The sequence below is a fragment of the Rhopilema esculentum genome, chromosome 8 (genome assembly GCF_057945365.1).
Source record: "Rhopilema esculentum isolate cy_ngs chromosome 8, ASM5794536v1, whole genome shotgun sequence".
Classification (NCBI taxonomy): Eukaryota; Metazoa; Cnidaria; class Scyphozoa; order Rhizostomeae; family Rhizostomatidae; genus Rhopilema; species Rhopilema esculentum.
The window spans coordinates 11,044,534-11,177,308 of NC_142822.1; the positions used below are offsets into that span (position 1 = coordinate 11,044,534).

At 37.7% G+C, this 132,775-nt stretch overlaps 7 protein-coding genes, 2 long non-coding RNA genes, 1 other non-coding gene and 1 pseudogene across 12 annotated transcripts; 6 read left to right on the forward strand and 5 right to left on the reverse strand.

Annotated features, from left to right (window-relative positions):
- Positions 1 to 26,670: 26,670 nt before the first annotated feature.
- Positions 26,671 to 28,152, reverse strand: LOC135694613 (uncharacterized). Its single transcript, XM_065213431.2, has one exon. It carries the CDS (start codon positions 28,150 to 28,152, stop codon positions 26,671 to 26,673), a length of 1,482 nt encoding a protein of 493 aa, XP_065069503.2.
- A 388-nt stretch (positions 28,153 to 28,540) lies between these two features.
- Positions 28,541 to 29,505, forward strand: LOC135694614 (myosin heavy chain kinase B-like). The gene is given in 2 exon segments (XM_089109709.1): positions 28,541 to 29,017; positions 29,020 to 29,505. Coding segments are annotated over 2 exon segments (963 nt in total).
- A 4,194-nt stretch (positions 29,506 to 33,699) lies between these two features.
- On the reverse strand, positions 33,700 to 42,098 carry LOC135694606 (uncharacterized). Its single transcript, XM_089109700.1, has 9 exons — positions 41,985 to 42,098; positions 41,306 to 41,492; positions 40,069 to 40,927; positions 35,469 to 35,587; positions 35,038 to 35,088; positions 34,730 to 34,807; positions 34,213 to 34,281; positions 33,997 to 34,085; positions 33,700 to 33,868 (listed from the first exon to the last, which is right to left on the reverse strand). The coding sequence occupies exons 1-9, from the start codon at positions 42,026 to 42,028 to the stop codon at positions 33,700 to 33,702; spliced, it is 1,665 nt and encodes a 554-aa protein (XP_088965826.1). The 5' UTR covers positions 42,029 to 42,098.
- Positions 42,099 to 46,911: 4,813 nt separating this feature from the next.
- Positions 46,912 to 48,639, forward strand: LOC148959875 (uncharacterized; annotated as a pseudogene).
- An 11,238-nt stretch (positions 48,640 to 59,877) lies between these two features.
- Positions 59,878 to 61,029, reverse strand: LOC148959876 (uncharacterized). The gene has a single exon (XM_089109707.1). The coding sequence runs from the start codon at positions 61,027 to 61,029 to the stop codon at positions 59,878 to 59,880; it is 1,152 nt and encodes a 383-aa protein (XP_088965833.1).
- A 73-nt stretch (positions 61,030 to 61,102) lies between these two features.
- Positions 61,103 to 67,237, forward strand: LOC148959877 (uncharacterized). The gene is made up of 2 exons (XR_016143945.1): positions 61,103 to 61,205; positions 65,872 to 67,237. It is a non-coding gene; the product is annotated as an uncharacterized LOC148959877 (long non-coding RNA).
- Trnac-aca (transfer RNA cysteine (anticodon ACA)) lies at positions 62,722 to 62,794 on the forward strand. The gene has a single exon. It is a non-coding gene; the product is annotated as a tRNA-Cys (tRNA).
- A 15,762-nt stretch (positions 67,238 to 82,999) lies between the features above and the next one.
- LOC135694786 (uncharacterized) lies at positions 83,000 to 84,256 on the reverse strand. The gene has a single exon (XM_065213655.2). It carries the CDS (start codon positions 84,254 to 84,256, stop codon positions 83,000 to 83,002), a length of 1,257 nt encoding a protein of 418 aa, XP_065069727.2.
- An 861-nt stretch (positions 84,257 to 85,117) lies between these two features.
- On the reverse strand, positions 85,118 to 87,126 carry LOC148959879 (uncharacterized). The gene is made up of 2 exons (XM_089109804.1): positions 86,275 to 87,126; positions 85,118 to 86,224 (listed from the first exon to the last, which is right to left on the reverse strand). Exons 1-2 carry the CDS (start codon positions 86,566 to 86,568, stop codon positions 85,838 to 85,840), a joined length of 681 nt encoding a protein of 226 aa, XP_088965930.1. The 5' UTR covers positions 86,569 to 87,126; the 3' UTR covers positions 85,118 to 85,837.
- A 9,103-nt stretch (positions 87,127 to 96,229) lies between these two features.
- On the forward strand, positions 96,230 to 98,722 carry LOC148959880 (uncharacterized). The gene is made up of 2 exons (XR_016143919.1): positions 96,230 to 97,663; positions 98,105 to 98,722. It is a non-coding gene; the product is annotated as an uncharacterized LOC148959880 (long non-coding RNA).
- Positions 98,723 to 105,045: 6,323 nt separating this feature from the next.
- Positions 105,046 to 120,794, forward strand: LOC135694543 (uncharacterized). Of its 3 annotated transcripts, none has more exons than XM_089109627.1 (2): positions 105,046 to 105,214; positions 117,000 to 120,794. In XM_089109627.1, exons 1-2 carry the CDS (start codon positions 105,061 to 105,063, stop codon positions 120,278 to 120,280), a joined length of 3,435 nt encoding a protein of 1,144 aa, XP_088965753.1. In that variant the 5' UTR covers positions 105,046 to 105,060; the 3' UTR covers positions 120,281 to 120,794. The 3 variants fall into 3 exon arrangements, with proteins under 3 accessions (XP_088965753.1, XP_088965754.1, XP_065069407.2); XM_089109628.1 differs by having other exon boundaries at positions 105,149 to 105,225; XM_065213335.2 differs by lacking the exon at positions 105,046 to 105,214 and adding an exon at positions 107,210 to 107,297.
- The last annotated feature ends 11,981 nt before the right edge of the window (positions 120,795 to 132,775 follow it).

Consider the following 132,775-nt stretch of genomic DNA (forward strand, 5'->3'; position numbering starts at 1 on the left):
AGATTTTACAAATTCCACCTCTGGGAAATGAGAATAACAGTCATAGATGACAAGCAGATACTCTCCTTATAATAAAGGTCCTTTGAGGTGTGCCATGGGCGTGGTGGTAGTGTACTTGATGCCATTGGTTCTTTGCTTGATGCTTTGCCTGTTGCTTGACATGGGAGGCAAAGTTCTATTTGCTCTTGGGTGAATTTGTCAATGAATCATATTTTCTCTCTAATCAATATCTTTGTTTTGGTAATGCCCATGTGTCCTTGATGTGCTAAGTCTATGGCTTTCTTGCGCAATGTTCCCGGAATAATGATTTGGCTGTTTTTCAAAAAAAAGGTTTCCTTTCACTGTCAAAGTTTGCTGTATGGAATAGAAGATTTTCAGTTCATCTTTGTTAATTTCTGGATCTGCAATTGTCTTTATTGTATGCCATTGATTACTTTTGTGCAATTCCATAATTTTTTGCAGTGTGGGGTCCTTTGATGTTGCTAGTTCAATTTTATAATGGTCATAGCGCTAGGTACTGTAGAGTCCACAAATAGACAAAGAGTAACACACATATAAAGACGTGCTTCTGTCACTTCGGTGTTACATCATAATAACCTGATAATCAAACAGCCTCATTTAGAATATTACATTCCTCCTTATTACAAAACAAAACATAACATAACATAATTGATAAAGTACACATAACATGGTTCTATTGTGTCTGTTGCATTGTTAGATTAAAACTCAGTCTGAAAGTTTTCATCTCTGTATCTAGCAGGAGCTTGTCTTATTCTCACTGGTCTCTCTATTGGCACTTCATTTCGTTGAATGACATTTTCTTCTCTTTCATCAGTGTCAGGTGAAAGTGGCTGTGTGGTATAATCTCCTTCGCACCTTGACTTGTTCTCATCCAGCCTTTGTAGCTTCTTGAAAAATGTAATATGTCTTGTGATGGTTCTTGTGGCATTTCTGGCTGTAACTAAACTGCCTTTCCTCTTCATAACAATCATCGGCTCGCTGTTGAAAGGTGTGGTTTTCTTGTTGAGCTTTGCTTGTCGACACAGAACTGTGTCCCCTACTTTAATATCTAGTTCTTTTACATAACTCTTGCTGTCTGCGTTCTGCTTCATTGTTTCTTTGCTCCTAGCATCCTTTGTACGCACCTCTCTGTCATAAAACAATATTTTCTTACTGGTAGGTGCTGGAAGACACGTCTTGTACCTTCGTCCATTGAAAAAGGGGACTGGCTGAAGAATGCTTTGTCATTGTGTGTGGAGTAGCTCTGTAGGCCCTCAGGTATTTCTGTAATTCCTGTCTCCAGTTTAGACGCTCTTCTGTGGAGGAGCGAATGATTTTTCCTAGGTTTTTCATAAAATTTTCGGCCATGCCATTCGCCCATGGTGCATATGGTACTTTCTTTTTGTGCTCAAAACCCATGTATCTTGCATACTATTTGAATTCCTCACTGCTATATGGTGGCCCATTGTCACTTGCTATTTCATCTGGGATTCCTAATGTTGAGAAAATTTTGTCCATTGCTGGTATGACTTCTGTACCAGAAGTTGAACGCACGATTTCGACCATAGGAAATCTGGAGTACAGGCATTGTACAACCAGCAGGTATTCACCAGTGTCTAATGGACCATATAGGTCTGTTGCAACTTTAGACCATGGTTCTGTGGGTAGTTCTGTTGGCTTGAGTGGCTCTTGCTGATGAATATCTGTATTTGCCTGGCATGCCATGCATTGTGCAATTTCTGTTTCAACCCTCTTATCTAATCCCGTAAGCGTTGCTTTGTTCTCACAACCTCTTGATGTCCCTCATGAGCAAGGGTTGTCACAGACTGCCAAAGGCTGACAGGAACAACAATTCTGCAACCTCTGAGCACTAGGCCATCCACTACTGATAGCTCTGGAAATATATGTGCATATGAAGCCAATTTCCTTTTCTGTTCTTTGCTGATGTATCCCTGTGAGATCATTTCTTTGAGAACTGTCAATGTTTCATCCTCTAGTGTAGCTTTTAACTAGTGTTCTTTTGTTACAGCCTTGGGAAGGTTGGCTCGGATAACTGTACAAGGGTAACAAAGGCTTGTGATCTGTGCTTGCAATGAAATTTTGAAGGCCATGTAGATAGATATGATTTCTCTGCATGGCGAATGCTAGTGCAGCACTCTCAATTTCAATTTGTGAGTAGCGACTCTCAGTGTCTGTTGTCGCTCTGCTGTCGTATCTGATTACTTTGTATTGTTGTGTTTGGGGCTCAAGTTGTGTCAAGATGCTAGAAAGGCCATATTTGGAGCCATCTACAATGAGCTTTGTTTCTCATGTTGGGTCAAAGTATGCCATTGTGGTGTCTTGTGAGAGGGCCTCTTTAATTGACTGAAAAGTCTTTTGGCAATCATTGGTCCAGTTGAAAGTAACATTCTTTCTAGTGATCAACCGCAATGGGGTTGTAAGAGCAAAGTAGTTGCGAATAAAATGAGCACTGAAATTAGCCATTCCCAAGAAGGATCAAACTTCGTCAGGTGATGGTGACATTCCTGCTGATGAGAAAGTCATGCCAAAAAACTTGATTTCTGGTTGGTTAAAACTGCACTTTGACATTCTAAGTGTTAGACGACAGTCATCAAGACGCTGTAATACTTGCATAAGTGCTCGATCATGTTCGTTCTGAGATTTTCCAAACACGATAATGTCATCATAGATGTTTTCAACATGTTCAATATCCACCAGCGTTTGACGAATTTCCTCATTGAAAATCTCAGCAGCTGAATTGGTGCCAAAATTTAACCTCTCGAAACGCCTCAGGCCTTGATGGGTGTAGAACGTTGTCATGTACTGCTTTCTGGGCTCAGCTCGAACTGCATGTAGCCTTGACGCATGTCTAGTTTTGTGAAATGCTTGGCTCCATTTAATTTGTATCGCAGTTCTTCCAATGTGGGGATGACATGATGTGTGCGCCGGATGGCAGTGTTAGCTGTGGTCATATCAAGGCTCATTCACAACTGGGATGGATCAGCTTTTGGCGTCAACACGACATTTGAAACCCACTCTGTTGGTCCATACACTGGCTCGATGATGTCTGCATCTTCCAATTCTTTGAGAATGGCTTCAAATTGCTCCCTCTTTGCAAAGGGTATTCGGCTCTCTGGTTGAATTTTTGGAGGTACTGACTTGTCCACAGACAACTTCACAACTCTGTATCAATGTTTGCCAATACCTTCAAACGCCCCAGGGTACTGATAAACGATGGCCTTAACTCTGTCTGTTGCATCTTGCTTATCTTTGTAGATACTGTCCAGCTGCTGTTCGGAAGACTTTTTAGAGGTGAGATGCTCTTCCATAACTGAATATGACATGTGTTGAGTGACGTGAGTGGTGGCCTTGGCACTCTTGTTTCCCTGTTTTCTTTCCTGCAGCACATGCTGCATGTCTTGCATGTCTGGAGTTAATTCTTTCACAGTGATGCTAAGCAGACTCAGATCAAAAGCAGTGTACTTTCCAATGAGGGGTTTTTGTCCTGATCCTGGAACAACATACACGGCTGCAATGGCCTGCTTTCCATTGGCTGTTAGCTGTGTCTGGAAGGATCCTTTTACCGGAAAGGGTGGAGAGTTGTACGGCTTGAGCTTGACTTCTGTTCTTCTAAGTTTTGGTTTAGGGTGCAGCTGGTGGTAGAGGCTTTCATCAATGATATTTGCATCTGCACCTGTATCAATTTGCATTTTCAATTTTGTGCCCCCATCAAACTTCACCTGCACAATGGTATCCGGATATCGTTTCTTGCTCTGGATAGCATGAACTGGTGTAGTGACTGCATCCAGCTTGAGAACAGTTGGTCCTTCCACAAAATTGTTGTAGATATAACTGTCTTGCTCTGGATTTTCATCAAATTTTTTATCTGTGTCAACCGTTTTGACTGGCTTTGATGATTTTCTTGACTCACAAACACTAGCAAAATGATTTTTCTTATTGCAGCTCTTATAGGTTGCACCCATGGCCTTGCATTTCCCTTTGTGTGGTGTTCGCTCTCCACAATAGCGGCAGATCTCAATGGTTTTCCCTTTAGACTTGTATAGATATTCTGCCTTAGGGTGCTTTCCTTGTACAGCATAGACAGGTGATGGTGAGGCTGTAGCCTCCATATTGTGTTGCTTCATGAAGGCAATTTCTCTATTGGTAAGCTCAATAGAGCGAGCAGTAGCTAGGACCTTCTTTAAGTCCATAACTTGAGCAATTATCTCCCTTTGTAATTTTTTGGAGTGAGTGTGCAGTGTCATCACTAGTGTGATTGCAGAATTTAAATCCATCTCATTAAATTCACAATCAGCACCTTTGATCCTTAACTCATACACTCCGATTGTTGCTGTGCCACAACATTTCTTTTTATGCTTTGTATCCCTTTAAGCAAATTGCCCAAAATCCCAATTCTGGATATCAGGTGCCTCGACCAGCTAGGAAAGCAAAAAATATGACATATTGGAAACTGCCTGTACCTTATGGAGAAGACACAGTTCGCTTGGATTCCAGTTTCTCAACAAGGAACCAAATCCAAGCAGGTACACTTTTTTTGATAAAAACCAGTAAATTTCCTCTTTCATCACTGAAAAAGCACACAAATGACCAAAAACCATCATTGACAAAACTTTTTTAAGATAAAACGTTGTTCAAAATTGCATCTAACAGTAGCTCAGCCTCAGCTTGTTCGTAATTTCTTTTTAGCTTTTGACATCATAGAAACAGAAAATCATAGAAAAGATGGACCCAGTAGCCAGTTGTAATTTAATCATATTGTTACTGTTTAATCTTCTTCAAGGGACTGGAGCATATGAGAAATTGTCAAAGATAATTTTGGACAAACAATTGCTCAGTGTTATTGAAATGCTATCAGTTGATGCACAAACATGTTGTCTTGAGGGATATCATTCTACCATCAAACACTGACATCCTAAAAAATGAGCCACTTCTCATGGCTTGGAACATTTTGCAGGTAAAGCTACTGTCTACTGCAAGCAAATCTAGCACTAGTGATGCTCTCAGGTGGAATGCAACATTAAGTGCACTGAACTTGCTTAAGGTTTCATCAAGACTGCAGTAACACCAATAAATAAATAAATTTTAGGGATATGCAAGTTGCATGAACTAAAGGACAATCTCATTCTACTACCATGGCAGCAATGATGTTATTGACCAACAACATATACATATGGAAGACTTGAGAAGATTGTTATATATTTTCTTGGCAGCAAATATTCAACAGAATATACCATATTTTAATTGCAAATGCTAATTTTTGATGGTTTCCTTTTATTTAATCTTTCCAGAACCATAATTGCTACATTGCATTATAATGAGAATTTGCACAGGGAAACACAGTTGACAAAAGATGGGAGAATATACTTCCAAGTCACTATTCTGAAATTCAAATCTGGAGATGAAGTTGTCAGGGTAACACCTGTCCCAGCAACATACAGTAAGTGCAAATGTTATTCCAATGTTTCCATTTTGTACCCAGTCTGTACCCTGTATTTTTTCTGAGCCTTCTATATTTCTAAGCCTGCTTTGGTGTCCCCAAAATAAAATAGCCCCATGGGACTTAATATAACTTTTGAATTTAACACATTTCTTCTTAGCCTATGTGCAAGAAATAAAGAAAGTCATACCATTGACAAGTGTCGAAAAATTGCAGAGTTTATTGCAACAATATGAAGAAAATGAGCCTGCGCCTCTTGGCAGCCAGTTCCACGGAAAGAAATCAAGGGAAGAAGCAATAACTCAACAAAGAAAGAAATTATCAAACATGTTGATGTTCCCTTCAGGTTGGTCCAATATGTCTAAATAAGGTTGAAAATTTTTTTTATAGGTAAGGTGAGGTAATTTTTCTGTCATAATGAAGACATTGGTAACAGTTTGAGAATTTAATTTCCAGAAACTGAATGCAAAATAAGCTGGAATTGATTAAAGTTTTTTCTCTGGTCTTGGATATGCTTCTGAAGTTGAACAATTTTCCGTAAATCATTGCTAATACATACATTTTTGCCAAAAAAGCCATTGTTGAAACTCTTTCTAAGGAGCCATGAGCAATATTATTTTGATGGTAAGTTGTTGACCAAGAAAAAAGCAAAGTAAAACGATAGCAGATCATAAGTTTTATTCAAAGCAACCATTATTGTTTATAAAAAGCCCCAAAGTTACTGTTCTGTTATTCCCTCTGTTGAGCTGTGGCATATCCAGATGGCATAGTTGGCCATCCAGGTAAGTTGATCGAATATCATGGTAGATAAAAGCTGGTAATTGTCTGATTTTGTCCAAACCCAGAAAATCAAATATCTAACTTGTCACCCATCTGTAAGATACTGCTCTCAAATACCTGAAAGAGAAAGATTTTTAATTAGTATAATGATTTCAAAAAATAAATATGCAAACAAATTTTGTCATTCGCTTTCAAATAACAAATGTATTATCCAAGAAAGATATAAGTCTTACTTGACATGCCTTTACAGTTATCTAGGTATGACTTGACATTAGTTATCAGTTGAGCTGAATATCGTTTATGTTGATATCTTAAAATAAAACTTTTGAAAAGCTAAACCTAGAGACAACGTAGTTATGATTAAGTCGTATGAATGCGCAAACTTGGTTTCGTAAACATGAAATGCAACTCAAAAAAGCTAAGTCATCGCTTTAGTTTACATTCTGTCTAAGTATTATCATTAACATACTCGTCCTTGGTTTGACCAGCTCTTTTCTTGTGAGACCTTCCTTTTTGTCTTTAAGCAATGGCCCTACTAACTACAGGACTATTTTGTTGGTGACAGCTTTGTAGTCACCAAAATTTGTGACACACTTTAAATCATCAGCAACACCTTCAAATGTTCTCTGTCTTCTTTTTTTGATAGGCATCCCAATGATGTAGTATACTTGTTCTTGATCTGTGATTTCAAATCTGGTTGAAAGTGATTTTTTTTCCTTTTCATTAAATTCAGAATGATTAGAGATTAGGACAATATCATCTATGTACAGTGGCAGTATAAGAAAGTCGACTTTTAAATCATATTACCCTTTATTGGGCAAAGTTGCCATATGGCAACAAAATAATGTCCAGTTGTTCAAACCAGTTTTGTATATAGACATTTTTCAGCACCATTGTTTTTGTAACTACACGATTTCAATAACTGATCTATTCCCAAATTCCAGCAACATGCCGCTTGTTTCAAACTATAGATTTCTTTCTTTGGTTTAGAAGCATAATCAGGTTTGTCTTTATTGACATAACCAGCAGGTTGTCCCATATAGATCTCTGCATCTACACCCCTTGCAGATATGCAGTCTTCACATCATAGAGATAAGAAATGCTAGAGTGCCGACTAGGTCACGTGATGTGTGGCAATCATGCACTGCAAAGATGGTAGCTTAGAGTGGCAAAAAATCGCGGGAAATCTGTTGTGCGACTACGATGGCCGGCGAGTGGCGTTTCTGTCAAAAATCGATCAAAATTTCAAGCTGCACTTGCTCCTTCCTGCAAAACTACCTTATTTAAGTTGTGAATAATAACCTTATTGTATATATTTTTTAAATTTTTGTAAATCGCCAAGTAGAATTAACCAAAACACGATGCCGAAGTCTTGTGCTGCATACAACTGTACCAGCCGGAGTGAAGGTGAAACGAAGTCGTTATCATTTCACAAGTGAGTTGAAACTGTTCCTGACGCGAACACTTAGAGCAAATTTGTATCGTATGTTCTTAGAACTGCATATTGCGTGGATCTTGATGTACTTTAAGAGAAATAACATCAGGAACAACTTCTTTAGTGAAAGTCTGTAGTTATCACCCCGTTTACATTAGAGAAAATGTAAGAAGCAATGATGTCTCCTGCCCCTCCCCCATTTTTGCAGGCAAGTTTTTAGACTTATAAAATTCTTGAAATTTGCGGAAATCTTCGGAAATCACCATTGATCTTAGTGTTTTAGAAGAATGAATATATTTGATAACAAAAATTCAATGATGCTGTTATTTATGCTTATTTGTTCTTAATGAATGTAAAGAATGATGATTATGAACTCTGAGATCAATTTGTTTTTATTGGATTTGCTTTTCTAACTATTTTGAGGCTCTCTCTTTTGGCAATGGCGATAAACCTTACAAAAAATTTATCACATTTTCATTTAGATTTCCACATGGTAACCCGGAGCTCCCGAAAAAATGGGTAATAGCAAGTAAACGTAAAAATTGGCATCCAACTAAAAGTTCTGTACTTTGTGAAAAACATTTTAAAGAGACAGACTATGTTCATAGTGACTATGCAGAAAGTATGGCATTAAATTTGGAAGTTCAAAGGAAACGTTTAAAGTCTGATGCAGTTCCTTCAAAATTTGCCTTTCCTGACCATCTTGTCCCTAAGGAAAGTAAAATAAGAAAGCCACCTGCTAGAAGGAATATCCTTAAAAAATGTGATGTTGCCCAATCAACTTCTAGTGAAACATCTATGAAGAATTTTGATCACTCGTATGCTGCATCACCCTCTAAGAAGGTCAAGAAACTATCAAATATGATATCCAAAAAGAATAGGCAAATAAAACGGCTTAAGGCCCAGAAACTTCGCAGAGCAAAAACTATACACAGTTTAATCGAGGAGTTGAATAAATATAAATATTTAACAAATGCAAATGCTGACCAAATGATTCAAAATTTCAATGAAATGGCTCTTGATCTATTCAAGAACCAAGCAAGAAATAGTGAAAAGAAAACTGGTTCAAGATATGATAAGTCCATAAGAGAATTTGCAGTCACTTTACATTTTCATAGTCCTAGAGGCTATAGATATGTAAGGAAAACACTTTGTCTACCAAGTCCATCAACTATTAGAAGTTGGGCAGCAAATATTGAAGTTGAGCCTGGGTTTCTTTTGAATGTCATCAATTCATTGGAGCATATGGTTCCTTCTGATCAGCGTGACAGTATTATCATATTGGATGAAATGTCATTAAAATCACAAACAGTTGTGGACAGAAAAACTGGTCGGCTCTTTGGTAATGTTGACTATGGCTCTATTCAAGGTGAACCGAAAGAAAATGTGGCAACTCATGTCCTTGCTGTAATGGCAGCAGGACTAAAAATGAAATGGAAGTACCTGATTGCATATTTTCTTACTGCCACAACAGATTTTGACATTCAGGCCCAAATAGTTACTACATCAATAAACTTTTTAACAGAGCATGGTTTCAATTGTCATGCATTAGTCTTTGATGGAACATCAAAGACCTTGGCCACAGCAACCAAGCTTGGTTGCAAACTATTTGAAAATTTTGATGGTGCTTTCAACCATCCATCCAGAGATGGTGAAAAGGTCCATGTAATTTTAGATGCATGTCATATGCTGAAACTGGCAAAAAATGCATTGGCAGAAAAAGGCATATTTTACAATGCAAATAAAGAGCAAATAAAATGGGACTTCATAACTAAATTGCATCAGGTCCAAAGTAGGGATATCTTGCATCTTGGTAACAAGCTTCGTGGCCAGCATATTAAGTGGCGAAATCACAAGATGAAAGTGAAAATTGCAGCCCAAACTCTCAGCTGTTCCGTTGCCTCAGCCATAAAGTTCTTGTTTGCTCTAAGATTTTCTGGATTTGAAGACAGCGCAGCAACAACTGAATTTATTCTTAGAATAAATGACCTTTTTGACCTGTTAAATAGTAAAAACAAATTTGGAAAAGGGAAAAAGCAACCAAATAACATTGAAAAACATTGATGAATTGGCATTTTTCATTGCAGATACTGAAAAGTATCTAAAATCACTTTGTGATGCTGAAAAACATATCATCTACAAGGGTCCTCAAAAAACATTCATTATGGGTTTTATAACAACAGCAAAGTCAATTATTGCCATCAGCAAAAATTTACTTTCACAACCAGATAATAGATTTGAGTATGTTTTGACATATCGTTTCTCCCAAGATGCTTTAGAAATGTTCTTTAGCAAAATACGTGGTAGATTTGGCTGGAACAACAACCCCAAAGTTCTTGAGTTTAAATATGCATTAAGGGCTCTCTTACAAGAGAATAAGATTGACTCTCCTGAAACTGCTAACTGTGTAATGCCAAAACAGGACTCAGAGCCTTCACAGGATTTGGACCTGATACCAGCAGATGAGTCCCCATGTGATCCTTGGGTGTACTGGCTTTTGAACACAACAAATATATGGAGATATGATGCTTTGTATTACATCAGTGGATATATTGCCAAACGCCTCATTGAATCAATTAAAAGTCCGGAATGTGCTGTTGCCCTCTATGAGCCACAAAAAGATACAACAAATGCATCAACCTTGTTGTCCTTCAAAAGTCATGGGAATTTATTCATTCCATCTTCATCCACTATGCGTGTAGTCCAAGAAACTGACAAAGTTGCAAGGGAATTGATGATTAATTGGCAAAATATGTCAAAGAAGGTAGTAGAAGGGTTGTCTTTGCGTATTCTTGAAAGGTTAAGAAACAGAGTCTTTCTTTCCTTACAACAGCATTCAATGGAGAAACACAAATTACAGGAAATGGAAGCAGATCATATAACAGCACTGATCAAGTCTATTTGTCAATTGTACATGAAAATTTTCATTTACCTATTCAGCAAAGTCCACACAGAGCGTGTTGTAAAAGCAAACCGTCCATCAACTAGGCATAAGCTGCTGAAAACTGTCCTCTTTTACAATGATTAGCTGAAGTTGATTTGGGACTCTTTGCTTACAGCATCTGTAAATATGTATATAGCATGGTGAACTACTCTGAAAGGATCATCATTACTTTGTGTTAACAAACGTGAAGTATATAACTGTGTTTCACCTTATTTAAAAATATTTCCGTTAATGAATGTTAGGTTTAGCTATGATGTGACGATGTGGACACCGTTCTTACGACTCGCAACGATATCTCCCATCAATCCAAGTATTGCAAAAAGAAACGCGGTTTAATCAAAATCATTTGCAAACCTTTAACGTTTTCATTCATCTCCATTATAAAATTCTTGAAATTTGCGGAAATCTTCAGAAATCACCATTGACCTTAGTGTTTTAGAAGAATGAATATATTTGATAACAAAAATTCAATGATGCTGTTATTTATGCTTATTTGTTCTTAATGAATGTAAAGAATGATGATTATGAACTCTGAGATCAATTTGTTTTTATTGGATTTGCTTTTCTAACTATTTTGAGGCTCTCTCTTTTGGCAATGGCGATAAACCTTACAAAAAATTTATAACATTCAGGGTTGCCAATTTGGCAATTTAGTTGCCAAAATTGGCAATTTTGCACTTTTTCATGTTGTTTGGCAACTAAAAATTTAGATTTGGCAACTGTCTAAAGTTTGGCAATTTTTTGGCACTTTTTGAACATTTTCTTTTCACGAGTTTGTGACATTTTCTTAGTATCTTTTCGTGACATTCTCCCTTCAAATTCGATAATATTCCGTTAATGACACCCTGTGCCTCTCCCTGACACTTCTCGAAGTTTCATTCACTTGACTTGGGTGACCGGAACAAAGTACTTACATCTTGGTGTGACCCTGTGATGTCGGCAACTTTGCTAATGTTAAGGTGTGGTGTCGGTGATAGGAAACAATGTGTAAATATGTTTGCATACTGTTCACATGTCGAATGTCGTCATTTCTATTGATGATTTCGATTGGATGACATCGAAGGTACGTATTTTTCGATTCCCAATGCTGATTGGACAATATATTTGTATTTCCTTTTCAAAATATATAATAATGTGAGATTTTACAATAGAAATTAAAACATCTATTCACTGGTGTGCAATTTGTTATCATTCTGTTTACTAAAACTATTGTCTGTATTACTGTTTGAAAATGAGTTCAAAAAAGTCATCGATAGGAATGAAATGGAAAGGAGCCTATGACGATGGTAGAAAATTCAAACCAGAATGGCAAAGAGCGTATCCATGGGTGAAAAAGGCAGTGGATGGGTCAGACGATGCATACTGCTCTAACTGCAGAGTAAATTGCCAGCCACGTCTATCAAGCTTGAAAAAGCACCAAGATACCGCAAAACATTCAAGACTTACCTCTACAATTGCAAGTATCTCACAATTACTGGTATTGAAAGAGAAGATGAGGTTGTCAAGAAAATAGAGATACAGATGGCAGTGTCAGTAACATGCCATTCAGCCATACTTGCTATCGATCATCTGGGTGAAATAATTGTTCGCCATGGCACAGGCAGCAAATTGTCAAAGATGAGACTGCATCGTACAAAATGCACAAGCATTATTATTAATGTAATTTCGAAGGCCTTATACGAGGATTTATGTAATGACATGGCTGGCCAGAAGTTTTGTATAATGGTTGACGAGTCAACAGACATTGCCTGTAAGAAGTTTTTGTGTTTGGCTGTCAGGTATTACAGCAAGAAGAAAAGAACATAGTAACAGCATTTCTTGGCCACGTTGATATTATCAGCGCCACTGGCATGGATCTGTTTACTGCAATGAAGGAATGCTTGGTGACTTCAGGGTTAAAGCTCGAAGACTGTGTTGGCTATGCAAGTGATGGGGCAGCAAACATGGTTGGCGAGCACAATTCTCTTTGGTCGAGGATTGTCGAGGAAGCCCCAAATTGCCTGCAAATGAAATGTATATGTCATTCTTTGGCTTTGTGTGTCAAGCATGCCTTCGAACTGATGCCATCACATCTGGGCTTTCTATTGAAAAAGATTCCGAAATGGTTCACTAAAAGCACGATTTGTCGAGATGCCTACAAGAAGCTCTTTGACATAATTAATGCTGGAACAGAGAGCTCAAATCTACCAAAACCATTCCAGAAGTACAATGAAACACGCTGGCTGGTGAGGAGTAAAATAATATTTAACATATTAATGAATTGGAATGAACTCAAGGCCTATTTTGGAATTGCAGAGCAAGAGGCTCAAGCCAGTGTACGTTACACAGCACGCCTAATCTCAGATATGCTAAAAGACCCTATAAACTATCTATATTTTCAATTTTTATGCCCTGTTGTTACGGAATTTGAGAAAGTTAATGGATTTTTTCAAGCAACCAGTATAGATGCCGATGAGCTGGTTCAGCAACTTCATCTATTCTTCAAAAGTTTTAAAAGTCGTGTTCTCAGCAGAGATGGTGATGCTTTGCCTATAGAGCAGGTTGACTTTGGCGGAAAGTTTATTTTTGAGGCCATGAAGACAATTAAGGACATATATTATAAATTATGAAGACAATTTATATTATAAAGAATATTAAAGATTTTCAAAGGTACTCTACATAACTATTCTTACCTAGTTTCATCGCTGCAAGGATGTGATCTTGACAAAACAAACTTCCAGTGATCACTGCTTCTCTTTCTGCCTTCATCCGAATCTTGTTCCTTGTTCCGAATCCATTGCAACAAAGATTTGGAAAAGTTGTCTCGTTTGTAACAAAGGTTCTCATGCAAACCGTAAATATGTTTATTCTGTCACATATAAAGTTTCCTTCTTAAATACCTTAAGATTAATTGTCAGTTTAACCCTTACAAGCTATTTCCTTTGGAAGCTCTGTAGTACTACTATAACCGCTGTAAGCTTTTTGCCACTCTAAGCTACCATTTTGCTTCTGCATGCTTGCCACACGCGTTGCTCATAGAATGGGCCCTAGTCGGCACTCTAGCGTTTCTTATCTCTATGCTTCACATCCATCTGGTGGATTTCCAGATCTAAATGATTTACTATTGCAAGCAAATATTGAATAGCATTGTATCAAACAAGGAGGGCAAAAACCTCTTGATAATCTATTCATTGTTCTTGAGAGAATTCTTTGGCTACCTAGCAAACTTTGAACCTATCTATCGATCCATCAGCTTTCCTCTTTACTTTACAAACTCAGCGATTCCCAACTTAATTTTTGCCTAATGAAGCCTTGGAACTAAGTCCTAAGTGTCATAACTTTCAAAAGAAGCAAATTCTGCCCAAAAATGGCTGCTTTCTGTTTAATGGTAGTATTGCTTGCTGGTGCTTTCTCAGTTAGTGTTGGCTGCCCCACTTTCCTTAAACGAAGAGGAATGGTAAGCATCAATGCAATCTCGAACAGTTCTTCAGGTCCTCAAAGTTATGTCAACTTGCTTCAACCCTTGAAATCAAGATGAGAACTTTGCAGCTGAATGGTTGCTGAACGTGTATAGCACAGGAGCATTCTGGCAATAATAAGCGTCATGATAAATTCAAAATTTTGTACCACAAAGAAATAGGTGAAGGCATCAGCAGAGCAATCATCCCATTTTCTGTCTACGCTGTCAAGAATGGTTAGCATAGCTTCTGATATTGGGATGCACATATCCATACATCTTTCCAAAGCAATGATGTGAAGAATCCATCTTGTCTCACAAGGATTTATATGCTTTGTATGTCAATAGTTCTTCAAATGCTTTTTTACCATCTCTTCCAATAGAAGTTGTCGTTTTGGAGTATGAAAAAAGTCAGCGATTTTGCGAACAAATTCCATCATTTCTTAATACACTGCAGTTTGCATGAAGCAGCAACAGCAAGATTCAGCCTGTGTGAAGCACAATGTGTAAAAAGAGCTTGGTCATTAATTTCGAGGATTCAAGATGCAACAGCAGAGTACTTGGTGTTGCATCTCGAATCAGCCATATTACCAGCACCATCGTAGCACTGTCCCCTGCAATCTATAATTTCCAAATTCAAATCATTTCTAATGCAATTCAAAATCTATGTTTTCAGAGCGTCTCCAGTTGTTCCAGGGTCTCAAGTAATATGAAAGTGCCAACATTGCTTAAAGTTTTTAAAAAATAGAAGTGCCGACAGGGGGGCTCAATGAAGCACCACCAGTGGCGCCATCCCTGTTCTTGAATATCTCCATTCACATCAACATAACATATGATAAAAGGCATCTGTTGCTGATTAGAACAATCAATGACTTCATCCGCTAAAATTGAATAATTTCCTTTATCATTTGGTGGTTCACATCTTCTGCAAAACAAGAAATTAGTTCATTTTGCACAGTCTTTGATCAGAATGTTGCATTTCGGAGAGCCGTCATAAAATATTCTGCCAAGATCCTATCACCACTTTCAACACAAAAATCTAAAGTGCTTGAAAATTGCCTCAATCATTTGTATGGTAGTATTGTGAATCATCTCTGTGACCACGGAATAGAATATTTTCTCTTGCAAATAAAATAAAAGAACACATTTGGCAAAAGAAGCTATCTCCAACCTATTTTGCTGCACAGCTTTGTCTAAAGATTCATTTGACATTTTCAGATGATATTTTTAAACCTTTTCATTGTTTCAAGGGCAGTTTTATGAATTTCTGACTTATTCTGATGCTCTTTAATTCTATAACTGGCAGAAGTCAAAGGGCTTTTAGTCAACCTATCCAGTTTAGATGGTAATTTAGTAAAGTATGTAAGGCAAGGGTAATTTATGAGCCAAGAATATACAAGTTTCCTGCCTTTTCCATGAATTTGTCTGCTTGGAAATCCAAATTTTGAATCTGGCTTCCTATCATTAAGCATCTTTTCATATCTCTCCATATCTGTCATACCACCAGTATTCAGGTAAAAAGATCCAATGTCTTTGAAATTGGCAATCGGATTTTGAAGATTTGATGCTTATTAAGTTGGTTTGGCTCAACAGTTTCGTTCTCTCTTGGATTCACTGATTCCAAAGGCATATTATTGAAATCTTTTTGGGAAAGAAATCTTGACTTGCTTTTTCTTTTGGACACTGTTCATTTTAAGGAACAATAATGGATGTTACAGGTTGTTGGAAAGAGTCCTTCTCTGCCAGGAAAATTAGAACAATATGGTTTGCTTTTAAGGATGGGTTAAGGTCATTTTTACCACCACCTGCTTTTGACCATAGGAGTCGGATTGGTTCAATATTTTGACTAGTACCATCTCATGGAAACATTTTTGCATTGCTTAAATTTATAGCATACCTTCTACCACAAGTTTCTGGATAAAAGGAAAATATAAGCGGACCAAGAACACTAGATAATGCCATGATGCAAATAAATGGGCATCCACCAATCATTAGCAGCCAAGCCAAGACAATTCCCACCTGCCCAGCATTTCTGCATTATATCGTATTTGTGTCTGAGAAATTAGCCACGTTACGGAGACAACATAGATATTAATAATGTGATGTCAGTGGAAGTCAATCTCAAAATCCATACGTTGTACAGACCGCAAAAAGATTCTCATAGTAAGTCCTGTAAAAATAATTGGTCTTATTGATCATACATCGCCTCTACTGAATTGTGGGAACAATAGCATTTTTGCCTGGTGCAGAAAAGCTTTGTTTGAAGATGAAAGTGCAGATCCCTTATTTATTCGACTGACTTACTAATCATTTTGCGAGTTTTGTCCCTAATGACCTTGTTCTGGTGATTTATGCATTGAGCTTATGTTGAAAGGAGAATTCACTGATTGATCATTTTTTCTACTATTCGCATGCATCATTCCTGATATTATGGCTGATAGATCCGATGATTTTGAAACGAAACTATGGAGAATATGAAGATGGATCAACACAGCATAATTTCCTCTCGTTAAAAATATATTTTTGGCTTCTGGGACGTAAGAGAAGGGTCATAGTCTATCATTTTTGGCGCATCAAACATTATTTTGAGTCAAAATTTTGACTGACTTCTGTAAGTCGAGTAAGTCTATAGGTGGGATGGGGGGCTAGTGAGTTTTAGCACTTTTAGCTCTTTTTGTTCAGAAACTGCCAAATATTGGGTAATAAAGTACCAGCAAGATAAAATAAGAAAATTAAAAAAATAAGAAAAAAAAAGAGTTCTCTTATTTTATCTTGCTACCAGTTAAGCATCTTTTGATACGCTTTTAGCCCCCCTCCCTACTTATCTACGTCTTCCCACTTTTTTAGACCTCCCTACTTTTCTCAACGCTTCATGATGCCTGGAATAGTATGTTGTTGGCTAATGAATCGTAACAAAAAAAGATCTTTTTTCTTCTGTAGTTGTAAAGAGTTAGGGGGGAACAGTAATGAAATTAAAAAAATTATTTCTGTGTGATTTTCTTGCTTTTGTTTCTTGCTGGGTTGCAAATGATGAAATTGCCGTACTGGCCAATAATCAGAAGCCAGTCATGCTGCAAATTTTACTTACTATTGGTTGCCTTTTGACAATACCATATGGAAATATATTTTACAACGAATTCTTTAAAGTACCTATGCAGCGAAATTTACCATTCCAATATTTTAAAAGAAATCTATAGAATCCTTCGCCCTTATTCTTATACAAAAAACAGAATTCCGATAAGTTTAATGGTTCTTTTTTCATTGAGTGTCAAAGTATGCATATTTTGCAGTTGCGTTGCGAAATTTTATTTCCTGCTGTCACAGTGATGAGTCGAGGTGAAACTATTTAGTCAGGCCTGTTAAATCACTCATTAGGTCGAATTGTGCAAATTGTGAAACTAGCATGAAACTTTGCAATAAAGGACAGTTTGATATGCTGAAAAAGATAGGATAGGGAGCCGAACTGAAAATTGTGCCCTTCAGCTATTTTTAGCTGGGGTACTTTGCCCCAAGACTCTAGCGGTGATTTTACAATATATCTGCTGTAAGTAATTACAATAACATGAAACTTTGTAACAAGTGACAATCTGATACACTAAAAATAAAAGGATAAAGACCCCTACTTGAATTTGCCCCCTTTTCTATTTTTAGACTGGGGTACTTTGCCCTAGACCTTTATTGACGGTATTATCATGTCTCAGTCTAACTTTGGTAGAAAAGCATGAAACTTTGCAATAAGGGGCAATTTGATACGCTTGAGGAGATAGGATATGACCCTGACTGAAAATTGTCCCCTTGTTCTATTTTTAGACTGGGGTACTTTGTCCTAGACCTTTATTGACGGTATTATCGTATCTCAGTCTCACTTGGTATAATAACATGAAACTTTGCGATAAGGGGCAGTTTGATACACTTAAAAAGATAGGATATGGACCCCGACTGAAAATTGCCCTTTGTTCTATTTTTGACTGGGGTATTTTGTCCTAGACCTTTATTGAGGGTATTATCGTATCTCAGTCTCGCTCTAGTAGAATAGCATGAAACTTTGCAATAAGGGACAGCTTTTTGCTCTTAAAAAGATAGGATATGGACCCCGACTGAAAATTGCTCCCATTGTTCTATTTTTAGAGTGCAAGATATGAATAGGAACTATATCACATCTTTCTCAGCGTATCAAACTGCCTTTATATTGAGAATTTCCGTTCTCCGTTTATGGCCAATGGTAGAATTAGGGGTCTGAATCAGAGTACCCCAGTCTAAAAATAAAACTTAGGGGCAAGATATGATTTGGTTCAATATCCAATCTTTTTCTGCATGTCAAACTGCCTCTATATCGAGAATTCCAAGTTTCTATGACCTGCCGTTCTCCAATTGTGGCCAGGGGTCTGGACCAGAGTATCCCAGTCAAAAAATAGAACTCAGGAACATCATATGAATTGGGTTTATTTTACATCTTTTTCGGCTCGTTAAACTGCCTTTATATTGTGAATTTCAACTTTCTATGAACTAGGATTCTCTGTTTATGGCCAATTGTACAATTAGGGATCTGGACCAGAGTACCCCAGTCTAAAAATAGAATTTAGGGGCAAATTATGAATCGGGTCTATATCACATCTTTTTTGTCTAGTTAAATTGTCTTTTTATTGTGAATTTCAATTTTCTATGGCCTGGCGTTCTCCGTTTGTGGCCAGGGGTCTGGACCAGAGTACCCCAGTCTAGAAAAAGAATTTAGGGGCATCATATGAATTGGGTTTATTTAAAATCTTTTTCGGCTCGTTAAACTGCCTTTATATTGTGAATTTCAACTTTCTATGAACTAGGATTCTCTGTTTATGGCCAATTGTACAATTAGGGGTCTGGACCAGAGTACCCCAGTCTAAAAATAGAATTTAGGGGCAAATTATGAATCGGGTCTATATCACATCTTTTTTGTCTAGTTAAATTGTCTTTTTATTGTGAATTTCAATTTTCTATGGCCTGGCCTTCCCCGTTTATGACCAAAGGTACAACTAGGGGTCTTGACCGGAGTACCCCAGTCTAAAAATAGATCTTATGGGCAAGATATGATTTGGGTATATATCACATCTTTTTCAGCGTATCAAACTTGGTGTTTTCTGAAATTTTGGTGCTTGTATCACAATTTGCACAATTCTTCTTCATATCTCCCTCACTAGAACCTATTCTGTACAACAGCAGTTTCCTGATTGCTGTCAACCCGACTCATCACTGTGACGTCACAAACTGGCCTTGATTTTTGCAAGCACTACCTAATTTAAAACTCTGATTAAACACACTTTTGCTGGTCAAATTATGACAATTTTGGTGTCAAACTTATCGGAAAAGATAGGAGAATATAACTCTTAAAAAAAAGCAGGACATAAAATTTCGCTGCATAGACACTTTAACCATCACAAAAAGAACTAGGTTTGATTGAAATTTGTTCCGATTCTCTATGTTTCATTTACCATGAATAAATTTTCATAAATAAGAAATGGGTGTTTATTTTTGGGCGTGGTCAAAAGGGCGCGGTATATTTTTGGGCGTGGTCAAAAGGGCTTGATAAGTAAGCTTTAAGCTGAACTGAGATGAAGTGTTGTTGATTGTCTTTTATAGTGGATGTAATGAAAACAAGAGCTACTTGAAAGGTGCTTACTTGAAAGATTAAGATTGAGGCAGGTTAAGTAGCACCTGCAAAGTTTAATCTGCATGGAAGGGAAGATCTCCACAAATTCTTGTGTATGCAATAGCAAATTGAAATATGTGCATGTGGGCAACTGTGGAGAAACAGTGTACTATCTCGGGTACGAGTATGGGAAACACTGCAGAACAACTTCCACAACCTTGAAATGTTCTAGGTTTTCAGCTTGACTTGTTGATAAACATGGATATTTTAACAGACTACTATTGTTTGTACTTTTTGGTATTCTAAGCACTAGCCTTTATCGATTAAGATCTTTGGCACAGATTTTTTCTTCTTTCCATTATCCTAGCATGCCATAAAACACTTGTGACTTGACCTTGACATGTCTTCAGCATGAATTTCACATCGGGTGCACATTAGCATCAAAACTGAAGATAGGTTTTTTGCAGCACCAAAATCAACATTGTTTAATTCTTATAATTATATTTTTCTAATTATTGGAGTCAGTTATTGTGGCAATCTACATTTTACTTTTTATCCAATCTGTTGCCAAGGTTGATAGTGCTAATTAAATTTAACATTTCTTTTGTGTCAGAGAAAAGAGGTGTAACATATCCAAATTTTTAGAGATAAGGGTGTGTTGGGATGCCGATTATGTCAGAGATAAGGGGGTAGAAATCCATCATTGGAACTCAAATGGTATATAGATTCTTATAGAAGTGAACCCGTGGGGGAATATCCCCCACTGCTGACAGAAATCCAACAGCACTTGCCAAAAGGCAACGCCAATGTCTCACAGACTATTTCTCAACAACAATGGGATTTGTCCCTCGGCAAGATTCTATGGTGTAACTGTTAACTTGTCCATTAATAGCTGCTTATTTAGCTAAAAGATAGTTACTTGCATGGGAATGTTGTGGAATACAAGTGCTTATGGATATAATATAGCAGTTTTTCACTACTATCTACTTATTTTTTGTGCATACCCACAGCTTCTAGGCTTGAGACAGTTGATCTTTTTCCCACAAATGGCTCCAAGAACTGCAGCTTGTCTAAAATCCATGCTGTACATTTCCAAATTCCTTTACAAGCACTGCCACTTTTCTGGGGTCTCTTTGCCTTTGTATATTTGTTTCTAAGAGCTATTATTTTATTCTTGACCCGAATGTCTAAGGAAAAATTTCAAATAAGGGATGTTTGGTGTTACACTATCCTTTGGGAGGGGGGATGATATCGTTTTGAATAGTCTGAGGAATGATATCTCATCCCTCCTTACCAAACCTTAACAACAACAAGCAACAATCGGAAGCAATGCGGCCGTCGTTATAATCCTTGAGGCCCAAAATAAAGTTCTGGGTTCACATGTTGAGCACATACTCGCTGCTCACGAAAACCAAGAGCAGTACTGCTTTCCCCTACAATTATTATGTCTTCGCATAGATAGGATGCAGTGCCCAAAGTCTGAAAAAGTGAAACAAGTGAGGAAGTATTGGGAAAAGTCCTGAAAATATTTAAAGAAATGGATTTATATATCCCTGATGCGTTGAGGGCACACACCGAATTGGCTCAGCAACAAAAACTGATGATGGAAAAGTTACACAGCAGGTCATTGTCAAATTTACAACTTGGAAACACCAAACTGCTGTGTACAGAGCATGAAAGGAAGCAAAATCTGTGAAGATTCGCTTGGATTTAACCAAGAATCGAACGATTCAGCCTTCTTCTAAAAGCGAACAAGATGTTGAAACCGCATGTGGGTTGGTATGAATTTTCAGACGTCAATTGCAGATTGAAGGCAAAAATTGAATTCAAATTTTTCGACACAGAAGAGGAACTAGCTAGCTTGATTAGAAAAGCTTCTTAGTTCTACAACTGATGAGAACTCTTCCCATTTACTCTTGGATTATTGTTATTTAATCTCGTTTCCAGAGTAAACCTGAACCATCATGGACTAAGACATTTTCATCGTTTGTTGTTTATGTATGAGTAGTTGAGTATTTTCATGCACTCCTTTCTCTTATAAGAAACTTGGGTCTGTAGCGGATAGGTGGTTTGAGACACTTTGCTACCAAAATTACTAATGATTTTTATCATTTTTTTTGCTGAGGTGTAGAGCTAGTTTTGCTTTTGCAAAAAATTCTCCTAAAATTACCTACAAAATTTGTTCTTATAGTTTCATAAATATATAAGTGGTTTCTTATATGAAAAAATGAGTGCATCACAAATCAGGCGTGGGATTGGACTGGGGCGGGCAGATATCTCTTGATATCTATTAGCCATGCAGTTTGTCACAAATCTGTTGACATGCCCCCGCATATAGGCTAATCTCCATTAAAGCGAATCAGGCGTGGGATTGGACTGGGGCGGGCAGATATCTCTTGATATCTATTAGCCGTGCAGTTTGTCACAAATCTGTTGACATGCCCCCGCGTATAGGCTAATCTCCATTAAAGCGAATCCGGGCGAATGAGTCACGCGATCACCAGTTAATCGCTGCCTCATCAATATCCATTTGTTCGCCTGATCGCCAGCGAACCATCAAATTGATGCATTTCGTGTGTAGAATTTTGGCGCCATCTGAGCAATCTAAACAATAACAAATATGCCGGACAAACATCGCTTTGCATTTCTTCTAGCTTGACGGCAAAGAGAAAAACTTAAAGAGAAACACAAGAGGAAGCATAAACAATGGGTTCGCGAAATATACTGTGAAAGTTTGAAAAAAGCGAAAGTTTGAAAGAAGCGAAAGTCACCAGCTGGAATTAGAAATGAAACTCTGGGATCACGAACTGCTCTTTCTGAAGGCTGCCAAAGAAATTTGAAGAGCTGTTGAATCTTGTTGGCCCGTCATTGATGAAGAATTGTAGAAATAAGGAACCAGTTAGTCCAGAAGAGAGGTTAGCTGTTACCCTACCTCATCTAGCCACTGGCGAATCACATTCTACCATTGCCATGCGTTATCCTATGAGTCCTACAACTGTTGGACGTATAATCATGGTAACATGCAAAACGATTTGGTCAATTGTTCTGAAGAGTGGTTTCCTCAAGGCCCCAAGCACTCAACAAGAGTGGAAAGAAATGGCAGAGAAGTATGAGTTAAATGGAATTTTCCTAATTGTGTAGGTGCAATTGATGGCAAACATGTGGTGATGCAAGCCCCACCACGTTCTGGTTCCATGTTTTTTAACTATAAAGGCACTCACAGTATTGTCTTGATGGCTGTTGTTAACAGCGACTATGAATTTACCATGGTGGACATTTGTGTAGAATAAAAAACTGCTAATAATTAACCTCGGGGAAGAAGCGAGCGCTTGGGGGTGAGGAGCTTCAGAAACATTACTTTTACTATTCTTAAAAAGCAAGTGTGCGATGAGAGTATATAACCAGTTTGTTATTGTTTTTTTACCTTGAAAGAAATATATAACTTCTATTTCGAGTTATTTGTGAGTTTATCGCCTTACAACATTCTAAGTTCGCGATACAGTGGCACCATCCAGATGGGAGAAAGTGAGAAGTGAGTGAAATTCCATAATAAGTGAGTTCAAGACTGTGAATTCAAGATGGCTGTCGTGGAAGAGTTAGTCAAGAAAATCGACAAAAAGCTTGGATTTTTATCGTATCTGAACGAAGAAACTGACGAAATTATGCAGAGAAAGGATCAAAAGGAAATCGAGAGACAGTCTAGAGTATACGAAACAAAATTGCACGAAATTCAGGAGCTGAAAATTCAAATACAAGAATTGAAACTAGAGAAAAGGGAAATCCCCAGTGAAATAAAGAAATGGAGAACAGGAATTGAGGAAAGACTGAAGGAGTTTCAGCCCATAGCTGCAGGTATGAAAGAAATTATTGAAAGTTTTAAACATGACGCAAAAAAGAAGTTGCAAGAAGTAGATTTAGAGCTAGAAAGACAAAAATTTGAGCAAAGATTACAACTAGAGGCAAAATTAGTTTAATTGAAGGGGAGATCCCTCGTGGGGGAAAAGCCTGTAACCGCAGTGAAGCTTCCAAAGCTAAGTATCACCAAGTTTAAAGGAACACATATAGACTGGTTCCACTTTTTGAATCAGTTCGAGACTGGAGTCCATAAGCAAAACCTAGACCCTGTCACTAAGTTTAATTACTTGAAAGAATTCATAGACCAAAAAGTATGTATAAGCATTGAGAATTTGATTCACAATGGTGAGGGCTACGAGAGGGCTAAACAAATATTGAAGTCTAAATATGGCAGGCCAAGTGAAATTATAAATGCACATGAACAGTGTATTATTGAGTTACCAGTGATAAGGGGTCAAACCCACACAAAATCCATGATTTTTTCAACAAGTTGTTGCCAAGTGTACAAGCACTTGAATCATTAGGGAGACTGAAATCAATTCCAGGTTACACAAGGCTCACATTGGATAAGCTAGAAGGGATACGAGCTGACTTGATGAGATTAGATGACCAGTGTCAAAAGTGGGGGAGAGAAGAGAAATTTTAAGGCAAAAAAGATTGCGTTTTAATTGTACAAGCAGTGGACACAAAGCATCAGTCTGTCCAAGCAAAGGAAGTTGCTGAAATTGTAGGGGAAAGCAACACACTTCAGTTTGCGACAAAGTTGTTATTCATATCCTGTGCCTGCAGGTTGGCTCAAAGTTCTTCCAGTGGATCAAATGAATCCAGCGTTTCCTCGAATCTTTTTCTCTTTGCTATTCCCATTTGGAAAAGCTTAAAATGCCAGATCTCTGTACTTCTTACTATTATTAAAGCAATTTTGAACGCAGCAAGTGAACCCGCCTGGACCTCCGCGGCTCTCGACGGTCTTCTTAGGCCCATCATCTGCTTGTGGGGTGGCTAACATATTGTCCACAGCTTCTTTGTTGATTCCAATGCCCGTGCTAGAGTTTTGAAAAATACTAGGGCAAGCGTTTTCTGCTGAATTAGTTTTATTTTCTCCATTCTCTTCCATGTTTTTTCGATATTTTGACAAGTCTCACCTGGATGTGGGGAACTTCGCAATTGAAAATAAAAGCAAGCTAAGCGCGGGTCAAAATAAAAACAAAATAAAATTCAAAATAAAAGCAATGCATCGTTCATACTTTTGCAGCTCCTTATCGCAGTTTGGAAAAGACCCAAGTGATCGAGTTCCAATGCTAGGCCATGCATTCCAGTTTTGAGAATTGCCATGCATTTTCTTGCAGGATTAACGAATGATTGGTTTGGTGCTCAGCACCCAGCATTCAGAAAGTCTATATCAAGGATCTTAAAAAGGGGCAAGAAGCATGCATTGAACAAACAAAAATGTCACACTGTGATCACTACCCCCATCTGAAAATAAGCATAGGTAGGGGGGGAACTTATGTGTTATCAAAACTTGAAACAATTCAAATACGTCTAAGAGGATCTGAAGGTTGAAATATTGAATCTTTTCTTCCAACAACTATATTTTGAAAAGAATGAACTTGTGACTTCAAGAGGAATATCAACAATTAAGTCTACAGATGGTGATAAATTTGCGAAGTGGTATTTTTGATTGGAAGATTCCAAAACAACATTTTCTTGTGTCAATGCTCTTCTATTGTGGGTAGTATCAGCCTCAGGTGTTCGTGGCTCTCCTACAGGGACTTCTGCTTTGGGACTTTACAGGGATCATTCATACAAACCAATAAAGAATTCTCCCGGATTTGTACACGCCAATTCTTCAAATACCTTCAGGGAATGAAATTGAGTTTTGAATAGTGTGATTCCAAAAGCTCAAGTTCAATTGTGAAAGAAAGAAAACATTGCATATTCCAATTTACACTCAATCAAAACTTTTATTCCATAATTGTCCCATTTAGCAAATCGATAGCTGCAAGGTCTCATCTGCAAGAAATAAGCAAATTTCCCAAAAGCTCCTGTATGGTGGTCTATCACTGCCATTCAATTTTTAATAAATAAAGTAGAATTAAATGAAAATAAATTTGATTTAAAAGCAAAATGATTTCTATTTTAAAATAAAATACTTTTTTAAATAAAAAACAAATTAAAACCAAATCAAATTCTGCAATAAAAGTAAATTGAAATCAATTTTCATTTTAAAAGAAAATTGATTTTTTCAGTTCAGTTCGTATATTTAAAATTCCTCTACATACAATATCTTAATAAAAGCACAACTTACATAGAATGACTACAAATTACATAAACATACTAAGAAAAATACACAAAAAATAACAATTTACATAAGATGTTGCATGCAGGGGGATTTCTTTAGGAGGAGCTCTCTCAATAGATAAACCAATTGAGGAGAGAGCACCCTTTTTTAAGATGGTTCTGAATCTTATTTATTCATTGACTGAGTGACAGAACAATATTTATCACTTTAGGATCAACTTTGATTACATTTCATGAATGAAAAGGCTCGAAGCTTTTGAAGAAAACTGAAAGCAGATGATGATCTTTTTATGTCAACTGGAATGCTGTTCCAAGATTTAGCACCAGAGAAACGCACAGACCTGATACCATATTGCAAAGTATTTTTTCGAGTTAAGAAAATGTCATTCTTTGAGGCTTGCCGTGTACCATACTGATGAACATTTGATACAGATTCAAAAAAATTGAGGAAGCAATTAGGAGAATTCTTATTGACACAATCATGAACAAAGCAAAGCAATTTTAACTGAAAAAGATTTGGAATGCTGTAGAAAATAATGAATTGGAATGCTGTTGGGACCCAAAGACTTACCAGACTTTTGATAATATCAGATATTTCTGAAGGAACTGAAGGGGCAATGAAAAAAGAGTCACAGATACTATTACCGATGAATTCCAAGGGAGACTTTGTGGTTCTTGGTATTTTCTTATTAATCTCATGAGAGACATTGACAAAAAATGTGTTGAATAGATTAGCAATTACAGCAGGATCAGATGTGAGGGCACCATTAGAATTTTTCATTTTGTTTATGACATTTACATTAGAAGATTTCCTAATTTTTATGACTGATTTAATCCCTGGTCATAACTGTTTCATACTTTTACTATTAGTTTGAAAGTAATTATAATAATAATTGGCTTTGCTGTCTTTTAAAGCAATGGCAATCCGGTTAGGAAACTTTTTAAACAGATCACTTGTAGGCTGATCATTATTCCTCTTGAGCTTTTTAAGCAACCTTTCTTTGATACGCATCATTTTTTGTATCTTACTATTGATCCAAGGTTTATTTCTTAACTTCATTTCTTTCTTTGTGAGTTTTTTCAGAGGAGCATGAGTTTTTACTAGTTTATTAAGATTTGAAAGAAATCTTTTAAATTTAGAATTAATATCTAATTGATCATCATTCAAGAAAGTTAGGTCTAAATCTGCAAAATCACTTTGGAGTCTATCGATGTTAAGTTTAGAAAAATCATGGTAGGAGTATGATAAGGTTTTGTAAGCTATACCTGCATGCTTTACAATAAGAAACTGAGGAAAATGGTCTGTTATTTGAGTTAGAATATTACCACTTACTGTTTCTTGATCAAGTACATTGGCAAAAATATTATCTATAATTGTAGAAGAATTATCAGACACTCGAGTTGGATGTATAACATATGGCAAAAACTGCTTGGAAAGGAGCAAATTGACAAATTCACCAGTTGCAATGTGAGAGTCATAGTTTAGAAGATCAAGGTTGAAATCCCCAAGAAGAAAAATTTGTTTATTTGAGACAGCAGGATTAGAAAGAACTTCTTGTAAATAGGTGCTAAGGTTATCAGGATTAGAGTTTGGATGACGATACAAATAGCAAAACAGAAAGTTTTTCTCTGTCACATTTTCAACCTCAACCCATACAGCTTCATAATCTGCACTGTCTTTATTCAAGTCATACCTGCGATCCAGCGTTGCCTGACTGAAATCCTGCACAAATTTAACTCCATCTGGTTTTATTGATCTGGCAGCAGCTAACACACGTTCCTTTTCCTTCCAATTCAGGAACTTGGCAATTATTGGCCTACTGCGATCTTCTTTGCGACCTCCACGAGCTCCATACGACCCATGCCTTCCATTTGGTTTTGGGTTGACACGATGTGCTCTCTCGATAGTTAGGTCGTCATTGATCTTCAGAAGCTCCTTAATTTTTGATTTCAGAACATTCTCAGTCTCATCCCATCTTTCTTTACCACTTTCCTGAATGCCAGTCACGAACACCTTATTTTGTCTGCTTTGGTTCTCGAGGTATTCCTGTTTGCCAAGGACATGGCCTAGGCTTTCATGGTGGTTGAAGACCTGGACGTTTACTTCCTTCAGCTGATTGCTGAGCACTTTAATTCTATCTTGGATTACAGCGATATCCCTGCATGAAAAGTTTAGGCTGTTCTTTACCTCATTCAACTCGAACTTAATATCTTTGACATCAGCTTTCAGTCCGTCCACAAGCATGGTGACGAGGGCCTTGAAAGACTTCTCCTGCATGTCGAGCAGTTCTTTACAAACAATAAAGGTCACAGACTCTGTCATCTTGCATTAATGTATTGAGAAGACGATACTTAAATTGAACTGGTTTTCTTTTTATTAAAAACAAACATAGAATAAATAAGTTCAAGTTAGCCGATGGAGTAAACGCGGAGCGAAAAATTCGTGACCTACCATTGTCAATTCGCACTACCAATTTTATATCAAAATCAAAACAAAATCATTTGCCATTTAATACTGAAAACAAAACTGCATGCAAATTGAATTCCTTCTGCCCTATCGCTGCCACAGTATACCATAATGCTTTGCGCCTCCGTTAGAGCCTCGATCGAGATTCTATTGCTGGGTTTCCTGCCAAAAATAGGTTTCCCATCCTTCCGTCAATTTTGTCAATTCAGTTCAGTCAGTTCTATTCATCATTCCCGCTGGAAAAATGTGGAAGAATTATAAAATTGCGATGAAAGAAAAGCGAACAGGGAATGGAAATAACGCCAAAATTAATGATATCCTTGAAAAGAAAGAAATAGTTGTCCAACATTTGAGTGCTGAAGTGAGTGGGAAGGCTCAAAAGTACTCTCGGATGGGGCCTAGAGAATTCGTGCGTTTTGAATTCGAAGAAGTTACACCTGAAAACATAAAAAGTGCCTGTTGCAGCCACTTCTTGCCAACGTTGACCAGAAGAAAACGCTGTGATATCCTTGCAGGCAAACAAGGCCCTTCTTGCAGGTCTGTTGACCAAATCCCAGAATTATTTTGCTTCGAATTGGAAACATTGGTCTGGTCCAGAAATCCAACAATAGTGGAATTCAAAGTTGAAAGCGATCCATTTGGGCCTGGTGGCTTTAGAAATGCCTACAAGGCCACCAGTTTATCGTCATTGGATGGTGTTCAGAACTGGGTGGTTAAAAAGTCTATCTTAGAAGAGCTGTTGATGTTATCAAAACAACCAATCAAACCACAGGCCAACACACCAAGAAAGTGATGCAGATGCACATGCTTGCAAGAAATTTTGGATTGAAACTCGAAGCTGATTTGAGGAAATTTGGAAAACTGGAAGAATATGGTCCAACCTTGCAATACAAGAAGTTGATCTTGGGCAAATTAAATGATGAATTTGTCACCCTTGAAGAGTTCATCTCAGGTGATTTCGAAAAACACATCAATAACAATGGAATAATTTCTGAATGTCTTTCAGAGCTATGTCTAAAAGCAAAAAGCCTTGCACATTATTCTTACTCAAAATCTGATGAGAAGTTGATGGTCCTTGATATCCAGGGTTGTGGCTATTCAATGCTTGATCCAGAAATAGCTTCGAAAGATCATGTTGATGGTCAGGAATTTCTTTTTACAACAGGCAATCTTGGCAGCATGGCAATAAAATTTTTTGGAAACACATAAATGCAATGACTACTGCAAGCTACTAGAACTAAAGTCACTTAGTTAAATGCATGTAATTGAAAAGCATGTAATTGAAAAGTCTAGTACATGTGATTGAAAAGCAACAGTGGGATTCAATATTTATTTTGGCCCATGTCCATTTGTATCTTATTGTTATGTCCCTAGAAATTAAAGCTGGTTTTGTTGGGTCCTACAGCTACAATCATTGCCAAAAGAACTTGGAACACCTTTTTATATTTTTCAAGTCTTTACTAGAAAAATGTGTGAGAAGGAAGAACCACAGGATAGGCTGTCCGCCGGATTCTGTGAATCTTGCAATGAGATTTTAAAATGAAAGATATACAGGAACAAAGCAATACGACAACGAGAATCAAATGTCAAATTTTCAAAATAAATTAAATTTAAAGAGTACTCTGATTTCCATACCCCCTTTAATAATGTTGATAATTAAGATAAATATTAGCTGTATTTTCCCTGGAAAGCAGACATTAGTGTACCAAGACTTTTGGCAGGCATTATAGCTTGATTTTCAATGTGATCAAAACAGGTCAATCTGCAATCTTGAAAAATTTCCCTCTAGGACCTTTTTTTTAGCTTTCTGTGGTTTTCAATTTGTTGAGCTTATTTCTTAAGCTTTTTAAATCTCAGTGAAAAATAAACCCTTTGCTTGAGGCCAAAAAACTTGCATCAACTCTTTTTTTATTTCATAAACAGAATATTTTTGAAGTACTGTATTAAAAATCATGGGTCAGAAATATGATGGCAGCAGGTATAGATTCTTTTCTTTAATAAAACATATTTTATATGAATACTCATCATCAAACAACATCAAAAGTACTTTTCATATAATAAACTTAGATTTCATTAATACAGTGCAACAGAAAATATAATCTTATGTTTTGCATGTTCTAACTTGTGGCAGACACCTTTGGGCAAAAGGGGGCAGTTCCCTCCACTGTTTTTTAAGATAATGGTATTTTGTTCTAAAACAATGGACAAGTGCTACATATTATCAAACATTAAGGCTTGTCCCTCGTTATAAGACAAAGTGTCTGCCACTGGTCATAACCAAACTACACTGATTTACAGGCTAACATTGTTCTTCAAAGCCATATAAGCATCTTTTACATCTTTTGGACCAACTTCATTACAAGAAACAACTCCCTCCCATTTCCTTCTGAACTCTTGATCGAGAAAATCATGTGGTACTTGAAGCACATTTGAATGCATAGCCACTTCTTCTAGGTGCTCTTCATTCACAGTCAATCCTGTTGAATAATTTACTATCAGTATATTTCTGTACATTGGACAATGCTACTTCATATGGGGTAAATGAGATAACATGTTCAATTTTAAATTTGTATTTTTAAGGTTGAACTATAGCATTTTAATTTTCCAATTAATTCACCGTGTTTTCCAACTTTGTTTCAGTTTCTTAAAAATTGTGATTCTCTAATATTGGATCTTAGTCTGTAAGTTTATCATTGTTCATATTATCATTTATTGTTGGCAACTAATTGTTTAACCTCTGTGCTTCTTACCACACTCTTCAAGCCCATATTCTTCTGGAAAGCTGTAGATGTGGTCCGGAATTCTATTTGGAAGGACAGTGTCTTTTTGCAGTCGAATTCTGTGGCAATTCCAGATAATTTCTCTAAAAGTACCCAATTTCTTCTGGAGTAATGGAATCATGATGTAGGCCAAAATCATTCTAGTAAAATGAAACAACCATTCTTAAAAAACAGCCAATTAAAATCATATAATTTTTGCCCATTAAATCAAAATTTGACAATTTTTCCATCCACATACATTTCTATTACCAGAGACTTAATTATAATTGGGTAAAACCTATGTGTATCATTAGCAGGATCATAATGTCGGTTTTTTTAGCCATCTTAGCTGTTCCTTGAAATACTTTTCAAGCCTCTCATGGAGTTCTCTTCACCACCTTTCAATCTGCAAACATAAAAATATAGACTGCATGTTGCCATTGGTGATTATGATGATATACATTCAATAAACAAAAGTAATTTATAACAGGTTAAAAAATACCAACTCAACATGGAATAACATTAATAAACAGTACATAAACTAGATAGCTGCTAATATGTATGCAAGAAGTTGAAGCATGTATCATTTTTCTGACTTAAATAGAAATTAAATCAATGTTCTCATGTAAACTTACTTGGTTAGATGTAGAAGGGCCATAAATAACAGATTCACGTGGGTCAATATTACTTCCTAGTTTATGATGAAGAAAGCCTTGCATTGTGGCCATCATCCCTGTCTTGGTACTGGGTCGAATCTGACAAATTATGGCATCACTCTTGTTTGGTACAAGTAGTCCAAGTACCATCTCCCTATGAATTGGGGGTCTGAGTTAGTAACCAAACCCCGCAACCATAACAATTTTCGACTAGCTGTGTCCATACAGCTGCGAGGATGGCTCAGTTGTTAGAGGCGCTGACTACAGACCCAAGAGTCTGTGGTTCGAGTCTCTGGCATGACCAAACTTTGACCCAGAGTGGGGAGAGTCGCCAGCTCTCTGTAATTCCAGCCGTAGGAATCACGAGGTGTGGTCACATCGAAAGGAAGGACCAGGAGGACACTGCTCATTAAGCATAGCTTATCAGTGTCCTAAAAAAACTACCTTCGGATGCTAGGTAGCAACAAATACGAATACAAAAGAAAACGGACGTTTGTGAGGTTTGGAACTAGCGCAGTCAGAGAAAATCGCATACCCCCGTGATTGCTTCTCGTCCACCTTCAACGCAAAATTCGAAAATTTCCGTCGGAGCAAGAACGCTGAGTTTGAGAAATAAGAACTAATTGTTTTTGGTGTAATCGTTTCGAATTGAGATCTTTCTGGCTCAGCAAAGGTACCCAAGCACTTAAACAATAGGTAACCAAAACGAATGGTAGAATTTAACATGCATTTTGGTCCGGGTACACAAACGCATGGCAATTTTGGTTATGGAAAAAGGTACCCAAGCACTTAAAGAAGAGGTAACCAAAACGAATGGTAGAATTTAGCATGCATTACGGTCCGGGTACACAAACGCATGGCAATTTTGGTTATGCAAAAACGTACCAAAGCACTTAAAGAAGAGGCAACCAAAACGAATGGTGGAATTGGGCCTTTCTCTTTGAACTGCACTAAACTAAAAAAAACTAGTTTGTTTACGAAAAAGCTTAGTTGCAGACATAAATTCAATTTGACGCATGAACCCAGGTCATAATAAAAGGATAGTGAAGAAAATCTAGAAAAACTCTATTCAAAAGGTAGTAAATATGTGATTTATAAAACATCAGCAGGTAATATGAAAAATTAAAAAGTAAACTCAGATTTTAATTAAAACTCCACCACGTGAAAACTGTTGAATATCTGATGGCAGAAGTTCATCTTCAGCTAGAAAAAAATGCAAGTTTCTCGTTCAAATTTGTTTTCTGATTTTTACAAAAATCTATTATGTGACGAATGAATACTTGTAGTTAACTTTTGGTGGTCAAAATAGATAGGCGATCAAAAATGGACTTTTTCCCGTTATTGTATCGTCGGGTAAGTACAGATGTAGAAAATTCCTGTATTTAACTGTATTATATAATTCTTTTGTTGAATTGATAGCCTTGAAGTTTAAAAAAAATTAAAGAAAATTGCCCAGTCAAGTACTTACTGTAACAGCATCACCTTCATAAAAAGAGCAAACGCTGCACCATCCATTTTCTCTGCCATCTCCAGTATGAAAAAAAAGGGTTGTGAAAATTCTTTACATGAAGATCCATTTGAAAAGCAGTCCGCTGGTCTGAAAGGGCTACAGTTTTAAATGAAAATGCAAATTTTCAAACAAAAGCAACAATTACAAATCTATACAAAGTATTATGCACATGTTCAAACATTTGCTGATGTAGAATAACTGTATGAAAAAAATCTTCAACGTTTTCACTTTCATATATTTTTGCAATTAAGTGAGAAATATCTCACCTGACGATGCAACAAGTAATTCTGCGATTTCTTTACGGTATCTCTCCAAGTCCGCAGTTTTATTTGCTACAGATAAATTTATTTTTCCATGAATGAGTACCACAAACAGAAAATTAATTTTTTCAGACAGACAAAAACATACAGTCTTCTAAAAATAAGTGAAAATTTATTGAGCTAAACTCGCCTAGACTAACAGGTACCATTCAAATTTGCTATACTTCTTCTTTATCCTTAATACTTTTTGATACAAACAGAAAGCATACCTTTATTGTGTAGACACCGCAGTTAAATCCATCAGTTTGTTTTGGATGCGATAGCGCTACGTATCTCCACGCAATTGTCGGTGCATTGAGATATGCCACCCTGTTTGGCCAGAATAATCTAAACAAATAATTACAGTAGAAATATAGTCATTTAGGCATAAAAAGAGCCTTATCAAATTCATTATGTAGCAATTTAAAAATAAGCTATACAATCAAATAAATAATATTTGGGTATATTCTCCATACTTCCAGTTTTTCATGAGTGTTGCCAGCTGACTTTGAAGCTCACCAAATGAATTAAGGAACATTAATGTTCCTTCTTTGGGCTTCACCATCTGCAAACAGAATAGAGATTATAGAGATTAATGATTAAACCGCTTTGTCGTGGAAGTTAGATTAACGAGACAACTTGCATGTAAAAATTCAGGAAGACGGAACTGCGAATTTTTCCAGACGACTTACAACTAGAGTCCAATGACATGAATTCATGTTGTTTCCACCAACCACAAAGTCGTAATCCTCAATTTTTACCTTTAAGAAAAAATCTGTGAGTGTATTTCCGAAAAGCAACAAAAATATTCGAAACTCATTGATGTATTTTATTATTCATCTATTATTTTGCTGAAGAGGGGCCTAAATTTTCTCTGACAGGCTGAGCTTTCGTCATCAAGGCTGAGAGTATTTGTCATATTTTTCTACTTAAATTCACACGATGTAGTGAATGTAATCAAACAAAGGAAATCTTTTTTTTATGAGCCAGAGTAAACTAATCTCATTTTCATTTAAGCAATTTGTGTTTCTTATTGGCCTATTTCGGTCCACAACTGGGTATATTTATTTCCTAGCGTAAAGTTTTCGATCTATGTTCAGACGTTTTATACTCTGAAGAGTGTACTCTGAAGTTAGTTTACTAAAATGTTTGCTTTTTTTAAAGCCATTTTTAATTTTGGTACTACCAAAAGATTGTTTGAATTCTTACCTTCCTTAGCTTTTGCTTGTAGCACAGTCCATTGCAAATTTCGGACATGATGCAGGAGCCAATGACCAAAATCTTTGTCTGTGAAAATTTCCTTTATTGTAAATTTTTGCTTGCCCAGATAGATTTACGAAACATGTCTAGTAGCAATTTTTAAGCCTCTTTTTTACGTTTCTTTATAAATAACCGTTAAAGATAAAGACTTTTACACTGCCTAAAGCAATAACATCATCAAAATTTTGAACTGCTTTTTAAAAATTTGCAGAGTCATCAGAAAATTAGTTCCAGGTAGTTATGCATTTTATACTTACATTTTGGTTGCTGTATAGCCTCGACAGAAGAACCAAATACACGTCTATCATCTATAAGATAAAAACACAGCTGGCTGCTAATTGTTTCTGTAACATCGTTTTCTCACATTTGGCAACATCTTATATCATAGCCAGTAATTTTTCGATTGAATTGAAGTCAAAAATTCCTAGTAGCTACAGGCAATCACACAAGATATACCATAATAAAATTTATAAAAATTTGTTTCTATATATATTTCCATTCATAAAGAGTAAATTTTGCCTAGAACTCATGTAAAGTAAAGCATTTGTTTACACAGATCAAGGTTTTTTTTTGAGCAGTTAAAAAGCACTTTTTACTGCAAAACCTGTGATAGGAACTTTTTAATTTTTAAAAAACTTTTCTCATTAAAAAACGTAAAATTCCAATAAATTCTTCGAATTGTACTTACCTCATCTGAAAGGTATGATTCGCCCTTCAGCTCTAGGATTCGGTTATCACTGAGGCTTATACCATTGATGTTGCTTACGCAATATCCAACACCGCCACATTCCCATATGGTGTCAACGACTAGAAATAATCACAAAATATTATGTTGAGCTGGGTTACAACATCCAAAATAGATGGCTAAAATTTTATTAAAAGGTAAAAGTATCTAGTACTAATTGTAACACCCAAGAACACTTGTTTAACCCTTTCCGCCTGTGCGTCCCACCAGTGGTCCCACACAGCAAATTTTGACTAAAAATTCAATGTTTACGGAATCCCTCCAAAATTCATGTCAAATATAATTTTTATACGCAGAATTCAAAAAAATTGTTCTTTTTTCAAAATTTTCATTATTTGGGGGTTTCAATGGGGGTCAAATGTGGCCACCAGTGGTCCCGCACAGCAAATTTTGACTAAAAATTCAAAGTTTACGGAATCCCTCCAAAATTCATGTCAAATATAATTTTTATACGCAGAATTCAAAAAAATTGTTCTTTTTTCAAAATTTTCATTATTTGGGGGTTTAAATGGGGGTCAAATGTGGCCACCAGTGGTCCCGCACAGCAAATTTTGACTAAAAATTCAATGTTTACGCAATCCCTCCAAAATTCATGTCAAATATAATTTTTATACGCAGAATTCAAAAAAATTGTTCTTTTTTCAAAATTTTCATTATTTGGGGGTTTGAATGGGGGCCAAATGTGGTCAACAATTGTTGTGGGCAGATACAGTAGATTTTTGAAAAATTTCAATTCTTTCAAAAAAACCCTTGAATTATAAGTTAGGATAATACCTCAAATTTCTTACAGAATATATGTATATGCCTTGACTTTGTTAAAATGCTCTTTCTTTTGATGATTTCAAAGATCTTTTTGCGATTGTTACTTCACTCGCAAGTCTGTCTTATATGTAGACGACCTATTTGCCAGGCAAGAAATCTGTACGTCTGTTTGTCATTCTTATGTAACAGTTATAGTTGCCACCTGTTGATATCAACTCAAATTCTTGCAGAATTTTCGTACATGCCAAGACACTGTTAAAATGCTCTTTCTTTTGATGATTTCAAAGATCTTTTTGCGATTGTTACTTCACTCACAAATCTGTCTTATATGTAGACGACCTATTTGCCAGGCAAGAAATCTGTACGTCTGTTTGTCATTCTTATGTAACAGCTATAACAGATAAAGAAATATACTTTGTAGATTGAGGGCCTGGGCTGAGCCTTTCTGTAAATGGCGGGATTTTTGCAAATAATTGGTTTTGGCGTCAGCATATCAATCACTAATGTATTATATGCTTTATATTCCCCAATTGTTCGCTTAGGATCGTTTAATTATGGAAACTGACTACGAGTCTGATTAAAGTTATTCAAGTGATTCTTTTTCCATGGATTTTTCCTCTGAAGATGATTTAGATGATTTAGACGAAATTGAAGAGTCCTACGATCCAGAAGGAATTGAGAGTGATGATGATGAGCGTGGTTGTTGCCACTGGTCTAGCCATAACCAGAACTCTTCTAACACAATAGAGCGAGATGAAAGTTTCCCAGAGTTTGGAATGCCTCAAATTCACTTTGAAGAGAACACAAAGCCACACGTCATTGTTGAGATGATAATGGACAACACCTTCATTGAAACATGCATTGACGCTACAAATGAGCATGGACTTTCCGACCAAAAATATGCCGAGAAGATTGGAGAGATCCCAAAAAACGAGAAAGGTGTTCATTTCCTCCGTGGCTTCTTTGCAATTAAATGGCATCTCAGGCTACTGAAATATCCTCAAATGAAATGGGCTTGGAGTGAGGACCAGTTAAAATCTCAACCTGAGATTAAGAAGATAATGCCGTTAGATGTGTTCTGTCTTCTGCTCAAACACTTTCGAGTAGTGCGGAAGTCAGGTTTACCTTCAAAGAATTCGCCTAATTACCATCCACTACAAAACATAAACGATGGTGTAGAATATTTAAGTCCTTATCTCTCTGGAAAATGGGTTTCAAGCTTTGTATCGACGAGGGCAGAGTTAGAAGCAAAAGTAACAGGAACCCATTCAAAATCCGCAATCCAGACAAACCAATTAGAATGGGATGGACAATTTGCAAATTGAGTGACAGAGGTAAATATGGTGAAAATTTTGTCGCAAACCACGTGGTTAAATGTGGAAGCAAGACTTATAAGAAGGCAGCAAATGGCAAGAATTATGATATCATCGAGCAGTTAATAGAGAATTTTAAAAACGAAGGAAGGCTAGTGGTTATGGATAGTGGTTTTCCAACAACGAAGCTGATGGAAGATGCAAAGGAAATCTGGGGAACAAGACTGATAGCTACGCAATGGGGAAACACTGCACATTTGCCGAAAACGCACAAAGAGAACATAAAAGCTGCAAAGTCATTCGCTAGAGGGTTTTCAAAAACTTTAAGTAATGGACAGTTAACCTTGACATACTGGAACGATAACAACGTGGTCATATTTTTGGACAACGATATTTCATCTGGCAGGGAATTTTGGGACACTCTGGAGGTCAAGCAGGGAGCGGTTAACCAAGTCATTCATATGCCAGAAGTAGCAAAGCTATACCGAGAAATATACGGATGGGTTGACAGGTCAAACCAGCAGCTTGCCTACTATAGCACAGAATGTCGCAGTGTAAGGAAACAAAATAGAGTTTTTGACAACCTCGCTGAAATGTACATATTAGCGAATGGTCACACAATATGGAGAAACAGTTGTAACATAGCGGAAAGGATGTCAAAAGATGCAATATCTCAAAGCTCTTTCCGATTTGAAATAATACGAGTCTGGTACGCTGTTTTTAAAATGACAAATGGCACAATGGCAGTACTTCATTACCCAAACTACAAGCCACGTTCTAATAAAAGGAAGCTTGCACAAACAATTACGTCACCACGCAAAGGTCACCATAGCATCGACAGGATTACACCTGATGAATCCACAGGTTCCAAATGAAGGCTTAGATGCAGAATATGCAAGAAGAAGACCTCTTATAAATGTGCAAAATGTTCAAGCCCTGGGGATCCATTGGCTTTGTGCTGTATTGATACCGGCAGAGACTGCTGGAATACATATCATTTGGCAAGGGAGTATGATATCGATAGCAGCCAGTCACAGCCAACATCGCAATAGATGGGAAATGCTTTCATGATGGAAAATTACTATCAATTTCTCTTCCAGTTCGCCAGTTATGCAAATGCTTTCTAGCTAACTTTTCTTTAGCAAAATAGGACTTATTTTCTCCACTGTTTTCGTTCACAACTTCTCATAAAACCCAATGTAAATAATACCAAAACAAATTCACATTTTTGCACAGTTCAAAAAAAATTCTGAATATTTTTGCAAGGAATCCTTATTTCATTATCAAATATCTAGGTAAATTCCATCTCCTTAAAATTGCAAAGTTTTATAGCACTGGAAAGAATCCAAAAAGATTTTTGAACCAAAAAGGTTCAAAATTTTTTAAAAACCCACTCAAATTATCCATATTTTCCCTAAGTTTTTGTTCACGGATGCAAAAGGTACACAAATTTGTCAATAAAGATTCCCAGGAACTAACATAACATAGACACTTTACTGTTGTATTTATCGAGCATTCATGAGGCTCACTATTGTTAGGAGAATAATGTAGTCTCAATGAGGATAAGCATTGCTTCTCGTGGAACTATTTCACGTTTCATTTCAAGTTTAGTATAAATATTTCTAGCTGGGTAGCAACCATATTGTTCGTTAATATTGTTTGCAGGCTGTTCTTTTCAACGTAAGGATCCCATTATGGAAAACCTTTCTATTGAAGTTGTTCACTAAGCTATTATTCTGCAACACAAAGCAGTATTTGCCACCGGTTTTGACCCCCTGACAGACAATTTTTGAAGGTTCGGAAAAAATCTCATTTTCACATAAGAATTCTTCAAAACAATAAAGTTACGAGTTTCTGAAAGAATTGTTATTTTCCAAATATCCAATTCAATTACCCCCTATCTGCCCTGATTTTTCCGCCCATGTACCAATTTGGACATCAGAATGCAATTTTTGTCAAAGTAAGAAAACTTTGACATATTGATGCGTGGAAAGTGCGATATTTCGAGCTCTTGGAAAGAAATAGCAATTTAATGGTGTGTGGGACCACTGGTGGCCACATTTGACCCCCATCCAAACCCCCAAATATTGAAAATTTTGAAAAAAGAACAATTTTTTTGAATTCTGCGTATAAAAATTATATTTGACATGAATTTTGGAGGGATTCCGTAAACTTTGAATTTTTAGTCAAAATTTGCTGTGCGGGACCACTGGTGGCCACATTTGACCCCCATTTAAACCCCCAAATAATGAAAATTTTGAAAAAAGAACAATTTTTTTGAATTCTGCGTATAAAAATTATATTTGACATGAATTTTGGAGGGATTCCGTAAACATTGAATTTTTAGTCAAAATTTGCTGTGTGGGACCACTGGTGGGACGCACAGGCGGAAAGGGTTAAACATAACAGGTTGGAAAAAAGAAGAGATAATTGAAATTGTCACTGTTAGGAGAGCAAGCAATTCTTACCAGCGTTGGGAGGCAATTCCTGTTTTCGTAGAGCCTTGTCAGATGGTCGTAGGTGGACACTTGGGTCGTCATCTTCTATCGAAATCACCTGCGATTTTGTGACAAACGACGAAGATACCTTGAATGCATACGCCTCCCCATTATCTTCATCATTTGTCTGGCTGACAATGATGCCCTCATCTTCCTTTTTAGGCTCGGTTCTGGAAACTATAGGCGAAGATTGCGCATTCATTTCTGGATAACTTTTGAGGTTATGCTCGAACTGTTCCTGATTTGGCAACATGCTATCATCTTCACAGAAACCAGTCACATTAGTATTATCTGCAAAAGCAATTTCAGAATCATCATTCTCGTGAATTCTTGATTTGCTCTTTTCCTTCATGTCCCGATCTACAATCTCTTCAGCCTCATTCTCACCTTCATTGACAGTAGGATTTGGCACCAGATTATTTGTGTTGTCTTCCGCGTTAGGCCTCGTCTCAGTTTTACTTTCGGTTTTTTCTTCTTCGAAAATCCAAGGTTTTAGTTGCTTCATGTTTTTTTTCACTTTTTTACCATCAAGGAAGACATGCTTTGATCCAACAATTTCTGAAATGGTATACGGTCCTGTCCATTTCTTGGCAAGCTTGTCTCCTTTGCGGGTGGTTTGACGAGCAGTGAGCAGCAGCACCTTTTCACCAACAGAAAATGTAATGGCCTTCTTTCCATCAGGAAGTCTTCTTTTTCTGTAGTACTTTTTTTGCTTCTCTTGTGAAATCTTGATGTTTTTTTTTGCAATCTCATCTTTCTTTCCTTTCACATCATTTATCTTGTTGATGAAGGCAACAATTGCATCTTCTAATGGGAGCTGTATTCTCTTCTGCAAAGAGACATTGTTGTCGTTAATAGATGCAATCACTAATTTGCTTCAGCATTCAAGTGTCTAATAAAGCAGGATATTTGATGCAAATAATAATGAATAATCATAGTGCATAGTTATTTTGGGAAGTTAGGCCCTCTTAGCTAAGGGTGTGACACCCCCAAACAGCCCCACCCCTACCCGCTACGCCCCTGAATATATTAGACCATGCTGGACATTTGAAGTTCACTAGTTTTGAGTTCAATCAATGTTCAGTGATACTAAACATGAGTCAAAAACAGATTGCTGTATTCTCTTCCAATAAGGCCAATTTACAAAATTATAAAAATTGACTTATGCTCTTAAGTAATCTAACTGAAAAAGCTAGAAAACAGATACCTCAGATAAATCACTAAAGATCTCCGTAGTTTCGATTGGTCGCAGGGCTTCTCGGCCATATATCAATTGAAAAGGAGAAAATTTTGTGGTAGAGCTTTTTGTTGTTCTGATTGAAAACAGTATTGGGTCAATAAGCTCGTCCCAATGATCAAGGGACTCCTCCTCTGAAAAAAGCTTCTCTAAACGCCTTAAAGTAAATTTAAGATATAGATTCAAAAGTGAATTAATAGAGTTTATGATCCTCAAAAATAAGCATTTTACTCCAGAAAATATTTTATTGATATAAAAACAAGTTAACATTTTAAAACTCCACTTTAAATACCGTAAAAGCTCTATTAAGGCCCCGGGCTCTTTTGTTCTTAAATTATTAGGGTGTAAGCAATGCGATTGCTAGGGAGGTATGCAGGCCTCATTTGCCAACAAAATGAGTGAGACAACCTTCATTTGCCAACAAGTTTGAATATTCATCAAAAAAGCACCCACACATGGCTTAAAATTCTCGTTTTTGAGAACGTTGTTCGAAATTGTTTAATTTGTTCTTAACTTTTGACCAATTTTCTATCGAGGCTCGTGTTCTATGAAATTGTTCTTCTAAAAAAGAGTTTTTTCGACAAAAAAGAGGGCACCAAGATCAGGAGATTAAAATCACAACATGCTGCATAATAAATCAACTCTATACCTTTTTATATTCTGATTTGTCCTTTCGTCTAAACCATTAGTCATCTTGTGATTAACGCCAAGAATTTGGTAAAACTCTTTGTTCAGCTAGTAAAAAAGAAATAGCCATTTTATTGATTTTTATTCAGCCTACCGATCTCTATTGGCGTAAATGTAGAAAATAAAACACGATGTCCGCTTTTAAGAGGTATTATTGTGGAAAAAAGGATTTGGGAACGATGTCAGAACTCCAGCAATAACAACAGAAGCTTAGCAATATCTATATTTAAATATAAATGTACATATCTAATCATAAGGCGAAGGCTGACAAGAGGAAAATCTTTCCACAAGGGTGCTACCCAATTATATCGAACCACTCTTGGTCGAAATCGAACTCCAGTTTGCTGCTTCAAAAACCCCCACTCATTCCACTGAGCCAAAGGGCCCAATATATATATATATTTATATATATATCTATATATATATATATATATATATATAGAAATTTGTCTTTTGATACTTCCGTAGCACAGTGCTCAATACGTTAGCACGTAGAGCGTGATATATCATAGATTGAAGAAAGTAAAACTACATGGTTTATCTCTACAAGCCTGTTTCGTGAGTAACTCACTCTTCAGGAGATCTCCTGAAGAGTGAGTTACTCACGAAACAGGCTTGTAGAGATAAACCATGTAGTTTTACTTTCTTCAATCTATGATATATATATATATATATATATATAGTTATTCCAGATTGCGTTGTCTATTCTGACGTGACAGTGCTCGATGTGCAAAAGCACAGAGCAATATAATAAAATAGAATATATACTAGAAATGAGACATGTAGAGAACCTAAGCTAGTATTGTTCATCGACATATGAAGGCTGTTCATCACATACAAAGAGCCTAAGCTAGTATTGTTCATCGACGGTGTCACTTCATTTTATTCTGAGAAGGGAATGTACGAAATTTATCTGTTACTCCGAGTTTCGTGCTTACGCACTCATCAGACAGACTATAGTCTGACAGAGACCAGTTGCGAGTCGTCAGTTGCAAGTTTGTTTTTCATCCTGTCAGTCCCCAAAGTTATACTTTTTACCCCAAAGTATAACAGTTATGCCTCATTGTGCGCAAAGAAATTCAGTTAGTAAAAATATGTTGTCTTCGGACATTAAAGCGTTTTTTTGCAATAGGATATCCATTGAGCTTCGACCGTTTCTTGCTCCAAGAGCTTCCCCCAGGCTGGAAACATCTTTGCAAAAGCAGAAACTGACAACTCCCAGCTGACAACTCGCAACTTGTAAATTACCATATCCCCCCATTTTGAAATTCCAAGTAAAAAGTGGTTTTTAAAGGTTGTTCTAAATCGCTATTAACATAAAACTGTTGTAACAAAAGCAAAGAGTACTGAAATGAACAATGGGCTGAAACGCTAAAACGCGTTTTCAAATAGCTGAAACGTTTTCTACTTATGAAATATCTTACATGCGTCGTTATTCCTTTCCATTTGTATCTGGAATAAATTTGCTCCTCGGTGTAGTTGAACCCGCTATGGCCACCAATTGGGCTGTCGTGAAATTCTTTGAAGATTTGCTCTGCCTCTTCCAAAGAACAAACGGCTTTCAGTTTTTGAAAGTGGCTTCGCGATTTTTCATTTTTGGATTTTTTGAAATAAAGAGCATTGCTTGAAAAAACAGCTCCTGCTTAGTCTTCTTCGGTAAAAGTTTCATAAAGTAATGTTGAAAAAAATGTGAAAACTTTTACATACGAAGAGCCTAAGCTAGTATTGTTCATCGACGGTGTCACTTCATTTTATTCTGAGAAGGGAATGTACGAAATATATCATCAAAAAATGGACACTGAAGCAATGGAAATGCCATTTACCTTCGAATTCATATTTGTTTGCATATCGACGCAGGGCACGCTTTTCTTCATTTGAGAAGTCGTTTGGGTAAAGTATTGGGCCTGACAGTCCTTTACTTTTACCTTCATGATACACAAAGATATCATTCATCAATTTGAAATCTTTTTTGACAACTTCGTATTCTGTAGTTGTTTCCTCGAATGTCTTACCTTCCTCCATTGTTCCAGTTGCTGTTCTTTTCAGGTTGATGGACGTTCAGATAATGAAAGAAATTTTTAGAGTGGGCACATTGATGATGCATAAAAAGCCTGCCGGGTATGGACGCATGGTTTCTCGCAACGCCTGACATCTTGTCATCACAACTGCAGCTTTACAAAATATAGACTGGAATGTTGACCTTTTTCCAAATGCACTTTTAATTTATAAGAACTAGTAAATTGAAACTCAGGCTCGTTGTTCTTAATTTTTTCCATTTTAAGCATTGAGGCTGGACTGTTGTTCGAATGAAGTTTGAAAAATCGAGAAAAATCCCCTAAATCCCATTTTCGAATAACACTTTTTAAGGGGGTTTCGTAAATTTGTTCAAATTTAAAGTTTGGCTGTAATTCTGCCTCAGCTTGTTCTAAATTATTTCTTCGAAATGGTTCTACATAGAATCAAGGAAAGTTTGGCCTGTTTGACTAAAACGTATATACAAAGCTTGACCTCAAGTTATTTAATTTTTGTAAAAAAGAAAAGAGGGTACACAAGCAACTGAGTTTATGGATACGGTTCTTGTGCTTTGGCTCCTATATTCTTTGCATTCCGGTTTGGTCCGTATTGTTCAGAATGTAATGAGCAATCTAACTAATTTTTAACAAGGCGGTGCTAACTACAAGCGGTGCTCTGATTTCCTTTATATAGGAAACGCAAAGAGAGTACAAAATAAATGGCGCCGCTAGTTTGCGTGATAGGCAAGTGTGAAATATTTTGTTCGGGAAGCACTGTGTTCCATTTGTAACGCACATTGTGTCCTAACATCACACCATGATAAATCAACATGATTTGTAACACATTGCGTTTCACAATGTTACACTTTTGCATAGGGTACCAAAACGCATATTACACCGGCCCTAATTCTTAGACACAATGCATTAAAAATAGTTGCAACTGAGATGGTGCACATTGTTTGTAGGTTTTATAAGTTATAAGTTTGTAGCTTTTTTGAACCTTTTATTTGTGAGAAACAAAGTAAAAATTTGACTAAAGTTTTTTAATCACAAGAATGCTAGCTTCAGCATATTCAGGAAGCTACAGTTTTCAGATCGATAGTATCAAAGGGGTTTTTCCCATTTTTGTTTAGACAACTGAACTAATTCCTTGTCCTATGGATTAAATTTAGGTAGGATTCTCTTTTCAGGAAGTACTATATGTATTCATTCTTTTATATATGGAATTTGCTTATGAAACAAGTGCTGGGAATTCCCAAAAATTTAAATAACTTTATAGTATTCAAAGGAAAAGAATTTATAAAAATGGTAAAGCTTGAAAAATCTAAGTGTTGGCATGAAAATGTTCGACCCAAATAACTAAGATTTTTAAAAAATTCCACAAATTCTTCACAGCATTCTATTTCTCTCATTGTATGTAATTTGTTTCATCTTTTGTAACCTGTTGCTGTATTTTAAAAAATTTGTATGTATGGATTTTTAAAAATGAAATGAACTGTAACTGAACAGCAAACTTCATCAGTCTCCTATCCCCTGTTTATGTGTTAAACCTTTTCGGCAGCCTGAGTAATAAAGGACCCCAATGTATGAATAAATGACATGAAAATTTGGAAATTTAAGAAACAATGAGTGCTAAAAATTGCTGCATTCAGAGACTTCAGTGTGTTCTCAATGTTTACCTTTGTTTCTGATAATAAATGAATGTAATTCACTTTTTGGATCAAAACTAAATGTCAGTGTAGTGCTGAAGCTGGAATTAATAACTGCACAGCACCAAGTTTACTGCCATACAATTGGTGAAGAGGGGTTTGCACAGATACCTTGCTTGAAACTACTGTTCACATGGGAGATCTCTTTAAAAGTGCCATTCTCTGCAGACTGAGATATTCTTACTTATATGAAACATTGTATTTTTTAAGTTTCAGATATATCTTTATAGAGTGACAAAAGTTATTGCCTTGTTTGCCTTGAACTCTTGACTTGGATTCAACTGAAGTTCTTCTGTAAATAAATCTCCCTATAGCCAGATATAATTGATATCTGAACATTCCTACTTTCCAAGTAAGGACACAATGTCTATAGTTAGGTAAAAACATATTTTATATGTGAAACATTTTAACAACTTTTTGTAATACAAACTGCCTTTTATGATGCACTAATTGCAAAGATCGTGATGTGGATAAGAAATTTTTCCCTTTCTTACAATTTTAGCCTGTCCCCTCTACTGGAATCCCACTATAGGCTGGTAGCTCCTGTTAAGTTTTTGGACTTTAAACATTTCTTTTTAAGGGCTTGTTTTGTCGCTGCCCTTGAACTACTGTAAAATTTACAGTATACATTTAACAGACCAAAATTAATTTAAAACAGAAATTTTTATAGTACTGAAGTATCATTTTCTTTCACCAAGCATTTGTATTTAGATATTCTCTCATGAAACATGCAAGCAAAATCCTGCATGCTGGTGACATTTGGAAATTATAACGTTTGAATATATTGCATAAAGAAATTGTATGTTTATTGGTACATTTCCGGTAATATCATGCTCCATTTTCGAAATACACTCTTTGTTATATGAGAACCAGTAAATACACCACTTTGACGGACTGCGGCCTCGTTTTGTTCCAGGGACTGGGCCGAGTTTTGGGGTGAAAGATTTTTGGCTTCGTATGTGAATACTGATGAAAACGGTGTGCTGTACTTGATCGTCGAGAGATTTTACTTCGTTTTCAACCACCGTTTTCATTCGTAATTTGCTCTTACTTGCTGATTTGTGATTTGTTATCTTTGGAAGAGTTTTTTTGAAAACTATTTTGAGTACGAAGCTCTGACAATTCACAGAAAATTTTGTTGTGCTGTTGTAGTGGCCTACTCATCGTAATGGATTTGGCCAGGATTTCTGGACTAAAAGTTGAAGAGTTGAAAGACTTTTTACGACTTCGTGGATTGCGTGTAACGGGAAAGAAAGAAGAATTAGTGGCAAGAGTTTTCGTTGCCGTTGAAAACAATGTGCCTGTGCAAAAATCAGCCGATGCTGTCCAGCATGAGATTGCTGAAGAATACGCAGCAAAGTTGTTTGTTGCTGGAAACCGAATACCAGACCCACTAACGTTGACGCATGGCTGCCTAAGTGAAGAAGATAGTGTTCGATACTGGCCAGTTACTCTCTATCCAGACATTTTCAATTTTCTTGCCTTTCACCCAAATGAGCTTGCCAGTACTAATCTTAGTGACTACAAGACATCAAAAGCCTACAGTTACTTCTCTCAAGGATGGCTAGCACCATTGCAATTTCATGGTATTAATTGGGATAGTAAAATATGTCTCCTAAGGGGAAGATGCAGACCTTCGCAAAGAGTAAATGATGTTCCTCACAAGTTGTGGCTTTGCCTCAGTAAAGAATCAGGCAAAATAATAACAACTCATTGTACATGTATGGCTGGTATGTCACAAACATGCAACCATGTAGCTGTGGCTCTTTTCCGAATTGAATCAGCTTCTCGAATGGGTCTAAATAACCCATCTTGTACTTCAACAGCATGCCAGTGGCTACCCAATACTTAAGCTGTTGAACCTGTAAAAGTGAAAGACTTGAAGCTTAAGAGAGACAGCATAAACAAGCGAGGGAAAAAGCTGGTTGAATTAAATTCGGCCCGGAAGCGAAACTTTAACCCTATCGCTAAAAGTAACTGCAAACTTAATTTAAATGATGTGGCTGCTGCTTTGAAATCTGTGTGCAATGAATCAGATTCTATCTTGTTCACAGCTACACCTACAGAAAACTCTTGTGCAACATTCATGAAACCTGATGCTTTTCAAGTTGATTCCCTTGAGACTATTATTGCTGATTCAACTTGCCGAGAAAACTTCTTGGCAAAGGTGTCTGAATATTTCACTGTGGAAAATGTAAAAGCTGTTGAGGAATTGACCAGAGACCAAAATCAGAACCCTAGCTGGAACATATTTAGAAGGCATGTCGTCACTGCTTCAAAAGCTCATGATGTTAAAACAAGGTTCAGCACATTACAAAAAGCATCTTCATCCAAATCTGAAATAGACCTCACTTCTATTTTTAATAAGATTTCAGGGAAAGACTTTGTAGATCCAGATCTGCCAGCTCTGCAATATGGGAGATGCATGGAAAATAATGCAGTAGATTGCTTCATTCAAAGTTTTAAAAAAAATCACAAAGATGTGACAGTTACTAAGTGTGGTTTGTTTCTTTACAAAGAGCTTCCATTCATTGGTGATAGTCCAGACCGAATTATTGAATGCTCTTGTTGCGGGAAAGCATTTTTGGAAGTCAAGTGTCCTTTTTCAAGCAGACATACAACTCCTTTAGACCCTACAGTTGAGCTGCCATTTCTAAGGAAGAATGAGGGGGATATTGTTCTCGACAGAAAACACAAATATTTTACTCAGTGCCAAGTACAGATGGCCTCAGGTGATATATCTGCCTGTTATTTCTATGTCTGGACACCCCATGGCAGTTATGTTGAGAAACTTGTTTTTGATGAACCAAGTTGGTTGAAGATGAAAAACACTCTGAAAGAATTTCATGTCATCTTTTATGTTCCTCATATTATTTGTAGTAAAGGAAGTACATAAATTTGACCTTTTATTATGATAAACAGACTTAACATTGATATTATATACGTTATTTATTTTCTTTTAATGCCCCACCATGAATTTTGTCATCAAACAATATATTAGGGGGAATTGTTCTTACAATGAATCAATGTGAACATTCTGATTTGAAATTGCTTTGACACAAGAAACTTTACCATCACAAATAGGAAAAAAACAAAGATCCATAAAGATTGATATTGAAATGTATCAACATAGGTCTAGCTATACTCAAAGAAAGGCTGTGAGGCATAGTAACTGGTAATTGATTGATGGTCTACATTGGATTTGTTTAAATCTTCTACTAGAGTTTGTTGATTTAATATATCAATGTTGCATTTTTATTTTATCTTACATACTTATGTTTCATGAAAGCAGACTATTTTTTCCTTCATCTTTTACTGGTCAACATAAAAAATTGACATCCTGAGACAAAGGGTTCTGGAGGCAAAAAATTTTAGATATACAGATATGGACTTTCATTTAAAAACTTGTGCAATTTCTGGGAATCTTGTGACTCCCCCCTATTTGTCTCTTACCTTCAGAAAATTTTGGCTTGGTTTAGTTTATATTATTTTCCCATAATGTTTATGGCAACATTTGTTATCTCTACAGCTTCTCACAAAACTAATTTTTTTAATTAGTAAAAAAGATCAAATAAACAAAGAAACAAATGATTTGTCACAATTGGCAAAGCCTCTTGGATAACACTTTTGGAATAACTTGCTCACGTCTCTCAGTTAAAAGTTCACTTGTTTTACATGCATTTCTAATTAAAAGTTTGCGAATTACGTTGAATATTGCCAGAGTTTGTATTGCAGTATAAAACTTCATTTTTGCATCTGAGTTGATATCGTTGCATGAAAATGGCTTCTCTATTCTTCTCATGCAATAACTGGTTTGAGAGTGCATTTACCTTCTGTTGCAGCCTTTTGTTATCGGTTTTCAAGGATTCAAGCTCATCCTGAAGTGATGAAACTTTCAAATTTGCATCATATCAATTTGTGCAGGATGCGGTTTCTCTAGCAGAATCATCTTCCTTCATATCTGCCTCAGGATTCGTAGGCGTTTCTGAGAGTTCAGGTTTTTTCTCAGTTTCAACACGAATCAAAGCTCTTCGTGGCTTTTTCCTGGTAGCTTCATATCCAAGGTGTAACGTTGGAATTGGGTTTGCAAGAGTTGGGCAGCCATCCACAAAGTGTTGAGAACAGACCATGTCACTTTGGCCAGGAGTCCAAGGCTTGTTTTTGCTTGTCACCCTGTTCATCTTTCTAATCCACTCCTGCCTAATTTGGGTATTCATCTTCTCGCTTGGAAATCTATGCAAAGTAAAAGGTCGGACGCACGAGCAGGCTTCGTGTAGAACACCAACATGCTCTTCACATTGCTTCTTCTTCCATGATTTCAGCTTGTAGTTGCTGTTTTTGCAGCCAACCACAGCACAATTCCCGTTAACCATTTTGTGACCCGCGGTGGCCTAAACTTCTTTCAATTCTGTGAATTGTCCGTACTCAAAATATTTCTCAAAAAAAACTCTTCCAAAGATAACAAATCACAAATCAGCAAGTAAGAGCAAATTACGAATGAAAACAGTGGTTGAAAACGATGAAAAATCTCTCGACGATCAAGTACAGCACACCGTTTTCATCGGTATTCACATACGAAGCCAAAAATCTTTCACCCCAAAACTCGGCCCAGTCCCTGGAACAAAGCGAGGCAGCGGTCCGTCGAAGTGGTGTATTGCAGATCAGGATGGCTGCTATTAATTTTTCTAGAACTTTCAGAAGGTTATCAACAATACACATACTTGGAGTTTTCTGTCGTGTGTGATAAGATAAATCTAAACTTGGTCGTTTTGAAAGCTTTTAAAAAGCTGTTTAATAGCTTGTAAAAAAAAGTGTTTTCCGTATCTGAAGTATTCTTCAAGAACTGGTTGCTGCAGATAGAAAAAAGATGATGTAATGTTTCCAACGTTCACTTAAAATATGGAAGGCCATCGTGCAAATTTTTTATTATGGTGCTCTAACAGAAGAGGTGTCTCTTTGCCGTCAATATTGCCCTCATCGTGCAATAAAGACAACATGTCGTCCATTTTTAGCTTGTTTGATTTTGGCGCCATTCTACGTCCCCGTTGTAAAATCAGAATCTCATTTTTCACATATGCAGGAGGATGGAACAGCCGCGCCATTTCCAGGCCTCGCAAATGTCCCCGTCGTTGCTGCATCGGCGATCGGAAAGTCTCTATTTTTACCAGTGTAGTAGATTTCAAAATATCGCATTTGCCTGTCAATGGAACGGATGCTCCATGAATACTGTGGATAATCATGGTTCAAAAAACAAATTTTTCGATGGCTCTTCTAAGATCGATATCATGCTTCCATTCATTATTGCTTATATATTCCTGTGACCCTGGTGACATTCATGCGCCATCTTGGAAATAAAACAAATCAAAACCGAAAGTTACCGCAAAGCATTACGGTATACTGTGGCGCGATAGGGCAGAAGGAATTCATTTTGCATGCAGTTTCGTTTTCAGTATTAAATGATTTTGTTTTGATTTTGATATAAAATCAATTTTCTTTTAAAATGAAAATTTACTTTTATTGCAGAATTTGATTTGGTTTTTATTTGTTTTTTATTCAAAAAATTATTTTATTTTAAAGTACAAATCATTTTGCTTTTAAATCAAATTTCTTTTCATTTAATTCTAATTTATTTTTAAAAAGTTGAATGGCAGTAATAGGCCACCATACTCCTGGGTTCATCTTCATGGATCTTAGAGACAATATCAAATCTAGATTTGTTTTTCTCAGCAGTATGTCTGTTTGCATATCCTGGTGCAAATTGATATCTAACAGTGTTTTCTGAAGGAATAACAGCTGATCCGAAGCCTTTCTCCTTCAGATAATCTTTAACCTAAATGAGTGCACTTACAGATCAAAAACATTCAAAGGAGAGTTAATCTAAAGAGTACTCTTAGATTTCCAAAAAATCTACCTTCTATCCCCTTGTTACCTTTGAACAATACAAATGATGCCACAAGAAATGCTTGGTCAAATTTCTTGTACTATTTCACTTTTAAAATATCTTTAACTTGCTTGTTACTTTTTCATTCTTAAAAAAGATGACATTTGATCGTCACCTAAGATAGAATAACTGGAATAACCCTAAAACAACTTTTTACAGATTAATGGTTTTGAGATTTCAATGCTGTAAAAGAAGCCAGGTCATAAAGAAATCTTGTCTAATCAAACCTTCTCAATCAAATTTTGTAAGGAAACAACCAAAGGCATGTGGGCTGTAGATGTTTTGCTGCGTTCTTTGGCTGCCTTTCCAAGTTCCTCAAGCATCTTGTCCAATTCCTCATAAAACTTGCTGAAATCACCTTCTTTGCGACCTTCATTAACCTTCATAAGCTAAGTTGATTTCTTCTTCATCGTCAAGTGGCATAGATGTGTATCTTTCAAATAAATCATAAATTGCAGACTTCTAGCTAAAAGAAAATCAACTAATAGCTCATCCTAATGTATTGAAAATTTTACTATATAGTTAAATATTGTAGTATCTCCTGCAAAGCCATAGTTCCATTAAGTGTCAAACCCCCTTTATAAAAACACCCTATAAACATAACATATCATATGATTAGCTACCATGCAAAAGATATTCAAAATATTGAAACTAAATACCCAGATTTGAAAACTCTTGCTAGAACTAGAGTGAAGGGCATTACCACAAGATTGCCCCACCACAAGTATATTTAAACATTTGAACACTATAAGATAAAAAGACAATATTAAAAGTTGAATCAATTTCATGAGTCAGCAGGACCAACATTGTGCCATGTTAAGTCTGGAAGTCTTTTGCAATGGCTGTTAGCTGCTAAAGTGAATTTTTCTTTATTGCAATCAATCACCCAGAGAAATTGAACTATTTTCTGGATTAAGGATTCAAAGCTATTTACAAATGCTTTTTGAGTATTTTGCTGTGGCCGTAGTCGAAACTCAGCGAGAATACTTCTTTTGGTCACTCGAATATAAGAACTCACAGAATGAATTAAAATAACAGAACACGATATATAAAGAGATTACATGATAATAAAGCGAAGGGGGTATCTACCAACATCTGTCCATTGACTATCATATACATTAGTTTAGTGATCTGCGCATAAGTCGTACTTGCAAGGAGTTAGTCTGTCCTGATGAACAGTCTTCCTTTCCTGTGTTTATGGTTTGCTATTTCGAAGTTGACCTCATTTGGAAGTTTGCGAATTACAGTCCACGGACCATTACGTTGAGGTGCTAATCTACGATTATCTCCCGTCTTATGAAAATTGACTTTTAACCACACGTGATCTCCCTCCTGGTGATTATTGAAACGGAGCTTTTGATTAAACTGAGCTTGCATTTGTATCTTACTGAGTTGCAAGTTTTCGATGACAGTATTAAAGATATCTGTTAAGGCAAAACTACGATCTTGGGCATAGTCAGCCGGAGTATTGACATCAAGAAATTGTACGGTGCCCACTTAATAGCTTTGCTCAGACTGGTGTTCAAGGCAAACACAAGTTTTGGCAATGAGATTTCCATTTGGACTGTTGTGCTTTTGGCTCTAGTAGAATTGAGCGCAACATGTCTTTAACACTTCGAATATTACACTCAGTGAACCCATTGCCTTGCGAATGGTATGCGGACGATCGACGCTTTTCGATACCTAAGTTGCAGCTCACTTTGATCATGGTGCCATCGACATTAGAACCTTGATTACTGAGCATGTAAAATGGAGGTCCATTAATATAGATCCAATGTGACAACAACGCATTGGCAATAGTAAGAGTCATCTGATCTTTGATTTGGCTGCTTCAATGTATTTTGAGAAAATGTCACCGATAAGAAGAAAATACTGGAAACCGTGGTTATCCTTAGGCATAAACGCTATTTCAATTGTGATAGACTGCATTGGTGCTTCAGGAATTGCCATCGGAGTAAGCAGTGCTTTAGGCGGAGACGAATCACTTTTAGATACCAAATTATGTACATAGCCATACATATTTGGCCAAAAAATCTGTTTTTGAGCAGCAAGTATGTTTTATCTGTTCCGAAGTGGGCCGTTTGTTGTATCTATGTCACTATGAATTTTCTTAGTGAAGCTGGCACTACCGGCCAACCGGATTTTGTTATAATATTGTTCTCAACTGGAAGCTGATTTCTCACACGTTTGAGTCTACCCTGACCTATAGTTTCTCCATTTTCGATAAGTCGCTTAGTTTTACTTATCACAGGGTCGGCACTTTGCTCCTGTTTTAATTGGTCAACAAGAGCAGTACTGTTACTATTTATAGCAAAAACCTTATCGTCAAGAGCGAGTGTGGTTTAATTGGATTGGCAGCAGGGTTACAAGACAAAAAATCAGCTTTTACATTGTCTTTTCCTCGAATGTATTCCACAGTATAATTATACTCTTCCAACTCAGCTATCCAGCGTCTAAATTTGCCGCATGGATCTTTTTGGTTTGTGAGAAGTACTAGCAGGTTATGATCAGAGCGTAAGATGAATTCTGTACCCGATAAATAGACGTGCCAATGTCTCACAGCGAGAACTAACGCATAAGCCTCTTTCGTAATTGGTGCCCAGTTGTGTTGTGAGCCGGTAAAAGCTGTAGAAAAGTATGCAATAGGGTGCAAAACTTCATCATCGCCTGTTTGAGATAACACAACACGGGCCGCATAGTCACTTGCATCAACTTCAACTACAAAAGGGTCATGAAGTTTAGGAAATGCTAAAATCGGCTTACACATTAAATGTTTTTTTAGTTCCTGAAAAGCTGCTTCACAAGATGAGTCCCATGTAAACTTAACATTGTTGCCCGGAAGTTTGTTGAGTGGTTGGCTGATAGTTACAAAATCCTTGATAAAGGCTCTATAAAACCCAGCCATGCCAAGAAAACGCCTTAACTCTTTTTTTGACTCAGGATGCGGAAATTGGTTACTAGCATTGGTCAAGCGTGTTTGTGGTTTAATACCTGCAACAGAAAGTTCAAAGCCTAAGAAATCAACTTTTTGATCAGCAAAAACGCATTTCGATGTTTTTAATGTTACTTTGACTGCTCTCAGGCAGTTAAAAACAGCTTTCAAGTCACGCATATGTTCATGAAATGTGTCACTAAATATCACTATGTCATCCATGTACGACAAAACCTTATCTGTCCTCAAGCCTGACAAACACATGTCCATCATGCGTTGATACGACGCACTGGAGTTAGACAAACCAAATGGCATTTTCCTTGTGGAACGGCAAATGCTGTTTTCTCTTTATCAGTCTCTGACAATGGAATGGACCAGTAGGCGGATGCCGTGTCTAATGTGGACCAGTATTTTGAACCAGCCATCTTGTCAATGACGTCTTTAATATGAGGCAATGGATAGGTATCCTTTTTTGTGACATCGTTGACACTGCAAAAGTCGCACAGAAAGGGATTTGTGTTATCTTTCTTCTTGACAAGAATTACAGGCGCATTCCACGGTGAAAGACAGACAAATTATATCGTTGTTGAGCATTTCTGACACCTGCTCATCGACATCTTTTTCCCACAACACATCCCATGGTAGACAGGCAGCGCGTCATGTGTAACGATTTTATGTTCAAGTAGGTCAGTTCTTTTTGGTTTGTTTGGGTTTCTTGCAAACACGTGTTTGTAACCAGTAATTAACGACTCAAGCTGGCTAGTTTCTGTAGCAGAGAGTTTTTTACTTAGGGTAATTCGTTAATATCAAAGTCTTCCTTGTATGCGATACAGTTTCACTGGTAGGTTGTATAAAGCCCATCAACTTTCATGATTTCAGTTGAATGTCTGACGTTGTGACTTTTAACAATGTTACAGGGAACGGGCCATCAATATTTGGAATAATTCTGTTCCTAGTGACATATACACCAGTTATGTTAGGTACCATTTTAGGTTCAAAATCACCTCAAAGTAAAGCGTTGATGGTTGAGCATTTTACGAAAAGAACCTTCTCAGAGCGTGCAGGGATAGTCGAATTTCCACATAATCTGACGTGATTGTTGGTTGTTGATAACCCAGTTATGGAAAGTTCTCCTAATTCAATGGTGTTTTTATCAAAGTTGAATTTCACTCTTCCAAACTGCTTCATAAAATCTCTACACAATAGTATATTAGAATACCTAACAGTGTCAAGGACTTGGAAAACTTGATTACGAGGCTTGCTGCCTGGTATAATGACGCTTATATCTACAGATCCTAATATTTTCATTGGATTTCCAGACGCATTGATTAACGATTTGGCACAAGTCTGATCTATAAGATTATATAACCTTATTTTGCGCAAAGTTCCGTAATCGATTATCGATGCGCCAGATCCAGTATCTAGCATCGCATGGGTTCTAAAATTGTGTAACTTTGCCGCAACAACGACAGAGCAAGAGTCTTCTATAAGGTTAACCTTGTTAGGACCGGTAAGTCATTGATACTTGGGACACGTTTGATCCCTACTATCATGGCCACGCTGACCACAAGCTTGGCAAAAGCGAGCAGGGCAATTTCTGACCAAATGGTCTGTACTTTGACAGCATCTACATTTTAGTTGCTGGGCAGGCATATTTTGGGATCTTCCTCTTGAAGCACCTCATATTGGTTGTAAAATTGACCTCTGCTGGATAGGACTCACTACTCCCGGTTTCGAAATTTGACTGGTCTTTGTCAACTTTTCAACAACTTTCTTGGCAATCGAATCCAAAACCTCAGCAGGCATTGTGGCGCTAGCATTGTTGACGTTAATCGCATTAGTTGAACTATGTTCTTCAAATCTTGATTGTATTCCAGCAAGCTGTAGGCGTGTTGTTTCAACAGCGAGGGTGTCGATAATGCTGTCTGCAAATTTTTCCATGGATTTCAAGGCGATTTGCAGGTTCAGCTGTAAACCACAAAAAAATAATATTTTGCCAATGTTGCCCGAGTTTTACCAATGTTGCCCGAGCTAATTTTACAAGTTCCATCAATTTATAGGCATATGTATTTGCAGACTCCCCCAGATTCTGTGTTCGCTTTGACAGGGTAAATAAGGCCTCCTCGCGATTGAGTTGTCCTCTTTTGAATTTGTTAAGAAGCTTGTCTTTGAATATGTTTACGTCTTTTCGATCAACTTCGCTGAGTCGTAGATAAACATCAAATGCTCAGCCCTCAAGTTTTCTCGCAAGATTTTGAGACAACTTCTCTCCTGAATAATCTTTCAAGGCTGAATATAATTCAACCTTCGTTATGAATTCCTTAATATCGTCTTTCCTTAATAACTCAGAGACAATACTTCTTTTGGTCACTCGAATATAAGAACTATCACAGAATGAATTAAAATATTAGAACACGATATATAAAGAGATTACATGATAATAAAGCCAAGGCGGTATCTACCAACATTGCTTTGGAAAGTTGCAATATATCATTGTAAAGTTCAGATTTTTTATTTTTATTTTCAAATTGTGGAATGAAATTATCTGTTGTTGCCCCTTTCATAAAAATGAGAAAACTTTTTTCACGGGCTTCTCGGTGGATCCTCCAACACTTTCAGTACTTAAAACATTTATCTTGTCTAAAAGAAACCAAATGGAGCAGCTGTTGACTAAATGTAATTGGAAATGAATGGGTGTTCCACAAAAATGCTTTCATTCAATTTTCCCATCAATTTTTGAACTTGGATATGATTAATTCCATGTGTAATTAGGGAAATCTTTAATTTTCTTCCATAAGTCCAGGATGGTTCCGGATTTTGCAGCATCAACCCATCTTTTGCTGAGGATTTGGCACTACCAAAGGATAAAAACTGAGTAACTAAACACAATTTAAAGAATATTTAAAGAGAGCTTTCTCAGAGTTGACTTTTTTGAACAAAAACTAGTGAAATTTTACCTATTAGAGCAAAAGTTGGAAAAATTACCAGAGAACTTGCTAAATTATTCATCAGTGTAGGTGCAGAGACTTGAGATTGAAAAAGATCTTAAGCCCTGGCAAAACGACCAAAAATTTTACTAAACATTTCCCTCAACTTTTGTTTAGTGAAGTTGAGCAAAGTTTAGCAAGGGTGGCAAAACCTGACTGCACATTTCACTAAACTTCACTCAACTTTTTTGAATTGTGAGATGTCTATGACGCTAATGGGTTGTTAGGGATCTTGCAAAGGAATTTGCTTTTGGTTTATTTTTTGCATGCACAAGCAGTGGATAAAAATAAGAATTGGTTGAGGGGACGGGGAAAGAAAATACTTTTTGGATCGTTGAAAACAAAGTTGACTGTTAAAGAAGACACAGGGGCGTACAACAAGATATGCAGATGTCTCATAAAGGCTTCTTGGGTCACATAGAGACAGGAAAACCAACAAAAACCGACAAAAACCTTTAGATTTCCACAGCGAGTGTGCCTGCGTGACCGCAACAAGTGTTAAATTTGTAGCAAGGATGATTAGATCTGCTTCTTTCTAGTTTTTTTACCTGTTGTCTAGCAAGTTTTCAAGTTTCAAGTTTTCATTTTAAAATTCCAACATACAAATTCCAGCTAACAACAAGTACAAAACTACATTAACAACAGCAAATAATATCAAAGTATACAAAAAGAACTAAATTAATTTAAAGGAAGTTTGTGGGTATGGAATTTCTTAAGGAGGAGCTCTTCCCATAGGTAAACTAATCGAGGAGAGAGCACCCCCTGTACTAAAAGTCTATTATTTTATGGTACTAACGTTTTTAGTTCATTTGATGATTGTAGAAATCTTCAGAGACATTTTAAATTAAAGTTGGTATTTTGTGGAGAATATATAAGATTTGAGTTCACTACGAAAAATAAAAACTGAAGGAGATTGTTTGATGATATCAGTAATGCTGTTCCAGTAAAAGTAAATCAGTAAAACTTAAGAATTTTTAAATCAGAGAAAATTTGTGTAGATGGAGATGTAAAGCTTTTAAAGGCAAGAGCTGTGACAACTTTCTTTTGAAGTAGATATATTGGTTTAGTGTGGATGTCATATGTGAGACCCCAGACAATGATTCCATACTGGAAAAATGAAGAAAATAAAGAGTTATATAAAGAGACTAGAACACTAGTTGGTAGAAGATGCCTTACTTTGAAGATTATAAACAAGTTCTTGACAGTTTCTTGGAAAGTTCACTTAAATGATATTTCATCTAAAAGGAGATCAAGTAACTTGACATATTTAGCTTGTTTTACATATTGATTACCTATTTTAATATTGATGCTGTCATTCAACGAATTTTGTGGAGAGTGAAAAATTACAAAGTTTGTTTTATTTACATATAAACCAAGTTTGTTAGCATCTAGCCACTTTTTGACATGTCTGACCTCTTTGTTCACCACTTTTTGAAGATCAGTCTAACTGTGAGATTCAAAGTAAATATTTGTGTCATCAGCAAAGAGATAGAAGGATAACTTGGAAGATGAGTTGGGAAGATCATTGATGTAGATTAGGAACAAAAGTGGACCAAGGACAGATCCCTGAGGTACACCACAGGTAACATTCAAATGACTGGAATTGCAATCATTCACTGAAACATATTGACTTCTGTAACATATTGACTTCTGTTGCTAAGATAAGATCTAAACCAAGCTAGGGCTGTTCCTCGAATACCACAGTGTTCCAGTTTGTCAAGAAGGATCTTTTTGTAAGTCAAGAAAAATGCCACACCCAATTTTTTTTGTTATCCAAAGAATTCTTGATCTATTCTGTCATACTGAACAATGCATGATTAACAGAGTGACTAGCACGAAAACCAAACTGGAGGTCATATAATGTTTTGTGTATTTCTAAAAAGTTGTATAACCGCTTATACATCAATTTCTCCGCAATCTTACTGAAAACAGACAAGAGTTATATTGGTCTGTAGTTTGAAGCAGTCATGGGGCAACCTTTCTTGAATAAAGGGATGATCTTGGCTTGCTGCATTTTTTCAGGAAAGATAACAGATTGAAACGATTCATTGATGATATTGGATAGGGGGGAAAAAATATGAACTGAAAGAATTTTTAATAATTTCAAAGGTATACTATTTGGACCTATTGATTTACCAGTTTTAAACAAATCTATTATATCTGATATTTCATATGGGGTTGCAGGATTTATGAAGAAAGAAAGTTGATTTCTATTGTCAAGATATTCCAAGGGAGACTTTAGGGATCTGGGTATATTCTTTGTAACACCATCAGCTACATTAACAAAAAATTATTAAAAATGTTAATTACATTTACACGAGAGTTCTTGATACTGATAATTGACTTTATTCCAGTCCACAACAGTTTCATATTGTTAGTATTGACATTAAAATAATTGTGAAAGTACTTTTTCTTGCCTTCTTTGAGCTCAACTGCAACACGGTTTCTAAATTGTTTATATAAATGCTTAGTTGCTGCATCTGGTCTTTTACTTATTCTTTTTAACAGTTTATCTCTGAGACGCATCATTTTTTGGATCCTACTATTCATCCATGGCTTATTTCGTAACTTCAAATCATTTTTAGTAAGCTTCTTCAATGGAGCATGCTTTTTCACAATTTCATCAACATTGCCAAGAAACCTACTGAATTTTGCACTGGCATTGCTTTGATTGTCATCCAGGTACGCAAAGTTAAGGCTGTTAAAGTCTGCTATAAACTTATCTTGATCAAATTTTGAATAGTCATGCTGATAATATGACTGGGTCTTGTTTGCAAAAACCACCTTTCTAACAATTAAGAACTGTGGAAAATGGTCTGCAACTTGAGTCAAAATGTTGCCATTTTTGGTGTCTAAATTGCAAACATTGGAGAAGATATTGTCAATAATAGAAGAAGAATGGTAAGATACTCGAGTTGGATGGATTATATATGGAAGAAAGTTCTCAGAAAGAAGGAGACTGACGACAAAATCACAGGTAGGGGTATGAGAGTCACAGTTTAGTAGGTTGATATTGAAGTCACCCAATATGAAAACATGCTTATTTGCAACAGAGGGGTTAGATAAAGTCCTTTGAATATATTCATTGAAATGTTCAATTTCAGAACTTGGATGTCGATACGCACAACAAATTAAAATGTTTTTATCTTTTGAATTTTCAATTTCAGCCCACACTGTCTCATACTCATCACTGTCACTGACCAAGTCAAGCCTTGGAACAGGACCCAAGCAAGTTTTGATGTAGTGACCAACACCACCATTTTGACTTTGAGACCTAGTAGAAAGTAAAGTGTTTACATTTGTACTTAATGGCCTTGCAAAAGAATCCCATGTTTCAGAAACAGCAACAGCATGAAAATCAATATTAAGATTAACTAATAAAGACTGAAGTTCATCAAAGTGACAGGAAAGACTTCTTATATTCATATGTAAAAAGAAAAGATCAGTGGGAGAAGTATCAGAAGAAGATAAATCTTGAATAGTATGATAATTAGAATCAATGTTAGAAGGCACTTGCTCATCAATATCATTGTCTTGCAGGTTAGACAAATTGGTAAGACGAGATGTAATTTCAAATGATGGTAATGAGTCAACAACAGAAGGTTTGTCATAATCAAAAAGATTTAGTAATGTTTCATTTTCAATTGAACCAAAAGGAAAAATGGATTCACGATTTCTTATTGTGCAGTTTATACAAAACCATGGAACATCATCAGGGTCAGTTGAAAGTGCTTCATACTCTGCAACAGAAATTTTATTGCATTTTATATGGTGCCAAAAGTTGCAATGATCACAAAGAATTCCATGCTTATTCACATTTTTGTGGCAAATACCACATGGATGCTTAGGGGTTCTTACCAAAATGAAAAGGCAATACAAAAAGAAGCCTTGAACTTTGAAACATCAAAAGTAGCACAACATACCCATATGTGAATATATAAGGAAAGCAGTTTATAATGAACTAGCAAAAGTGACTTCAGTTTCATCTTCAACATTTTCAGGGCCAAAGTGAGTTGTCTGGAAGTTTGATCTTGGACGTCTTCTGCTGGCAGGGTGAACAAGTTGTTTGTCAGAAATAACAAGCTTGTCCCTTACAAAGTATGCTGTCTTTCCTTCCTTCCAAGCTCTTAACATTTCTGGCACTTGGCTTCTGCGTCTTTAGAGAATTCTTTCGGGCAGATCTGGATGAAGGTACAAACCATCAGGCTTTTTGTTCCTTGCAATGCAATGCAAGAATATTAGCATTCTGAATAGATTTTCTAAGGGACTGACTATATGATTTAAAGGGTTATACAAAGGTAGGCTTAACTCAACTTCAAGAGGCACATGTGCGTGGTGACCAAATACAATCTAATAAGAGGAAAAACCTGTGGATTTGTGTATGCTAGTATTGTAAGCAAATACTGCCTGTTCCAACCACTGGTCCCAATCATTAGGACTATCTGCTACAAAGTGAGACAGTATTTGCTGCAATGTCTGATTTTGCCTCTTCACAAGTCCATCCCCTTTAGGGTGATAGGCGGTCTTATGAGCTTTCTTAATTCTCATCATATCATAAATTCATCCTAAAGGGGATGGTGAGGAACTGAGACTTTCTCAGAAGCAGATCCAGCAGAGAAAATAGAGGGGAGCTCGTCATTCCTACCCATTATCGAGGCACTCCATGGAAGTTTAAAGATGGTGAAAAAGACTTCCGGAACAATTGCTGTTGTGGTACAGCATAATTAACACTATGAAATATTTACAGACAACAGTATTTCGAAGATAATTAATAGAGAGTGCGGGAAAATAACCGACCCGAGCGAGGCTTGAACTCACGACCCCTGACTTTGTATGTCAAGTGCTCTACCGCTGAGCTATCGGGTTGTGCTTTCAAGCCAACACCCAAGGCCGAGTCATTCACCCGCACTGCCCCTCTCTTTTACCAGATACACAGGGGAGCCATCGCAGCTCCATCACAAAGTGCAGAGGACCTGAAGAATGAGGTGGACAGTCTTCTCTCATTCTTCAGGTCCTCTGCACTTTGTGATGGAGCTGCGATGGCTCCCCTGTGTATCTGGTAAAAGAGAGGGGCAGTGCGGGTGAATGACTCGGCCTTGGGTGTTGGCTTGAAAGCACGACCCGATAGCTCAGCGGTAGAGCACTTGACGTACAAAGTCAGGGGTCGTGAGTTCGAGCCTCGCTCGGGTCGGTTATTTTCCCGCACTCTCTATTAATTACTATGAAATATATTTGCAGTCCGATTATTTGCACACTCTCTTGATAAATGTCCCTGTCAGAGCAGGAAATGTTATTGTTAGGCCTGTTTTGTCCTCTGCTTTTTGAGTGCTGCCTCCCTATTGTATCACCACGGTGTTGGTAATTTCTGGCAACATGACCCTATTGTTGGCAATCAAAGCAAACTATTCTGTCCATAGCAGCAGGTTGAGAAAATGAAGGGCTTGATGTTGCAAGGGAAGCAACTAAACTGGCTTGTCCTTCAATTAGGCCATCCACTTTGGCTGTTAGAGCTTGGATTTCTTACGATGGTTGGGGTGGTCAGAACAAGGCGACGCCTGTTAAGGAAAATGAGGATTGTCATGCTGAGGCAATCGGCTGGCAAAGTAGCACATTTAGTGAGGTCACCGCCCCTCCAAGGCCAAGTTTGGGAGGCACGAATGCGTTTGGCGAATTTCAACATGGTATCAAGGTTTGGCGTGGGATCTGATTCCAAAAGCTTAAGCTGAAGATCCGATGGCAAAGCTTTCATAAATTGGCGACATATCAGAGTATTGAAGTGTGTATCAGACAAACCTGGTTCTGCCTTGCGAAGGGTATCCTTCAGTCCCCATCAGAATAGTGCTAGGTCTTTGGATGGGCAGAGTGTCATTTCGTCAAGTAAGCAATAATGGAACTCCTTATCAGTAATCGGTGAAAAGCATGCATGTAAATTCTCTGTCAAATGAGCAATTGTATCTTTACTAGTGACAGAAAGCGCTTCATAATAGGCAGCGACAGGGCCTTGAAGAAAGGCAAATAATTTCGTAAGGCATGTGTCATCATTCTATGATTTTGCCAGAGCACACCATTCAAAATTTTGAAGCTTCAGAGCGAAATCGCCACCCATAAATCGTTCTGGTAATATACTCATGGCTAAACTAGACAAAATAGCGAGGGAGACAAATACAAGCTCATATGTTCATGTCATATTCAATCCAACAACTGATCTTTGCAATTTAGACCTAATCGTTCTCTACAACATCACAGTTTGTTAATCAAAACATCAAGACAGAACAACATACATACTGTACAAAGAACAGAGTACAAAGGTTCAGATAGAGAGGATGACATCTTTAAATTACATTAACAATCAGTTCTGGGGAAGCAAATGCTATAAATTGGTGGGAAAATTTAAAGTTTAATTTAGAGCGAAGCAATATTTAATATAGAGCGCATTTTCAGTTTGATCTACTTCAAAGCAAATTTCCATTCTCTATCTAATTCACAGCGCATTTTCAGTCTCATCTACTGCAAAGCGAAGTTACAGTCTCTATCTACTTCTGAGTGAATTTTCATTCTGATCAACATCAAATCAAAGTTTCAGTTTCCATCTACTTCAAAGGGAATTTTCAGTCTCTATCTACTTCCGAGCTTATCTTTTCTCTGGTCTAGTTCGAAGGGAATTTTCATTCTCGATCTACTTTATGCTCAGATCAGCTCATGCTCAGTCTGATCTACTGCAAAGCGACATTTCATGTTCTATCTTTTTCAGAGATTTAAGCCGTTGTAAGACGTAGATCACATAAATGGTCGTCGGGCAGTTGAGTAATATCATTGCGAACTATATCAGATATTTTATAAAGCAGGTTCATTCTATCAAGTGAATATTGGCAGCAATGCAGGAAATAGTTGATCGTAGATTCGAATCCTAAGTCACATTTAGACATAGGGCTTGCACAAGCAAGTTATGATAAAATCGATGTTCGCATAAGTAGGAGAAATGAACTCGAAGTCAGGCTATGATAGACGAATCACGGAGGTTGGTAATACTTTACAACGATTTTTGAGTGGGGCAAATCTTAGAGATTAGAAGCTTTTTAATGCAGATATTGTCGGAGCACCTCAGATTTCAGGGCCAAGGTCATTCCATGCTTGAACACAGAATGGGAAAAAACTTTTAGAAAATCTTTGTGCATTGGTTGTTCCTGGTCTAAGGAAGGTAGGACGACGTAGGTTATATTGTAGGGATTTTCATCTGGGATAAAACTGCGCAAATACTGGAGGTTCTGATTATTGACAATCTTGTAGAATCGACAAAATCTGTGGTACCATCGTCTGTTAAGTAGCGACTTCCAGCCGAGCTCCTCCAGTAGTCTGCCCATGCCTGTGCCCTTTCACGCCCCACTAACGGCCAGTGCTGCCTTATATTAGGTTGATTCTAATTTACGTTAATAGGATATGTTTTGATCTTGGTAAATTACATCACCGTAGTCAAGGTGTGGCCTAACATATAGCTTATACATTTGGACAAGTACATTTCTTTGAACATATCTTGATAAGAAGAGAATGATTCCGATTCCCCTATTGCCTTTTACGATTGCTTCATCCAAAATTGGACCAAGATGCTTGTGTTTGTTTTTAGCAATTATTTCATGTTCATTGAAAATAAGCGGAGGATGCTGTTGGTGTTGCCTTTTTTTCGAAAATAAAATTTCCTTTACTTACTTAGTGGCATCAGGATTGAAAATCATTTTCCATTGAAAGGCCTAAATTTTGTACATAGTCAATAGAAGTACCCTGGTCTGGAAAGCCGGCAAACATCAAACGGTTATGTTATTGTTGTACCAAAAGCACTGTCACGTGACATCTTCTGTGCACACGATTTATAGGCCCCTGTTATTGTATACTGGTGTGGTGTGTTAGTAAGCTTATCATTGAAATGCCAGGGGATAATTGGGCTGTTTTTGACTGTGGGACAAATCGTAGAAAAAAAGGAATAGGAATATTTAAACTTCCAGCACCAACAAATTACGAAAAAAGAAAATGGAGACAAAATTTGCTGAACGAAATTACAAAAAGTCACGTGGTTGACCAAGCCTTTAAACAGAAGTTCTATAATCAACTTAATCTATCCCGTCCTAAAATTCTATGATACCTGATAGATGTCCCTTTTTCATTAAAGATACCAAATACCCACTTTTTACCATAAAATACCGTATACAGCAAGGGCATCATAAAAAGCCTCGTCAGTTTATCTTTCATTTAAGAATGTTTCCTTTTAAATTTCAGACGAGTCAAACAGGAAAGGACTGAAACCTGGAGCACTTCCAACTTTAAAGATGCCAAGAAAAAGTTTTGACAGACCTGTTAAGGAACGATCTGGCAAAAGTATAGTGAAAGATACTATTGTCCATTCACCAGTGAACCACTGCTGCCAGAGTTTTGTGCAGCTTTGCAAGCGAGTATAAACACTAAAAATAGGGGCTCAGTGGTCAATTGAAATCAGTCAGGAATGTTTGAAGCCGAAAATTATTGACTACCCATTCTCGGCTTTTACCTGAGCAGCATGATATTTACACTTCCAATAAGTGATCAATGACAAACATAACTGCTTCAAACTTGATCAGATTTGTAGAATCTGAAGAAATTAGCTCTGGTCTGGTGAAAAATAGTGTGTGCTAGCGCATGTGAACCAGTTGTGTGTTCATGCGTTGTGAACAAGTCGAGAATTTGATACTCCCTTCAAAGATTTTTCGACTTTTGCTGTTTTTTCGAGCATAACCTGGTGGACATTCTGTTTTATTGTTCAGATAAGTACAGTTCTTTTCTTAATTGTTCTTATTTTTTCACCGTTGTATGATGGCTAGGGAAGAAAGTTTCCTAGCCCCTGATTTAACCTTTGAACCCGAGGGAACTAATTCCTGTCTTAATGATGTTGTTGACAGACCCTCCCAAGAGCCTAATAGTATGGTCTCTATTCTGCAAAAAATGAATGAAAACATCATGTCCTCAAATAAATTTCTACTGGATCTTGTTTCCCAGCAAAATCGTAATAGATCCCTCCGACAGATTTCCCAAGAGGATGTCTTACAGTTGGGATCTGACTGTGGCGAGGAATTTCCAATCGCAAAACGAAGGCGTGTCAATATGACCAATTCTTCCACTATTTCTGTCAACCCTAATCGCCAAACTTTGCTTCTTCCTCACAATACAGAGGATGAAAATTTTCACGCACCTGCCCCTTCTATAGCCGGGCATCATTCAGAGACTCGTCCTCCAGTTGACGATGTTTTAAGTATCTTTGGTGAGCAGGACATTGATGATGATGTCAATCTCCAAGACGATATGGTAGATCCCAATAATACTATCACGCAGGATACCTTTCTTGATGAAATCGTCATGGCTACTGCAATTTCAGTTCCTAAAGGTCCGCCGGTTGCAGACCATTTGGCTAAAATTTTAAATGAGAAATTTCATGCAGAATTCAGTCTGCTCAACGAAAGCAGTTGATAAATAAGTATCAAATTTCGGAGAATTGCACAGGGCTTTATCGACCTCTGGTTAACCAAGAAGTATTGGGAACAATTAGGCCAGAGGTCAAATCGGCCGATAAATCGTTTACGGCCCTTCAAGATGCCATTTTGACAGCATCTGGTGCTATCGCTATGTCGATAAATGATATTTCGGAGCACAGGGAATCCAAATCTCCCCTTGATTGCCAATCTGTGATTTTGCAACAAATTGATGCTATAACCCTTCTTGGTTTTGTTTGCAAAGAGCTTTCTTACCGCCGCAAAGCGGCCATGCGACCCTCTGTCAATCCGACATATATAGCGGCATGCAGTGGCACTACAAAGCCAACCTCTCTGCTCTTCGGTGATGAAATTGCTAAAAAAATGCAAGGGGTCAAGGCAATGAGCCGTTTTACTCAAAATATTTCTGCCAGACCCTCCCGTCGAAACCCATATCAACATTTTGGGAATTACGCCTCTCAAAACAATTCTTTTTTATTGCAGCGGGGGAGAGGTTACCCTCCCCGCAGAGGTCAGGGCAATCTCCAACCATTCAGCCATAGAGGGAAGAAGTTCTCAAAGAACTGGAAAATGTAATTCACAAAGTATCAACCTTAGATTTTTTCATAATCAACTTTTTACACCCTTATTTGTTGTTTCGAGTAAAATCTTTTTCTGCGGGACTCGGGTCAAAGATTACTTCTGATCCTTATATACTACAAATTGTTTCTGGTGATCTGATTGAATTTGTTCAACCCCCTGAAATTCAACTTCAGTATGCGGGTAATTCAATTTCTTATCAACACGCTCCGTTAATTGAGCGAGAAATCTCTGATTTGCTATCGAAAAATGTGCTTAAACGATGTGCTCATGAAAATGGAGAGTTCATTTCTCCAATTTTCTGTCTACCCAAGAAGGACGGTAAGATCCCTCTTTTTCTAAATCTTAAACAGTTAAATTCTTTTGTTGCATATCATTTCAAAATGGAAACTATTCAAAGCATACTTGCTATGATTACACCAAACTGCTGGATGGCTTCTATTGACCTTAAAGACGCATATTACAGTGTCAGAATTCACCCCTCATGCCAGCGATATTTAAAATTTTCCTATGAAGGGTCTTTGTATGCCTATACTGCTCATCCTAATGGCTTGGCATCTTGTCCAAGGCAATTTACTAAACTTTTGAAGCCCCCTGTTGCTACATTAAGATCACAGGGACACATTTATGCAAGTTATATTGATGATATTAATTTACAAAGTGGTACATATGAAGGTTGTGTTAATACTGTGCTATCTACTTTCAGACAATTTAATGACCTTGGTTTTGTTGTACATCCAGAAAAATCAGAATTTTTTCCTAAACAGCAAATCAAATTCCTAGACTTCATTCTTGATTCGATTTCTATGACAATTAATTTACCTGCTGAGCGTTGAACAAAGAAAGATAAAGGAATGCTTGCAAAATTTAAAAGTACATTGTCATGCTGTGTCTATTCGTAATACTGCAAAAGCTGTTGGCTATATGTTCTCGTGCCTCCCTGCAGTTCCTTTTGGGGGAATACATTATCTCTCACTCGAAAATGATAAAATACAGGCGTTAAAGACCTCTCGTGGCGATTTTGATGCTATTATGGGGCTCAGTAAACTTGCCCTGTCTGATATAGAATGGTGGCTTTTGAATTTAGATGACAGTTTTACATACATATCACGGTCACCCCCCAACCTGACTCTATACTCAGATGCTTCACTTTCTGGGTGGAGAGCTGCACTCAACTCCATTTCCTCTGGGGGGCCATGGTCCCCAGCTGAAGCCTTACATCACATTAACGTTTTAGAACTGCTAGCAGCCTATTTTGCCCTCAAAAGTTTTAAAACACAGCTTGTAAACAAACATGTCAAATTAATGCTTGATAATACAACTGCTGTTGCGCTAATTAATCACATGGGTACCAATCATAGCCATAATTGCAATACCATGGCAATAAAGATTCGGAATTTTTGTTATATTAACCAAATTTGGATTACTGCTTGTCATATTCCTGGTGAATATAATGTCACCTTTTCGTAATGTCATCTATAAGCAATATGCAGAGTGGATGATATCAAATCAATGCTTAATCAATGCTTTATCTCGTTTGAATTTTAAACCAGAAACTGACCTTTTCGCTTCAAGATTAAACAAACAATTTGATAAATATTGTTCTCTCCGGCCAGATCCTAATGCTTTTGCAATTAATGCATTCACATTCCCCTGGACCACTGAAAATTTTTACTGTTTTCCTCCCTTTAGCTGCATTCTCCGTGTTCTTCAATCAAACAAGACACTTCCTAAGTATCAATCTGTCTGGAACGAGCATTCCGTATTTAACTTTATCCGCAGCCAACCTTGTGTTCAGGATTTGTCACTTAGAGCTCTTACGCTTCGATTAAATTTCTGTTGTGCCTTCTAAGTGGCCAACGACGTCAAACTATACAGGCCTTACAACTGGACAATTTGCATGTTACTCCATCCGCAGACACGTTCCAAATAATTGATAAACTTAAGCAAACTCCCCCCCCCGTTTTCATCAATAGCCAATTGTCTATGAAAAAGATGTTTCTGAGCCTACATTGTATCTATACACACTTAACAAGATATATCGAAGCAACTGCTTTGTTGCGAGGTGATAACCAGCAACTTTTAATCTCATTTTGTCGTCCTCATTGACCTGTCTCCGCTGATACAATTTCACGATGGTTTAAAGATTTTCTTACACAAGCTGGAATTGACACTTCCAAGTATAAATCACATAGCACCCGGGCCGCTTCGACGTCACGTCTTCCAAGTATAAATCACATAGCACCCGGGCGGCGGCGCGTCATGACGCTGACCAAATATGGTTTGCATTAATTGCTGCTATGCGCACGCATCACGTTTTTTCAGCCATGCGTCACGACGCGTCAAAGTTAAATAAATTTAACTTTGACGCTCGGTGACACTCCAGAACAATAGTAAAGTCAAGAAAGATGGCAGCTAAAAATATAAACAAAAAACTTCTGATCAAAGCTGTTCGGAAATTACCGTGCTTGTACGATACTAGCAAAAAAGAGTACAAGGATGAGATTGTCCGAGAGAATGCCTGGAAGCCTGTGTGCCAAGAAATTTTTAAAGAACGAAAATAAAAAAGAACTCAGCGAAGGTTTGTATTTTCTTGATGTTTTTTTACTCAACAGAATTTTGATTACTTGAAAACCTGTTTTTTTAAACAAGTTCGTCGATTTTGAAAGTTAATGCTCATAAAAAAAGTTTTGCTTCACTCAAGTGATAGGACAGTTCTTATAAAATATATCTAGTTGAAAGTATCCATCATTGACACACTGTTTTTTCTTAGATATGAACCTTGCTCGGAAAACATTTAAAAGCTTAAGGGACAGATTTATGAAAGTGAGAAAGGAGTACAAGCCATCTGGGAGCGCTGGTGGGGAACCAATAGAACCAACATGGCCATTCTTCAAGCAGTTGCTGTTCCTTGCCCCCTTCATGAAACATAGAGAAACAAGGGGAAATTTTGTTCTTCAAGAGCAGGAAGGCCACCAAGAATCATCAAAAATCAAAAGCACCATTGACACCGAATGTCTGCATGATTTGATTGGCGAAGCAAGAAAAGGTAACAAGCCAGCATTCCAAATTTCGGATAGTACTGTTACCCAAGATTGCACACAGGATTCTTTTGTAGAATTACCAGCCACTCCGCTTTCCTACGAGAGTGCTGTGCCTATAAATTATAGAGCTGCAGCTGGATCTCCTGTGGCTCAGTTGGACTCTCTGCGAGAAAGTACCCAACCAAAAAACACCAAACGCCCCAGACAACAAAAAACCCCTGACAACAGCCAGTTTTTGATGAAGGTGATTGAAAACAACAATCAGTTCATTTCATCGGCTAGCAAAAAAGAGGAGGCGGATGAAGACGGTCTTTACGGTCAAAGTATAGGAAAAGAACTAAAAAAATTGTTGGCCTATCAAAAAAGTTTGGCGAAATTGAAGATTCAACAAGTTTTGCATGAAGTACAGTGGAGAACTCAAGAATAGACTCCTGACTCATAGTAATCTGGCTGCTTGGTGTGGCAATTTTATATTCCTGATTTCCTTTGTATCAATCATTGTTGACAAATAATTAAATATTGACTCATGACTTCACGTTGTTCACATCTATTTTGAATACAGTATTGCGTCAATGTGCCTTCCGATAAGATTAAAGAAGCATACTTTGGTTCGCAACTCACTTAATCAGTGACTAGACATAAATATTTGTTTGTTTTCAATTTTCTTGCAAAGAAAGGGATTCTAAAAAATAGGATACGCAAATGTTCATTATAAAATCCTTGTCCTTCAAGCATAGAATGAACTTTATTTAATTTGTTTGAAGTAGAAACACGATTTTTTAGTTTTTATCCTAGAGTTCTTTTAAGTTAAAAAAACATTTTGTTTCCAAGTAGATTTTTTTTAGCAAAATATGATGCACAAATGAAGCCTTGAAAATCAGCTACAGCAGTCTAAAGCCTAGCGCACACAGCAGATATTTGTCGCAAAAGACGAAGATTTTTGTCTTTTTCATAAAAACTGATTGCCCGCACACAGCACGATTTTTTTCGGATTAGTGCCTCGATTAAGTTTTGTGACCTCTTTTTCACATTGTTTGAACTTCTTGGCGCGTAAAATAAAATTCCAAACACGAATAAAATTGCTCAAGAAACTGACAAAGGTTATGAATTTGACAAAAAAGAAAGCACTGTTGGCTATTATCCTTTTAATAAGACGAAGAAGAAGGAGGCGAATTGCGAGACGAATGTGGGTAAAATCCTGGATTGAGCGTAGAAATGAGCTGGGAGCATATCAGAATCTTGTTCAGGTGTTAGCATAGGAGGATAAACCTATGTATCAACGCTATTTTCGTCTCAACAAAGACCTTTTCAAATCTCTTCTTGCCAAAGTAAGACCAATGATTCAAAGAAAAGACACTCACATGCGAAAATCAATTAGTGCAGCAGAAAGACTTGCAGTCACACTACGATACTTAGCAACAGGTGAGATTTCACAATAGTCTGCCAGCTTGATTCAAAGAGAAAATATAGGATACAAATGAGAAAAGTAAAAATATATTTGTGAATAATAAAAATAACTTTAAATATTCTAAATGTTTCTTCTACAGAGTTCGTAGCAATACTTAATAACAATAATGACAATACTTCTTACTAATTGATATCTTTCACAAACCATTTCACCTTTAATGCCAATCATAATGAGCATTTTGAATTGAGTATCATCAAAATGAATGCAATCATAAATCTGATAATCTTACATGGAGAAATTGAGGTAATCATATCATTTTAGATATTGATTGGTATAATAAGATGTTGCATATCTTTACAGGAGAGTCATTTCACAGCCTGGGATTTTCATATAGACTTGGAGAAAGAACAATTTCATCAATAGTGACAGAAACTTGTGATGCAATTTATCAGAATCTTAAGGATAGATATCTTAAGGTACATAACATTTTTTGTTTTCTACTTTTTGGTTTTCAATACAATATTTAATGTGCTAATTAAAACCAACTCACATAACATTGAAGAGTGCAGTGAAAGCAATATACTGTATGAATTTTAAAGATTAGAATTGTCCGTACGATGGCCCTTCACTCATATCTTGCTGGTCAAGTGACTGCCTGAAAGACTGCATTCTAGCATGTTGACCAGCATGATATGGGTTGTTGAATTCATTTGAGAAAGAGCCCATCTGTGCCTGAAAAAGAGCATTTTGAATGTTGTTCATTGCAACAAGTCTTGTTTTCTCATCCATCACAGACAAAGCATGTGTAACGTATTCCCCAAAGGCAGCTGAAGGGCTTGGCTTTGCATCCTTTTTTGCAGCTAAATTTTCATCTGCAGAGAAAGATGATGCAAGAGACTTCAGAATGGAGAGTTCTTCCTCTTCCTTTTTCTGCTTTGCAGTTTTGGATTTTTTAACAGCAGCCAGTGGCCTGCTTGTTGAAACTGGTGTCTCTGCAGCAGGGGCATCATTGTCGTCCAAGCCTCCATCACAGTCACTGTCACCAGTGTTAAGCTGTGGCTCAGATAAACTTTCAGTTGAAGACTAAAATTTAATATTTTTGTATTTTAGATTCCAAGCACATCTCATCAATGGAAAACAATCAGTGATGGTTTCTACAATTTATGGGACTATCCTTTTTGTGTTGGTGCATTAGATGGCAAACACATTGCAATCAAACAACCAAAAATGTCTGGATCAGAGTACTTCAACTACAAGGGATATTTCAGCATAGTCCTTCTAGCATTGGCAAGTTATGACTACAAGTTGATATTTGTTGATGTTGGTGCAAGTGGAAGAAATGGTGATGCTGGACTTTTTGAAACATCGCCTCTAAATCAACAGATGAAAGACAAATCAATTGCCTTTCCAGAAGCTGAGCAATTTGGGGAAACATGCATCAAATGTCATTATCATATCATTGGTGATGATGCATTTCCCTTGAGAAATGATATCATGAAACCATTCCCATTTAGACAACTGTTACATGAACAGCACATTTTCAACTACAGGCTTTCTAGAGCACGACGGGTTGTCGAAAACGCTTTTGGTATCATGGCTAATAGGTTCAGGGTGATGCTGACAAAGATTATGTTGGAGCCTGAAAAGGCTAAGCAAATTGTGCTGGCAATTTGTTGTCTGCACAACATGCTGATTGATGAGCAGCCTTCATATAAAAATGCATGTGACAGTGAAAGAGACAACCATGAGCTTTTTCAAGGCAGCTGGAGATTAGACAAATCTCTAACTGAGTTACAGAAGACAAAAAACAGAAACTGTTCATTAAGTGCTAAGGGTCAGCGTGAGCTTTTGAAACAATATTTTTGCTCAACATCTGGATCAGTATCATGGCAAGATAGTATGGTTGCAACAAAAAATAATGAACTCAACTAGCTAGTGTTGTATTGTACCTGCAAATTAGAAATAGACACTCTGTTGGATACATATGGGCTTGAAAATTGAAGGCGGTCTTCTATCCATTGAGTCTTCTTCGTCTTTTTTGGTCGTGCACTTCCACTGCTTGGGATTCTGCGGGAGCGTGCATATTGCGTGCGCAGAGATGCGATTCTTTTTTTTACTTGATTCACTAGAATGAATAAAACATGAATTCGTACAGCAATGTTTCACTTCAAATTGAGTAGGCCTAAGAAAAGAGGACTAGCCTAGCTAGCTAGTCAAAATTATTCACTCACCGTTTGAAGAAAGTTTAGTTGCAATTTCGTTCAGGGCTGCTAGCTTCTTGTTTCTGTCTGAATATTCTGGAGACGTAACCTTATGCAGACAAGCCTTTTCTTGCCACAGATCGACAAGCTGCTCCTCTTTGCTTGCTGTCCATATACCGACTTCGTCTTCTGTATTCTCCATGGCGTTCTCGATCTTTTTTCTTTTGGCGGGAAAGAAAGGCTCCACAGAATTCACGTGACCATATAATCCAAGTTTTATTGGTTTAAAAATTAAAAACTTGTCTTTCGACCCCGCACATTGCACGATTTTTGTCTTTCGTCGTAAAAGACAAAGACAAATATCAAACATTTTTGATCTCAAAGATAATCGTAAAAGACAAAAATCTTTGCGATTTTGCCCCGCACACTACAGATTTTCGTCTTTTGAGACAAAAATCTTCGTCTTTTGCGACAAATATCTGCTGTGTGCGCTAGGCTTAACTTTTACAAAGTTTCTGCCTTTCTAACTCCATTAAATACATAATTCTAGGATGGGGGCTACAAACCATCACTTTATGACCAAATAAATGATGCGAAACATACTATGCTGTTTAATGCTAAGTATGCTAAGTGAGTAAGTATGTTTAATGTTTAATCCCCTTTAAAATGCAAGAAAAAAGAAAATGATGCCCATCACGGCTAGCCAATTGTTCTATCTAACAAATAGCTCTTTGGAAAAAGGGTCCTTAATCTAAAAGATGTCATAGGCCCCTCAACCCCGCTCTATATATGTTACACCCCTTCATCAAAGAAAGTTGAATTTTAAATTAAGAAGGCCCCTCATAACATAAAACGTTGCAGAACTTCTTTCAGAAAAATCGATTAATTTCTAGAAAATTGACAATGTTATCAAAATATTAAAAACATTAGAAATAATATTCTGTTAAGAAACTGGATCATAAGAAGTTCTGCGAATATAATCATATTGCCATGGGAGTTCACCTTGAGGAGAAAGAAAATAATCTGCAAGCAAAGATCTATAATATTCTGCAGCTTTTGTATAGTTATTTGTTCCCATTTTGCCAATATTCTGTAGAGCTCCAGATTCTGACACTTCATTTCGCCAAGTGCCCTTTTGAAGAATTCCATGTGAATCTTTGTAGTCAGTATAACCTATTGGGCAGTACAAACGACCGTAAACTTGCTGCGTGTCTTCATGTTTCTTGAGCCAGTTGTGAAGAGCAACCGATGCCAAAACAGTTTTAATGGCTTTTTCTGGGTGATCCTGTATTGGTGATCTTAAGAATCGCCATCTTGCTGAAAGGATCCCAAAAGCGTTCTCGACCACTCTCCTAGCTCGAGAGAGTCGGTAGTTGAAGATGCATAATTTCTCTTCAAGGTTTCTTCCAGGGTAAGGACGCAGTAAATTATCTTTGAGAGGAAAAGCTTCATCTCCTATAAAACAATACTTGGCTTTTGTATCAGTGTTTGGCAAGTGAGCATGAACTGGAATATTCAAGCATCCTTTATTCAAACTCTATTCAAACATTCACCAAAAGGAGAATTGTTTAGGACGCTAGAGTCACATTGACGTCCAAAGTCACCAATGTCAACAAATGTGAACATATAACTCGCATCAACCACTGCCATCAATACTATACTGAATGTACCTTTATAGTTAAAGAAAGCACTGCCTGAGTTTGGAGGACAGTTAATTACGCAGTGCTTGCCATCTAGAGCCCCCAAACACAAAGGAAAACCCCACAAATTCCAAAAGTCGTCAGCCAGGCGTTTCCAGTTTTCAGGAGTGTTTGGTTGGGCCACAGAAAGAGGCCTCAGTGCTTTCCAAATTTTTTCTGGCACCTCGTCAAGTATTTGGCATACTGTAGACCTCCCGATTCTGTAATTGAATGAAAGTGAAGCTTGAGATTGTCCAGTTGCCATATATCGTAAAGCTACTGCCATTTTTAACTGTGGAGGCAACGGCTTCCATAGGTTTGTTGTCTTTCTGACCAAAGATGGGCCTACAAGTCCAAGCAAATCATTGAATGTCGAAGGAAGCATTCGGAAATAATTGAAGTACATTGAATGGTCTTGTACCCTCATTTCTTGAATCAGGTTATCATAATGCCCCTGACGTTCACGCTCCTTCCATAATTTTCTTACCCAAACCGAACGCTGTTTCTTTCTTTCTCTTAATAACGTTAAAGCAATAGCTTGGTTTTGTAATGCGAGAGCAATAAGCACATCTTGCTGATAGGAAGCCATTTTATCTAGCTAAAAACGCATGACACGACGCTTCGTGACGCTTTGTGTGTGAATAGCATGAAAAAGTACTTGATTCGACGCTCGATGACGCGCCGCGCCGTGACGCGTCCAGTGTGAATTCAGCTTAACTACTCGTTTACTGTTGTGTTGGGTTGTTATGTTAGGTTGTCCTGTTTACACTATAACTGTTATTTTAAGATTTTCTATAGACTTATTTACACATATACACATTTACAATTATGTTTACACATTTCTATATATGTTAGGTTTTTTATAGCCTTGCTTACCCATGTTTCATGTTATGTTATAGCAGCCCTATTCACTTGTTTACTGTTATATTATTTTCAGCTGCTAGTTTACACGTTATTCATTATGTAGGGTTCTACCTGCCCAAATATGTTGAATGAGTCTCTGCTAGCAGAGATTACTTTGGTATTTGGCATCTTCCTTTGCCTCACTTTTCTATTATGCAAATGCATAAATGACAGCTCTAAAACCTTGTGCAGCTCTGTAGGGAGCTGGGACGATGACGAAATAGAATTAGAAAATTAAACGAACCTACCTGTAGATTAAGATAATTTCTTCTGTTCCTGCCAAAATAATTAGAAAATTAAGCAAACCTACTTGTAGGTGAAGTTTGATTGTAATTCTATGAGTCATCGGCGGTACGCCCTCCCGGTTATTTATGGTTTTTTCTTCCCTCCCAGCTTCTCCTATTTTTTCCTTTATATATCACTGGTTTGTCATTGCTTCATTTGCTAAGCTGTAAAGGCTGGTTCGCATGCACTAGCGCACACTATCACGGCCGATGACTCATAGAATTACAATTAAACTTCACCTACAGGTAGGTTCGTTTAATTTTCTAATTATTCTGGCAGGAACAGAAGAAATTATCTTCGAAATCAAATTGTGGGACAAGATTCCATCCCATGATAATCAGGTTTTGTCTATCTCTCTCCCAAAAATCTGTTTCAAGTTCTGATGGATCAAGAGACACCTCTGATGGTGTTATCAAACTACCCAGTTGCAGAACATTTAGAGACTACAAAAACTGGATCCGCCCTAAACCAGGATTCTCTGAAGGAGTTGTCGAGGAGCTTGTCAGGTTAAGTGCCAAATACTTTGATATAGAAAGGTATGTAGTGCTTCTCCTGGATGAGATAAAGATAAAGTCAAATCTAGTTTTTGACAAGCATAGTAGAGAACCAATTGGCTTTGTAGATCTTGGCAGTGATGAGTGCAACTTTGCCTGTCTAGAGAAAGCTGATGAGCCTGCAACACATACTCTTGCCTTCATAGTCAGAGGGCTGTGCACAGATTTGAAGTTCTGTCTGTACAGAACAAGTGTAACAGCAAGTCAGATGATGCCAATTTTTTGGGAAGCAGTTGGTATCCTGGAACTGAGATGCAATCTGTGGCTGGTAGCAAGCACAGCAGATGGAGCGTCAGCCAACTGCACATTCTTCAGAATGCACAAACTTATGGATAAAGAACCAGGAACCAAATTCTGCTACCGCACTGTCAATCTATATGCTAAATATAGATTTATCACTTTTTCAGTGATGCTCCACACCTGATAAAGACGGCAAGAAATTTTCTTTTCCACTCTGGTATTGTAAAACATTAAAGGCTCATGTGGAAGGATGGCAGAACCTTATGTGGGAGCACATTTCAAAACTTTATTATGAAGATTTAAATAGAGACCTGAAAATGCTTGCCAGACTCAGCTTTGACCACATAAAGCTCACTCCATTTTCAGTAATGAGAGTGAATCTAGCTGCACAGATTCTCAGCAAGTCTTTTTCTCTTGTTTTTTTTAGAAATATTGTCCGCCAGAGGTAGCTGGAACTGCCCTTTATTGTGAAATGTTTGACAGCTTCTTTGACTGTTTTAATGTCAGAAGCATAAAAGTGCACAGAAGAAAGAAAAAACCATTTCTTGCACCATATACAACAAAAGATCATATGCGTTTTGGATGGCTAGAGAACTCGATGCTTGGGTTTCTCAGGGAATGGAAAGAAATTATAGAGAAACGCCCAGGGAATTTTTGCAAAGATGACAAAGCTCGCATGTTTATCTCTTGGCAGACAATGGAGGGCATTGAAATGGATATTGCCGCGTTTCCGGAAATAATAAAATTTCCACTATCAAAGGGTTTTGAATATGTCCTAATTGAGCGTTTCTGTAAGGATACAGTGGAGGAGTATTTTGGTGGCCAAAGAAAACTAGGGAGACGTAGTGACAATCCTGACCTCTACGCATTTGGGTACAACAATAATGCACTTTATATCCAGAGAACTATTTGTACCACAGGAAATGCAAGAGGTACCAATGTTTCAATGCCAGCAGTGGGATCAGGTTGAAGAAGAAAAGCTACTAAAGCGCAAAGTTTTTAAAACCATGGACAGAAAGTGATTTAAGTTTTTGTTTATTTTTTCTTCATCAGAAACATCAATTTCTAATAATACAGTTTATGTTAGTGCAGTTGATAAATTATATCAACAGATCAAACTGAAGAATTATTAACAATTATGATAATACTTTCTAAGGTATTCAATTTAAAACAAAAGAAGCAAGCTTAAGTAACTTTAGATGTCCTTCGATGAATAGAATGATGTCAATGGGCTATATCCTTAGGACCAGTAGATCGTTTAATTTCCTTTCGCAGTGACTTTGCCTTTGTCTGACTCTTAAGTACCCTAGCTTTCTCGATCATATCTTTGGCATTGGAAAAGGCCTTCACTCTTATATAAAGTCTGATATTACTGGTTAATGTATCCAGCATCACAGGTTCACTGACACAACTTGGCTCAGCATAGCCAACAATAACCTGAAAGTTGGCATTGATTTCAGTATATCGTAGTGACATCAAAGTGATCCTTTCAATGTCAATTTGTTTTTTAATTCCTGTTGTGACATGCCTAAAATTTTTCTCAATAACTTTAATGATTTTCGAAGCAGGAACTTTAATATCCCATAAACCATCACGATTCAAGATATTTACCGAACCTTCACGATTCACAATGTTTCTCTGTGAACTGTGTCAAAGGCTTTGCTGAAATCAACAAAGGTGACTATGAGAGGTTGACGGTGTTCAGCACACTTTTCTTGTAGTTGGCTCTTAATCGACACTGACTCCCAGGAAGAATGTCTTCAGCAAGGGCCTTTAGTCGAAATTGCAGAATTTTGGCCAGTATCTTTCCTGCAACTGATAGAAGTGAAATTTCTCTGTGGTTTCCACATTCTGCACGGTCCCCTTTTCTTTTGTAGATGGTCACGATGGTCGCCTCTTTGAAATCCTGGGGAACTTCTGCTGTTGATGACCAGATGTTGCAGAAAAGCTGTAACAGTTGGTTTCTGAGTGCTGGTCCGCCATATGTCCAGACCTCCGGTGGTATACCATCTGCTCCTGCAGCTTTTCCGCACTTTGTTCTCTTGATGGCCATGTCAAGTTCTTCTGCAGTTGGTGGCTCGTCCATGTGATGCCTGACAGGTAGTTACAGGATGCTGCTGGTCGCATCATCGTCAGCATTGTCTCTGGGTTCAGCAGAAGATTAAAGTGTTCTCTCCATCTCTCCATAATCTTGTGTTTCTCTGTATGGAGCACGCTGCCGTCAATACTCTTCAACGGGTCTAAGCAAGCATGCTGTGGTCCATAAACTTCCTTCAATGATGCAAAGAACTCTTTGGAGTCGTTGTTGTCTCTGTATTTCGGCTGCCTTCTTGGTCCACCAGTCATTATTCATTTGTCTTAGTTTCTTTTGAAGTTCAGATTTCACGTCCTTGTATTTGTTTCTTGTCCCTCTGGTACATCTATCATCTAGTGTCCTGTGGAACAGCGAATACTTTTCGTTGACAAGTTCCATGATTTCTTCATTTGATTCATCAAACCAATCTGCATATTTCCTAGTAGGTTTGCCAAGGACATCTGATGCAGCACTAAAGACCGCATTCTTCAGGGATCTCCACTGTTCATTACTGGTACCAGTTGGTAGTGTTTGGAGATTCTCATTGATCGCAGTTACAAGTTGGTCCTTTGCACTTTGTTCCTTCAACTTTATCACGTTCAGTTTCTTGGGGGGTTTGGACCCTTTTTTCTTCATAGGAGGAGGTTTTGGTTTAATGTGACACTTGGAGCGAATCGTGAAATCGTCAGTAGAGCACTCGGCTCCTCTCATAGCTCTGGTACTGCAGAAATCCTTCAGATCACACCTCCTAATAATGATGTAGTCCAAGAGAGTAGGATGCTTAGATCTTGGATGCTTCCAGGAGTGATACTACTTGTCTGGATAGTTGAAGAATGTGTTTGTGATGGCTAGATCTTCTTCAGAACACTTTGGTAAAAGGAGCTCGCAGTTTGAGTTCATTTTCCCTTTTCCAAACTTTCCTAGCAGTTGAGGCCATGCCTCATGTTCCTTTTCCACTCTTGCATTAAAGTCTCCTAGTAGGATGAGCCTGTCCGCAGCAGAGGGTCTCGGAGAGCAGGCTGTCTAGCGAATGGTAGAAAGCTCTTTAGTTTCGTTGTTGTTAGTCATTGTTGGTGCATAGGCTGAGATTAGTTTCAGGTATTTCTTTTGACCGATGTGAATTCTTAACAATATCAGATGGTCACTTTTTCCAGTTGGTATTGACTCGGGCATCTTAACAAGTTGATTCGAGGTTGCAAAGGCAACCCTTGCTTCTCTTTGCTCACCAGCTGGTTTACCAGACCAGTAGAACGTGTGAGATTTTTTTTTGAGTTGTCCTTGGTCAAAGAAGGGGGTTTCTTGTAGTGCTGCAATGTCAATATTGTAACATTCCAGTTCACGTGAGATGAGAGCTGTTCTTCTTTCAGGTCGCTCTTCATTGTCAAGAAGGGTTCTGACATTCCATGATGCCAGGATAAGTTTAGTATTTAGTTTCTCTGTTTTCCACCGCAGTTATGGATTCCCACTGACCGTGGCTTCCCAGCCAGGAGTGTATGAACGAGCAATTTTTAGTTCACCTTTTCTGGGACCTTCCCCGGATTGGGGCAAGCAGTACATCTCTGAAAAGAGCTGCCTGGTCATCGGAGCAGCTGCCTTACAAAGCTGTCGTTTTTCAGCAGGAGCACGGCCATCACACCCAGATCGCCTGTGTGCAGAGATCAGGCTGTGGCTTCCAGTTCATCAAATCTGCTGGTACACCTTCTTTCATCGCCACAGGGCTTTTCCACTCCCCTCCTAGCTTGGTCAATCGTAGGAACTAGTAGCTTGCCCAGTACTGCTAGCACCCTCTACGTTGGTAGCAGAAGTACAGAGGCAAGGATAGACCAAGACAGTCTGCACATAAGCGACCAACTGCATCCTGAATCAGGTTCGACGACACCCTTGTAGACCGCGTCGGCACTGCGGTGCTGACTCATCCGCTGTCCTGCCATTGGGAATTGCATTCTCTTCTGCCAAAGCACACCGTTGACCAGACTCTGCGGCATGTACAGATGGTGAAATGCCAATTCATCATCTGCTTCGGTTACCCAGAAGAGGGAGGCTTGCCCAAGGGTGACCCAGCACAGAAATGATTAAGGGGTAGTGACATTCTCCCCATAACCCCAGTATTCCCATACCAGGGCCTCATTTCCCGATGCAGTTTGTGTCATGCCTAGGACCAAGAAAACAGAAGTCCTAATTCAAGACATCCAAAACCCAAAGCTGAACCCTCGTGAAGTGCTCCTGAACGGTACTCCACTGAGTTAGACAAGTTCACTTACCTGGGCAGTACCATTTCCAACAATGGAAGTATAGACGCAGAAATAACAAAGAGAATCCAATCTGCAACATCAGCCTTGGGAAAATTGAGAAGCCATCTGTGGGACAAGAGAGAAATCCATTTGAAGACCAAAATGAAAGTCTATAGAGCCATAGTGATACCAACGCTTCTATACAGCTCTGAAACGTGGACTTTATACAGACGTCACATTAAGAGACTTGATAAAGTGCAGCAGCCACATCTCCGCCAATTAATGAACATCTCATGGAAAGATCATATGTATGGAAGACAGCAGACTTCCAAAAGCTGTGTTCTGTTTTCGCAAACTATCGTAGAAGCATGAAAACAAAAATAACTCGCATTTAAAACCAACAAAATCTGCATCAAAACATCGTAAAACTCTCGAAACTTCACGCTTTTTCTCTTCTCGCCATCTACAAAACTTTCACTCCTCCTTCCTCACGCGGTTTTAACTAATTTGCATAATAATGACAACAAAACAGAAATCTAAGATCCCAGTTAAAAGGTCTAACGTCCCGGATAAAGTCTAACGGTCTATCGTGTGGTCTATAGTCCCAGATAAAAGTCTAATGTTCAAAACAAAGTCATGTTTCTGACACACTCCCCCCATTTGACGTCCGAAAAGGCGTCAAATGTTTAATCATCAGGAAGTTCTCTCTCTTCATCACAAAATGTCTCTCTAATTGTCTCTACCGCAATTGTAGCTGCTTTCCTCTTTGGTCTGAACTCCTTCGCTTGTGCATTAAGTTGTGCGTTCTCGTTATCGTTCACTCTTGCCTCGGTCTTCTTGTTTTCCTCGTCACATGCTAGCTCCAGAGGGTATAACATTTGCACTGCCCTCTCTATTCTTGTTTTCTTTGATCTTAGCCTAGCTGCTCTGACAATGTTATCTTTTCCCTTTATAAGACTCTCAACTACTCCAATTGCCCATCCACCTCTATTCTTCGCTTCACCCTTGATGAGAACAACATCTCCCACTGATATCTGGTTTTCTTTCCCATGATGCACTAGATGATGCTTCTCTCTTAGAGCTTTGACATACTCATTGGACCACCGCTTCCATATGTTTTCTTTGCATCGCTCAAGATATTTACCTCGTTTTCTTGAATCTCCATCCTTGATCGCCTCAATATCCTCTTGTAGTAGAACGTTATTACTTCCTAGCATCATGACATTGGGTGTAAGCTCTGGCATTTGGATATCGTCCTTCATGTAACATAATGGCCGATTGTTCAGGATTGTCTCTATGTCGAGCATAACTTCTTTGAGCTCTGGAAGCTTTAGGTTTGCTTTTCTGATGACCTTGTAAAGAGACTGCTTTACAAGTCCGATTATTCTTTCAAACTGGCCGCCCCACCACGGAGCCTTGCTTAAGTTGAATGTCCATTTGATGTCGTTCCTCGCAAGATAATTGTTGAATCTCTCACTCTTCAGCATGGTATTTAGCTTCTCAGCGCCTGAAATAAACGTCTTAGCATTGTCTGAATATATGTTGGAAGGTCTACCGCGTCTTGCAATCAACCCTTTCAGGCATGGAATGAACTGCTCTACTGTCATGTCGGTGACAACCTCAATGTATACAGCTCGAGTGAGGCTGCAGGCAAACAAAAGAACATATGCTTTCTTCTCTATCGCTTTCCCACACCTGTATCGGATTGGCCCTGCGTAGTCAACGCCAATCACCTCAAATGGCCTACTTCCCCAAGTTCTGTCCTTTGGTAGAATCCCAGGTGGTGGACAGTTGAATGCTCTTGCATGAAATCTCTTGCATCCTGCACACTTGAATCTCAATTTCTTTACAAGCTTTCTCAACCTCGGTACCCAAAACCTCTCTCGTACACTTGACATTGTCATGCTGACTCCCCCGTGGCCTGTGCTTATGTGAGAATCCATCACCAGCTTTTCTGTGAACAGTGTGTCTGAAGGTAGGTAAATAGGGCACTGTCCCTGAATCCGTCCTCTGCACTCAATATCCCCTCATCATTCTTCTGGATGTTTAGCTTCTGTTCATCTTCTTTGAAACTGTCTTTGCTCTTTGCTCTACTCTGTACTCGCTTTACCCACTGGGTTATCTGCTCATGGATTTCAGGGGTAGATAATGGGACTTTGATTATGCTTGCTTTCTTTGCTTGTGAATTTCTGATAAATCTGACGATCCATGCTGTGACCCCCATCGCCTTCCAGTACTTGAATCTCTCTAATACTTCATCCAGCTCATTTTTGACAGGATATGCAACTCTCAGAATCTCCTTGATTAGTTTGGACTCCCTCTCTGTGTCTTCACTTGGAGATGTGACAATATCTGTTGGCCAGTCTTGTTTGGTTGCAAGCCATGATGGTCCTTGGAACCACTTTGGATCAATGCGACTGGCAAGGCAACCTCTGCTCCCAATATCTGCAGGATTGTCGTTTGTTGGTACATATCGCCATGACATGTAATCCTTCAACTGAATTTGCTTCACTCGGTTGTGCACAAACTGTTTATAGTTCCCTTGTCCTCTCACCGAATGAAGGGCAACAGTGCTGTCTAGCCAGCCAGTACAAGATCTTACTGGCTGTCCTTAAAGTGCTTGTTTCACATTATCGATGAGATTTGCGTCCATCTGACCTGAGATTAGTTCTAGCCTAGGAATGGAAAGTCCCTTTTTTTGCAAGTCTTGACTTTGATACTAACAGCCCTTGGTTAATGCCCGAATCTTGCTCTGCCACAGCGTAAACAGCTGCTGATACCCCATTTCCACTTGTATCACCGAATGTATGTAAATCTATGCCTCTGACCGACTCTTTCGCTTGGGTCACGCTTCGTGGTATTTCTATTCTCTCAGGTAATGACTTGATGAATCTTTGCCATCTTCTTTGTAACTGGTCTGTTATCTCTTCATCCCATGATAATCCTTCTTCACATATGTCTCGGTATATTATCTTCCCTGTGAGGAGTACTGGTGAAACTATCCCCAAGGGATCATACACTGAAGCAAGTCTGCTTAGAACTGTCCTTTTTGTAACTCTCTCTGCCATCTCTGGAAAGCTGATTGCTAGAGTGTCTTTCCTTTTGTCCCATGCTAACCCCAACAGCTTTGTCTCATCACTCTTGGAAACTCTCTAGAGATTGATCGTTTGAGTGCCATTTGTGCAACTCGAACCCTGCTGCATTGAAAATCTTCACTGCTCTTCTCTTTAATTCCTCTAGTTCCTCTGGTCTGTTTGCTGATAACAGCAGGTCATCAACGTAGATGCTTTGTCGAGTTTCTTCAACTTCCTCTGTGTATTCACTCTCCTTACTGCGGAGGAGCTGCTCAATGGTCCCCCCTAAAAGAAACGGCGATTGGGACAATCCAAATAAGACTCGTGTGAAACGAAGAGTCTCCTTTCTGTTCCGGTCCATGTCTGTCACCCAATGAAATCGTAGGACATCCCGCTTGGCCTCTCTCACTCTTATCTGTAGGAACGCTTGTTTCATGTCTCTGGCTAATGTTATTGGTCTGCTCCGATTTCTGACTGAAATGTCCCAAATGAGATTTCTGCTGATTCTCCTATGACTGGTTTGTGTGGGAGATAAAATGCTCTTCCTGTTGGCTCCTGGTCCACCACTTCTACAATGCCTTTCTCTTTCTGGTCTTGGATAATCTGGTCATACTTCATGTAGAGATGTGGATCCCTTTCTAATCTGTTGATAAGCTTTTCTAGACGAGCTAGACTCCCTGCTTTATTGTCTGGTAAATGTGGAAAATCTCCTTTCCGCAACAAGCCTGTTTCAAAGAACCCCTCAGGTTTCTGCTCTAATTGCTCCCCGAGCTCCCCAAAGACTGACTGATTTCCCACCTCTCTCTCTCCTAATCCTAAAATGTCAAGGCTGCAGAGCTTGTCGTAATCTACTCTTGATGAATCGGCAAAGGATAAATGTTTCCTACTGGCTCTCCTGGTTTTCCTAGCCTTGGTTTTGTTTCTGTCTTAATCTGAGCATACTCTGAAGCATCTATAATAAGATGGATAGGTAGCTCTGCTTTATCATCCGTGTCATCCATCTCTACTCCATTTAGATGCTGATACCTTCTTAAAATCTTTGTGTACTCTGGATTTGTCAGTGATAATAACAGCTCTCTCTCTACTTTGCCGACAGATACTTCCAACTTGAAATTTCCTCTCAGGTTCTTGACCTCTACACTATAGATGTCAATTCTCTTGTTTGCCGTTGCAATGATCATGTCTATTTGACGATACTCCCTTGTCACTGGTTTAATCTTGAGAATATCAACCAGCTTTGATAGACAGGGAAATGGCTGCGAAAAACTAACAAATTGCCTAATCTCAATTTTTTCTTCGGATTTCTACATTTTAATGGCTAAAGATTGATTTTCCGAGATGGGCCATCGCGAATTATTTTTAGATTGCACGTGATTCGAGACGTCATATATAAAAAAATAATTCAACAAGAAAGCTAATATCTCTTGTAATAAAAGTCTTATAATAAAAATAATTGCATACTCGGATAGCTCTAAGAAGGAGCTTTGATTTGATGCATAACAAATTCTATTTTGCTGATATCAGCAAATTGACTGATGATGTCATCAAACCAAAATAGGCCTTTTACCACCACTGTTTCGCAGAAATCTCATTCTTGGACTGTTAATTGTCCTTTCTTAAGATATTCTATCACTCTCTGATAGAAAAACACGTCCATTGAGTAGGTATACCAAAAATTGCTTTACATAGCTCATTAATTAACGTTTCTATGATGACGTCATATACATAAATTTCTAAAAATGATATAGATAAGATTTTTTTTTTAAAAATTACGCTATCTTGTGTTGTATATTGCATTTAGTACCAAGTTATAAAATAGTCTTGCTGCCAACGCAGGCAGAGGGAGGCCTTTTTCAAGGAAGCCCTTGATGGATGCTTTGCTGATATGTGAGCTGCAAGAATTGCGACCCAACCACAGACAATTTCAATTCTATTCTAAACCTTTGAAGAAGTTTGAACAAGCTGTTTAAGGACATTTTCAGCTCTTGTGAAGGACAAAGTTAAAGATGACCATCACATATCTGCAAGATGTCTCCCCATTGTTATCAGTAGTGTCAGCGGTTAGGGAAGCTGACCTGGAACATCATTTGCAAGGAGAGTGGGACATGCTCACATTTTTGCTTTCGATCATACAAATCATGCTCGGTATTTATCATTCCAGCATTTTTTTTTTCGAGATAAACAGCAAAAACAAGACCACCCTTTCGAAGAACTAAAAATGAGAGGATTTGGTGATATTTTATCAAGCAAAAGTTTTAGAAATATCCATGGTGATCTAATAACAGAAGTTTATAATGGGGAGACAAAAAAAGTGCTGGACCCAATAGCAGCGCCAGCCACTAAGCTCTGGGGGGGACAAATCAAACAAATTTAAGCCACGCCCTTTAAACCACCAGAAAACGCCCTTTTACCACCAGAAAACGCCCTTTTACCAACTGGAAACGCCAATTATATCCGAAGGGAACGCCTATGAGATACTTTTGTTCGAAAATTGGCAGTTTGAAAATCATAGGATTACATCACAATAAGTACGGTGTCAAAATATTACCCCTCCCCCAACATTTTCTCATCGAATTTAGACAAAATACAAAATCGATTCTGCTGAGAACTGGGGGGCGTGTCCCCCCAGTCCCCCCCCCCCCCCCCGTGGTGCTGCTACTGGCTGGACCCCATCGTACAAACACACAAGCAGTGAACAACTGGGTATAAACCTCGCACATTCATGCAAAAGTTCAGCACGATCTCAGAGAAAAAGTTCGAATTTCAACATCGTCCACCCATCAAGAACTAACACCAGAAACAAGTCGCCTGCATTTCAGTCACGTTCAAAGCCTCAAAGCTAAACTGAAAGCATACGGTACCGACCCTTTTCCATCTGAGCAAGTGCACAATATTACTACTGGCAAAGAAATAGACCACAAAATAATTGAAGGACTGTTGAATGTACTAGAGAAAGGGGACACACTTTAAAAGATTTCATCCAGGAAAGGCTAATAACAGGCAAAGTTGACTTTTACACCCAAATAGAGAAGGCAACGGTTGACACTGATTGGAAGAAAAAGGCAAAACCGCCAAAAACCGCCAAAAACCGCCAAAAACCGCCAAAAACCGCCAAAAACCGCCAAAAACCGCCAAAAACCGCCAAAACCGCCAAAAACCGCCAAAAACCGCCAAAAACCGCCAAAAACCGCCAAAAACCGCCAAAAACCGCCAAAAACCGTAACTGCATTAAAGCAGGAACGTCAAGCAATGGGTGCTTTGCTAAGTTAATCAGTTAGCCTAGAAGAAGTTTTTGCTTTTCCAGTAACCTCAGTTCAAACATTGCAAATCCCGATTCTACTCTACGACAAAAGGGACAGTGTCAAAAGTGGCTCTAGATGCAATCCTGATGAACCAGGAAAAAGTGTGCGTATCGAAGGTTTTGGAATGGTGCAAGGGAATGACTGGCTGTCGCTTTTTAACCAGATTGGAAAAAAGAGTGATTTGATAAAAGTAGCAAACAGATTCTTCCGTCAAGTAGAGGTTCGAAGTAATTTGAAAACACAGATGATATTTACAGAGAAGATAAAAAATGGAGGATAACCAATGATGAGGCTTCAGAGAGTTTTCGTTGCTGTCACGAACAAGCTGATACGCGAATGGTTCTGCATGCTTGTCTTAAAAGATACCAATGTTGCAGTTGTATCTAAAGATACCGATATTCTGATAATGCTAGTTCATGCGTTTAGCATTGTCAAACCCAAAAATGATTGGTATACGGAAATTGATCAAAGTAAAATTGTTGAGATCAGGAAAGTATGCATGTACTTGGGTGAAGATATATGCCAGATATAGATAGATATAGGTGAAGATTTCAAAGATGAAAGTTCTCAAGAAGCTTATGAAAGACAATTCGAAGCTCGAAAGGCTTGATTCTCTTGGAGAATCTGAAGTTTTGAGTCCAGAAGGATATTCATGCAGAAACGTCCTTTATAACAGAGAACGAAACCTTGGTAAAGACAAGAATAAGAATTTATAAGTTAATGAAAACAAAGTCATCTCAAGCTTTGCCACTGCAGCGAAATCGGTTGGGAAAACAATGAGACGGTTGTGCCAATATGCTTTACAGGTAATCACATCTAAAATACACCTTCTAACTCATGAATTCAACTTTCTTGTACCATAATCTATCAACTTCAGTAGCATGCTAATTATTTTTCGAGCCTTTCTTCACTTATTATTCCAGATGATCAGCAACCTCCAACACTCGAAACAAGTGAGGCTAGTAAACAAAGTTTCAAGGCCTCGAGGAAAATGTGTTAGGCGAGACAGCAGTTATGATTCTGATTTCAATAGTGACGGTAACTTAAAGGAAATAAAAACTTTTAGCAGTAAAATGGATTTCATACTTCTCGCCGATAATCTAACAGTAAAAGTGATAGTGAAAGTGGGGATGATACCTGGCTTCCATTAACCGCTGGATACTTTACTACAGAAGTGTTTCGTTATGTTTAATATATCAATGTTATTTTTTGCTATAGACTTTAGTATAGATTCGGTAGGAGAAGACGCCTCTTACCGAAATACTATTATTACCGTTTTGAGAAATTTATCTATATGACGTCATTGTTATAGATCGCAATATATCTCAATTACGCTGGCTCGAAACATATATACTTCTCAACGAACCAAGAAATCTCTTCAAAGAAAACTCAAACGTACGCCTTGTCTCATCATTTCTCAATTTTTCTACACGTTTTTCCTCAACACATTTTATACTAACACTGCCCTACTGTACTTTTGTAAATTCAATTTACACTACTCAGCTAATCAACATGTCAAATCAGGGAACCTATATTTGCTTACTGTTTATACCGATTGTAAAATGTTGCTTAAATTGTCGATTGATTCTCAGGACCTTTTAAAAGTCAGAGGATGGCCAATAAATGATGCGACGTAAATCGGTTAATCTTTCCTTCTTTTCTTTCGATAAAATCGTCCCGGCAGCTACATAACTTGCATGCTAACAAAGGCATAATAATTAACGCGTGACATGGGCATAATCTTTCTCAAGAACTATCCCAGAGGTCTTCCAAAACTGATATATCTCCTATAAATATCTCAAAACGACTAAGAGCAAAACGAAGGCGACAAGATCTTTTAGAAGCATCTTGCCCCTATAACGGTGCATGCCTAAACTGCTTTCTCTTGCTGCTACTTTTCCATAATTCTTACTCCCCAAGATGAGGTACGGGGCTCCTATATATACTGAACTAAAAACAATAGACATACGTAAATAAAACGGTGAAAGGAAGTAATCTACTTAGTAATGAGCGGGATGGGGTAGCGCGATATCCTTAAATACTGGGTTGCTATGGCGATCTACTTAACATGCTGCTAATTGACGTAGGTATGAAGTTACTCATAATAATAAAAAGATTATCTTAATACACGTGATAGAAAATGCGGAACGAGCAAGGAAAGTTACAGATAAACAAGAGTGATTAGGTAAGGAAAATTGAACGAATGGACTAGAGAGAAAGGCCTAAAATTAGCAGTATTACACGATACAAAGGTCTTACATAGGTTTTAAATACATCACGAATATCAGTTTCCTTTACCTTGTTCACATACACATTAACAGGAGACAAATACGTAAATACAATATCATAAGAAAACAAATTAAGCTACTTCGAGTCCTCAAGTGAATAAAGCAATATATCTGAGAATATAACAGAACATAACTAAATACTTGCTATGCGCGCTGTAGAATCCCCCACAGTCATCAAAGAAACGTCAATCAATGAGATATGGAAAGCAATTTTTGTTATACCTGCTCAATGGACGTGTCTCTTTATCAGAGAGTGATAGAATATCTTAAGAAAGGACAATTAACAGTCCAAGAATGAGAATTCTGCGAAACAGTGGTGGTAGAAGGCCTATTTTGGTTTGATGACGTCATCAGTCAATTTTTTGATGTCACCAAAATAGAATTTGATATGCATCAAATGAAAGCTTCTTCTTAGAGCTATCCGAATATGCAATTATTTTTGTTATAAGACTTTTATTACAAGAGATAATAGCTTTCTTATTGAATTATTTTTTATTTATGACGTCACGAATCACGTGCAATCTAAAAATAATTGGCGATGGCCCATCTCGGAAAATCAATCTTTCGCTATTGAAATTTAGAAATCCGAAGAAAAAATTGAGATTAGGCAATTTTTTATTTTTTTGCAGCTATTTCCCTGTCTATGATGACATGTATGAGCTGCCTGCTCCTGTGTCCAGCAGCGCTCTGCATGTTATCCCGTTTACCTTCACTACCACCACTGGGTAAATTATTCCTTGTGCCCCTGTGGCCAACATCACCTGGTTTAGCTGGCTGGTCTTACTATCACTTGACTTTTTGTCACATACGGATGTATGGTGTCTGCTGTGACAATTTCTACATCCGCTTTTCACTTGACACTCAGCGGCACGATGATTTGAGCCAGTACAATTGAAACATAATCTCTTCTGCCGTAAAATGTTTCTCCTTTTCTCAACTTCCTGGACTTTGTTACACTCATATGACTTATGACTTATGACTCATATGACTTATGACCAGTCTCCTCACAATAAACACAGGGCCTTGATTTGAAATCATATTTCTTGGCTTGAAACATCTCCTGCTTGTTAAATCTGGGTTTATTCATCTCTGTAAAATTAGGCCCTGCCCCCCTATCATTCAAGGGAATGGGATTTCTCTCCGTCCATCTCCGTAGTGCATCTACTAACTGCGGAAAACCCCAATTTTGCCAGCTATCATCAGTGCGCACAAGGTCTGACTTGATACCCTCCAATTTATCTAAGGTTGCGCGTGCAAACCCGTTTACTTCACTCAACTTTCCCATAGACTCTAGGGCTTGGACACTAATAAGTAATTTTGCATGAAAATCATGGACTTTGCTTGAATTAGCCCCCTTAATAACCGGCAGAGATGTTAGATTTTGGACGTACGCGTTAATTACTTCACTTGATTTGCCATAAGTTGACTTAAGAATATGCTTAGCTCTTTCATAACCCTCTGTTGTGAAGGGTAACCCCTCAATATGCACTTGCACCTTTGGCAACAAAAGTTCTTTCAGATATGAGAATTTTGCTACTGCATCTATGTTTACACTTTCTATTTTTGCCTCAAATTGGTTCCAGAATCTGAACCAATCAATGTGACTGCCTTGAAATTTGGAGATAATCAATTTAGGAAGCTTTACCTTGCTTGATACCTCAGCCCCTACGCTTGTTGATGACTTAGGGCCTTGCTTTATCTCCTCCAATTTTCGCTCTTGTTTGATTCTTTCCTCGAATTTTGCCTGTTCAAACTCTGCTTCCTGCGCGAACAGCTTCTGTTTGGCCAACAACAAGACCTTTTCTTCCTCACTCCGATCATTCTGCTTTATTTCTGTCAAAACTCCCTTTAATTCGGCGATAACTGGCTCAAATTCCTTGATTTTCTCACTGATTTTGTTGCTCCACAAACGAACTTCTGTTGGTTCGACCTCATGCTCTAGTTCTAATTCTTGTACCTCACATTTCAAGCCGTGAATCTCGGTAATCTCTTTCTCGTATATTCCCAGTTGTCTCTCAATTGACACTTTGTCCTTTCTTGATAAAATCTCGTTGGTTTCCACATTGATAAATCCGAAAAGACGGGTTTTCCCCTGGATTTTCTTCTCGAGGCTCTCAAGTTCCGCTTTGTTCGCCATATCTCACTGTTTCTCGTCTCTTGGGCTCTTCTCTCCCATCTGGGGTGCCACTGTTTCGCGAACTATCGTAGAAGCACGAGAACAAAAATAACTCGCATTTAAAACCAACAAAATCTGTATCTAAACATCGTAAAACTCTCGAAACTTCACGCTTTTTCTTTTTCTCTTCTCGCCATCTACAAAACTTTCACTCCTCCTTCCTAACTAATTTGCATAATAATGACAACAAAACAGAAATCTAAGATCCCGGATAAAAGGTCTAATATCCCGGATAAAGTCTAACGGTCTATCGTGTCGTCTATAGTCCCGGATAAAAGTCTAACGTTCAAAACAAAGTCATGTTTCTGACACTGTGGAGAATTGAAAGAAGGTTCATAGAGGGTTGGAGCACCACGATTGCGCTACAAAGACGTATTTAAGAGACATCTGAAGAATACCAACGAGTATGAAGACTGGAGAGGAAAGGTCAATAGCCGTGGGACCTGAAGGAAGGTGGTGGCCGCTGGAACCAGAACCACCACCTACTGAGGCGGCCTAAAAATGTGAAACTTGCAACAGGACCTTCAAGGCAGCAATTGGGCTGTCATCTCACTTGCCCCTATCTATATTCAAATACCAGTTATTTGTTCCAGCCATAAGGCTGGTGACGACTGAGTGTAAAGACCGAACACCAGACGCTTGAATGCTTGAATATGAGCCTATTACTATCTAAGTAATCATATAGTTGATTGTATACTACTTTTTCGAATGTACGAAACAATACAGGCAACACAGAGATCGGTCTAGAGTTTGAACAATCATCTCTCACTCCGCTCTTGTAAATTGGGGCAACAGGTGCTATTTTCCAATTTGTAGGAAATTTTCCAGAGAATAAAGACATATTAAAAAGATCGCATAATTAACCAGAGATTAGAGGCAAAGCAATCTTTAGAAAAAAGCTTGCAATAACATCACAACCAGAGCCATGCAATGTCTTCATTTTCATCATAACTTTAGTTCCATCTTTCTCTGAAACAGCTTTGAAAGAGAAATTTCCCATAGCGCTACCGAGTTCATATTCATTGGATAAAAGTGGGTTTGTTTTTTTTCTGAAATTTTGTCACTTAGTTTATTTCCAAATGTACAGAAAAACTCATTCATTGATGAAGCATAAACAATGATCGTTTGAATTTCAAAGCTCAGTTTTTCATAGGTTGATATGCATGGTCAAATGAGTTCCCCTCTCTAATGCAGTGGCGTACATGACTTTCTCAACACGGTATTCACAAAGTTTTATGTGTATAAGGGCCTGGGCGCACTGGTTTCTGATAAAAAGCTCGGAGAGGTTGTTTGCTGTTTGGTTAACGTAAAGTAGTTTAAAACAAAGAACGCATCTAACTTTTGGATAGTTTTGCCTATTTGGGTATATACTTTCCATTTTGCCATTATTCTGTCGTTTTATACTCTGAGGAGAGTCAGATGATAAAGCTTTGAGCTAATACTTTATGCAGACCTACCAAGTCACACGCATTTTGCGTGAGACACGCATTTCGGTTATTTCTTGCGCTCACACTGTTGTGTTTTGAGATTCCAGCGACTTGTTCACTGCGAAACATACAACACGTTATGGACCAAGGCCAAACCACTGCGTAATAAAGTTAAATGTTCTGGATTTCAATTTATCTTGTCGATAAATATATAAAGGAAACTTCAATCGAGCATGGCTGGAATTGGAGATAAATGTGTGCAAATGTGGTTGCAAGGTGTGCAATCTGTGCACACTATTCAGTTTGTGCCAAATGTGATTTCAATATAGCATAGGTTCATTCACATATTGTGACTATACTGCCACGGTGCATTCCATGTACTTAGACCCGAAGATCTTTGCTCTTGCACATAATGTTGCTAAAAACAATATCAAAAGTAGAAATTGGTTATATTTTGGCATTAATAAAAGGGGAGCGCAGCCCCCTGGCCCCCTAGTACTACACCCCTGTGCTTCACCATTAGCCAGATTATGTATATTCCTGCGAAGTCCTATTTTCTTCGATTCACACCTTTCTATTCATCTCGTTCCAATGAGGAAGTCGTCTCTTGACTAGCCCTAGCTTGGAAAACTGACATGAATCTCAGGCTGGAGTTTCTAGAGAATTTGAATGAGCAACAATGGCCTTAGCATGAGCATGGGTCATGGTTTAAAAATATGAAAAAAATTGAGATATGAAATGATTCCAGGGCCATTTAAGGGCAGGATCAAAATTTTCCTGCTAGAGCACCTACAGCCCCCCTTTCTCCTTCCTAATGTAGATACACCCCTCTTTCTCCTCCGGGTATTTCTTGGATCAACCCCTGAAAATAATCGTAACTTTTGAAATGTTTACATTTTTCAAAGACATCTTAGTTCTTGATGCTTCACAACTATTTGTCTATCGAATGCCTGATGCAAAAGAATTTCACAATTATTGCATCTATAGGATATTGTATCTAGCACATAAGAAACAGTGGTTAGATCTTTTTATGAAAAGAAATGAAATTGAAATTATATGCAACTTCATTTAACAGCAATATTTCTTTCATAAATTCTGGATTTAAGTTTTTGACTGTTTTGTATATCTCTATTGCTAGTAATTGGGTTTTTTATGTATCCTGACGTCGTTCAAGGGCGGATCCAGTGTTTTTTGTAACAATAGATCAAATCTTTTGGTATTAGGACCACACCCTTTTTATCTTTTGGTATTAGGATCGTGTTCTTTTCGGACCCTTATTCTGACGTTTTATGCTCTGAGGAGTGTCAGACGCAAAAGCTTTTAGTATGTTGTATAATGTTTGTTTTTTTTCAAACCCATTTTCAAATTCTGTACCGCAAAAAATTGTTCACCTTTTTATTAGTGAGACACGCCCCCTATAATGGCAGATGCTGTAACCATGTTTGTTCATAGTCGCTTCGTATTCATAAGTATTGGATACTTATGTCCTATTGGCTGAAAGGCAATTTTCAAACCTGACTATAGCTTCAATTTAGCTCGCGCCAAAAATTGTTGTACGGGCGTCATTGTTTTTGATGCTTTTACCAGAGCAAATCCCCAGACCGAATTTATCTCGAAATATCCACTATAGCTCAATTCTGGTTGGTTATTATCAACAAAGAACAGATTTTCTGATTTGTCTAAATTTTGATATTAGACCATTTTGTGCTCAGTGTTTTATATCTTATCTGAGCATTGTTTGAAATATTTCAGGGGCATTGTGATGACACATTGCCAGCATTGTATGTTTGTAAATCACATTTGATAATCGAAAAATCATCATTATCATAAAAAATAGATTTAGTTCATACCCCCAGCCGGGGCATGGCTACAATATATCTATAATTAACGCATACCCCCATACGTGAAACAAAAATCCATAACAAAAATTCATCGAGTTCTACAATATTTGACATTTTCAATCCACGACAACTCAGCTTCCGCTAAAGTCGAACTCCTAAAACTTCCTTTTCTAGTTCCTAAACCCACGCGTAACAAATCTACATAAAAGGCGCGAAATAACAACAACAACAACAAAACTAAAACAATACATAAAACTTCGGATATGCTTTTTAAAAGGTTGATAGGCTTGATAGCAGAGGAATGGAGAAAAAATTACGGAGAGAAACACAGTTTTATGGACTGCAACGAAACTTTCAATTCCGAAAATCAAACACGGAGAATCTGACTATAGCTCGAGCTACAGTTGCAATAGTCTGGATCGTGCTCCTGTCATTTGCCTGTGATTACATTCTTTTACAGCTTAGAGACTATATTCACAGCTTCGTGCAAAACCATTGAAAGCAGCATGATTTAAATAATATAAAGATGCCCTTTTCTGTATCCTTTCAAAGGCCTGTTTATTTCTTTGTACCACTTGACAGGGGAGACAGCCAGGTTGTTGGGGTTACTCTTTTATGATAATTGTGTCTGGTATCTGGCATTTTGTCCGCATTGTTCTACGACTTTCCTATATTCAGGGACGCCGGAGAGATGATTGGGCAGAGGGGGAGGGTGGGGGCATAAAAATGTAAGGGCAATCAAGACCAAAATCAAAGAAAAAGTATGGTGGCGAAGATTCTTGTGGGTTCTTGTGGACATCCATTTAAGATTTTCTTTAGCCTGCGCGCAGTTTATTGCTGTGCATAAAAATAATATAATTTGTCGATACTGACAGAGCCTTAACGATTACAAAAGTATCAACTGTTCATATGCAGATTTTCAGATGGTCCAAGCTAGTAGTGTTAAGAGTGTGAAGGATTATCCTGGTATTGGCATCTTCGTTGTTGCAGGGTGCAAGAGAGGCTAAGTTACATTGTTGCAGCAAAGATACTGGAATAGTGACTTGATAGGAAACTGCGCAGACAACAATAGGCGATTACGTTTATCTTCCAATCGCGTGTTTTGGAAAAGTTGTAGGGTATAGTCATTTCCGGTTTTAGTCTCACGACCAGGACATTCACCGAAAAAAGCAACATCCAAGAATGGATTTCACCTATTTTAATGGCCAAATCGACGAAGAATCACTTGAACTTGTTGTCGAGGTAAAGTAGTCCGTTTCTTTGTGTACTTTAAAGGCGCTGCAGCCATTATCTCTGTCTCCGCGAATAAGAATTCAAGTCACGGCGATGTAGGCCCTCTATTAAACTTCAATATTCCATTTTCTAACGAGTAATTGCAAGAATGCCGATTGAACATAATGTATGTTCGATGAATCAGGGATAATGCTAGTGAAAATGTTAATTTACATTATAATTAGGCCTAGGAAGATACTTGTTTTAAATTAATGATGTTGGCTTTGGCTTGATTTTTCATCGACACGGCAGCAGCACCAGTCAACATAACAAATCACGAAACAACAAAAGTGAAAGTTTCTCGTCTAATCATGTTTCCCGTTTTTGTTATACTTTTGAGGGTACAGAGCTGTGCACCCCTGTAGCAGGTGTTTACGTCTGGTTAAATTATTATTGATGTTTTCCTTTTAGGAAACCACTATTAAATTTTGTGATGACAGTCAAATTTTGTTATTCACCAACAAACGAGGAGCAATGCAAAGAAAAGGAAAGTTAAAGAGCCAAATCGTAAGAAAAAGGGGATGACTTTAAAGGAGAAAGAACATGATGCCCCTCAGATTTGTATGAATTCAATCATTAAGGGTGCTTTAGAATCGATGGCCAACAAGACGGTTTTGATGGAAATGTATGGAAAAGTTCTTCAAAGGCTACTGTAACTTACAGGCTGATACAATAGGCTTCCCAAGTGGTCTTTTTAAGAACAAATTGGAAAGCAAAACCAATTATTTGGATTCCATGTGGACAAATTTCCAGAAAGTATGGGGGATGAAAATGTTAGAACAAATGTGCAAGCCCACTTGAAATGCTCAGCTATCAGGCAAAAGTTAATATTTCTTAAAATACAACAATTGAATATGGATGAAATATGAGCTAAACAGCTTGAAATATAGCTAATATTACAAAAATAGTTCTAATAGAGAAATATTCATTTTCTGGTCTTTTTAACAATATACAAAACTCGTTATGCCAAAATTGCTGGTATTCTAGTTTTTATTACTAGCCCCCTCTATTACTGAAGCATTGAAACACTTTCCACGCTTTCCAAATAAGAGGAAAACTACTTCTCTTGCTTTTCTTCAGAGGATTTCTCAGAGAGAACAAAATTTGTATCATTCCAAAAGGGGTCCACAGAAACAAGGGACAAATTAGCTTATCTTGGTAAGTCTACAACAGTTAACTACCGTGCCGAATAGCTGCGAAGCTCGTCATTATCAGTCAAAACCAAACAAACCGGAAATGATCATTCCCTACAAGTTTGAATAAGCAGTGATGCGTAACATGTTCTATTGTCCGCTTCGCAGTTTCCTATCCAGTCACTATTCGAGTATCTTTAGTTGCAGATTAGGTTTTGGAGAGATGTTTCAATTATGACAAGTTTATTTATATTTTGCCCTCTTTGTTCATGTAAACTCGAAGGAATTGACGCCAGTGCTAATAGGTGTTGATTCAACATTAGAAACCCTTATACCACCTCCTTTCTCTTCCCTTGCTTCAAATATGAGACAATCTATAAATAGCACTTGGGAGCATTTTTAGCAGGGATCTGCATCCTATCTTTTTGAGCATATCAAACTGCCAATCTCTTCCGATTTTCATGCTGACATCACAACTAGCAGCGATATTATTAGTATAAATGATTTTGGGGCCTGGGACCCAATTGTAATAGGGTTATTTTGCCAAATGAATGTATCCACCCTATCATTATCTTCAAAACTAAATGGTTCTTCCATCAATGAGAAAAGAAACAAATAGACACAATGATAATGTTGAAAAGTCTTTCTTCAGATCAAACGATCTTTCCGCGATAAAAGGTTCTTTAAATATAATATTTCTTTACGGTTGTCCCGTAACGTCGATTCGTTCTCTTAATGTCAGGCACAGTCTTTCTCAAGCACTGTCCTCTCAAATATGTTAAATAATCCACAATAATCGTCACGCGCGATGTCTTAAATAGCTATACGTGTCCTATAAATCCATAATTGATGCCGACAAGATCTTTCACAAGCATCTTGCCACATAAGTGAAACGTCGAGAACCTAAATATACAAAATATCAAAACTTAACCCTATCGCTCTTAACCGAATTCCATTTCCAACTTTGACTCCAACTCCAACGAACTCAAAAACTAACTCTATATGTAACACGCCCAAAATATAACTAAACAAGAACTTATTGTAATGCTACATAGCAGCGTAAATTTACAAAATAATAGTGAATACAAAATATATTAGTCCCAAGATTAATTACATAAACTGAATAATGATACTAAAAATCCCAAAAGAAATAGTTAATGAATCTAAAGGTGCAATTAGAAAACAAAAGGAATTATAAACAATCGAATGTGCGAACGGTGATAAAATTACTAAGGTTACAGGATGCAAAACAAAGGAAATCCAAACTAGCACTATTACACAATAAAACGGTCTAAAAATAGCAGTTGGGAGCATTTCTCAGCTGGGGTCTGCACATAACAACACCCTTTGATGCTTGAAAAAGGGGGTAACGCCCTTTTTAGTATATTGAATCAAATAGCTCTTGTTTAGATCGCAATCAATTCTGTCAATGACTTCAATATCTAAATGTTCTTTCCAGCCTATTCTCCAATCTTGTGTTTTTGGATATATCTTTGGGATCATGAAAAATTTGAAAACCCCCAACATACACTACTGATCACACTGAAAAAATATTGCAGCATGACCAGCATGACCACCAGCTTTGCCACTGTCTGCATCTAATCTTGTTCAGCGCCCAAAACTACCCTTGTGGACGACGTCTCATGCTGGTATCCGATTTTGCAATCTGCAACTCTTTCAAAATCTGGAACTAACAGCCCTGACTACATGCCCTTTTTGTTTACATAAATGGCTGTAGCAGTCATATGACTACATAACCACTGTCATCTAGGGCATTCGCACTCTGCTGAGCTTACAAGCCCCTCACCATTTGCGCTTAGGCCTGCTTTGTACGATCGATCTTTCATCGACGCGCGAACGACACCCTTTATCGTCGATTCTAAAAGACTGAACACTCCAAGAACAGGCTGAACACCCCAAGAACACCCTAGGAACAAGCTATTGAGCGGCTGAACACTCTTTAAAACATATCAAAATGGGCATATCATTCGAAAAATAATTTGATCAATCAACCAAAATAAATTTTGGGGCGGGAAAGGGCCTGAGAAGTCTAATGCTGTTGGTGTTGTTACAACCAACTGTTGTTTTGCGCGCCAAAAGTGTGAACGGGTGTTTGTACACGCGGAGCAATTTCGAGTTTGACTCCCTTTGTGCATTCAAGCAATTTCCTGTGTTTTAAAATCTTTCACATCCAGTGACAATGTCACTTGACTACCTATTGTCCTCCAAACAATTGTTTTTCCCATCCGCTAATTTGCCCAAACTATTATGTGGTCAGGGTATGCAAGTGCACGCTACACACCTCTCTTGTTGTGTTGTTATTCTCCAGGCAGTGACGTCTCCAGCTGGGGCACTCGCAGGCCCAATTCCTGGATAGGATTTTTTTAAGAAATTTTTGACAAATGAAACAGGAAATGCAAAGTGTAGGACTTGATAAAGGGTAGCGGCAGGGCCACAGGATGCGACTTAAAAGAGGGCTTAGGAGGGGCAAATTGTGGGGCCTGTGCTCGAATGGGGCCATGACAATCTTACTGGAACTATGCATGTGGCAGAAATTGCGTGAGTTTTGGTTAAAGCACAGTTTTAAGGGCTTTTGTCGAAAATTTGCTTGTTTTTTGGGGTGTTGCGGTTCCTCTCAGCTTCCTAGGCAACCATATATTGTAAAAATATTAGTTATATGGACTGTAAATAAGTCTATAATTTTCTTATTGTTATAAATTTCTAATTAAGTCTCTGAACATAAAACGAATTGGAATTTCAATTTTTTGTTGCCAGGAACCATAGTAGCAGGAGGGTTATAAGGGCTTTAGCCACAACAATTTACAGATCCCCGTTCACACTTTTGGCGCGCAAAACATCAGTTGGTTGTAGCAACACCAACAACATTAGACTTCTCAGGCCCTTTCCCTCCCCAAAATTTATTTTGGTTGATTGATCAAATTATTTTTCGAATGATATGCCGATTTTGATATGTTTTAAAGGATGTTCAGCCGCTTAATAGCTTGTTCCTAGGGTGTTCTTGGGGGTGTTCAGCCTGTTCTTGGAGTGTTCAGTCTTTAGAAACGACGAACCCTTTATAGCGAACCCATCGATGGTCACTTGTAGGACGAAACCTGAATGATATTTTGTTTTACCTTTACTCACAAAATTTTAATCTTCACGAAAGAAATTTACCAATCCTGTTAAAACCAGGCTTGCTGTTTTTCATGTTATTCTGCTTTTTACGTATGTATTATCTAATTAGCTGTAACTAAGGTATATAATCCACTCTAATATTGGCTTTTTGCACTTGCACTTGCTTTTAAATTGATAGCGTTTTTGGAGGAGAAAAGATTTTCCTCCCTTTTGTATGCACTTAATTATATTTGCTGATTGTCTAGAATTTAATTAGCAGAGTCGCGTAACAGGGTTGAGAAGAAGTTTGGTTTTTAATGGAGTGCTCTGAGAGCACAGATTGCGAATTTAGTTAAAGAGTGCCAATTTTATCGAGTGAGATATTGTTCGTAACGGAATTGAAAGTTTTTGTAACCATTTCGCATTGCATCAGATTTGTATAAAGATTTGTATTTGTATATATATAACCAGTTTTGCTTTTCCAAATTTTGTTTATTATTTTTGTCGAACTCAGCGCCGAAAGGGCAAATTGCTGCCTTTTCGAAAAATTCCCGACAGACTAATAATTTGGTTCGCCATAACTACAAATGCTGACTGGGAAATGTTTGCATGGGACAGGGACGGCTTTTTACAGTTTGCAAAAAGTAAAATCAAACGTATTAGATTTTATTGAAAACCAACGTTCCCCTATTTTTCCCTAAAACTGTTTATTTTTTCCCTTTGTTCCTAGTTAGAATTTTGTGTTCCCGTGTTCCTCTACCATCTGTTCCCTTGCTCTCCTTCGTCCATAAAAATCTGGAGAGACCCTTCCTTGTGAAACTTTTAGTTTACCATATCTCTTTATTTTACATTGTATCGCTTCTTGGCCTTGAGCAACACATCTTCGAGACTTTGAATGAAGAGACCACCACATTCAACTAATAGTTTTGAGTAAAAAGACAAAGCACTCCAAGGTGCGCTAGACAGAACCCAAAATGACAACTATAATTGCCTAATTCAAAATGTTTTCGTGACCAAAAAACTATAAGGCCTATCGTTTTTGGCCTTAGCAATTCGAACAGCAGCAAAGAACGCGATTGTATAGATTATTTTTGACACTCCACCTTTGTTTATCTTACAAAGGAAACCAAAAAGTTTGAAATGAAATGATCGACAGAAAGGTGGAGAGTGAAAAAATGACATGAAAAAATGACAAAAATGAAACTTTCCTGTTAATACAGAGATTTAACTGTCCGCGTTATTCACCTTGCAACTGAAATTTGCCTGCAAAATATTTTCCAAGAATTACACATACCCCCCTGAATCCAATGAAATTGGATAATGCAAAGAAAGCATTTGGTTCATAGTTCAAAGCGAATTACGCTGCACAAAAGTAAGGATTTGGCCAAAGAAATTTGTTGTTCAATACCAGCGCCAAGTTTCTATAATTTCAAAAAGGGCGTAGCAATTAGTTCTGAAAAGAGTGCAGTTGTGACGCAGAACAGTTACCCAAAACACAGAATAGAGATTCTGTGCCCAAGATCCAAACATGGAAAACAGTTAACTGGGTTAGGGGAAAAAGAGTTTGTTTCTATTACATAAAGGAAAGAAAAGTTGTTTTTTCCGAAGGGCAAATCACTCCAAAAAAATATCGTACACCTTTTGTGAAAATCCTATTGTTTTATCTAAAAATCTTTGGAAATCCTTTTGTTTTAGGGAAAATCTTGTACTCTATTTGCAAGAGTGAATCGCCGCTCGGTTTCTTTCTCGCGTAAGTGCCTTTTTTGCTTACATTTGTCCATGCACGATTCCCAATTCTTCCAAAATCTTTGGCGCTAAAATCTAATAAACTAAGAACGATAATTTGGCATGCCTGGTGTGCTGCTATTTAGAAAAGATGTTTTTACTTTGGAGCAGAGATGTGCCGATTAAGGGGCGTGGGGCGTCCCCCCCCCAATGTCTGCAAACTTCAAGCAAGTTGGTCATGCAGCGGGAACCTTAACATTAATTATTAAGTTTGACCAAATTTCGACCTTTATTTCATTAATTTTATTGGTCATGGTTGGACATTGGTCAAAAGTTAAAAACAAGCTGAGGCTGAGCTATTGTAAAATGTAATTTTGAACAACTTTTTATCTAAAAAACGAGGACTTTTAGCCATATTTAGATGCTTTTTCGGTGAATATTCAAACTTGTCGGAAAATGAAGGTTGTCTCACTCACTTTGTTGGCAAATAAAGGCTGAACACCTCCCTTGAGCGAAAAAGCTAGCACTCGCACTGCTTACACCTTACTAGATTAGGAATAAATTAAGAACAACCAAGCCTCAGATTTTCGAAAAACTCAAGAACAGTCAGACTAAACTCAAATTCACTGGTTTGTGCAAGAAAAGAGTGTATCGCAAATAACTTGCTATAAGGAGCAAGCTAGTGACTATAAGAAGTGACTGCAAGAAATAAATAAAATGAGTTTTTTGAGATGCATTTTAGCTAATCTGAAGGGTGTTCTCGCATTTTCTGCTTGCTCCGCTCGCAGGGGCATCGTCTTCCCACTTTGCCCCCTGGGGAGCCTCTGAAATCTCGGGGGCTTTCCAGCCATATTTGCCCTTCAATTCTTATCAAATTCTATAGATTAGAGGAAATTTTATAAGCTGAAACTGTTGTTATGAGGAGCTCAAAAGAAGCTGTAGTTCGGTTTTGCATCCTTAAAATTTGCTTTTCGCAAAAAGATGCTCATGGATTCACCCAAAAATCACAAATTCCAGGAATATTAATTTCCGCAAACTTAATTTCTTTATACTTTCATGCCATCATCTGCTCTTAATTATTGTCATTGAGTGTATATATCATCATTTATTTTATTGTTAATGAATTTTCTATGGAGAAATAGTCGGTCAAACAAGAAAAGTTGGTCAATTTTTTTCTGAACGCACCCCCCCCCCCCCCAACAAAATTGTCTATGCACATCTCTGCTTTGGAGACAGACAAACGAAACTTCCAAAAACGTAAAGAGACCATAAAAATTATAAATTCGAATTTCAAGCCACAAAACACGCTTACCTATCCTTTCACAGACCTGGTTATTTCTGCGTACAATTTGGTAAGGGGAAGAGCCAGGTTGTTGGGGTTAGTCTTTCAGTTGCATGTTGTATCTCTATGGCTATTTGTCCGCATTGTCTTCTTTGCAAAGGCTTCAACCACCCCCGACAGAAGCAAATATAAAACGCCTTCTATTCTCGAGACTTTCTGGTTCAAGAGAAGTCAAGAGAAGGCAGAGAGAAGTGCTGACAGATAAAGGTACGCTTTCGGTCATATGCCTAAATCAATAAGTTTTTATCTTAAAATTCCGTATGATATGTTTATTTCACGATTTATTACCCCCTTTTTGTATGAGAAGCAGATAATTTTGACAGGTTAACCCGATATTTTACATTTTAACAAGATTTTGAAGCTCGAATGTTTTCAATGTGGCTTTTTTCTAAATTTGATTTTGCTTCAACTGTATTCTAGAGATTTCCCAAGAAAAGTGGACAATATTTTCTTTCTTTGCTTACTTAAGAATAAATTGTCAACACCGATCTTTGCTTGTAGATGAAAATAAAAAACAGGGGCTGCTCATGTTATTCCTTGTTGTTTTATTTTTATGCAGATTGTCTTGGTGCATTTAGAAAGTTTGCTCTTATAGGGAATATAGGTGTATTGACAGTTTAAGATGATCTTCGTCCAGGGCCCTTTAACTCTCTTTGACATAATCCCTTGTTCCAGTCAATCATTTCTTCTCATTTGCCAAACATTGATTGAAGATATCGAATTTTCATGTTGAAATTAAACTGTGCCGAAAATTTCATGTTGTTTAGACTATCAGGCTGCGATTTACACAATTTCCATAATTTAGCTTTTCCTTTACATTTAAACGGAAACCGTCGCCTATCCTTTGCGTGTCCTTTGTGTCTTGCAATGGTATTGCACGATTTATGAAGCTCTATAAACAATCTTTGATCAAATCATTAAAATTTTCACGTAGAAAGTGTAAATATTTAGATTATATAGATCTTGATAATAATATGCTCTATCGCAAGTGTCCTACCGATCTCTGACGGCGACTGGGATAAGTTTACATGGGGCAGGGACGGTTTTTTACAGTTTGCAAAAAGTAAAATCAAACGTATTAGATTTTATTGAAAACTGACGTTCCCTTTTTTCCGTGTTCCACTTTTTTTGATACTCCAGTTTGCATACTCCACTTTCTTTGTTTACTTTGAAATGAAAGAAAGGTGGAGAGTAAAAAAATGACATATGAAACTTTCCTGTTAATACAGAGATTTAACTGTCCGCGTTATTGACCTTGCAACTGAAATTGGCCTGCAAAATATTTTCCGAGAATTACATATACCCCCCTGAATCCAATAAAATTGGATAATGCAAAGAAAGCATTTGGTTCATAGTTCAAAGCAAATTACGCTGCACAAAAAGAAAGGATTTGGCCAAAGAAATTTGTTGTGCAATACCAGCGCCAAGTTTCTATAATTTCAAAAAGGGCGTAGCAATTAGTTTTGAAAAGAGTGCAGCCGTGACGCAGAACATTCACCCAAGATACAGACATGAAAAACAGGTAACTGGGAAGAGGAACAAATCTAGCTTAAAGCGAATCAGTGCCCAGAGTGATGACGTCACAAAATTGTATTTTTAGATTTGTTGAATTTGAATCCCATAGCCTTAGAGAGCATCATGAAATACCTCCAAATATGTATAATCAGTCAAATGTGTTACGAATTGGCTGAAGTGTAGCCACATGTGTATTGACTCTTTCCACATCAAACCTCTGTATTTGGGTCTCTGTTCATAACTTTATGAACAAAGCGAAAATAACAATGATTCGTTAGCAAACTTGAATTCCTTCTTTGGCAATATCTCATTTGGCTTTTAGAATAATTGACAATTTTTACACCTTTGGAAGTATTTCATATAAACAAAGAACGATAATTTGGCATGCCAGGTGTGCTGCTATTTAGAAAAGCTGTTTTTACTTTGAAGACAGACAAGCGAAACTTCCAAAAACCTTAAAAGACTATACAAATTATCAATTTCAATTTGAAGCCACAAAACACCCTTTCTTAATTATTTTACAAGCCTGGTTATTTTCTTTGTGCCCACTGTGTGCCACTTGATAAAGGGAACAGCCAGGTTGTTGGGGTTAGTCTGTTAAAACAATTGCATCTGGTATCTATATAGCTATTTGTCCGCATTGTATTCTTTGCAAAGACTTCAACAACCCCCGGCAGAAGCAAGTATAAAACGCCTTCTATTCTCGAGACTTTCTGGTTCAAGAGAAGTCAAGAGAAGGCAGAGAGAAGTGCTGACAGATAAAGATACACTTTCGGTCATATGCCTAAATCAATAAGTTTTTATCTTAAAGTTCCGTATGATATGTTTAGTTTACGATTTATTACCCCCTTTTTGTATGAGAAGCAGATAATTTTGACTGATTAACCCGATATTTTATATTTTAACAAGATTTTGAAGCTTGAATGTTTGTAATGCGGATTTTTTCTAAATTTGATTTTGCTACAACTGTATACTAGAGATTTTCCAAGAAAAGTGGAAAATATTTTTTTATTTGCTTACTTAAAGGGGAACTGAAGTGAAAAACGATTTTTTTTACCACTGATAAAGGTTCCCGTGCCGATTCCAAAGCCGTTTGAATCTTTTAAATACGTTACGTACTTTTTAAGTTATTAATTTTTTAAAGTCTAAATTTACCCTCATCGATGTCGGAGCGAGAACGCGGTCAGACCACTGTGTCACGTGACCTTGTGACGTAAAGTGGTGGACATGAAAAGATGTTTTGATGTAATATAGTAGTGAGTTTGATAAGGTTCATGACAGGTAACAGTCGTGAAAATTGCGATAAAAGCTTGAAACTTGGTGAAAATACAGAATTCGATATGCGTAACAAGATAGAATATTGACCCATTTTGGGAAAAAAACCGTTGTGCTATTTTTAGCCTGGTGTACTTGTGCCCAGTACTCAGAATATGTTGGTATGGTCAATCTATTTCTGTTAACTATACAGCCATGAAACTTGGCAAACCGACACAATTTGACTTGCTGAAAATGATAAAAATGGTCCCCACCCTCAGAAATACCCCTTGTGCTATTTTTAGACTGGGGTACTTGTGCCCAGTACTCAAATTACGTTAGTTTGGTCAATCTATTTCTGTTAGCTGTAAAGCCATGAAACTTGCCGAACCTACACAATTCGATTTGCTGAAACATGATATCAAAGCATTTTCTGATGGGTCATTCCATGTCAAATCATCAGACCCATGTACTATGGTCTTAGAATTTCCTGATTTTTTGCCACAAAAAGCGATTTTGGAGAAAACACCACATAAAAAATTTCATCCCTATATCTCTTACTTTTGCGATTTTGTAGCCGTTTCAAAAGTGACCCATTTTAGCCAAATATGCCACACCCAGTTTACCAAGCGATGGGCACGGCTTTCTTTCAATAGCTGTAACATTATTGGCTTGATACTGTAGATTTCAAATATTGCATCAGAATTTGTCAATTCTCTAAGGTGAAGCAGATAGTCATATGTTCAAGGTTATCACTTGTTTTGAAAATATTCCCAACTGATGCATATAAATATTGAAAAAAGTCCTCTAGCTGGAATCATAGCATTAGAAGCTTGCTATATTCTGAAAGTGTATTCTTTGGGCTATCAGAAAAAATTTAAGATTACAATTGCAATTGAAGTATTTTGAGTTAATTGCACCTTACAAAATGGGTAAAATTTTGCAAGAATCGTGAGCAAAAACAAATTTGTATTTAAGGTAATATTGCATGAAATAAAAATAGCTGCTAAAAACATTGAATCAATCATGATTTCCCATTTAGAGACAACAAAGAATAATTAAAAATGATCCCTAGTCCTGGAAAAGCTGAGATGCTGCTTTATAGTCACTGTAGCTGAAGCTCTAAGTTTGATCTGTAATTGTTTTGGATGAATCAGTTTTGCAAAGCATGTAAATGTGATACCGAGCATATGTATGATCTGCTTGATCATGTAAAGTTCTGAGTGGGTTCATGTGGGTGCATGAAGTTCATTTGAAAGTCCCCTTCATCTTCATTAATGTCATAGCAAGCCACCCGTCATTGTCATATAGGCAAGCAGCATACTTTATCAATCGAGTCCCAATGCCATTCTCTCCCTTCTTAGAAGAAAAACAAAGTTTCCTGCATACATACATTTTTCATTTTTTAAAGCAGGTTAGAAAGTCTGGCAACTCAAAAGAGCTATAAATTGGATGTGACCTGCTATAAATTAAAGGCTAAAAGAAATAATTATTACATCATGTAAAAGATAAAAAAAATTAAAAATTGTTTACTAGCAGTCCTTTAGTAAGGATCCTTGGGGAACACCAATCCTAACATGTTTTGTTGAACTGCACTCACCATTAATCTCAGCATACTGAGTCCTGTCTGTAAGATAATTCATAATCAATGCGTGTAAATTTCCAGAGATTCCAGCTGCTTGCAATTTATACGACAAAATTTCATGGGAAACCGTATCGAAAGCTTTTTGGAAGTCTATAAACACCACACCAACAATCAAACCGTTATCAACTGATTGTTTCCATGACTCTGTCAATTTTAAGAGGATACCCTCCGTAGATCTTCCTTTGGCGAATCCCCACTGCATGTCAGTCACAATGTTGTTATCGTCTAAATGGCTATCGACAGTATTGCAGATTTGACTCTCTAGTAGCTTAGATGGGATGGACAGCATTGAGAGAGCGTGTAATTTGTTCTCTCTTGTTTCCTTCCTTTTCTTGAAAGAAGATTTAATCCATGCTATCTTCCAGCATCTTGGAAATACACTCTGCTGGAAACTTGATTTGAAAATAATCTCTAGGCTGTTTACAATGCTACCTTGAAGTATTTTCAGTTCTCTGCTGGTAACTGAATCAGGCCCTGACGCTTTATGCGGACTTATTTTCCTTAACTGCTTCAAGGGAACTTCTCTGTCGTAGCTTGGATCTTGTGCTGTGGGAGTTATTCTATATACATGTTCAATTTCTTTTCCATTATTTTGTGTGAATGTTTGTGATATCTCCTTGTCAATATTTGCGTAGAAATCGTTCATAACTCCAGCTTTCTCTTTGTCGCCAACAATTAGCTCCCCCTCTTTCGATTCTAATTGACCTATTTTCGTTCTTTTTCTCTTATTGGTTACTTCGCTATAAAACTTCCAGAAATCTTGCTTGCAAGTTACTTCACTAAACTGCTCTCTCCAATATCTGACTTCAGCCTTCCTTAGGAGTTTCTTTACTTCTCTTTAGGGTGTACTTTACATAGACCAATTTATGATCTGCTATGCAGATGTCTTGGACACCACTAGTTACCAACTTTGATGCGTCATTAACTATAACAAGATCTAATACAGACTTTGTTGTCTCAGTTACACTTGTGGGACATTTGATCATGTTTTTAAGGTTGTAATTATTTAGTATCGTTTTTAATCTCCTTCCCTTATCATTCATACCATTTGGTGTTAGATCAGAGTTCAGATCTCCAATGATCAGTAAATTCTTCCTTGTTTGCCATATTTGCTCTAATTCTGGGGGAAACAGTGTATAGAAATCATCTCTATCAGGTGGCCTATAAATTGTACCAATAAGCATCTTCTGTGAGCATAGTGACAATTCTACCCATATAGCTTCTATGTTCTCTCTGTGGTATTTTTCTATCTCAACAATATTTAAGTTATCTTCGAAGTAGATTGCAACTCCAACTCCCTCTCTATCCTTTCTATCACTGCGTTTTATTTCATACCCATCGATATGAAGTTCACAATCATCGATCCTATCTGTTAAATGGGTCTCTGTTAAGGACAGGGCCGTAAATCTGTCATGTGAATTGGGGGGGTCAGCAGAGCGAATGAATATAAAGTATGCAGTCGGTCATGGCACCACAAGGGATTTATGGTATGTGTTATGGAAACAGTTAAGGGGCAAATTACTTTAAAAACAAAAGTCAATATTTTTGGATTTCTCAAGACTTCCTGCTCTATAGAAGGTATTTACAGATATTCCTTAGTACTTTTTTGTGTATGATTGGATGGATAACATTTTTCAAAGACGGCCCCAAGAAATTAAACCTTGGGAGCAAAAATCCAGTTTACTGTCGTAGGAGGACCCACCATGGTTGGGTCCGACGCGGAAGAAAATTTTTTAAATTTTACCTTCTAGAAAGGCTAAAAAAGCATCCCCCAGACTAAATTTAATAAAATACTAGAATTGCTCAGGATAGAAAGTTCAACGTTTCTCAGGCCATTTTAGGCCATTGTCACACATTGTGTAGGCCATTTTTACACATCGAAAATGAATACATTTTAATGATACAAAAAGTGATCTACTAAATAAAAGTAAATAATAGACAAATAATAGAAATGTACGTAAATAAGTTAGTAAATAGGTCAAATAAAATGACAGATTGCTCTCTTTTTATTTCATTCTCTGTTTTCAAGAATAAAACGGTAGAAAAAAGTAAAAAACGGTAGAAAACGGTAAGTTTTTATCTTGTAAAAATTATAAAAACCACTCTGCTTACAAAAATAACCTTAGTGGCTGAGGTTTGTTGCAATAACACAGAAAAACGTAGTTTGGTTCTAACCCGGCTACCAGGGATTTCCTTCTTTCAAGGAAAATGATGGTGATTTCTCCAAAAAATCGTTTTGCTCCAGATTTTTGGGGGGGTCCAGTCCCCCCCGTCCCCCCCGGGATTTACGGCCCTGGTTAAGGATAAAAAATCTATGTTTGTATGTTGCAGTAGCAGCTTGACTTCGTTGATGTTTCTTACGAGACTCCGAACGTTTATATGTGCTACCATTATTCCTGGACCTTGTATTTTTGCTCTCAGATCTTCACAGGCATTGATAGTACTATCGATATTTTCTGAAGGGTCTATTCCTATTATGTTCTGTTCGATTACCGTGTTGAGACAAGCTGGACATGTCCAAGTAGCCTGTGCTGTTTGTTTGCTCTCCTTGAAGTGGTGTGGTGTAATGCCACTGCATTTTATATGGTAATGTTTATCACAACTTTCGCATGTAAGCTGGTTCTTTGCGACAGTTTTTCTACAATTATTGCATGGCTCTCTTACTGGCCCTGGGTTCATTTCAATGTCTCCGGATATGAAAAGTAATTCGCCCACATGTACCTTTCGCTCCAACTGATAACACGATGTACTCCCATTATAGTAGCTAATCCTTTTCCTGTTGAACTTTGACCTTGACCTCTCAAAATGGCATACGGGCCTTAGTTCGTGGGTGATTTCAAATCCATATTTATCCATGCCATCTTGATCTCTCTTTCGAGGATATGGGTTTGATGTGCTTATCAGTACATTAAATGGTGTGAAAAACAATGTTTTGGCGGTAAATATGAACAGAATAAGCAATATTTTCCACATTTTTACGAGCAGGCGAAAAGGCGTGTATCTTCAACAACAACATCAACAACCTGCTTGGTAACATTTTTTATAATGTTTCTCTGTCTCTGCAAAGTCTCTGTCATCAGAAAATTACTTGAAAGCAATCTTTTCATCTTTAAGTGGAACAAACTGATTAGAAACAAATCTGTTTGTGGTTGTACTACATATCAAAATTCATTTGTTCGTGCTGATATCTTAGAAATATCTGATGATTTGATATGGAATGACTCTGAAATATATCCAGGCATAAAAAAAAATTCATACCAGAATGTACATAAAGGGGGAGGATTTAAAGCACAACCATTAAATGATGTCAATGTTTCCAAGTTTATTAAAAGACATTATCTTAACAAAAGATATGTCAGAGATTTCATCTCATAACTGTTCTCTATTAAAAATGTTGAGTTGAAGCAAATTTCAGAAAAATACAACCATTGGGCACCAAAAAAATTCATTCTCAAAATTTGAAAACAGTGTATCTAAACAACAGGCAGTGACAGAATACATTAAAAGAACATTGTACCCTGAAGGTAAAACATTTTCTTCTGATTATTTATAAAAAATGTTACCAAGCAGGTGGTACAGGACCATTATTGTAAGAGAAAAACTTGATCAAATCCAAACTATTCTACACATTTTGATGTGAGTGAAATATCTTGAAAAATACACCTTAGGAATCTTAAAAATATCAAGCCAGCAAAACATCCATTGATTGGCCACTGTTTGTAGATATCTAGCGAAGTGGATATGATTTTAGGTATTAATCTATCTTAGGTATATTTATGCAATTCTATTAAATATTTGACATTTTCGAATTATCAGTCTAAAAATCTGATTTGCAGTAAGATTTAATAATACTTGTCAATGTACACAAAACAAACCAGCTATTAAACCAAAAGTGGATTAGGTCGACCTGTTCGGTGCTACACATCAAACTATGCATCAACGTTTTTATATCAAAGCAAATATTTATTAAATTGTAACATGTGATAATCCTTCGAACACTAGCATCATTGAACCCTACCTCTGCTACTGTTGCGCAGTATGGGGATCTCTTGATATTACCAAAACCTTGAAACTTCAGAAGATTCAAAACAGAGCTGTTAGATCATAACAAATAGCAGTTTGATGCCCCTAGAAAACTTCTGGTTCAGAATCTAGGCTGGAAGACAGTAAATGACATGATTAAACACGATAACAGGGCGATTGTTTCTAAATCTCTGACTAATTTTGCCTCCCCCCCCCCTTCCAAAAAAATAGATAGGTGATACTCAGCTACATAATACAGACGCTGGCTGACTTGAAGCTTCGAAAAGGAAAACACGTGCAAAGGTCAGAGGTCATTCCATTCAAGGGTTGCTAAGCTTTGGAATAAAACTTAGATACTTCAGCTAAGAAGGCAATACCTCAAAGAGAATTGAAACTTTATTCGAAGAATTTTTGTTTCGAGACCATAGGCCCTGTTTACACTACACAAACAAACCTGGATTCGCTCTTTGTTAAAGGTAACCCAGGTCGAGCCCTGGTGCGTACAAACCTGAAACTGTCGACTTCGCAATGTTAACGGAATCAAGGGCGAACCGGGGTTAGTCTAATATAACGACACAATCGTAAAACAAAAAATCTAAGGTTCGAATAAACATTATGGTGGAGGTCAACGGGTATATTGTTCGTGTTTTGCATTGTTTTGCTTTCGGCACTGTTTCAGTCAATGCGCACGCGTCATGAAAAAATTCAGCCAGGTTCGCTCCATGTTTGCGTTTACAGAACACTTTATCCAAGCTAAACCAGGCTCAAACTAGGGCCAACCCACCTTTCAGAATGGGTTGATTTAAACTTGGGCAAACTTGGGCTCGTCTACAATTATGATAAAAATCTAACCTGGGTCAGTTTTAACCTTGGGTGAACCTAGGTTAGTTTGTGTAGTTTTAACAAGGCTATAGTTCGGGCTTTTAACAGCTGTATTAAAAATAAATTATTTTTACGTGCTGGGATATAATCGTAAAACTTTTACAAGGGGGGCTCTATGAAATTTCTAAGTTGTTCTTATAATGTAATCATCGAAATTTGAACATGGTGAGGGTTGATGTTTTTCCGAACATTGTTTGAGCAGCCAGGTACATTGACTGTGTTGGGCGTCAGCTGAGATGAGAGCATCAAATCTATGAGGAAGGGTGCAGGGGGGAGGGGATTTTATTGCAAGTGAGGAGACAGATGTTTATGTTGCTCAGGGGCTCAGTGAAAGCCGCTACCATGTTTGGCGGTGAGAAAAAAATTGAGATATGGCATTCTAAGAATGGCAAGAAATGCATTTAAAATATTTATGGCATCGATAAAAAAAAAACATTTTTCTTAAAAATGATGACTCATTGGTTGGATTTTGAATTCAAACGTTTCCTCCCATATTAACAAAACAAAGGCGACTAAAAATTTCATACAGAACTGCTATTCAGTGGACTTGAAAAGTATTCATAGTTTGCAGATATCAAAAATAAATTTTGAAATGAGAACAACTTTAAGAACATCCGAGCCTAAAATTATCCAAAAAATAAAAGCATCTAGTGCTTTTATTAAAAAGGGTTTAGTGCATGAAATATTAAAATTAGACAAGACGGATTCAAATATAGCACCGGTTGTTGATCCAGGCATTTCTAAATGCAACAAAAAACCAACTGTCTTTACAAAACTGCAACTAAACGTACTCAGTAAGAAATCATTCAAGAATTTTCTATCTGTATATATCGAACTTTGTGTACTCTTTCATGCATATAAAGCTTGCAATGCCTTTACATCCTTCAGTTGTTTCTCTTTTCCTTTTTTAGATTAGTTGTAAATGACTGACCATTGGTGAAGTAACATTTCTTCACTTCTTTACAGCTTTCTTTGCAGCTTTCTTTGCATAATATGATCCGTGGCTGTATCCAAGCACAAGCAATGAAGGGGGATGCTGAGCTTTTTTTTTGAAATTTTAACAAGGGGGCATCCTCCTCCTAGAGCCCCACTACTTCATCCCTGTTTATGTGTTTTTCATGAAATTGGCCAAATTAATGAAATGAAATGAAATTAAATTAAATTAAATTAAATTAAATGAAAAAGAAAAAGAAAAAGAAAAAGAAAAAGAAAAAGAAAAAGAAAAAGAAAAAGAAAAAGAAAAAGAAAAAGAAAAAGAAAAAGAAAAAGAAAAAGAAAAATCATACTATAAACATCACTTTTAAATTTTCTGAACCCAGCTGCCTTAATTTTCAAAATCGTAGCAAGTCAATGCCCTGTTTGATTTTCTTACACCAAAACCACAGAATTCATATTCAAGGTACCACCTTTTGTATTTATTCTGCCACACTATCGAATAGAAACGTACGAGGGTCCGATCTATGCAAGATCCAATGGTTTACGTGGAATCCGGTCCAGATCGGATCCATAAGGGATTAGTTATAAAGGTGATCCAAAAAAGTTCGGATAGCGGATCCAAGATTTTACAAACCTAACAGCTGCTGTGTAAACGCGAAACTTGTCCGTACTCTCTGGTATCCGATCAGGATTGCATCCACTCTCATGTAAACGGGGTCTGAGATTCAGTAATCCCCAATGGATCTGTAAAATTAACAAAGTCATCATACAGATCTCTGCAACTTCTTTATCATCAGTAATAAAAAAGAAAAAGAAAAATCGTGCTATAAACATCACTTCAAAACTTTCTGGACCCAGCTTCCCGTTTGATTTTCTTACAGCAAAACCACGGAACCTATATTCAAAGTACAACCTATTGTCATTTTTTCTGCCTCACTATTGAATAGAGACGTTCCAGAGACTCGACCCGCTAAATGAGAAACATCTCTGACCAGCTGATGTCCTAACTTTGGAGGTCTTTAGTTAATATTAGAATTCCGCAGTACGCGAGAGGTTTTTTCGCTAAACCTAGTGAATATGTCACTCATATAGGACGGCGCCTCGCCATTCAACCATCTTGAGTGTTTCAAGATCGCATCTTTGACCATAGCTATTTCAGTGCCTCTTTTACTGTCAATAATCTACAATATACCAAAACAAAATTCATTTCCTCTTGTTCTTGTTCCATATCAAAAATCGATATTCATAGCAATTGCAATATATATATTTTTGATATTAAGGAAAGTGGGATTTTGATGACGAGCCAATATATTCCAAAAATAGTCCTCAGAAATTCTAATGAAAGAATTTTGTCTGAGTTCACCTCAAAGGTTTTATATCAAATATAAAGAAGAGTTCAATTTGGGGTTACTTATCACGTGATTCTTTTTAAGTTGTCTATGAGTCTGCCAAGACAGTCATATCATGACTTCACAAATTTGAATAAGGTACAAACTTCATATTCATGATTCCGAACTGCTTATTTCATGCTCTTTTGATTTCTATGAGAAAAATACGCTTTTTGCAAACAATGGAACCGCTTACTCATAATCTTTTAGATCTAAATATTGTATGCATCTATTATCTTTCTTTTGCTGAATTTTCTTGATTTCCTTAGCTAATTCTTTAAACTTCTTCCTGTGGTAGCATCTGCTATATTGTGTTCTACAATTTTTATAAGGGACATAATTTTTTTAGGCCCTGAAACCATTTGCAAAATGGCGTTCAAGAAAAAGATCCTCATATTTCTCATTGCTGTGGTGATTGCCTCGAATGCAGCAGGAGATCTCACCAGCAGTGAAAAGACAGCAATAACCGCTGGATTCACGACTGGTGAAAAAATAGCAGAGACGATAGCGAAGTTTCAAGATCCTAAAACATCGAAGGTTTTTGGGGTGATTGATAAAATGACAAGTTTTCTTGGTGCAGCTGGAGGATTTGTATCGCTTATTCTTGCGTTCCTTCCGCAACAGGATTCTGCTGAATTGGCGTACATGAAGAAACAGTTTACTCTTGTCAATACCAAACTCGACAAAATCACATCTGAGCTAGATAACATCAAAGGATTAATTACATATGAAAACCAAAGAGCTGCTTACCACTCATCTGCCCATGCCATACTATTTGGACATAAGCAAATGATGCGACTCTTCAATGAACTGCAGAAGACAAGATGCACCACAAAGGCCAACTGCAAAAGAATTCGCACACGAATCGCCCAACGTTATATTGCGTCACTTAACGTCAAAGTTCATCTCGACAAAATTTTGCATGGTTCAAGCAAACCCACTTCATCGTTTGGAGATCCACTTCTTCTTCTTGTGAAGAAAACGTTTAAATGTGACATTTCAAAGATCAACCAATTTGCTAACGGTGTGTTTAAGCTAGCTTTCAAAGGCCAACAAGTTGTCCTTTTGTATGAAAAATTGACTGGAAGCAAACACAGTATTACCCAAAGTATGAACGATTGGCTTAAAAGTATATATGACTTGCGGGGCATGTCTTGGAAGATGAAACAGCAGTGCTTTAATAACATTAAGACACAGATGATCAAGGACATACGGAACAGTAAGTACCAAATTGGATCGAAAACGAATGCTATAGCAAACGCGAAAGTGAAAAGATTCTTGGAGTTGAAATACCCTTGGCTTGATGTCGTTGCATTTTCATATGACGCTTATGGTAGGGATAACCACTGCACTACAAATGTATACGGTGCTTTTTGGTACATGCCAAGCGACAGGAATGCTAGAAAACGAAATCTAATTGTAAGCTTTGCTGACAAAACAGGCACATATGATAGGCAGAAGTATGACATTCTGAATGGATTACATGACATCGTAACAAGGCGAGCTTTGTTTAGAACCAGTAGAGACTACTGTAAGACTCTCGACGCGATTAGACAGCATTTGAAAATGAAGAACCTATGGAAGTATGTTGTCAGTTTGACAGTTCGAAAGAATTATGGCGGATTTGCAGTTGGAAAAACGAGTGACTTGAAAATTGTCAACAAGAAGTACACTATTCGTTACAAAGTAAATAGACGCAAAACAAGAAGTTTTCCGGCCTACATCGTTGTGGTTTTAAAGTCAACGGAACAAGCAAAGAGAAGAGGGTGCATTTTAGCATGTAAGAATAAAGGACAATGTAAGCAGTATCCATACTCAAGTGCACAGTATTGTGAATGCAAACCGTTTTACGAAGGGAACCTTTGTGAAAAGCACTCGAAAGCAGCTCTTGCCAAAACAATCGACATGATGGTTACCACGACACTTCAAATACCAGTTCTTAGCGACGTTTATTTTGATATTAAAGATCTCAGAAGGTTTGTTGGCATCAATTTTGTTAATATTCAGAAAGGTATCAGCAATTTGGAAGCAAGCATTCAACGAAAATTCAACAGTCTATCCATTGGCATTGGGAATCAGTTCAAATGGGCAAATTTCATAACTCAGTACAAAGATTCAATTCACACAATCGAATATTTTTCACATCGTTTCGAACAACTTCCAGTAGAACACAAGGACGAGAAAAGTCTTCAGGTCGCAGGCAAGACTCTAGCAAACGAGGTACTCCACGTATCTCGTGGAATACGTAAACCGTTATTCCTTCTCAATCAGATGTTAGTCGGAAAATTGAACAAGCCTCTTTTACGGCATAAACCGTTGCTATTGGCTTTCATGGAAACCAAAAACAAAGCAGGAGAGCCTTGTACATCGGCCTACAAGCGGAGAGTTGATAACTATTGGCGACAGCTGATTCTTCTACAACAGATTGGCTATATGGTATGGGCACAAGCACTGGAGTTTGTTGGGAGGAAAACCAACATAGTTGACCAATTCTACAAGCAACGAATAGCTGCTCAGCTTGCAAGCATTAAGGGAAAAACATGCCAATACACCATTGCGAACTCTGCAAACATCCACTGCAAAGGACATTATCTACACCCTGGGATGCAAATTACAAACAGATGTAACAGAAACTATTATGTTGTTGGCTCCAAGCGGACTTCTTGCAGAAGGAAAGTTTCAGGCTGCAATCGATGTCGTTGCTATAGACGTGGATCAAGAACCACGCAATGCTCTAACTTCAATGGGAGGTGTCATTGTAAAAGAGGCTTTTATGGCAATCACTGTGGAAACAGAAACTGTGTTTGGGGACACTGGTCGCGGTATGGACATTGCTTGAGGTGTGGCTATGGCGCTAGGAAACAGCGTCATCGTGGAATTCGTATACACAAATTGGGATCAGGGAGAAGATGTTACGGATCAAGATATTCATATGCACCATGTTTTAGGGGATGTTGCAGAAACCAATATCACTGCTCTCGTAGAAGGAAGTGTATTCCTTCTTACCAAAGATGCAATTATGATAACAATTGTGGAGACAAGCAAGATGAGCAGTATTGCAATGAGCGCTGTTTTTGGCGATATACCAGACTCAATGGCTACGGAGGAGGGAGGGTAGTGTACCTTGATAGACAACGACCGTATTGTCCATCCGGATCAGTAATGAAATCATTCGGACTCCAAAATATTGGAAGCCGGATCAGATACCGGTTCATTTGCTGCAGGCTCAATAAGTACATTTGCTACAACCGTGCAAAATATAATGGATACTCGTATGCCGTTCACAATTCACGTGGTCAGACACTTGCTAGACAGCCAGTTCATTGTCCAGGCTCAGCCTACCTCTCAGGATTCAGACTTTCCAGAAATCGACATGGTAACCGAATCAGGTACATCTACAATTGCTGCTATTTGCGCTTTTACAGACACAGAAAGCGCTCTACCTGCTATTCTAGATACACACGCTGGACAAATGATGGTAAAGGCAATATCATCTATCTGAATCGACAGTATGTCACTTGCGGGCCCCGCTATTTCCTGTCGTATTTCAGGCTGCAGCATAGAAGAGGGAAATGGTGGGGTGCAGGGAGTTTTCGCTACCATTACAGATGCTGCAAAATCAACCCTTAAGATGAATATCGAGCAAGTTGTTTTGCGGACACTGAAGAACATTTTTTTGCCTGTAACGGCCTTCTTTATTAGTGTTTTTTATTATCTCGGTAAATACATATAACGAGCTAACTTGTTGCTATTTTTACTGTAGTTATCATATAGCTTTTCAAGGATACAGAAGCATCATCTTACCAGTTTCAACATAGCATGAATGAGCTGACATTGTGTTGCGGTATAAATTTGTTCTATGCTACATCGAACTCGACCATTTTATGTAATTGAATATACTTAATGACAGACTCACACCCACTTCATTAACCAGAAATTTGGCTTCTATCATCTTGCTCCATTGGCTCTCTGTATTTTCGTCATTTTCCTATCTTTCAAAAGCGTTTACTCACTCTGAAATGGTATTTTAGATTGCTTAGTGCTCTTAGTATATTAATCATCTTTGCTTTTGATCTTGCTGTTGCTGCTGTTTTGTATTTATGCTGAGTCATTGCAGAAACTAATGTTTGCTGATTTGAAATTTGGTCTTTTGTTTCTTTTTTGGTTGCCTTCAAGTTATCATAACTCTAATTAGGTTCTAAGATAAACGATTTCCAACTGTTAAACCTGGTTGCATTGCATTCTAAAAACATAATGTTTTTTCAATGGTCGCTAGGTGCGCACATTTAATTTTTGGCCTCAGGAAGGGAACGAACGTTAGAGAGGGTAGCCTGTGCCCAAGACCCCTAACTTATAGGAAGAGGGTCTGTGTAACCTTAAGCAAAATTGCGTACGAGCGTTTTCCCAAGGATTTCTGGGAAAATTAATTATGCGTAAAATATGCGGCATCTACATGACAAAAGTGAGCATTGGCGTAAACAGAGTGTAGTTTGCTGCGACAATTTAGGCATTCAAATAGCTAAAAGAAATGAATACGTATTCAAAGTTTCTATTTATTCATATTCAAAGTAAGGCAATTTCACAATGACGCCTGAAAGACTTTGACGCCTGGAAAATTGTTGCCCAGCGAGAGGATGGAAACACTTACAAACCAGAAGATGAGTTTGTTGTAGATCAAGATAATTGACGTTGAAAAATCAATTTTGAAAGTTAAAAGCAGAGAACCTGCTAGCATGTCTGAAAAGTACAAGGCCTAGGCCTAGTACCCTTCATTGGGCCTAAAATTTAGTCCACTTTGGTAGGCAACCTTATCTGCACATATGTTAAATGTTTCATAAATCTTTAGCGATTTTAACTGTCTGTAAGCTTGCGTTTATATATAGAGGTCATTTTCTGCTGCTCGAAAGCAAAGCGTCTTGTCTTCTTTTCTATGCCCGGCCATCTCTTATGTAGTATCTCTACTCCAACAGTCATATTTTTCATCGTCGTATCCATCATCAGACCTTGACCCATATAAACCAAAAACCCACCTCCACATTCTAGCTAGTAAATAACAGTCTTCTACCATGAAGAAACTGAACACTCTACTCAATGCAAATCGACTCCAATGATTCCCAGGAGTGGAGCATGGAGAGGGGGAGGGCAAGGGGAGGCTCAAGTCCCCCCCCGTCGGCAGCCAATCAATTTTTGCTTCCTGGATACCGTCGGCACTTGATGGATGTCACCCCATTTACATGTTGTTTGAATGACATAAATAATCGACGAGAAAACTGCACTGGCTTGTTTATGGTTTTCTCGAAGGCTTTTCTATTGCAATTATCATAGTGGCATTATATCCTGTCGCTTCCGGGAAAGCTGTGACATTGTTTCATGGTGCTCCCTCGCATAACCCACAATACCAAGGTTCAAATTCAGAACAAGCTGGGGCTGATATGTTCTATAGTTTAGATCATAGCTATGAAACCCCCTTAAAAAATTCAAGAACGAAGAGTTCTTTTCCATCTAGGGCTGCTTTGTCGGGGAATTGTCAAACCTGTTGGCAAATAAAGTATGGATCGTCCTGCCTAAAAGTTTTGGATACAATTAAGAACAACCAGCCTGAATTTAAATTCACTGGTTCTCATAAAGAAAGTGTATTAGTTGCTCTATTCTGATAAGTTGTCGGAGGAAAATGGTTGTCTTTTTTCGCGCGCTGACGCCTGAAACATGTCAGAAATCAAGAAGAGCTTTAAAATGGCTTGGCCTAAATTGACATTACCTGTTTTGGTTATCCACTCTAAACTTTAGGGCACTGGGCTCGAAAACTGCAATTTTTTATCTCAGTGTGCTAGACAACAGGGGGGCCAATACGTTTGTTTTTTATCTTACAAGATCGATATAATTAAAATTACTTAATATTAAAATTGTACCTTCTAATATAAACTTTGTTGTAAATAGTTATGTTGAATTTGTATCGTTTTAACTATCAATATGGTTTTGATCCAAGCTAACAACTCTCTTTAGTACTGACATGGTTTAGACAAAAGATGTCATACCAGTGCCATTTAAAATTTAACTTTTTCCCGAAAAACGTTTGGCTCATATAAGGCTGTTTTTCTTTTTTGCGCTTAGTACCACCGCGGGGATGCGAAAATTTTTACGCTATTCGACAGATGTCCGACTTCAGCGGATATACTTGGCGCCTATGCTGCAATACCAAGCACATGCATCACATCTGAACAAGCATTTGTGCTACTTATTCACCGAGTAAACGAGTGGAGTGAACAAGCTAGCAGAAAATCTATAACGAAAAATCCAAAAGGAAAACAGGGGAAAACACATGCAAAATAGTATTTTCACTATTCCTGTTGGATTACACAGAAATCAAAGATAACATTACATTAAAGCCATCATAAAATAAAATCATGCTGTCACAAATGAAGTTTTTAATGAATTTTTCTCTTGAGGGATTCTTTTTTCGTTTCAAGAAATTATTATTGCCAATGAAAACATTTCGATCATGAACATATTTTGCGTATTAAATTTTTTGAAAAACACTTGTCCTTTTTCATCAACTATTTTTCAATAGTATTTTTCACCGCATAGCTTGCGACAAACAAATGGTTTAGAAAGAACCATCGATTAACTAACTATTCACATTAAACTTTCCAAAGTTTATGTTTTTTTCTTTTTTCTATGTGAATTAGATAGGAAGAAATATTTAACAATAGGCAATATTTGCGCATTACGTTTCTTACAAGGCAAAAATTGCCAAGAAAATCTTGCTATACATGGACTCCAACACAGGTTGGAAAGTGGTGGGGGGGGGGGGTAGGAGGCAAGAGGAAATTTTTGCACCAACAACAAAAGATTTTGGAAAAATGCTCTACTGCTTTGTAAAAAAGTAGGGGCCATGAGCCCTCGGTGCCCCTTCGTTGGAGGCCCTGCTATATGGGGCACATCTCTTAAAGATGTTCTATCCCATTTTTTTTCTGTAGATAATTTGATACATCCAGCGTCAGCAGTTACGGAGAATATGAATGTCGGCACCTTGAAGGTTTGTCTCTAGCGCCACCCCTGAGTAAAGGTCGGCGGTCAGCTGGTAAATGAAGTGAGATTTGTGTATGACCAGGTCATGGTAGCAGATTCAGAAAAGGGGTTACAGGAAATAATGGACAGTCTGAATGCAGTTGTTGAAGAGTCTGGAATGCAAATCAACTGAAAGAAAACGAAAGTGATGAGGATCAACAAAAGCTGCAAAGATGATGTAACGATCAAGCTAAATGGTAAAGATCTGGAACAAGTTTAAGGATTCAAATAACTTGGAAGCATTTTGACAAGCAACGGCTATTGCAGTACAGTGATAAGATCACGGATGGCGCTAGCAAAGGTTGCCTTTAATTCGAGAAGAAAACTGTTAACAAAGAAATTCAGTACACGGTTGAATAAGAGAATGGTTAAAATTTCGGAGTGGAATGTGTTATTGTACGGGTCAGAGTCATGGACACTGAATAAGGAGAATACCAGGAGATTGGACAGTGCAGAGTATCAACAAGATGGATGAAGAGTAGAGCTCGAATCCGGTATCAACATGCTCCGCAACCTCAGTTACGATCACTGTGGCCTCAACCCCATGATTGGCGCGTTTTTTCAACAAATTGTGTTTTCATTATCAAGAAAACAAGATGGATGCTGACAAAGAGGAATTTTTCTTTACCACAGTGATTGGTCTTGCACACATTTTTCAGATAAGTAGCCGCCTCGTGGATCGTTTTTCAAGATATTTCTTATCTTTAAGAAGACTTAACACCAGGGCATTTTACAAGGGTTTTCGGGTGGTGGGACATTTTTCAAAAGGGCCCACGCTCACCTCAAAAAATTAAACAGGATTTTCGGAATAGTGCTCAAGATTGTTATATGCTTCCACGCTACAAATCCCGGCTTGTTGCAAGGACTAGCTGGGATGTTTCATACATACCTTAAAGATTTTGAGATAAAAGTTTGCACCCACAGCAAAAGATTTTGGAAAAATGGGCCATGACCCTTCGGTGCCTCTTGTTGGACTTCTTTAAAGATGTCCTGTCCCATTTTTTTCAGCGTCGGCAGTTACGGAGAATATAAATGTCGGCACCTTGAAGGTTTGTCTCTTGCGCTACCCCTGATGATTCCCTAGAAAATTCTACTTCGATTCCCACTGTAGAGTCACCCTTTTTCACTGCTGTGAATACAATCCGAAAACCCCTTTAATGCAGCGTTTTGATAGGTTTGGTCACAATTACGTTTTCGTCAATGAATAGCTCAGCAGCATTTGCAAATCTTTCTCTCAACAAACACCAGGACGATCTTGCTCTGTGACCGCTTTTTCTTGCATAATGACACAGATCTGTAACAATTATGCAAATAATTCAATTCAATCCTCGTACACGATTTGGCTCTCGGTGACACAGACCCACTACTTTCATATTATTTACACAGACCTAAAAATTCATATGCCGTATGCATCACACTGTTCTAGGCAAAATTTGATAGAAGATGTCAGCTCCTTTCGAGTTCCATCCCTCGTCAAACATAAACAACCTAGCTCTTTTAAACATGTTTTAACTTATAACTGTTTTGATTAATTTCTGGTCTCAATCTGTTTTTATAAAATCTGAGGGCGCTCGTTGGAGAGAGACGCTCACAAAAGAATTGAAGATAGACATTCTGGTCATCCATCTAATTAATTTATTATTTTGCCAGTAAAAGTTCCATATATTTTACCGAACATAGACTCGCATGTTTGACCGAACATAGATCAAGATGCTCTACCGGCTAGTATTGATATAAATAGAGTACTTTGTCCTGGCCTTCATATTTGTATCAGTGTCGGTATGAAAGGGCTACTTTTTTATAAGAACAATTTTATAAGAACACGAGCTTCAAAACAGGTCAAAAGTTAAGAACAAATTAAAAACAAGCTGAGGCTGAGCTTCTGCAAAATGCAATTTTGAACAACGTTTTTTGTCAAAATCGAGGTTTTTTAGCAATGTGTGGGTGCTTATATTACTGGTTCTTATAAAAAAAGAGTGTATTTGGAATAACAGTCAGTTTGTGTTTCTTTAAGCCATGGTTAACCAATGTAGTATCCATCATTGCAACGAGGAGAGAGGATCATACTGTGAGACCTTCTGTCTGTGTTAAAAAAAGAATGGATGGATTGTAAATGTCTTTGGCCTTTCCACGTAACCTTTTCATTCCGAATGGCTCATTGTGAGGATGGCCCAGTGGTTAGAGTCGCTGACTACAGACCCAAGGGTCCGTGGTTCTAGTCCCTGACATGACCAAACTGTCCCTCAGAATGATCACAAGGTGTGGTCACGTCGAGAGGAAGGACCAGGACACCTCTCGATAAGCATAAGCTCCTCTGTGTCCTAAAACTGCCTTCTCTGTGATCAGACCTGTTCGAAATTTTCACATTAGAGAGTCTCTGTGAATAGGTTGTTTTGTGAAAGCTTCTGAAATGTTACATTTTATCAATTCTATCCTGCATTGTACCGAAAATAGCATTTTGGCTGGTGTAGTCCTGTTTTCCAGGTGTTTTCAGGGCCGGAGACTACTTCTTTTCTGAAATTATTGTTACGTTATTAGGAGAAATCAGTTATCTTTTCTTTTGAAGTACACATTACGGGTGTTTCACTTTTATCTGTGGATTTTTCTCTAAATTAGGATTTTCTATCTGTGTTCCTTCTAATAATTCAGTTTTAAAGATAAAAATCCATTTCTGAAACTATCTAACCGTCAATTTTAGAATTGGTCTATATAGCTTTCCAATCATATCTGACTATGATTGTTTGTCAGTGTGGCCAGAAAACGCCTATTTTTGCCACTGTCAAGGAACCAATAAAATTTCCTGGCCTTTACAACAAACGGGCAATCTGAAAAATGAATGATGCTTGGCTTGGAAGACTTAAAACTTGCATTTAGTTTGACATTACTTGATTTTTGGCTTAGTTTTTCATTATGACGTCATACATGACATTTTGTATAATAAGATCATAACAGACATGAAACAATTTTCCCTAGTTACTGAGAAAGACTTGATTCGCAAATTTCCATTCAAATGTGCTTATCCTCACTAAACAGAAACGTGCGTGCCATTTATGTTTCGTGATGGTGATGCTAGAGACGGTTCACCAACGGTTCACCAACGATTCACCATCAAGTAACTTTAGGCTTCAGTGCGGGTTTCAACGATTCACCAACGATTCACTAACGATTTACCGCCAAGTATATAAGGGTTATAGTAATATTCTTTAAAAACAGTGGTGAACCGTGGTGAACCGTCGGACCCTGTACTTAAGGTAACAAATAATAATGGTGAACCGTTGGTGAATCGTTGGTGAATCGTTGGTGAATCGTTGGTGAATCGTTCATAATTTTTGATTTTGTCATTAGTCACGTGACTTCCTACTTATCGCTTCAAATTGAGCATTTTGTTGCAAAGAAACCATTCACAAACAAAGTAAACTGGCCGTTTGTTCGCTGTAAATGTTGAGTCAAAGCAATGGTGGAGTATAGTCTCGGGTCTGGATCTCTCAGCCCCGCTTATCGATATTATACTAAAAAGTCCAACCAAGATATCCTAAATTTCGACCCCTGGTTTTGCTTTTTCGAGTCTTGTTAATCAAGAAACTTAACGATACACTATTTAGAACTGAATTTTCTTATTACATTGTTCTGTTAAAAATAATTTTGGTTCTATATTTAGGAAAAGCTTTAAAAAACCAGTGCCTCGCTCATATTTATTTTGTTTCCAATTAAATGGGGTTGCTAATCATTCCCCCTTAATTAGAATCAGGGCAAATTTATCACTCACCCCTCTTTTTCCAAACCTGTCAGTTACTGAGATTTAGAAAGTTTTCCACCAACCTGTTCATTCCAGACCACCTCGTTTATTCTTGACTCAAGAGTAATTAAACAGAGGCAACTTAAGACCATAACATACCTGATAGCATAATATCAGGTACTAAAGGGCCTGTTACAAAATTCAGCATATTGTCGGATGGACGTTTTTATAGCTCAGAGCAAAACGAAGAATGATTGCAATTGCTTTAAATTTGTTAAAGAGGATTAATAGTTGGAAATAAAAGGTACCAGTGTCTTGAAAATTCTAAAATCCCGCGAGCCATCTTGATAAATTGTGACAACGATATCAGACACCCCTGGCAAAAAATAGCTGAGACATATGAACGGGAAGGGAATTCGCGTGCTATAACTTCATATAATGTGCGCTGGTGACCTAAACCCCCTCCCCCCGTGGTCAATGTTGCTTAGGATGGTTACAGAATAATTGGGGTTTACAACATTAGTTACCAATCCAATCACAACATTGATTCGGGGGGGGGGGGGAAGGGAAGGGGTGGGTGATTTGTAAGTAGCTTCTTTTTTTGCAAGTGTCTCAGCATTTTTTGCCAAAATTGTAGGTAGCAAACAATACAATACAATTTGACTATTTAACCTAACAGCAAAAGAAGATAATATAAGTAACGTACAATATTATGATTAATTGACTAATCATGTTGTTACTGATATTTAACGTGCAAAAACGTCCAGATGCATTTGTCACATTTGCCACAAAAGGGCGCTTTCCAGATATTAATCAAAATTGGTTACAATATCTTACCCCATACTACTCCAAGCGTCCATGGTTTTAAGGTTGCACGGCGGAATAAGGAAGAATTGCTGGATCGAAGGAGTTTTGATGTTTGGATTCCGTCGATGTTTGGAAAATTGAGCAGCGTCGTAATTTTATGGTAGAGGTTCCATCTAAAAGGGATGTCTTTTTACAGTAAGGACTGTGACCCCAGTTCATTGCAATTCAAAAAGTTAAAGCAAATCAATGTTGCTGGCTAATCATAATGACTTTTGTGGAAAACCTAGAAGTCTTTTGTTTTCCAGAGCAGGGGTATAGTGCAAACAAGATAACAAGGAGGGCTCTTGCAAAAAATGTTGCTAAAAACATTAGCGAAAGTAGAAATTTGTTTTCTGTTTACAATTGCTTTTTGTTTAACAGTAAATCTTTTTCGCTTTACTAGATTCATGAGAAGGGCTGCTAGTGAAGGGGCAGCGTGGACTCGTTTGTGGTCAACAACTCATTTGCAGGGGCGGGTAAAGAATAACAGTTGACGGTCGCCCAATAAAACAACTTAGCAGGCGGCTTGGGTGCACCCTTAGTCGTCACGGTCGGAGCCATGATGGAGGCCTAGCCCCGACCAACAAGAGCAAGGGAGCAACTTTGCAAATGAAGATTAAACATGGTTGAGAGATTCACGACTGGCTGAAGTCTTAGCTTCGCTCATCGAGAATGCCAGTCTCTTGTTGAATTCTACGGAAAACAATCGGCAAAAAGGTATTTTAAAAGCTGGAGGCACAGGTTTAAGGGCACTTCAACCACAACCTTTATTATAAGAGCCACACCTAACAAAGAAAAATTTGGAAAGAAGCTGTTAGATCTTTTCTCAGTCGTGAAATTTCTGTGATATATATTCATATAGCTTTGGACAGAACGTAATCTCGTAGGAGCAAGTAGATAAATCTTTAACATCTTTGATGCAGCTTTTTTGCTAGATTTTTCAACTTAAGACAAATCCCTGAATGGCTCTATTGTTTTGCCTTGAAACAAGAGGGACGAAATTGTAATCAGGGCCTTGCAAAAGGGCCTCGTAAAGGATTTGATGACCTGCGGGAAATGTGAAAGGAGAGAGCCAATGCAAAAGCAGCAAGCAAAACCAATCTGCATTTCAAAAACTATACTCCACTGTGACATCCTTGATTTGTAGCACCGATTCTTGATATTGACTGCAAAAAACTGAATCTGACGATTTTTCTAGACTTTAAGAAAGCATTCGATACGGTCGATCACACAATCATGATTGGAAAACTGAAAGCATACGGCTTCAAAGGAATCCCTGGAAACTGGTTCAAATCTTACCTTGATAATAGACAGCAATACTGTTCCCTAAACGGTAAAAAATCTAAGGCGAGAGAAGTTAAATGCGGTATACCCCAAGGCTCATGCTTAGGCTCTCTTCTATTCATATTATATCTAAATGATTTTGAACGAAGCCTAAAATTTTCCAAGGCAAATATCTATGCTGATGATACTAATGTGACAATAGCATCGAATGACATCGAGATAGTAGTAGGGGATGCGCAAGAGGAGTTACTTAACATTTCCGAATGAATGAGGGTAAATAAGCTAAGTCCTAACCCCTCCAAAACGGAGTACATTATTATAGGCCGCACTCAGAAAACGAAAGATGTAAATATGCCGAAAGGGTTAAAGTTAAATGACTCTGAAATCAAATGAGTTTCAAAAACCAAATCATTAGGAGTAATGGTTGATGAAAGTCTGAAATGGGCAGGAGTGGCGGCATGGGGGGGCAAGGGGGGGCTTTAGATTTTTGTTAGCCCCCCCGTCGGCAGCCAATCAATTTTTGCTTTCTCAATACCGTCGGCACTTGATGGATGTCACCCGGTTTACATGTTGTTTGAATGACATAAATAATCGAGGAAAAAACTGCACTGGCTGGTTTATGGTTTTCTCAATGGCTTTTCTTCGGCAATTTTACTATCATAGTGGCATTATATCCTGTCGCTTCCGTGAAAGCTGTGACTTAATTTCATGGTGCTCCTTCGCATGACCCACAATACCATCGTGCTCCTCTGGGTTGAAATCCCTGTTGCTGCTCATGCGAATGCCGATTCATACGAAACGTGCAGAGATGCTTGATTTGGATCATGTTTTGGACCGTTTCAAGGAAATTTACCCTAACAACAGCAAAATCACGCTGTCATAAATAAAGTCTTTAATGTATTTTCTTCTTAAGGGATTCTCTTTTCGTTTCAAGACATTATTATTGCCAATGAAAACATTTCGATCATTAGCACATTATGCGTAATAAATTTTTCAAAAAACACTTCTTGTCTTTTTTCATCAACTATTTTTCAATAGCATTGTTCACCGCATAGCTTGCGACAAACAAATGGTTAGAGAAAACCATCGATTAACTTCTTCCAACATAGATAGGAAGAAATATTCAACAATAGGCAATATTTGCGCATTAAGTTTCTTACAAGGCACAAATTGCCGAGAAAATCTCGTGGACTCCGACACAGGTTGGAAAGTGGGGGCGGGGAGGGGGCAAGGGAGAACTTTGCACCCACAACAAACGATTTTGGAAAAATTCTCTATTGCTTGCTTTATATGCTTGCTGGCTCTTGGAAAAATGCTCTTTATCGGTGCCCCTTCATTGGAGGTGCTGCTCAGGGGCGTCGCGACTGGGGGGTTGTCACACCCACCCCAATAGTATCTCAATAGGAAATTTCAGGTAAAATCCGCTCGGTGGAAGAAACGCTTTAGGTATTTCAGAGACCTTTCTGTCATAAAATCAATAAAGGATCAAGCAATCTTAGGTAAAATTGTGCCTCGTGTTCATTTCTCCTAAAGTTTCTCAGTAGAAGCGTCAACTGCAATTCACTATGAGCTCCAGATTCTTCTTAACATTCATAAGGCATGCTAAGATGGAGAGAGGGATCTAAATTTAAAAGTAACTGACAACCTGGTATTTTTCAAGACCACGGCGAAATTGTTGTTTTTATCTGCTGTAAAAAAGTTTTGCAAAAAGACAATAATTTTAAATAGGATTAGGAGGATTGCTTTAGTGAATCTGCTTAAGAGAGTGCATTTTCCAGGGAACTAGAAGCATCACAATTCGAAAATTTCCTCCCCCTTCGGCGGCAACCATGGTGCCGCCTCAGGTAGTAACTATATATTTTGCCCGTCCCGATATAGAGATTTGACAAGACTAATGGGAAAGTCGGTTATTATCATACAAAGTTAGATTGACAAAATGTATTGCAGAGGTTTGTGACACCAGCTAAAAAGTTTCAGGCAATAATTTTTTAATCAGGTAAATTTGCATTCCACACCCCCCCCCCCCCAAACGTGGCTTGCCTCGCGACGGCCCTGCCTGCTATATGGGGCAAATCGAATTTTTTTTCGGTCGGCAATTTGACACATCCAGCGTCGGCAGTTACGGAGAATATAAACTTCGGCACCTTCAAGGTTTGTCTCTAGCGCCACCCCTGGAAATGGGACGAGCAACTTTAAACTGTTAAGAACAAGATTTGTGGGTGACTTGCTTCACTGAAGAAACTGAAAAATATTCTTCCTCAGGCGAAGCTATGCAATGAATATTACGCTATCGCTGAAACTCACCTACGTTATGCAGATGTAATCTGGGGCAGTCTTCCAACAAAAAAACTAGAAACTCTCCAGCGATTACCAAAAAGAGCCCAATCGATAACCGAAAGTGCCAGATTAAAAGACAACTTGTTCTGTGATTGGCTGAACGTCAATAATCTTATTTCTTTTGATCGTTCAGTTATGACCTATAAGATTATGAATAAGCTAAGCCCCGAAAGCCTTTAGGATGAATTTGAGCTAAGATCAATGCACTCGAGCAATGTGACAAGAAACTGCCATGATCTTCAGATCCCAAGGCTAAGTACAGAACATGCAAAAAAGGGCTTTAAATATTCGGCTCTGAAAATATGGAATGATACGCCTGTTTAAATACGAGAGGCCTCAACTCTCGGTATCTTTATAAAACAATAAAAAGCACACCTACTGGCTGATCAAAAACGCTAACTTAAAAACACGGCCCCCTGGAAGAACAGCAATATTTAGATACTACATTGTCTTTGAAATTATTTTGTTTGTTTTATAAGATTGTATTTACGTATTATTAAATGCTAAAGAGTTTTATATTTCCTGTATAAATATTTATTCATATCATATATTATATCATAACGGTATTGAAGAACTTAAGAAATGATATTGAAGACCTCAAGTAACGGTATTGAAGAACTTAGGCAACGGTATTGAAAAGCTTAGGCAACGGTATTGAAGAACATAAGTAACGGTATTGAAGAACTAAAGTAACGGTATTGAAGAACTTAAGAAATGATATTGAAGACCTCAAGTAACGGTATTGAAGAACTTAGGCAACGGTATTGAAAAGCTTAGGCAACGGTATTGAAGAACATAAGTAACATTGGCGGATCTACAGGGGGGGCCGGGGGGGCCATGGCCCCCCCCAAACG

What these genes read in the sequence shown, in the direction of transcription:
- LOC135694613 (XM_065213431.2), bottom strand. Translation starts at nt 28,152, where the DNA reads ATGACAGAGTCTGTGACCTTTATTGTTTGTAAAGAACTGCTCGACATG.
- LOC148959879 (XM_089109804.1), bottom strand. Translation starts at nt 86,568, where the DNA reads ATGATCATTGCAACGGCAAACAAGAGAATTGACATCTATAGTGTAGAG. An exon ending in TAGGAAAACCAGGAGAGCCA is followed by an intron (nt 86,225 to 86,274) that starts GTAGGAAACATT and finishes GATTACGACAAG; the next exon opens with CTCTGCAGCCTTGACATTTT.
- LOC135694786 (XM_065213655.2), bottom strand. Translation starts at nt 84,256, where the DNA reads ATGGATTCTCACATAAGCACAGGCCACGGGGGAGTCAGCATGACAATG.
- LOC135694606 (XM_089109700.1), bottom strand. Translation starts at nt 42,028, where the DNA reads ATGACTAATGGTTTAGACGAAAGGACAAATCAGAATATAAAAAG. An exon ending in TCTTTAGTGATTTATCTGAG is followed by an intron (nt 40,928 to 41,305) that starts GTATCTGTTTTC and finishes GTCTCTTTGCAG; the next exon opens with AAGAGAATACAGCTCCCATT. An exon ending in GGCTATACAGCAACCAAAAT is followed by an intron (nt 34,808 to 35,037) that starts GTAAGTATAAAA and finishes AAATTTTCACAG; the next exon opens with ACAAAGATTTTGGTCATTGG.
- LOC135694543 (XM_089109627.1), top strand. Translation starts at nt 105,061, where the DNA reads ATGTTGTATCTCTATGGCTATTTGTCCGCATTGTCTTCTTTGCAAAGG. An exon ending in AGAAGTGCTGACAGATAAAG is followed by an intron (nt 105,215 to 116,999) that starts GTACGCTTTCGG and finishes TAATTTTTTTAG; the next exon opens with GCCCTGAAACCATTTGCAAA.
- LOC148959876 (XM_089109707.1), bottom strand. Translation starts at nt 61,029, where the DNA reads ATGAATATAAGAAGTCTTTCCTGTCACTTTGATGAACTTCAGTCTTTA.